Source organism: Schistocerca cancellata, chromosome 3 (genome assembly GCF_023864275.1).
Source record: "Schistocerca cancellata isolate TAMUIC-IGC-003103 chromosome 3, iqSchCanc2.1, whole genome shotgun sequence".
Taxonomy (NCBI): Eukaryota; Metazoa; Arthropoda; class Insecta; order Orthoptera; family Acrididae; genus Schistocerca; species Schistocerca cancellata.
The window spans coordinates 155352269-155496447 of record NC_064628.1 but is presented as its reverse complement, the minus strand read 5'-3'; the positions used below and the strand labels follow the sequence as shown (position 1 = coordinate 155496447).

Genomic DNA, 144179 nt, shown 5'->3' with positions numbered 1-144179 from the left:
GGGTGAAAAGTTCTCTCTTCATGATTTTGACTGATATGGTAGCGCACATTTTAAATATGCTCCTCTTGTGTCAGATGAAGTAGAAAGAAGTTTTTCGAAGTACAAGGTTTTGTTAGCTGTAACAGGAAATCTTTTTTATTTGAAAATTTGCGCAACATATTCATTGTATATTGCAACTCAGATTCATAAACTGAGTAAAACTGAGGATATACAACGAAAAAAAATCGTTGGTTAACTACGGTCTGATAATGTTAATAAAAAGCATAATACATCAAACTACGTAGTTTAGGTTGCCTCTCATGTGCATTTTATTCTTAAATAAATAGCTCATAATTGTAAACTGGCTTACTAACTTACTTTACAACAGGAATGTTGTTAGGTCATATTTTTATGTTATTATGCATATTTTTATAAATAGTTGGTCCTAACAGCATATTTTTGTGTGCATATTATGGTGAGTTTTGGGTCATAAAATCCTAACCCTCTCAATAACATTCTGTTGCTTGTTGTCTCAGCAACAAGTCTGAGAATATTAAATCTTCACTGCCGTTCGAGTATTTCAACTGGAACTCGTAAAAATTGACGCCTTTGCGATAGCAACAGCAGATTTTGATATCATTTCCTTGTTATTGGGATTCCTTGTTACTATTAATAACTTATGTTTACTTATGGACTTAAGGTGAACGTAGTAGATTAAGATGTATAAATAAGAGATGATACTGCCTTGAGTTTATGTTTTACAGTAAAATACAAACCAGATAAAGAGTATTCAACAGAGCAGAGGATTTGTAACTTGCAGTTGTGAATGGACTGAGCTGTTGGTGGTGATTCATTGAAGGAAATCTGGACAATAATGCGAGGGGCCAAAACAGTGCAAGGAATAAGATAAATTACTGCAAAACTTGACTGCTTGTGTATGAGTATAACTACACGTGAAAGTGCGAAATTGAGCGATTGACAAACAAGAGAACAACATGTAACTTGTACAGAGTAGTGCATGGACGGTGACTTTTTCGCAAATTTCTCAAAATGAGTGACGATGAGAATGTGCTAACACTTTTGGAAAAGTTTATTGACAATCAAGAAAATGAGAAACATAAGGCGAGAGAAAATAGAAGAAAAGAAAGATAATAAGACTCAAACCGATTCGAAAGTTATACACAAGAAATTAATACCGGTCTACAATAACAATTAGAATATTTTTCATGTAAGCCAGATAGTTGATTTGGTTCAAGATTGAACATGGTAGACGAGTAACAGCTATGAATGCTTCTGTTGCCGAGCTTATAGGAAAGGTACACCAAAACAGTGATGAGGTTGGAAAATTGCGAACTCTATCCAGTGTTCGATTACGAGGTACATCAGTGAAACAAGAAAGTCATTTTGTCTAGCATGGATTACAGTGACTGAACATAAAGGTAGTCGCGGATAACAGAAGTTCAGACTTGGATTGTAATAAGGCGAAAAGAATGTGACCTGTCGGTCGACATGTTTGTTTAACTGGTGTTGAATTACTAGAAAACGTAACAACGCAACATATTAAACCAGTTAGTTGTGACAGCGGTAGTAAATTCCTGTTCATAAAAAATCTTAACTTCGTAACAGAAAAGAAGTATTGGACTTCGCCCGTAAGTTTAGCGTGTTTGTAGGGAACTAACACTGTTAATTGTGTCCAAAGCTTGTCAAGCCGAGGCGACGATTAACACATTATTCCCTTGAGAAGCTATTACATGACACAGATAAATTAACACACGAAGATCAACAACATGTAAACAACATACCAATAACATAAACTTTATGAAACATGATCATCATGTACCAAAATAAAAAACTGAAACAAATACACGTAACAGACTTAGAATTAAGATACGTGGAACTTTATATAAAACATACGAATAATACACAGTAATTATATTCATCAAAGAGAAAGACAAAAAAATATGTAAAGTGGGCACCAACTCAAACAGCTGATCACGCAGAACAGTACATGTTCATGATACACTTTACTAGACTAACATGGGCCACGTCGGATGTGTAACAACACAGCAATATTAGCAACTAACTTAGCGTCCGCTGTTTCGCTCGCGCAGACTGTATGGTCGGCTCAGATTTTTTTAAATCGAATTTTTGTGATGTTCACAAACTACGACACTCTCTGAATGTTTTACGCTAAGTAAGGCCATAGAAGCATGACTTTCCTGACTGTAATGCTGACCAAAAAGCGATTCTGGTAGCTGATTTTTGTTAATCATGCCATTTGCTTTCTTGTGATGATATTTCCACAGAAACTTTCATCCTGTAACGGTCACTTCTTTATATCTAACCGAGAAATTAAACATAAAAAATATAGATTTAGCTTTAAATTTGGCTAACAAAACAATACTTTCTTAAAAATTTTCATCCCATTTTTCACTCCCTTTGGAATTGAATTTTCAGAAACATTGAGTTTCTAACAGAGAAGCAAACTACATGTTTTCCAAAGATTTAGCTACAAAAATGCTTGCATACCGAAGTATTTCCATAAAAATTTCATCCCCTATTTCAGTCCCATAGGGGTTGAATTTTTAAAAAAACGTGAAACACGATTTTTCTTATTTCTAACCGAGAAACCAAATACACATTTTTTTAGGTTTAACTTTAAAAATGCTTTTATAATGACATATTTTAATAAACATTATCTTCCCATGTTTCACCACGTTAAAGGTTGGATTTCTAAAAACACTGTAACACGTATTTTTTATTTATAACCAAGAAGTCATATAGCAATTTTCATAGATGTTACTTTAAATGTACTTTACTTTATCTTTAAAAAAGATTTATTCTCAAAAAGAAATTTCGCCCTGTGTTTCACTCCCATAGGGATCAAATTTCCAGAAATGCCGAAACACATATTTCTTTATGTCCGACTGAGAAATCAAATAGCAGTTTTCGTAGGCCTAGCTTCAAATTGCCTTCATAGCGATATATTTTCAAAAAACCTTTCATGCTCTATTTCATCGCTCTTGGGGTGGAATTTCGAAAAATCCCTTCTTAAACGACGCCTACGATATAAGTTTAGGTTTCTATCCTCAGCTGTTTAGGCTGAGCGATGATGAGTCAGTCAGTCTGGCATTGCTTTATATAAACAGGGGGGGTCCATTGATCGTGACCGGGCCAAATATCTCACGAAAAAAGCGTCAAACGAAAAAATTACATAGAAAAAAAATGGTTCAAATGGCTCTGAGCACTATGGGACTCAACATCTTAGGTCATAAGTCCCCTAGAACTTAGAACTACTTAAACCTAACTAACCTAAGGACATCACACACACTCATGCCTGAGGCAGGATTCGAACCTGCGACCGTGGCAGTCCCGCGGTTCCGGACTGCAGCGCCAGAACCGCTAGACCACCACGGCCGGCCTACATAGAACGAAACTTGTCTAGCTTGAAGGGGGAAACCGGATCGCGCTATGGTTGGCCTGCTAGATGGCGCTGCCATAGGTCAAACGGATATCAACTGTGTTTTCTTAAACAGGAACCCCCATATTTTTATTACATATTCGTGTAGTATGTAAAGAAATATGAATGTTTTAGTTGGAACACTTTTTCTTTTTGTGATAGATGGCGCTGTAATAGTCACAAACATATGGCTCACAATTTTAGACGACAGTTGGTAATAAGTAGGTTTTTTAAATTAAAATACAGAATGTAGGTACGTTTGAACATTTTATTTCGGTTGTTCCAATGTGATACATGTACCTTTGTGAACTTACCATTTCCGAGAACGCATGCTGTTACAGCGTGATTACCTGTAAATAGCACATTAATGCAATAAATGCTCAAAATGATGTCCGTCAACCTCAATGCATTTGGCAATACGTGTAACGACATTCCTCTCAACAGCGAGTAGTTCGCCTTCCGTAATGTTCGCACATGCATTGACAATGCGCTGACGCATGTTGTCAGGCGTTGTCGGTGGATCACGATGGCAAATATCCTTCAACTTTCCCCACAGAAAGAAATCCGGGGACGTCATATCCGGTGATCGTGCTTCGACGATCAATCCACCTGTCATGAAATATGCTATTCAGTACTGCTTCAACCGTACGCGACCTATATGCCGGACATCCATCATGTTGGAAGTATATCACCATTCTGTCATGCAGTGAAACATCTTGTAGTAACATCGGTAGAACATTACGTAGGAAATCAGCATACATTGCACCATTGAGATTGTCATCGATAAAATGGGGGCCATCCTCCCATAATGCCGCACCATACATTAACACGCCAAGGTCGCTGATGTTCCACATGTCGCAGCCATCGTGGATTTTCCGTTGCCCAATAGTGCATATTATGCCGGTTTACGTTACCGCTATTATCCTTCCTCCCATAATGCTGCACCATACATTAACACGCCAAGGTCGCTGATGTTCCACATGTCGCAGCCATCGTGGATTTTCCGTTGCCCAATAGTGCATATTATGCGCTTTACGTTACCGCTGTTGGTGAATGACGCTTCGTCTCTAAATAGAACGCGTACAAAAAATCTGTCATCGTCCCGTAATTTCTCTTGTGCCCAGTGGCAAAACCGTACACGACGTTCAAAGTCGTCGTCATGCAATTCCTTGGGCATAGAAATATGGTACAGGCGCAATCGATGTTGATGTAGCATTCTCAACACAGAAGTTTTTGAGATTCCCGATTCTCGCGCAATTTGTCTGCTACTGATGTGCAGATTAGCCGCGACAGCAGCTAAAACACCTACTTGGGCATCATCATTTGTTGCAGGTCGTGGTTGACGTTTCACATGTGGCTGAACACTTCCTGTTTCCTAAAATAACATAACTATCCCACAAACGGTCCGGACACTTGGATGATGTCCAGCATACCGAGCACCATACATAGCACACGCCCCTTGGGCATTTTGATAACAATAGCCGTACATCAACACGATATCGACCTTTTCCGCAATTGGTAAACGGTCCATTTTAACACAGGTAATGTATCACGTAGCAAATACCGTCCGCACTGGCGGAATGTTACGTGATACCACGTACTTATACGTTGTGACTATTACAGCACCATCTATCACAAAGCGAAAAAAGTAGTTCAACTAAAACATTCATATTTCTTTACGTACTACACGAATATGTAATAAAAAAGTGGGGGTTCCAGTTTTAAAAAACGCAGTCAACTATGGCAACTATGGGAGCGCCATCTACTGTTCCAACCATAGCGCCATCTGGTTTCTCCCTTCAAGCTAGACGAGTTTCGTTCTTTTTAGTTTTTTCGTTTGATGCTTATTTCGTGAGATATTTGGCCCGGTCACTATCAATGTACGACCTTGTACATAGATAATGCACCACTTTCCTCCTGAGTTGGCTTGATTCCCACAATCTATGTACCGTACTGTATATAAAAGGCAATGCCCTGACTTACTGACTCCCTGAAATTGGGAGAGGGTGTTGATCTTATACTAAAGGTATAGTTTACGACCGCATTTTTAGAAATTCCACACCTAAGGGAGGGAAACAGGGATGAAAGGTTTTTTTGAAAACATGTCGTTATTAAGGCAATTTCGAAACTAGACATACGTAAATTGGTATTTGGTTTCTTGGTCAGAAACAACGAAACATGTGTTTCGCTGGTTTTGGGAAATTTGACACGTAAAGAGGTGAAATAGTGGATGAATGTTATTTTGAAAATAAATCATTATTAATGAACTTCTAAAGCATTTTAAAAGTTACAGGTAAGAAAATTTATATCTGGCCTTCTGTGTTAGAAATAAAAAAATGTACTTGCTTCATCTTTTTGGAAATTCAAACCTTAAGAGGGTAAAGTAGAGGACGGAAAGTTGTAAGAAAATGTTTCTATATTAATAAAATTTTAAAGTTAAATCTATGAAAATTGCTATTTCATTTCTCAACTAGATATAAAGAAATATGTGTTAGGGGTGAAAGTTTATATGGATATATTACCCACAAGAACGCAAAAGGCATGATTAATAGGAACCTTGGACTGAAACTACCAGAATCGCTTTTCGGTCAGAACTGTATAGTGCTTCTATGGACTTAATTAACGTGAAACGTTTAGGTGTTGAAATTTGTGAACAACATAAAAATTCAATAGAAGAAAATAAAAAAAACTGCAGACCATACGGTCTACGAGAGCAAAGCAGCAGGCACTAAGCTATTAGCAATATATACACATAAAAATGATGTAGCTGGCTGCTGTGGCCGAGTGGTTCTAGGCGCTTCAGTCTGGAACCGCGCTGCTGCTACGGTCGCAGGTTCGAATCCTGCCTCGGGCTTGGATGTGTGTGATGTCCTTAGGTTGGTTAGGTTTAAGTAGTTCTAAGTCTAGGGGACTGATGATCTCAGATGTTAAGTCCCATCGTGCTCAGAGCCATTTGAACCATTTTTTGAAAAACGATGATTTCAATTCCACCGCACTATCTCTGCTTATCAGACATTAGGTGTGAATTATACATCCCGCGCCACTTAAGGTTAGTGTCAGTTGTGCGAGGTGTGCGAACGGACTCGAATGGACAAAAGAGAGAGAGAGAGAGAGAGAGAGAGAGAGAGAGAGAGAGGAATTGTGTCTTAAAGCTATCGGCATCAAGCGATATGATGGAATTGTTATAGACTCGTATTCCGGAGGACGACCGTACAAATCCCGTCTAATAACCCACATTTAGAGTTTCCGTTCTCTGGAACTGCTTAAGAAAAGTACCTGGATTGTTCCTTTGAAAGAGCACGGCCGATTTCCTTCCCCATTCTTCATTGTGCTCCGTTTCTAATGACCACGTTGCCAACAGGGCATTAAACATAATCTTTGTTTCTTCTTCCCTTTTTATAAGCGTTCTTAACCTACCCTTAATTTCTACCATGCAAAAAGATCTACACATTCCTAAATCCTCTATACAGGACCTGGAAAACAAAAATATTGATTCTTTGTGAGTGCACATTTCTCCTAACATGTATCCGTACACGCTGGTATCAATCAGTTCCCCACATCATATAATAATAAAATAAAAAGGACATTGCAAATTAAAATTAAGCATTAGAAAGAAAACTGACATACAGAAAATAGCAATGCTCTAGCATTGGCTGCGTTATAATCCCGCGAGACAGGAACTTTTGTGCTACCTACTAGGTTGGTTCCTCTCAGCCTCGCTCTACGTGGTGTGTCACTGCCCAGATCTCATGCCGACACACGTGCGTTCAACATGTCATGTCTCCACGTCCTGAGCAATTGTCCCATAGTCCTCACACACATAAATAACTATCTAAACAAAATAAAAATACACTAATTACTGCGGCATGCAATATATTAAAATACAGGATATTTCTTAACCCTTACGATCAATCATCCGCGTCCGGATGAGACATTCGTAGTATCTCCTGCCACTTCGACGCATGGAAAATTTGACGGTCCTCCGACAACCGTCTGAGTTTTACAACTTTCTCTACAATGAATTAAATAACATTGTCTTCGTCTAATGGTGGGTGGGTGTACCCAATACTTCCTTGACGGTCCTCAAAGTGCGTCTTCGCTACATTGCTATCTCTGTCCCATTCCCCTCTCATCAGCTTTCGGTGGCTTTATCTCCAATGTTCAATGTTTTTGTGCGCTCTCTCCCGATGCGAACGATCATGTTCTTGACACGCGACTTACATGTTAATATGGACGGTATTCATTAACTAAGGGACAATAAATAAAACCACGGAGGTTACTCAGTGACATTGTACACTGAAATCAGAAAGTCATGAAATGGCGACATGTACATATACAGATGGCAGTAGTATCGCATACATAAGCAGGGCCGTATCTAGGATGTGTGACGCCCTGTGCAGTAATTTATTTTATGCCCCCCATTCCTAAACTTCAGCATTGCTATTCATTTACGGACTATCAACAATAAAACTGCGTAATCATTAACTCCAGCTCTAAAATTTACTGAAGTATATAAATATCATATAATATAAAGCACATGTCTAAGTTAAATCTTCAAAAATAATAAAATAACTACCACATTTCAATAGCCCCTTTTACTGAAAAATTACCACAGAAACCTCAAACTTGGCCACTGTAGTGGTAAAAATACAAAGCAAATCGTTACAGTTTAATATCCTACATCAAAATTACTTCACTTAAATGTGAAGTTCAGTCAGTCCCAAATACATGATACAATACCATTTAACTGATCTTCCCCAAAGTATAGCAAACTTAGAGAAATGACTTCCTTCTCAGTTTAGTATTCGCAAATTCATTTATCACTTCCTCAAAATCCATACTGACTATCACACCTGACTCTATGGCTAGTACTCCAAGATTGACCAGTCGTTCTTGATTTTCTGTTGTCCATAGGTAATTCTTAATCCGTTTTAAGACAGAAAAGCACCTTTCAGCTGAGTAGTTCGTTGCTGGGTACAGTTGCAAATCTTGAGTGCTATTTACACATCTGGACAGACATCACCAACTGTTTTTGAAACCAACTTTCGAGAGAGAAACTGAAGGGAGGACAGCTTGTCACCATCTTCTTTATTCACTGACAATAGATAGCTTTTAAAATGTATATATTATCTACCAAAGTTGTTCCCTATGCCGGAATTATATATGGCTCTAAGTTTCCAGTGCAGCATCATAAATTTGAACTGCTTCTAGTCTGATTATATTTGAGACAAATGAAAATCTTTACATTCTCTGTAGGCATTAACTCTCTTCTGTAACTCATCCTGAAGCGTTTGTATAATCTGAGAACACGACATTTTCATTTTTCTCCTAATCTCACCATAATCTGATCCTGTTTCTTCACCAGGACATTTGTCTTCATCTTCTGAGTCAGATGATTCATCAAAGAATCTCTTGCATTTAATTTGGAGTTTTGTTTTTTGCTTCTTAGCAGCTGAAAGAGGTGGAATTGATTCGTAATTCCTAATATCTGTAAATTTCATTTCAGCTGAGTCTGTGTGAATTGAAATAGATGTCTGAAAGTCAGCTATAAACTTTACAAGAGAGTCATGCATTCCGACAGAAGTAGAAATGTATACAACCTCAGCTCGCAGTTTTTTCATTGCTTTGCCAAACTGTTGCAGATTACAACCCCACACTGATGTCATGAAAGCTACCTCAAACTTCTTAGTTTTCTACGAACATTTTCTGTTTCACATTTAACTTTACCACTCTCATTTCCTGAAATTGTTCTTAATGCAGAAAACACAGCTTTCCAATCTGTATTCAAACTCTTACAAGCGTCCTCATATGCACACCGTCGTTTCGTATACGGAGACTTCAGTGTCATACTTGCAGAATCAAAAAAAGTTTCAAGATGTTCCATCTGCGTGTAGACTCTGTAAACATTGTACTAACTCAAAAAAACGTGTTGCAGCTATGCGGAATTGTGCATCTCGTAACCTAACTAGATTGAGCAAGTGAGCTGAACATGGATTGTAGAAAATTGGAGAGTTTTGTTCCTTGGCTCTTGCTTTCAAGCCTGAATATGCACCAGACATGTTGGCTGTGTTATCGTATGACTGATCTTTACAGTTGTCAAATTTCAGTCCATGTATTTCTAAGGAATTCGAAACTTCTTCAGAAAGCTTCTCTCCAGTGTGACCTACTTTTTTTTATAAAACACAGGAGTATTTAAACTGAGCGCCAATCTTGATTTACGTATCTAATTATTATACTTAACCGCTCATTATGGGATACAGAGAAGAGTCCTACAGTACCAACCGTCTTAAACTACCGGCCATCGCTAGTTCTCGTGTCTAGTACTAGGTGGCAGAACATTCAAGGGATGAGCTGAAAGACGTCACGGCCCCACTCATGATGATACGACGGGCACTGTATATTGCGTTCGGCTATCTGTGAGTTGTGAGCGTTTAGTGTTTTCCGTGTGAGAGGAGCGCGCAAGAAGTTAGTTTCAAGACTGGCACAAATTTATGAGGTGAGTACTTGAATTTATTTTCACATTTATTTTAATTGTACTGTTTAAGGATATTGCAGCCGTAAGACTTCCAAGACATTGTGTATTAAACAATACACAGTGCGTATCGTTTTTATTTCGTGATCGTTATACAGCACCGATCAGTCAGAATGTTAGGGGGAAAGTAATAATAATTCTTTCTCTAGATTTTTCGGAGCGAAATGGCTGAGAATAAGGGGAAAATGAAAGGAAAATGGACTGCAGAGAACAACAGGAAGGCAATAAATGAAGTAATATCGTGGACAATGACAGCAAGGCAGGCGGCTGAGTCTCTTCATGGCCCGAGGAGCGCTTTAAATGATTGCATAAAAGTAATTAGAACAAGTGCATTTGTGAATCTGGGCAGGTTTAAGAAGACACTCAACGACGATATGGAAACAGTTAGTTCTGTACATGAAAGATTTAGAGAACAGGTTTATGCCATTTGGTAGGAAAGAATTCTTGAGGTTAGCATTTGCGTTGGCTAAACATTTAAAAGTACCTCACCAATTCAATTAAGAAAAGAAAACTGCCGGCAAGCAGTTTTATTATGATTTTATGGCACAGCATGCTGAACTGTCCCTTAGATGTCCTGAATCCACTAGCCTTCAGAGAGCTCTGGGCTTCAACAAATATCAAGCTGAGTTCTTTTTTACGAAATACCAAGAGCTCATTTCGAAATACAGTTTCCGTGCTAGCAGCATTCAGAACTACGACGAAACTGGAATTTCAGTAGTTCATGCAAATTATATGAAGGCCACATCACTAAGGGGGAAAAACAAGTGAGCAAAATCACTTCAGGAGAGAGATGAAGGAACGTGACCCCCTCCTAAGCATAAACGACGCTGGAGATATTTGTTCCTCCTCTTTTTGTTTTCCCCAATAAATTGAGAAGAGACGAAGTGCTGAAAAGGGATGCTCCTACAGGAAGTATCTTCGCAGCTGAACAATGTGGTTGGATATCTACCAACTCAAGTCTGAAGTGGAGAATGGTGTTTGCCGAAAGGACAAATCCTACCAAAGATGAACCATTGTTCCTCATACTGGACGGTCACTTTAACCACAAAGATCTCCACGTAATCTCGTACGCAAGACAACATCACGTTGCATCAGCTTGCCTCCTCACAACGCACAAGCTGCAGCCGTTAGATCGTGCAACAATGCAGCATACAATCAAGCCTGTAGTAAGTGGATGAGAAAATACTAGCTGTTGAAAATGTCCCTAAAAGATATTACTGGACTGATGATCACTGCCTACTCTTTTGTCTGCAGAATGGATCTAGAGCAGTCTGCATTTACTTGTACAGGTCTTTGGCTCATGAAGCCAAGTGTGTTCACTGATTTGGTTTTTATTGCTGCTGAACATCAGAACTTCAGCTCTGTTAGCTCATGACCAGGACGTTCATCAGCTATCCTTTCCAAACAGAGACCTTCGTCAGGTACACGTGTAAACCAGGATCTTCAGCAACTACTTCAACCAATTTCTGGCCTGAGAATTCCAGACAGAATATTCTGACACCACCATCCTCTTCCAGTCATGTGTCTAACGCTCCTCTGATAACTATCAACACTCCTATTCATTCTAATTCAGAAACCTCTCATTTCATGAATGTCGTTGAGAAAATATTTCCTGTAACAAAACTCTCAGAAGTCAAAGTTCAAATAAGAAAGCAACTGACACAGAGAAGTAAAGTTCTTACTTCTTCGCCCTATGAGCATCAATTGGAAGAAAAAAGAAATTAATCGAAGATAAAAGACCAACAGCAGAAAGAGTCTTGAAGTTAGGCAGGAAGAGACTTGAAGTTAGGTCAAGCGCTAAACGTCACATGCATCTAACAGTAGCAAAGAAGTAAATAGTTCAAATAGCGATGCAACAAATAGGAAGCGTCAGAAGAAGCTGGAATTTGGTGGGAACACTCTAACAGCGGACGAGAGCAAAATACGTGTAATATACTGTGAGTCGTTTGAAAAAGGATGGGTACAATACACTAAATGCAAACAGTGGACGCATGTTGACTGTGTAGACCAAGAAAGTATATTGTATTTTATTTGTGATCATTGCAATAAGTGAACAATGGCTTTTGAAATTAATGACTTTTGTTCATATAACAATGAGTTAAATGTTTTTCTTTACTTGCGTAATGTTATTTATTAATAACGCCTGAAAATCTTGCTACAGAGGCACTGGCCGGTACTAGAAGACAGTTTTTGTACTGACTAAAGTCCACTTGTATTTACTTCTACATGACCTGTCACTTTTGTACAGTTCCAGGGAATTAGTTTGAGGACAAGATTGCTGTATTAGATTACCAAATTATTAGATATTTCACATTTTACAAATGAAAAAGTTAAGGTGGCCATTACTGTACGACTCTCCCCTATCTGGTGTAGAGACTACAACGACTGGAAAAATATTTCAGAGAAATAAATTCATTACATAGGTTTTTGTATCACTGACCTCCCCACAAGACGTATTAACTCTGCATATGTTGCTGGTGACAAGTATAAAGTAAATTCCTTTCCAGGGTTACCGCATCTTGCTACAAGGTCAGCCAAAAAATAATCATACTCCGCAGTTAATCCCAGGCACAGCATGAAATTTCCATTTTGCGCACAGCCAAACGCCTCCTTGTCTCCACGAAATGCTAGACCCGTACAAGACTGTTTATAAACTAGAGAAAAAAGCTCTTTTTAACACGTTTCTCTAACACGCAACTTCATGTTCATGCTGCGTGAACATCCGTTTATAAGTTGTATTCATCTCATTTCCTCTGTTTTTCAATTTTTAAAAGCAGTCTCCGTGAGAGTTAGAATTTCCATGTTCAGCTATTTGCATTCTAGCATGGCCACTACCATCACTGAAACCAGATGTTGCAAATTGAGATGCAACGCCGAATAATCTACAAGATGCACAGAACGACGATCTACGGCTTGAAGAATATGCAAGATATTCACGGTTAATAATTTCTCCATTCACTAAAACCCTCTGATGCCATTTTGTGCCGCGAGATTGCGAGATCCGTCAGCGTAGCCCCGCCAGGACGTATACAAGCCAGCATCTTTGTTCTGAACAATACCATTTTTAACTAAATAATGCGGTATCTGGTCATTGTTTTCCCAACAAAATGGGTCATTACGGGGAACAGGAAAACCCTCTGCTTTAGAGCGTGTAGATTCTTGACATCCTCCGGGAACCCCGAAAATTAGAACTTCAGCATTCTGTTTACCATTCAGAACTCTAATTTCGTCTGCACTACACTGTTCACAGCCACTGTTTTAAACTGAAACTTCACCTGAATGTTCAAAGACATAGGTCCACTTTCATTTTTACCGCTAAAATATGGGTCCAGTCACGGTATGTTCTGTAAAAATTTACTATCCCTCTGTCTTTTTTCTTCATCTCTGGCTCTAGAAAAGTCATTGGAAGATTCCCGTGGTTCCAAAATTGCTATGGTGACTTCAGTTTATGATGTAGTATCAGCACTGCATTGTGACACATCTGCCGACCGCTGTGACCGAGCGGTTCTAGGTGCTTCAGTCTGGAATCGTGCGACCGGTACTGTCGCAGGTTCGAATCCTGCCTCGGGCATGGATGTGTGTGATGTGCTTAGGTTAGTTAGGTTTAAGTAGTTCTAAGTTCTAGGGGACTGATGACCTCAGATGTTAAGTCCCATAGTGCTCAGAGCCATTTGAACCATTTTTGTGACACAGCTGCCCTGGGTGATGCAAGGACTGCAGAGGGTAGATGTGGTGGTGTTTGATCGTTTAATAACGCAAGTTCAGTCTCTCCAGTCTCTTCAGTCTCTCCAGCTGTATTTTTAAATGAGTTCGTGTTCGAGTTGGCAATGTCTTGAACGAGTACGCATAACCCAAAAATAGGTTACCATATGGTCGAGGTCGCGCTTCTCTCTCCTTTGCGTCTCTGGTGTGTTGATAATATGTGACTGCTGCCACACCGTCATTTATTTCTTTTCGTTTTAGCTTTTTCGCCGGACGAACTGACAATACGGATTCAATTACGCTTCTTCCTCTTGGTCCCCAACGTCAAGAAATGATTCCGCTCGATGATGTATGACGTGGCGACAGTGTGTGAGGAAGAACCTCGTTACGAACTTCCCAGGGTATATTCTGATACTTCTTAGCTGAAGCTTGACTCCTTTTTTGAATTTTAGGTATTTGCCGCAGGAGTCTCGCAAATTCTTCTTTTTGGCTCGAACAACCTCATCTGTCAGTCAAGCCATATGCAAATTATTTTATTTAATATGATGCATTAATTACTAGCAAATAGTACACTTTGTTCCAGATATTTGGTCACATCAAACGCTCGCTTTTTAATTCCACATGGGAAGGACAACTGTCTCCACCTTAGTCAAGTATGTGTGTCGAGAACTGCACAATGTTTTACAACCACTGTGTTTACCTCAACCAGTAGAAGGAATGTAGAAGAAAATTGAGATGGGACTGCTGGAGCGGTGGCAATTTCCTGCCCTGGTTGCATAAGTGGGAAACGTGTTACGATGAATTGTCCGAAAAACAGTGGTTCAAATTATTTTTGTTACAAAAAATTGTTTTCAATTGTCCTACATGCAGTTACTGATAACGATTACAACTCCGTGGTAATCGAAGTGGGTACTATAACAGACACCGTGATAGCACAAGTTCTGAAAACTCTGAATTTTCCGCAAATTCATACGAGGGAAATGTATTCTGTCTCCGATATCATTGCCGGACACAAACATGCCCGTCCCTTCTGTGCTGGCAGGTGATGAGGGGTTTAAATTACAAGTCTATCTCATGAGCCCTTTCCCCAAATCAGCGACCTTGTAAGATCCTTCAAAAGAAGTTTTCAATAATCAAATATGCAGGGGCAGTCGTGTGGTGGGAAAAGCCTTCTGTATACTCTCTCATGAGTGAGAGTCTCCTTAAGGGCTAAAGACTGACAATCGATACTGCAGATGCTGTTGTCAAAGCGGCATAATTGTAACTTAAACTGCACTACAACATTTACGGATATAATCGAGAGGTCAGTTCGTGCACGAAATCCTGCACCGGCAATACTTTCGCAATTATGGACGGCTATAGAGGCAACATAGCACACTATTTCTGCAGGGGACCTCCAACGACTCGTTGAGTCTATGCCACGTCGAGTTGCTGCACCACGCCAGACAAAAGGAAGCCCGACACGATTTTAAGAGGTAAATGTAAATGTCGTGTGACTAGGGCCTCCCGTCATGTAGACCGTTAGCCGGGTAGATGTCTTTCGATTTGAGGCCACTTCGGCGATTTGCGCTTCGATGGGGATGAAATGATGATGATTAGGACAACACAACACCCAGTACCTGAGCGGAGAAAATCTCCGAACCAGCCGGGAATCGAACCCGAGCCATTAGGACTGACATTCTACCGCGCTGACCACTTTTTTTTAATGTAAGGTTGTTCTTTTTTATTTTTTATTTTGCATATATTTTGCATATATGAAAAACAAGAACTTTCGTACTCACCAGTGAGTAGGTGGAGACAAGGCGGTCAGGGGTCGGAACCCGAGGCCTCGCCGTGATGTCCCCCTCCTCCCGTCCCTGAATCACTCCCTCAAAGTAGCCTTTTGATTTAAGGTTCAAATGGCTCTGAGCACTATGCGACTTAACTTCTGAGGTCATCAGTCGTCTAGAACTTAGAACTAATAAACCTAACTAACCTAAGGACATCACACACATCCATGCCCGAGGCAGGATTCGAACCTGCGACCGTAGCGGTCGCTCGGTTCCAAACTGTAGCGCCTAGAACCGCACGGCCACTTCGGCCGGCTCCTTTTGATTTACTTTTATTTTATTTTATTATTATGATTATTAACCACTCAGCTACCGGAGGCGGACATAGTAAGAGGTATCCCATAACTTTCATCACCTCAGTGCACTATATATTTTTTGTCAACCTCTTAAGTATTATTTCATTTCCTTCTCCCGTTGTGGGTGCTTGACTTTTTTTATCTGTCAGTGTAATACATAGGGTGCTTTTGGGTAATGGGGACAAACTGCAGGAATCAGTCCATGTGAGGATATACACTGGCTGAGAGAACGGGAGAAGGAAACGAAATTATACAGGTGGAGAAGATGTGTAATGTTATTGCAGTCGTTACAAAATCAAGTCAAATTTGCAAAGAACTTGGCAGTATGAGTTCACTTAATGGCACGATTTTACAACCATCTGGTCTGGATCCATACTCTGTTTCGGTTAGGAAGGGTGTCAAAAACCTGTAGTATACTTTCCTGAGGCAAGCTGGTACACAGGTGTTGTAACTGTTCTTTAATATCCTGGTTAGTGGTACTGGGGCAGAGCTGACACAGAGCTGGTCCCACACATGTTCTATTGGGGACAGATCTAGGGTTCTTGGTGGACTTGGGAGTACATCACCATTGTGCAGGCATTTCATACATACACATACTATGTATGGATGACGACTGTCCTGTTCAAAAATGACTCCTTGTTACTTCACGCAGGGGGGTGCCAAATGTCTGTGAAGTATCACTGTCACATTCGAATTTCCCCAGTCACTACGAACTATGACCTGAAGTCATACGTGATGGTTCCCCACACCAAAACGCAAGTAGCACCGCTGTGCCACTCCAAAGCATTGAAAGAATGGAATCTCTTCCCAGCCTGCCACCATACTTGTCAGTGATGGTCATCCATGGTAGGGAATAACCGCGATTCATCACTGCAGCCAATGCGATGCTGTTCATCAGCAATCTTTGCTTTCTGGTCACAGCACCGCTCCAAATACCACCATATGTGTTTTGGTGTTATGCATAGGACAGTAATTCCATAGATTGAGCTGCTGCTAGTGTCCAACCAGTACTGCAGGATGACGCAGAACGTTGCAATACTTGTTTTGAATGGCAGGCACAAGTGTGAAGGCGTTACTTTGTGCTTGGTGCACAGTATGGCGATCCTTTCTTGTGGTGGTCAGAAGTGGTTGACTGGAACCTTGATGAGAAGTACGCCTGCCCTCATGTTCCCTGCAATCCAACGTCAGATCACTTTACATCCGAATCTCCCACAGTAATATGGACATAGCACGATTTGATCAGCCGACAAAATGGAGGCCAACAATCAGGCTCCTTTCAGATTCTCGCCACGTGCCGATAATGGTGTTTCATGCGAGTGCACGGCACCTCCATGTCCTTCGCTGTGATAACATCTGAGGCTGTTGACGCCTCTTACATGCCCTACTAGGCTTTGTAACAACACTAAACACGATCAGCAGAGAATAGCAACTCTAATCAATTACATATACATATTCGTGTGTATGAGTTGAAGTTACACAGACATCCGACCATGTCATCTGGGTGCTTCACCTTTCTGTCAGGCAGTATATATACAGGGTGCGTTTGCTAAATGGAGACAGACTGCAAGAAACGATGTACAAGATGACAAGAAGCAAAAAAGGTCCTATGGACATATAGTCGGAAATGTATGGTGTCTGTGCTACAGGGTATTTATTAATTCATTATGCCGGTAAAGTACAATGCAGTGCACGACATGCTGTGATGAGACCATCATTAGACAAGGTGTTCCAAGTGGCTCCCACAGGCTTCTAAGAATGTACAGACACAACTCAGCAATGACTGACAAACACTGTAAGTAGCGTGAGTAAAGGGTCGCTATGTGTAAGGTGCGTGAAGCGCACTTTGAATACATCCTGATGGCTAAAAGAACCACGCGCGCTTTGAATAAGAAAATGCTATCTGACACTGAAAATGACGTAAAAGATTGGGTCGCCAACTCTAGCCACACGACAAATAAGAGGTTGGGCTGAGTCGGAAAATTACTTAATTTATTAATAAGAAAAACTCAGTAAAGAACATTCATTATAAAGTAATTCATAAAAAATGGGATGTAATTATTAATGTGATTCAGGCGTTGTTCACGTGAATCAAATATTAAAATAAAGTAAAGAGTGCCTGAACACTGCGCATAAGAGCAGCTTGCAGCAACATCCCTGAAAACAAGATCTATTCTAAAGCATTTGTTTTAAATAAAAAGGGAATACTAATTATTGGATAATAGCAGAGGGCCAACAAACTCCAATATTAACCCACTTGGATGTTTTACAACGGACATAGAGTAATGAGACAAAGAAAATTCACAAAGAAGCAGAAATTACCAAGATTCGGAAAAGATTAGAATGCATACACACGCAGTTGCAGGCACACAAATATTCACACTGACCCGAAGGCGCTTCAACATATACAACACCTTTGTGCTACGTTATTCTTACAGATCAAAGTCAAGTCTGCATTAGGAATCAATCTGAAAGTCTGCAAAAGCCTTGCATTCCTTGCTGCAACCCAGCAAATCAATCTTTATAAGATGAAACGCGAGACCAAAAGCTAAAAGCTCCCCTCTTGCTATGAGACAACGCGTCACGCGGTTAAGTCAACTCACCCTTCTTCGAAGAGACTTCGGCTGCAGACCCTCGGCGAGCTGGAAGCAGACTGACCGTCTCACACACTCCAAAGTCTCCCATGCGACCCCGTGGCCACCAACCTAACACCGGTGACTTTCACACAAGGGGAGCAAACTTGTTTGCCTCCCTGAAAACTACAAGGGTTGGCCATTCTGTACGACTACCGCTGATTCTCTGCAGCAGACTAAACCACCGTATAGCAAAATGAAACACACACGCATTCATTCACGCACGCATGCCAGAGAGTTCTGTATCACTGGAAAGCAATTAAAATGATAATGAAAGGGGACTGCAGGACCCTTTCAACACGATCAGTTGTGTCATTGTGCAATTGCATGGAATCACAGGCAGCATGAATGTGTTGTTCCAGTGTCCGCTCATCTGTATAAGACTCCACGTATGGAGCGTCTCTCAGGTACCCCCACAGATAGAAATATAAAGGGTTCATCCGATTGGAGCACATCTACACAGGCTGTCGTTAACACCAAATCACATGTGGCTACTTTTGGAGTGGTGCTGTGACCTGGAAAAGATGTCGAGATACCGCAGCACAGAAATGTGGAAGTGAGTTGGAGCCACATTATCCCCTGTACCAAAAAAGGCACATCTTCCAGCAGGATAGTCACAGTCACCTACAGAAATTGCAGATATGCCACGCATGTGAGGCGTTGTGGAGGGTTGACTGATACCAATAGTCCTCACCAACACACTGAGACTGAACTGGTGCTGATGGTTTGCCACCAACAACCCATGGCAATTCTCCTTAGCCCACAGACGGGTGTTATGAAGTTGATGATACCACCCACGTAAATATGGTCTTATCTGTGAACAGGATGGATAAAGAAATCCCAGCATCCCAGTGGCCTGTGTGACGAACCAATGACAAAACCGTCACCTTGGAGGCAAGTCTGTAGGTAATAAGGCCTGCGCACGTTATAAGTGATAAGGGGAGTGGAAGCTGTCATTGAGAATATTTCATATGTCCTCCTGACTTACCCAATGTTGGCGAACCATCTACCTGGAGTTGATAGCGGCATCATATTCTACACTGTTCAACTCCTGTTCTCCCAAGACCTATGTACATACTGGGTGCACCCACCTTTCCCTTAAAAGAACCTGTCTCACACGAACGACGAAACACTGCTGCAAACAGTTTACGACGTCGTTGCTATAAGCGGGCATACTTTTCCCAGTACAGTCGTCCTGCCGCCCATCCATTGCCATTTGCCTGTCTGTATGTTTGTATATAAAGACCATGTTGACATGTTCCTGGTTGTTATAGCGGGTTATCACCCCTCGATGCAGTATTTTGCGACACAGGTCCACACTAGTCGCCTAGAGCAGTGAAGCAGGTCAGACTTAGTGGCAATTTCGTACCTATTATGGGTAGTCCACTCAGTCCAGTGGTGGCCAGTCTCTTCATGGAACATTTCGAAACACAGGCTCTGGACCTGACACCATGTAAACCTAAAGTGTGGTACAGGTACACAGACTACACCTTCTTTATATAGAACCACGGTGAGGCTTAGCTCGGTGAGATCCTTAGATATCTGAACACTCTCTATTTACTGTGGAGGTAGAAAAGCCAACAGCTACCCGTTCTAGATGTGCTGGTCACAACTTGTGTCGAAAACCGAGGCTCACGAATCGATTCCTGCACAAATGTCAAGCCATCGTCAGAGCCAGAAAAGAGGGATGACTAATATGCTCATAAGACGCAAGATGAATATGTGAGCCATAAAACTTCCGACACAGGATGCGACACCTGAAAAGTGTTCTGGGTATCAATGGGTACTCCACCAGTTGCATAATAATCTAACACTCGGCTAAGTATCGTTTGAAAGGAGAAATGCTGGGTGTGACTTTTCTGGCATACATCCTCCGACGACGGACAGAATCGTCCGCAAACACGGCGTAAAGCCTATTTACATACCGACCAAGGAGATCAAAGAGTGCCGCAGATCGGTAATGGACAAAAGGACTCACTTACAAAGTGGAAAAGGCTATGTTGAAATGGCTGGACGATCCTTTACACAAGAAGCATCGAACATAAACGGTATTGCATGTTGGGACAGTTGGAGAAATCGGCCATGGCGGGGCATGCGCTGTGTGAGGCACGGAAGTTGGTAGTGTGGAGGAGAGCTACTACGTCCTCTTGTTAAGAGAAGCCGTAGAGATCCACAAATATGACAATAGCTCCAACAAGAAAGAGGTAAGCCTCAAGGTGAATGGATTCTGGATTCGCGTGCTGCAATGAACGACCGTTACAGGTAGACTAGCCGATGACATTTGTCAACATACTAAGTATCATGCGGAATTTAATAGTTAATTGTTTGCCACTCATCGCTCATAACATATATTTTTAGCGATGTCACTCTATTTTACTGATTCTGTAACAAAGGACACCACCGTCCAATTCTTATTTTGACGTTGGGTTACTAATGATTTGAGCCTAATTCACTTCTGAAGATGACGTTTAAACTGTCGAAACCGGCAAAGTGAACCAAATAAAGATTTATTGTGTATCTGACGCCTGATGTTTTATCTTTATTAAAATAGTCTGCAGCTGCTGAACTATAGCAATGAACAGAATCATTGGCAACTTGTAAATGTTTAGAAGTGTGAAATTATGCTCTTCACAAAACTCGGGAAAGTATTATCCTATGGCTATAACGCCACTGAGTCACCAATGGAATCAGGTGTCTCGTAGATGTAACACTTTATAGGGATGTGAAGTGGAATGATCACATAGGGCCGGCCGATGTGGCCGAGCGGTTCTAAGCGCTTCAGTCTAGAATGGCGCGACCGCTATGGTCGCAGGTTCGAATCCTGCCTCGGGCATGGATGTGTGTGATGTCCTCAGGTTAGTTAGGTTTAAGTAGTTCTAAGTTCAAGGTGACTGATGACCTCAGAAGTTAAGTCCCATAGTGCTCAGAGCCATTTTTGATCACACAGGTTGGATACGGGGAAAATACAATCTGCTTACAAATCACCTGTGCATAGTTTCTTAGAGTGATGTTAAGATGTGTGGGACCCATCCAAACAGGACTAGCAAGATATACTGACGTATACTAAGAAGGTCAGCACGAGTGGTCACAAATCTGTTTGCCACATAGGATAGTGCTACAGAATTTTTGAAAAACCTGAATTGGCAGATGCTTAAAGTTAGATACGTACTTAAAAAGTTTCAAGAACTAGTTTTAAGTGAAGAATCGAAAAACTTTCTTTACCCGCCTTCTTATCGTTGCTATGGGGATCATGAAGACAATATTACACTAATTACGGCCCGCACAGAAACGTTCACACGGTCATTCTACACGCACTCCACACTCGATTAGAACTGGAAGAAACCCTGACGCCATGCCAAGTATGCTCTGCCTGCACTTCACAGTGGTTTATATAGTATGTGTCAGAGCAGGTGCAGAATAAAAGATGTTCCATTTGGTAATATTTTATCATCTACTATTTTGTTATTTCGTTGGTGAATTGATGGACGGCATGTTCAGTGAAACTGGCTTTCCAAATTCAAAGTTGCTATGGAGTGAGAATATTATTTACGCAGGTCTGCTTATCCACTCAGTAGTATATCACTTGATCTGATTTTTGAGACGGTGCTGAAAAAGATAAACTGGTAAAAGGTACGCCACTGTATATTTACATCAATACTTTGTCTGAAAAATTACTGTTGAGTGTGAAATGCTACATACATTATAACAGAAACGTCCGGAGCGCAAATATTCAGCACTTTATTTCAACACAGTATGATTTCATTTAAGAATTTGACAGAGACAATTATTTTTTTCTCTCTACGTCCATCTTGTCAGAAATGGTTGTGGGACTCGGCTGTTCGATACAGGATGTCAAATCAAAGACCTTTCGCCGTCTACTTTCCAAACATATTTTATTTGGCTACCAGTTTCGTCTATTTACTACGCCATCTTCAGGTCCTTGACTGACATGTAGGAAGATTCCACCTCGGCGGTTAATTACGCCTTCTTCAGGTCCTTGACTGTCGTGTGGGATGATTATGCCTCTGTTCTTGTCAAAATAGGGGCCAGTAATACTGGTGATAGTAGATTTCTGCATGTTATAGCGATCTTCTCTGAGAAAACTGGTATAATTGCAAATTAATGATGGTAACGATAGGGCCTTTATTTGGTGTTCTTCCAATACGGACCAAGACGGGTTACCTAACCAAGACACCACAGACAATAGGACCATTGAAGGTAAAACGACGTGTAAAAAAAGTTCATATTTTTCAGAACTGAGTCATTTACAGTACAAGAATGTAGACTAATAATACAGGGAAATCGGTCGATTTATATTTGCAAGAACACTACATGTTCGATTTCCGCTGCATCATCATGCAGTCATCAGCTTTACGTCTGGTTTCCTCCTGAAAAAAGAATGCCACGCGTTCTCCAGTGTGTTACTGTTTGGTGACACTAAGTGCTACTGAGGTACTGCTCTGGGATGACGGTGGTAAGATAAAATCATTGAGTTGACTGCTATTATAAAGACAACCTACAAATTACAAAGCTGAATATAATATAGCCATACTGTAAAATGAAGGTTCCAAATAAATAAGTTTGCGCAGCTGTAAATAAAAATTATTAAAAAATAATTAAGAGCGCAAACTGCAGTAAACCACGTATCTTGGCAAAAAATCTATTGGACGATGGGGAATGTTACTCTAGTGTCGGAAAACTGAGTAACATTCTAGTATACCATTAGACAAAGATGTACTGCTCGTACGTCAGAGGTTATCAGATTAGATAAATGATTTAAAAACATGATAACGGAAGGATATAATCACAGAGGAAGACTGCTGCTGAACCAGATCCCTAACCCAGGCTCTTATACTCTCGGATAGCATTCAAACGGAATGTCAATATTCACCACCTATCCTTCTTAGCTTAGGGATCTTTTCTTCCCTCCACATTATCATTCCTGAACCTTACTCGGGATACACACCTAAATTATCCTAACCCCCCCTAAACCCAATTCTTCTTAACTATTCAACAAACTATTAACCTCACCTTTCTTTCTTCCAAGCTTACCAAACATGTGATGTAGATTTTCCATGTAAAATAGCATCAAGAATCATCCTTTCTTGAATTACATAATTTTATAGCATTATTACGCAGTAGAACATAAGGCATATCCTCACTCAACATATAAATTATAAAAGCACAAATGTCTTTATTTGAATTCAAAAGTTTCAATATTGTTCAAATGTGTGTGAATTCCTAAGGGACCAAACTGTTGAAGTCATCAGTCCCTAGACTTACACGCTATTTAAGCTTACTTAAACTAACTTATGCTAAGAACAACACACACACCCATGTCCGAGGAAGGACTCGAACTTCCGGCGGGACGGCCCGCGCAATCCATGACATGGTACCTCTATCCGCACGGCCACTCCGTGCGGCGTTTCAATATTATTTTAACTTTTCCAGTATCTGTTTCTAATAGTTTTAATACCATTGGATGAAGAACGATTGTAAATGAATTTCCAATAGCATATTATCCTCTTGTCCACCCACCCCATTCCCCAAATTTGAAAAGAATGAAGGAGTTGAAACAATATTATTATGAAGGGCGTGACTTTATACTGAATCTAAGCTAATTTCGTACAGAAAGCATACGTACCTCGTTGTTTGCAGGTCTACAGGTAGAGTCACCAGACGCAGTATGGGAAGCGTTGTGGTCCATTGCACAAATGACGGCTACGGGACCAGCAGTCTCACTGGCACTTTCTGGGTGGTCCATAGCCGAGGAATTGACAGTGGTCTTGGCATCAGGAAAGGCAGATGTACCGGAGGAGGGAATGGAGGTTTTACTGGGGGTGGAAGGTGGAAAAGAAACGATAGGGGTGGCTGCACAGCCATTGGAAGTGTTGTCCACGCTGGAGGCAGAATTGATGATGGAAATGATGTTGGATGTGCCTGCATTGGTAAGTGTACAGGAGGTGGCAGGAGTGGAGGCAGATGAAGGAAAAGTAATGATGGGTGAAGCAGTGGAGCCTGTGGGGCTCTGTGTCGCAGCCCTGCTATATGCAGTGGTCCCATATTCATTGGTGGGGGAACCAGTGGACATAGTAGAAGAGTAACTTTTGGGTACACTGGAGCCAAAAGACCGAATGGCAATTGAGGGGGAAGTGACTCTAGCGATGGTGGTACAAGTATGTACTGAACCAGAAGCAGGAATTGCACTGGAAACCGAAGAGCCGAATGTTTTGGTGGGGGAAGGAGAACGAGTTGATACAGCACTTGAGGTGGAAGAGGCGAAGGTAATTGTGGGGCATCCTGCATTGCTACTTGGAGTGTAAGCTCCCACTCTGTCGAAGCCGGACCCCACAGTCGCATTTGAGGAAGCAGATTTAATAGTTGGCGACCTGGTCCTGCTACTGGGAGTGTAAGGGCCTTTTGCACTGGAGCCAGATACAGTGGTTGCATTGGAAGCAGATGAGGCAAATATAATGGTTGGAGAAGCGTCCCTACTAGTGGATGCATAAGAGCCTTTTGCACTGGAGGCAGAAGTGGTGGTTGCGTTGGAGACAGATCGGTCAAATTTAATGGTTGGGGAAGCGGCCCTACTAGTAGATGCATGAGAGCCTTTTGCACTGGAGGCAGAAGTGGTGGTTGCACTGGAGGCAGATCGGTCAGATTTAATGGTTGGGGAAGCGGTCCTGCTACTGGGGGCATAACGGTCTTCTGCAGTGGCAGCAGAAATGGAGGTTATGTTGGAGGCAGATGGGCCGAATTTACTGGTAGGCGAACTAGATCTGCCACTGGTGACATAAGATCGTTTTGCACTGGAGCCAGAAGAGGTCGTTGCCTTGGAGGCAGATCGGCCGAATTTTATGGTTGGAGAAGCGGCTCTGCTACTGCGGACATATGAGCGTTTTGCTGTGGATGCAGACGTGGTCGTTGCATTGGAGGCAGATGAGCCAAATTTAATGGTTGGGGAGGCGGTTCTGTTACTGGGGGAGTAAGCATCTTTCACACTGTCAGCTGTTGAAACAGTACTGTAGTCTGAAGGGAGGGAAATGACGTTGGGTGATATGGCATAGATACTGGTATTGCAGGAACCAGTTTTGCTGGTGGTTGAAGCATCAGTCGCAATGGAGGTGGCAGAACCTCTGGTAATGTCTGGTGAAGCAGCTGAGGTGCTGGGGGACTGAGCAGTGACTACAGTGGTGATAGAAGAGGCAATGGTCAGTGTGGGGGATTCAGCGACGGTACTGGGTTTGGAAGCAGTCGTGGCGCAAGGAGCGTAATCGGCGGTCGCACTGGCAACAGAAGCGCTGTTGGAACTGCACGCAGAAGCAGAAGCAGCGGAGCTGCTCCGAGCTGCCATCATAGCGCTCACCACGCCGCTCAGCAGGCTGGCCTTTGAGGGACTCAGGGCAGTGATCTTCGGAACCTGTACGAGAAACAAAAGCTGTCTCAACAAATAAGGGTGATCTATTAACTAGATAAAATTATGTGCAAGGCGTTTTAGGAAGAATGCAACCAAACTGAAAATTACGAGGGTTATTCGGAAAGTAAGGAACTATCGGTCGCGAAATGGAAACCACAGTGAAAATCCGACGAAGTTTCGCACAGGTGTGTTGGGCAGTGTTTCTAGTGTGCCCATCGATCGCGTTACGTCGTTCGCTTTAGTTCTGAGCACACGGGGAGCACAAAAAGATACCTAGAACAATAGTGTCTCTCGCCAAGTACGAGGGCCTGGTGAGAAATTTCGCCTGAAGCTATGCAGCCAACATTACTTAACTGTCGTGCGTTTTCTTCTTCAAGACAATTCTCAGCCGCTTACTGCAGGGGCAATGAAGATGCTCCTGCAACGTTTTCAATTGGAAATGTTTGATTACCCACAATATAGCCCGTAATTGTCTCCCTCTGAGTTTCATCTCTGCTCGCATGAACCGCTGGCTATTAAGACAACATTTAGGCACAGACAACGAGCTGTAGGCCAGCGTAGAGAATTGGCGGAAAGCACTGGCGGCTGCCTTCTATAACGAGGGTATTGGAAAGTTGGTACAACGCTACGACAAACGTCGAAGTCGGATCGGCGACTATGGCGATACGTAGCTGGAAGTCGTAGCTAACTGTTGCAAATAAAACAGTTTTGAGTTTCAGTGTGGTTTCCATTTCGCGATCTATCGTTCCTTACTTTCCGAATAGCCCTCGTAGTATGAGTTCTGCAAAATTGATGAATTGGTGGCTAAATGAAATGCCACTAGTTAAAATTACAATGACTTTTTTATGCGTTTCAGGAGATACCTCTCATCAGAATGTCTGTAAATCAAAATACAAATGACAGAAAATATACATGACGAAAGTACAAGCATTACGCAGTTTCGTCATACTGAGAGCTGACATAAATACCATGATCAGCTAGGTATTACGATGTACAAAGGCACGTTGTAACTGATACAACTGTCATTGCAAACTAATTCCAAAACTACAACATGCTTTTATGGTAAACGATTTGTGACACCAGAGGGTGGTGAAGTACACTTGGGGGGGGGGGGGTGTCGCTAGCGGCAAAAACAGAATAATAAATTTTAATTTATTTACATAAAAATTACTGAATATAAAACACAACAATCAGAAAGCTTTACAAACCGAGAAAGTTAAACAACACGTCGTAAAACAATTTTTACTTTGAAATAAAATGCCATCAATAGAATCGAGATGTAAAAAATATGCATCAGGTATAAAAACCAATTATACAAAATCAAAATCGTACACAAAAGACGTACTGACAAAAAGTGTGTACGATCCTTCATACTGATATACAAAATATATGAAATTCGAATGTTAACCAGAAAAAAAGCGCTCGTGGTATACAACATGAATACAAGCACTCACAGGATCAGGTAATAGAACTAATACCATTGGAAGATACTAAAATAAATGAAGAGAAATGCGAAATACAAAAATAATGTAACAAAGCCCCAGGAATACAAAGCAGATGGGGGGATGTAATAATAAATATAAAAATAATTATTCACTTGGGTGTCATTTAGCACGTGAGGGACAACTCGTGTTTCCCATAGACAGTGGTCTTACGACACTTCATGTCGAACCAAAAGGGCGTGAGTTTGATATTTGAAGAGTTAGAAATTTTTATACACCAATCGCGCGATCCATCTTCAGTACTGAAGGAACAGCTGTCTTCAAGACACCAGTGGCTCCTTAAATATTTGAGGAAACACTATACTTGTAATTCTATGTGTTTCCCACCAGCTCTACTCTACTCCACATATGTATTCAGTCATGCAGTTGGTCGTCACACCTTTCATTTTCGTCGTATCTTATTACGTATGAAAAATTCCAAATTTTTTGTGTGTACTTGCGACACTTTCCTTCATTCTACCTTAGTTTTGTACTATTCTTTTTGCTTTATGTTATTTTAGGCAAATATATTGTTTCTGCGCACACTTTTTTGATATGTTTTTTTCTTGAGTGTTTGAGTCTCTGACGGCTTTGGCAGTCAAAGTTATTTTGCATTTCATTTACTCATTAATGAGTTGTTATTACTTTTTCTATGAAAATGAACAGATGGCATTGTTGGCCAGGAGGCCCCATGCGGTGAAGTTCGGCCGCTAAGTGCAAGTCTTATTTCATTCGACACCACGTTGGGCGACTTGCACGTTGGTGATGAGGATGAAATGATGATGAGGACAACACAACACCCGGTCCTCGAGCAGAGAACATCTCCAACCCGGCCGGGAATAGAATCCAGCCCCGCCCGCATGAAAGGCGAGCATTTTACTACCCAGCCAAGCAGCTGGACCACTTTTACTGTATCATGTGTAGCATTTCATTATTGTTTATTTTAATGTTCTTATTTTAATGTTATTACTTGTTCGATCTCCATCTCCTTTCCTGTGAGTGTGGGAGTTATTGCTCTAATTCTTTTTATGTCTCATTTTTATGTTTCGTTATGCGGAAATAGGCTTTCTGTACATACAGGGTTTGAGTTCCTGACAAAGTTTAAAAAACTTTTTTTGTTTATTTATTATAACAATTTGATCTGTTAACTTTTATGCGTTTCCAAATCAATATTATGCGCTTCACACTACCTTGTATTCCTGGAGATTCGTTTCATTATTTTATGGAATTCATCTTCCTCTTGATTTATTTTAGTATCTTTCAATGGTACTAGTTCCATTACTTGCTCTTGTGTGTCTTGTATTCCACAACTGCTATGTTCTTGTTTTTCTTTTTCTTTTTTTACATTGGAATTTCATATATTTTGTACATCAGTATATAGAATGGTTCACACTTTTTGTTAATATTTCATTTGTACATTATTTTGATTTTATATAATTGTTTTGTATACCTGATGGATATTATTATATATCTCTATTCCATTGATGGCATTCTATACCAATGTAAAAATTGTTTTACGGCATGTTGTTTAACTTTCTTGCTTTTTATAATTCTTGGAAAGTTGTGTTTTATATTCATTATTTTTTATGTAAATAAATTAAAATTTATTATGTTTTCACCGCTAGCGGCACCATCTATGTATATTTCACAGCCCTCTGGTAGCATAAAATGCTTACCTATAAAGCATGATGTAGTTTCGAAATTAGTCTGTCATGACAGTTGTATCAATTACAACGTGCCTTTTTACATCTAGGCCCTAGGTGATCATGGTGCGTATGTCAGCTCTCAATATGACGAAAATTTGTAATGCTTGTTCTTCTGTCATGTTGCTCTATATACCTTTGTATATTTTTTGACATTTGTGTTTTGGTTTCCAGACTATCTGATGATGGGTATCTTTCGAAGCGCGTCAAATAAAGACATGTTTTTAACTGTGGCATTTCATTTAGTGACCAATTCAGCATGAAACGTGGCAAAGTGCTGTGCACTTCAGTTAAACAGTAGTTTTAAGAAATTCATGTGATATCCAAAAATATGAGGTGGCTTCAGAAAGAAACCCGGTTGTGGTTTGTTCAAGCCTTTTTAATTAAGCGAGCGCCGACTAGAATGCAGCAGGATGGCAGACAGACGGACGACCAGAGCGGAGGTAGCGTGCCGAAGAGTTACGAGAAGAGCCGAGTCGGGCGCGGTAGGCCAGAGCCGTGACTTGGAAGAATGTGAAGGCGGAAGGACACAGAAAAGCCACGCGTAGCTTAGAAATACGACACAGCATTCACAGTCGGACGCCCATTGGGGATGGAGAAGGTGGACTGGTCCAACCAGAGGCTGTCAAAGGGTAAAAAGTAGTTCGTTTGAAAAAACTTTAAATTAGAGCAATGGGATGCCGGTGATGCAGGCAATAATACCAAACTATTTCTACCGACTTAACACCATGACGACGGACAAATTGGTGTCTCAGTGTATTTACATTATAATTCGTTAGCCTTCTTGCGACCTCGTTCTAATACCTCGTGATCAGGCATAATTTACTGCTTTTTGAACACCGAGCAGTAACACACAAAGATAGTAGATGGAAGGATACAAAGAAACAATCAGACTCATGGGTGTGGATCCACTTAATCATTAGAAGACTAAACAAGAGGGAAACATTATGAAAGCAATGCATACGCTACTTTGTAGACATTATTTGTATAGATCAGAAGAAGAAAAAGCGCAGATCTGCACAGTGCCCGCATCTGCCCTTTAGTTTCTGTCCACACCCATGAGTCTGATTGTTTCTTTGTATCCTCTCATCTACTAAAATTAGATTTGAGAGCAACGATACCTACAGCGTTCGAAGTATTCATAGTATTGAATACGTGTGTTAATGTCTTCCAATGCCCACTCAAGGAAGACAAGGATACACAGTCTGGCTACAGTATTATAAATACGCCTCAGTTTGTGGATGAACTCAGACTTAGATTGATAATCATTTTGAATATTTAGTAGTACTGTACCCATTGGTCTTAAACTCGCTTTCAACGAATGATTCCCACAGCTACAGGGACACTACTTGTGATACCTCTGAGACAAAATACTTACGCAGTGCTATAAGACGAAAAGATCGACCTGACTCAAACTGTGGGAAGTTTGTCTCACAACCTTCGTACCTGGATAAAGAGCTTTTCCTATTTGAGATATCTGTGAACATTGATGCATAAGAATATTTAAGTAGAAACTAAACTCCTTCAGCTACGACAATGTTTAAAGAAATCGTCTTAACGGCACTAAATCGTAGTTTGGGAATCGTTTACTGGCTGTACTCTGCCGCATTTCGCTGGTTGGAAGGCAAAAAGCTTACTGACAAATTTCACACAAGGAAAAGGGGGACGAAATATCCCCACTGGAAGGTCATGTTGTTTTATTTAAATGATTACAAAATCAGCTAAAACGAACAGTGAGGCTGTCAGTATAAGCACATTACTGTTGTCAGAACGATGTTGCACTGCCCAGGGCCTCTAATGATAAAAGGGCCCCTTTAGGTCAGGCATATTGTATACAGAAGTGGAAGAGAGAGCACCACTAAATTCCACAATCCGCATGCATTGCATACACACAGCAATTACTGTTACAGTATAGTATTGGAGCCCAATGAATGAATGGCATATTTTCCGGTGAAAAAGAGCAGTGGCAGACAGTCTTCGCTACGTTAGGTTACTTAAACTGGTGTCACTCTGAGCTAGAGTTTATGGTCAGCGACTAAGTATAAGGTTAATGAGTCGGATGCGGGTTCTGCAACTGTGAAATACTTTCCTACATTATAGAAGTGAATATCAAATCTGAACTAATAATGCCAAAATTTTGAACTTGGATAGCTTACAATGAAAATCTTTTTGTTTATTGCAAAGGAAAACAATTGATTTTCTAAAACATTCTCTGTGATACACAACTTGAAACAGGTCACGTCGACCAAATCTTGTGGTAGAACTGACAGCGACGTATAACGGAAGGCAGTAAGATCGCTTGGCTTTTGGTTTGGCAGTATTCGAAAGCCATTTCTAGGCGCAAGTAAATTAAGAAAGGTAGCGCAATTTTGTTATCATGTAACGTCTTCATCAATTTCTTTAGTTTTAATGTAATCTGCGAGTAATTCCTGATGTTTGATATTAACATGAAAAGAACTCCGTAGACAGGGAAAGAACCTCTTCTTGGGCAACTACTTCTATAATGACCAAAAGTCAAAAAATGGTTCAAATGGCTCTGAGCACTATGGGACTTAACAGCTGTGGTCATCAGTCCCCTAGAACTTAGAACTACTTAAACCTAACTAACCTAAGGACATCACACACAACCATGCCCGAGGCAGGATTCCAACCTGCGACCGTAGCAGTCGCGCGGTTCCGGACCGCGCGCCTAGAACCGCGAGACCACCGCGGCGGCCACCAAAAGTCATTACATGATCTTCAAGCACATGTGATCCAGCAACGGTATGAAGAAAATGATAGTAACAATGACGGTAATAATTTAATTATCCGGTAACTTCACACTTCTCAGTGAATTTTCTCGAACTAAGTAATTTGCTGAATTAGTGAATATTTCAAAATGGCTTTACATCGAGGCTATGATGCCTAGAAGAGTCTTTACATCGTGCTGACATGAGAATAGCGTAATCTCCACGTCAGAAGATTGCTTCCGATGGCTCTGAGCACCATGGCACTTAACATCTGAGGTCATCAGTTCCTTAGAACTTAGAACTAATTAAACCTAAGTAACCTAAGGACATCACTCACATCCATGCCCGAGGCAGGATTCGAACCTGCGACCGTAGCAGTCGTGCGGTAAGATTGCTTCTACTTAACCATTGAATAGACTCGCATTTCTTTTTCCACCGTGACTAATTTTGTAAGCTAAGCACATCATCCGAAACAGCACACTCCTTGGTCTGGGAAATGTGGCCACAATGGTTTGGTGGAACGAACTATCACAGGTGCACTGCGTGGTTTCAGGCATTTACTTTTAAGAGGCACAAACATATTTACTTTACCTCTGGCAACCTCAAGAGAAAGACGTTATAATCCAGAATCAGCATTAAACATCACATTCCTTCATTACCAATTGGGCAGAGCCGGTTTACGTTGCGAAATGACATAGGGGGAAGTCATGGTAAACAGAAATTCTGTCTCCAGTAGACTTACTTACATTAGAAAATTTTATTTTATTTGATGAAACGATAGCCATTTAAAGGAACAGAGCTCTTATTTTTCTTGTACTTGATTGAACTAGAGACGTTGAAAAATTTGGTGCTGGACTGTGATTCGAATTCGTATCTCATCTTCTGAGGATCTGAATCTCTCGGAATAGTATAGTTCAATCATTTCGTTCCTTTTCCCAAGACTGCAATCTTCTCTAGGTCTCCTCCAAAGGTAAGTATGTGGGTCCGAATCCTGATCCAGTACAAAAATATTCATAATTTCATTTCAAGCCCTGTCACGTGCATACCAGTCTGCTAGTGAAAATTAACGTGCATTTTTAATGTCTGTTCATGTGTTGCCAACAATCGCAATAGGTGTCGTTATTTCTGGTCAAACACGCACACATCTTACTGTTGGTGAGTAAGCAAGTGTTACTTAAGCTATGTTCGTGGCTGATAAAGAAGGACGGTAGGTGTGCGGTTCGATTGTCGCTCAGACACAAAAATTTGTATACTTATTTTAGATTCAAACATCTAGCAGCTGGTAAGAAAAACCGATACGTAACATTTGATTTTACTTAGTTAACAATCCGATTGCGTGCTGGGTTCGTTTCTCCGTCACAGAACGAACACCATGTGCTTCATCTTTAAATGCATGAACACTTTGTTCCTTCTGAATGGAGATATATCACACATCTTTCGTGGTTAGTTAACAGGGACGAAAGGGTCTTTACAGGAGTTCCGGTTTATTACGAAACTGTCTTTTTTTTAAGTTTAGATTTGGTTACTGATATTGGCGAAAATTTCTGTTATTCGTGCCTCTTCTTGACTAGTCAGCAATATGACATGATTAGATTAGCTTAGATTAATACTTGTTCCATAGATCATGAATACGACATTTCGTAATGATGTAGAACGTGTCATTTTAATAAAGGTTTCTTTACATACCATGATTCAGTTTTTTGCAACAATTTTTACTCTCTCTCTCTCATTGATTTTTATTTTTATGTCTCTCCCTCACTCTCTATCTCTCTTCTCCCTATCTCTCTCTCTCTCTCTCGCTCTCTCTCTCTCTCTCTCTCTCCCTCTCTCTCTCTCTCTCTCTCTCTCTCTCTCTCACACACACACACACACACACACACACACACACACACAGGCACACAGTCTTTTTTTATTTTTATTTGTTTGTTGTGCTCGACTATCGGCGAGGTACGAAAACGTTCGTCGATCATTTTGTTAGTTTTGAGTACACTTACGAAAGACATACGAAAACAACTATGAGAGCTACTGATTTATGAAACTTAGTTTGCAGTCAGTTCTGAGTATTATTAGTAACTACGCTCCAGTCGCTAAACCCAGTTACAGAAATGTAAATCGCGCCGGCCGCGGTGGTCTAGCGGTTCTGGCGCTGCAGTCCGGAACCGCGCGACTGCTACGGTCGCAGGTTGGAATCCTGCCTCGGGCATGGGTGTGTGTGATGTCCTTAGGTTAGTTAGGTTTAAGTAGTTCTAAGTTCTAGGGGACTTATGACCTAAGATGTTGAGTCCCATAGTGCTCAGAGCCATTTGAACCATTTTTTAGAAATGTAAATCAGACGGATTACGTATTCCAGGCCGTAGCAGCCGCGTCTTTGAGACGTCAGCTATGGTCACTTCCCAGCCCACTGTAAGATCACATCGGTTGTCTTCTTCCTGCTGGTAATGTAACTGAGATTTGCAACAAGGCAAGGTATATTTGGCAACTCTGTGATCGACGAGTTACTTCATGGTGTGCACGGAATTAAGCCTCAAAGTTCACTTGATTTTTCCTGTCATTTCCATTGAATAATCTGAGTTATTATTAACGCTTTAGCTGTAACAAATGATTGTAAATTTACGGTTTTCAGCCCAGAAAAGTTGTTGCATGCCTGCTTTCGGCCGGTGAGCGGCGAAGACGTCTTGTTTACGTCCCGTCCGCAGTGTCGCGAGCGCGCGTAGTTTGTTTACTTCCTCGCCGCAGCTAATACTCACGTCCGTTAACACTGAGTCGCCATGGCTCATTCGTACAGAAAAGCTACCATCAAGATCAGCTTCCAGCCCGACTACGCACGACCACGAGCCTTTGAAGTCGAACGATTCATCCGTGACGAAGTTGAAATACCTACACAGCACATCATAGGTACCCACATATCCATCACAAGTAGAGTCGTTTACGTTAAGATGGTCGATGACGGGTTATGTCACGCAGTTGTGAACAGATGCGCGAACACTCTCAAGTTCAAACACTCCGATGGTCACATCGGAGAGGTTACTGTTGACCATGCTGGACTAGGATTACGCACACTAAGAGTCTTCGAACTCCCTTTCGAAGTACCACCGGACGTCGTTACCTCAGCTTTCCGCCCTTATGGGACGGTAATTAGCCACGTGGCCGAAAAATAGAACACCTTCGAGACGTACCAGGTCCTCAACGGCGTCCGACAAGTGAAAATTGAATTAAAGAAACATGTGCCGTCCTACTTAGTCATAGGTGGCTGTCGAGCAATAGTAATGTACCACGGACAACCTCGTACTTGTTCTGGTTGCGGCCAGGAGGGTCATGTGCGCTCGGCGTGTATTCAACATCGGGTTACACAACTTCCATTACATGACACGACACCACCTCCTACGCTCACGGCCCTCCCCCTCAATTACGCAGAGGTGACACGATCGACCGTCATGACAGACGACAACCCCCCCGGAAGACAGGAAGCGTTAGGATGCGCACCTGTCGCCGGTCCTGGATTGACCAACACCATTACGGTGTCTGCAGAAGTTGAAGAACGCCGCCCATCGACTCCACATGAAGATTCGGACGAGAGAATGGAACTCGACGCTAGGGTTGTACCGACCTCTGCCTTTCTACCTGAGGGGGATGCTATACGGGAACCACAAACTCTTTCGGACACAGAAACCCACGTCCGCAAACAAAGGTCACCGAGAAAGCATAAAAAGCGACGTCGCACACCCTCAGACGATTGCCTCCAGCGGACGTCTCCTCCAGTTGACGACCGGACGGCCGACGAAACGACGAGGAAAATGGATGACACGAGATCGCCCTCGCCTGTCACTTTGTCTGATTTTGACAAACCATATTCCGCTCTCTTGGGCAAACGGATGGCCAGCACAGCGCCCGCCGTTGGTACACAACCGGAAACAACTGCGGATTCACCCTTAGTCACTCAGCTCACAAGTGTTCTACCGCAACCACCGTTAACTTACGGACCTTGGGCGGATGACATTGAAGACGATTCTACGGCCGCTGTGGTGGATGAGGTCTCTCCTCCCACACCTCGGTCCCTCCCGAGTAGCAACAGATGACGGTGCGGACGCGGCCAGCAGATCACAGGCCACACCTTTCACGGCGACACTGACGGCGGCCCCCACCGCTTAACGAACATCAACATTAACACCATTCGGACACGTACGAAGTTGTCGCTGCTCCAAGACATGCTCGATGCAGCAGACGTTGACATTGTCATTCTCCGAGAAGTCTTCGTCACCGATTTCCCGGGTATGTATGGTTATACGGCTCATGTGTCCCACGCCTCGCCAACTAACAGTGGAGTCGCAATTCTCCTCAGAGAGGGCCTCGAGGCGGACAAAGTCCGATATCTCCCCGACGCTAGAGGAATGGCCGTAACGGTGCAAGGCGTCTGGTTTATCATTGTGTACGCCCCTTCCGGAACGAATCGCCGTCATGACCGATTGCTCTTCTTCGCAGAAGGAAAAGCACCGCTTTTTCAGGGCAGGCACGATGACTTGATGTTAGGGGGCGATTTCAATTGCACCCAAGCACCTAAAGATCAGCTGCCACGCCATTCACCGTGCCCCAAACTTGGGACACTCATCGGCGATCTCCAGCTGGTAGATACATGGGAACATGTCCGAGGAAATAGACTGGGATACACCCATTTCACGAGTCACTCGTCTAGTCGCATCGATAGGATTTACGTCTCCCGTTCACTCGCGGCAACGGTGAGTGACGCGGAGGTGTGGCCAGTAGCCTTTTCTGATCACGAGGCCTATATATGTGCCGTCACCCTTCGTCGCCAACGGGTGTGGCGCATCCGGCATCCCTGGAAATTAAACCTTGCTCATCTCGCTTCTCCGGATTGTCGACGCGCCACCGAAGACACGTGGAGTTTGTGCGTCCGCCGCCTCCCAACGTATCCTACGTCGATTAGTTGGTGGTTAACCTGCGCCAAACCGGCCCTACGGCGAACCTTCATTACATATGGTCGTGAGACTGCTGCTTGGAGGCGGCAGACCCTTGATTTTTATTTCACCGTCCTTCGCGAGTGCGCCTCCTTGCCACCCACACCGGAACGACAGTTAGTTCAGCGTGCGAAAGCACAGATCGTAACCCATATGCGCCGACACCTCGAAGGGACGATCGTCCGAGCGCGAACACAAGGCAGACTCGCAACGGAACGACCCACCATGTACCACGTCATCCGAGAACGTACACTGCGAAGACAGGCGCTGATACATGCCATCACCACTGAGGACGGCCATCATCACACCACACAACGAGATATTGCTGCAGCCTTCTTCGACCATTACGCACGACTTTATTCAGCTCAATGTTCCGACCCGACGACGGTGACAGCAGTCTCACAACTGGTTTACGGCATTGTCCCACTGGATTTACAAACTGAATTATTGAACGACATTACGGAAGACGAAATTATCGACGCCATCGGTAAAGGAGCGGCGAATAAGTCTCCTGGCCCCGACGGGCTCCCTGTGGAGTTTTATAGAACTTTCCAGTATTTACTGGCTCCCAAGTTAACTGACATCTGTCGGGAGCTTATGTCCCCCGCGGTGCCGCTCCCTGCGACCTTCGTAGAAGGAATAATTATACCGGTTCACAAACATAAAGGTGGGGCTCGAATACAAGATTACCGCCCTCTAACACTCGTCAACTGCGACATGAAGACATTCACCAGACTATTAGCAAACCGTCTACGACCGACCCTACCTTACGTCATCTCGCCAGATCAGACTTCCCTAGGGGGTATCAACAACATCCACACAGCACTGTGTCGATACCGTGACTTAATAGCCCTAGCCAGGGCACGCCGCATCCTGGGAGCGCTGGCATCACTAGATTTTAGCCAAGTTTTTGATCGAGTGGATCACCTGTACCTAACGTACGTTCTCCAGCACATGCAGTACCCACAGCAATTCACAGAAGTCGTGATGCGCCTCCTCCGAGGGGCGACTTCCACAGTGCTCGTTAACGGGCGTCTCTCGCAGTCCCTCCCGATTTTCCGCTCCGTGCGTCAAGGCTGCCCCTTGTCGACGTTACTATATGCTCTGGCACTGGAACCGCTCCTCTGTGGCCTCCGTCAACGCCTCACCGGTCTTACCCTACGTGACGTCACGTTTCGCTGTACAGCATATGAAAACGACCTGGTTCTCGTGTTCCGCAATCGCGACGATGTGAACAGAGCACTAGAATGGATTACCACGTACGGTCTGGCTTCCGGCAGCTGTCTCAACGTCACCAAATCGGTCGCCATGGCCATAGGAGACGGGTTGACTCCAGCGTGTGTCGAACCCCTACAGCTTCGTGGCACTATCAAATGTCTCGGAATAGAGTTTCACGACGACATACGGCGCACTGCGGCTCTTAACTACCGCCGCTTATTACAACAAATTCGGGTCCAGATCTTCAACCTTCATCTGCGGACCCTCGACATTCTCCAAAAGACACACTTCGTCAATGTTTGCCTCGCATCGCGCCTTCCACACATAGCGCGTGTTCTTCCAATACCGTTACTGATGGCTCGATGTCTGTTAGCGGCATTCGGAGCCTACGTCAGTACAGGCATGGTCTTCAAAGTCAGTTATGAGTCACTGACCCTTCCCCCAGAAAGGGGAGGTCTTGGTCTAGTCCATGTCCACGACAGAGCTGTGGCCCTGTATGTCAGCTCACACATCAAGCTGTGGCGCCACCACCCGGAAAGTTTAACAGGTTTGCTGTTGGAGTCCTTAGCTTGGCCCTCCCTTATCCCACCACTGACGACGCAAGACATACTCCCACCCTTCTACTACTTCGGGAACTTTTACATCGAACACAGCTATGTCCGTATCGCAGTACCACCGACGAAACAGGCGTCGGCGCGGGATATATATCATGTCCTACAGCAGAGGCGCCCACCAAACGTCGTGGAGAGCAAAAGCCCTCAAGTTAATTGGAAGGTGGTGTGGAAGACGATTCACACGGTTACACTGGACACAGCCGTCCGATCCACACGGTACATCACAGTCAATGGTAAACAGATCACCCGATCACACCTCCACAAGATAAACATGGCGGAATCGCCTCTCTGCGTAGACTGCGGGATACCAGACACGGACGAACACCGTCTCACATGTGGCGCGGCAGAAGACGTATGGCGCTTGGTGCGACAAATTTTGTCGTATTTTCTACGAGTGACTCCGGAACACATTACACCTCGGTTTCTACCATTTCCAGATCAACAGTATTTCCCGCGTGCCAAGACCAACGCTGTCACGTGGATCCGTGCGCATGCGGTACACTACTTATTTCACGATGGACCTAAAGATGTATTCGACTTTTGGAACTACCTACAAGAACGTAATTGCAAGATCGTACGGAACCCAAAATACAGACAGTATTTTTCTAATTACTTAGGGAGTGCCCTACGCGACCCTCCACGCAGCTGGATCATCAACAGGTAGGAGAAGACACCTATTGAGTGAGCTGACAAGACTAAGTTCGATTCTCGGTGGAATAACATGATATAAGTGAAGACATACCTGGATGATGAAGCGTAAGGAGAGTAGCGACACACCCTTCTGCATCCTGTATGAAGCACTTTTTTTTCGTTTTCCCCATATACATTACCTCGGTGTAGGAACGTGCCGAGATATTGTTTTCTTTTTCTCAGAGCACGATGAGGTGCCAGATACATTTATTTTTGTTGTGGTATAAAGTAAAACCACATTAAGAATGTATTAATAACAGTAAATAAAAATAAATAAATAAATAATAATTCCCACAAAAGATTTCCCCTTCCCATCCATGATTCTTTGATTCCTTGACGGACGAGGGGGACACTGTGACCAGGCCTCGGGTTACGACCCCTAATCTCTCTGCCTTCCACGTCCTCCCCCATCTCCTTAAAAAAAAGGGACTGATGGAAAAAAACCAAGAGAAAAAAAAGTGGCGCAGTGCTTAACGCATCTGCCTTGTACGCAGGATGTCCCGGGTTCGAATACTGACCTGGTTTCTCTTCCTCCACCTCTAATTTTTTAACCTTAAATTTTAGCTTGTAGACTATTAAAGTTTGATCTCATTTTTTTTCTTTTCTTTTACGGCCAATTACCAAACATACAATCACCATCAGACATGTTTGTCATTGTGACGATGGTTGTACAAGCCGAAACCAGTCACAAAATAAAAGAAAAAATTTAGATCTAAGAGAAACAAAAAAGAAAAAAAAGTGGAAACCGTCGCAATAAAAAAAAAGCCTCAAAGTTCACTTGATTTTTTCTGTCATTTCCATTGAATAATCTGAGTTATTATTAACGCTTTAGCTTTAACAAAAGATTGTAAATTTACGGTTTTCAGCCCAGAAAAGTTGTTGCACGTGAAAATCGCATCCAATGTCGTCCTTTAAATAACGGTTTACTAGTTCTAGCCACTACTGGCCTCGTAGGAGGAGACCTCGACGCATGCCTCTTCCCTGGCTCTGTGGAAACGTGCTAACCTGAGAGAAAGCGTCTGTTATGGTTTGCGGTTCCAGTCTTGCTGACTGTAACGTTTTTATCCCTTCTGTGAAAGAGCTACAAGCAGTCAGATCACACATCGATAAGGAAATCGCAAGAAAATAGTTTCGGCTCATAGTGCAATGGTGAAAAACTTACAATGCTGCACAACAGATAACGCCTCTTTCCGCTGCTGACAAACAAATTTTTGGTTTCTAGGAATTCATAACTTTATTTATGAAATGCCACATATGCATACCACTTGAGTATGATACAGCATACCAATCAAACACAGACCCAATCGAAATCTAAGTGATTAGTATTTTACTAAGCCGTGCCGATGGAGGCACGCTTGTGTACAGATACTCAGTTTTATTGAAACAGACTTTCGTCGTAAGGTTATCGTGGGTAGTTTTATTTCATTTCTCATAATACAGTGCACAATTTTCGTACGGTTTATTTTAATGTTGTTAAAACATTAGTTAATATGAGAGAGAAATAAATCATCAACGATATATGCGAATTCTCTAATGTCATCTATAACAGTCTGACAATGCACATGCAGTTTATTGATTACATGCATGTAGAAAACTTGTTCTGAGTTAAACCTGTCAAACAAGGTTTTATGAAGAATAAAATGCCACTGACACACGACAGCTAATGTAAAAAACACTTTTCTGACGTATTTTGGCACGATGCGCTCTCCCCATGCATAATACAAAAGTTTCGAGATGCATCTGCAGCCTGGCCATCCATTAAACCTGAAAAGAACAAAATGTCGCAGAAGTTAGCCCATTTTCCACATGCGACTATTTTGGGTAGAGAAGTGAAGGGAATTATGTTCACATTTCCATTAGATCGATAACTTCAGCAGACAGCAGTATGGCGTTTTAAAAAATGTAGCACTGAATGTACTCAAACTCGCGAAGTCTTATCAACAGTGCACGACGCTTACCGTTACGCTACTAGCTGACAAATAGCTCCTACACCTGCGGAACGCAACAACAGGTCCTCCAGAACTTGCGCATTGCACAGTGCTGTGAGATAATGCATATGGCCGGATCTAGACTTCTGAGACACATACAGTTACAGCTTTTCTTTTGCTCACGTTTTTAACAGATAGCACAAGAGTAGCTCCGGTCGAAAGGAACACTTCCTGTTTAAATTTCTGCATCCTACACTGTTGGCAGTTCTGTGTAGGTGTCAGTTACGTGATTTTATTTCGGTGACTACAAAATAGAGTCGAATGTATGCACTGGGTAGCCGAGGCAGCTAGTTCATGGCGATTCGGTCAACCAAGGAAATGAATGTACTGAACATGCTGCAAACCACTACAGGGAGTCTGTGTGTCAGAATTCTCATCCCGTGTGGCGCAACATTGTTATGATAGAAAAATGAGTGATACAGAAGAGAATTTGGTGGTCTCTTGAATTGATGCTAGCTTCATATACTTATGGTCTGGGTTCGATTCCAACTTCTGCTGATGATTATTGATAAGGAGAGACAGATTCTGTTCTCTTCTGGCTACGCCAAATGAAGAAGGTATAATGAGATTGTGGTCTGACATTCATGTTGAACATGATATTCCTTCTCTACCAAGTAGACGTTAGGTTGGACCACAATAAAGTCAGGAGTCGCGACACGTAGAAACTTTATCAACAGTAACCTTTCTTATATTAGTTATTTATTTCTAGTGACGAAACAAACGATGTGTAGGGTCTCAGGACACTTATTCCATCTTTTATTTGAGCTTCTGTATGTCGATAAAATTGGTTCTGATCTGGGAATGCAACTCAGACCGCCCTTAGCGCGGAATTTGATCCCTTCGTGACAATACAGCTCGACTGCAATTTGTTGTTTGTTCACAACTGCAGATTCCTCAACATCTCCATATATTGCGCGTGAAAGGGTTCGAATCCTGGCCCGGCACTAAAGCTTTCATTATGTATTATCAAGCTCTAGCATGAGAACATCTATCTGCTGGTGGGTAATAATTTTGATTTTTAATGTATTTTCATTCGTTGTCAACACTAACGGTATCTGACGTTTTTGAGTCACAGTGAGACACAGAACTGTTTGCGAAAAGATTGTAAATTCAAGAATGTTATTCCGAGCTGCTGGTGGAGATAAATTTGGCAGCTGACGTCTCTTTGTGTGCAGTCGACAACGATGCGTGTGGGGCTCGATTCCCAGTCGGCACTGAACTCTTCGTCATATTATTTCTAGTTCAAACATGCTCACATGTCGCTGCTGGTGTAACAAACCCATTTTTAACGTTCGTTTTCTCTGGAATATAACAGCGATAGGTGCCAGGTTGGAGTCCTGGGAAAGAAAAAATTAATGTTTCGTCTCGTCATTTCATTTAAAACATCTAGCTACCGCCGATAAAATCCGATATGTCACAGTTGATTGTGCTTCGATGACAATCCAATTAGGTTCTGGGTTCGAATCCTTGTGCAAACAAAGCTTTACCTCACGGAATTTCAAGTAAGTTACTTGCGAAGAAGCAATATTTAACATCTCTCGTAATTCGTTAACAAGGACAATACATGCTGGGTAGGAATTCGCGTCCGTTAACAATGTTTACGTTATGTAATTTAAAGTTGATATTTGCTAACTGATACTGTCTAAAATTGAGGTATATCACTCTCTGTATGCCTAGTCAGGAATGACTGTTAGTTTCCGTCAGTCACAAAGTCTTTGCTTAGTCTGCATGACCTGGGTTTGAATCCATATGCAGAACGAGACGGTTCGTCGTGTCATTTGAAGTTCATACATATTCTCAACTAGCTGCTCGTGAATAACTTAAATTTTTAATGTCATTTTGTGTTAAATAATAAGTACGGTATGTTATTTTGAAGAGGAAATCATGAGTGCGACGAACGTACTACTTGAATTACCTATGTGACGTAATAATGAGAGTGGTAACATTTCATGTATGTCATTTATTCTAATAAATGTGAGCTTACAAGCCTGAAGAACCGTCTTATCTGTGATAAGATGTTCTCTGATATTTGTAATTTCTTGGTATTACTTTACATCTTGAGTTATTGCGATACCAAGCAGTGTTGTTGGAACCATTTTCAAGAGTCAAACGACTGTACCGAGGGGCGATTAGAGGAGCTGCTAGACAGCTGCGCTATGTGGGTTGCATTCGAATCAGGCGAAATGCAATTCAGGTCGTTCGGATACTATTGAGCACGACTGTACTTTAAGTGTGTTCTGGAATTATTTGCTTCAAATGATCGTTCCTGTCATATCCCTGAATACTAACCATTCCTCCTGGCACACGCTGTATATTATACAGTATTTAACCTTAGAGAACATTATAAACAGCCGGCCAGAGTGGCCGAGTGGTTCTAGGCGCTACAGTCCGGAACCGCGCGGCCGCTACGGTCGCAGGTTCGAATCCTGCCTCGGGCATGGATGTGTGTGGTGTCCTTAGGTTAGTTAGGTTTAAATAGTTCTACACTCCTGGAAATTGAAATAAGAACACCGTGAATTCATTGTCCCAGGAAGGGGAAACTTTATTGACACATTCCTGGGGTCAGATACATCACATGATCACACTGACAGAACCACAGGCACATAGACACAGGCAACAGAGCATGCACAATGTCGGCACTAGTACAGTGTATATCCACCTTTCGCAGCAATGCAGGCTGCTATTCTCCCATGGAGACGATCGTAGAGATGCTGGATGTAGTACTGTGGAACGGCTTGCCATGCCATTTCCACCTGGGGCCTCAGTTGGACCAGCATTCGTGCTGGACGTGCAGACCGCGTGAGACGACGCTTCATCCAGTCCCAAACATGCTCAATGGGGGACAGATCCGGAGATCTTGCTGGCCAGGGTAGTTGACATACACCTTCTAGAGCACGTTGGGTGGCACGGGATACATGCGGACGTGCATTGTCCTGTTGGAACAGCAAGTTCCCTTGCCGGTCTAGGAATGGTAGAACGATGGGTTCGATGACGATTTGGATGTACCGTGCACTATTCAGTGTCCCCTCGACGATCACTAGTGGTGTACGGCCAGTGTAGGAGATCGCTCCCCACACCATGATGCCGGGTGTTGGCCCTGTGTGCCTCGGTCGTATGCAGTCCTGATTGTGGCGCTCACCTGCACGGCGCCAAACACGCATACGACCATCATTGGCACCAAGGCAGAAGCGACTCTCATCGCTGAAGACGACACGTCTCCATTCGTCCCTCCATTCACGCCTGTCGCGACACCACTGGAGGCGGGCTGCACGATGTTGGGGCGTGAGCGGAAGACGGCCTAACGGTGTGCGGGACCGTAGCCCAGCTTCATGGAGACGGTTGCGAATGGTCCTCGCCGATACCCCAGGAGCAACAGTGTCCCTAATTTGCTGGGAAGTGGCGGTGCGGTCCCCTACGGCACTGCGTAGGATCCTACGGTCTTGGCGTGCATCCGTGCGTCGCTGCGGTTCGGTCCCAGGTCGACGGGCACGTGCACCTTCCGCCGACCACTGGCGACAACATCGATGTACTGTGGAGACCTCACGCCCCACGTGTTGAGCAATTCGGCGGTACGTCCACCCGGCCTCCCGCATGCCCACTATACGCCCTCGCTCAAAGTCCGTCAACTGCACATACGGTTCACGTCCACGCTGTCGCGGCATGCTACCAGTGTTAAAGACTGCGATGGAGCTCCGTATGCCACGGCAAACTGGCTGACACTGACGGCGGCGGTGCACAAATGCTGCGCAGCTAGCGCCATTCGACGGCCAACACCGCGGTTCCTGGTGTGTCCGCTGTGCCGTGCGTGTGATCATTGCTTGTACAGCCCTCTCGCAGTGTCCGGAGCAAGTATGGTGGGTCTGACACACCGGTGTCAATGTGTTCTTTTTTCCATTTGCAGGAGTGTATGTTCTAGGGGACTGATGGCCTCAGAAGTTAAGTCCCATAGTGCTCAGAGCCAACATTATAAGCAAAACATTTAATTAAATAAAAATACAGTAATTAGACAAACTTCACTCAAAACAAACATTAGTACTACAGTAGTTCCAAATAAAATACTATACTGCACTAGGGTGTATAAAATACACTGCAGAGTAAACGACTATTTACAACACTGTCTGCAATCTACTGAGGGTTAGTTTTTCCACTGCTTTAAAGAATTCAGTTGCCTTTTACAGCGGATCATTTCGTGCATTTTCATGTGTGAATATTGTTTTACATGCATCACGTGCAGCAACTGAGTATGATTTGCTTCACATTGTCTCTGCACCCTCGCAATCATTTTGTTCTATTAGCCAATACTTCACGTTTACTGGGAACATGTTCTGTGTTTTCCTCTTCTTCTACCAAGCGAGATGGCGCATTGGTTAGCACACTGGAGTCGCAGTCGGGAGGACGGCCATCCTTATTTAGGTTTTCCGTGAAGTCCCTAAATCGCTTCAGGCAAATGCCGGGATGGTTCATTTGAAAGGGCACGGTCGACTTCCTTACGCACTCTTCCCTAATCCGATGGGACCGATGACCTCGCTGTTTGGTCCCCTTCCCCGAACCAACCAACCAACTTCTTCTTCTTATCATTTTCGACCGTTTTGCCAATCTCAGTAACATCTTTGTTGTCTATGGTCTCTGAAATCTTCAAGATCAGTATTGCACCGCAGAATATCACGTGCAGACTGGATATCACTGCTACTGAAACCTATGTCTTTACGTTATTCATCTGTCGCATTGTTCCAGCATTCGTAATACTGATGAAATTGATGCTTTGCCATCCTACGTCTACTGAATACGCAAGCAAGTCTTCTGATTTACATTTTTCAAGACTGTTACAGTTTCTTCATCTAAATTTACTAATGAACCGAACAGCTCACTGCGATAATGACCCTTGGATGGTCGTATGATGCCCAGTAGCTGAATTAATGCCATTGTTTCTTTAGACAATAACAAAGATTTTACTTTTCCATATTTTGACTACAACATATGAGCAGATGGATGATGGCAGGGGCTTCCTCATCGACGCATCAAATTCTTCTTGAAAGCACTTTGTAAAGATGTCAGACGTTATCCAAGCATTCTTTGAATGAGTGTAAGTGAATTGTAAAGATGATATATTTGCATACTTGAATAACTCTGCTTTTTACTGTCGCCTATACAAAAAGGTGTCATCTTATGGCTATCCATTATATTTTCGGCAAAGGGAAGGGTAATTCTTTCGTTACTAATTCTGAAATCCATCTTATTTTCAGAATGTCTTACAGCGAGAGTTCTGGTTGGAACAGTCGATAATAATGCGTCGTTTTCATCACAATTACACTATATACTTAATGATCATTTTAATTTTCGTCTACTGTGACTTTGGAACTCCAGGAAACTATCGTTCACCATCTGAAGATCTTGTTTCTCCTTCAATGTTCATTTGGATAATTCCATGGTGACCTATCCTCATTGAAAACGATCTATGGGAGGTCGTAAAGACATTGCTGTCATTTAAATCAAAGTGAAATTTGATCTTTCATGGTTGACCCGGGAAGAGGTACACTTTCGCTTCACTTGTTAAAACCCACTTATAAAAACATTCCTCAAATTCTACGTCTTTTCTTAATTTCATCTTTTCATGTCCATTCCTACAGTACTCAAACTGTGCTTACAGAACTTTTTATCATACGACAATAATCTCAAAATTACTTATAACTCAACACTGTTCTGGCAAACAGTATACCGAACGAAAACTTTTCTGTTGATATAAATAGCATACTTTATGCTATTTTAAAACTTTGGTTCGAACTGGGACCCCAGTCAGGAGCGTTCCCTTAAAGCGGAAATGCTTTCAGAAATTGAGTTCCTTACGCACTCATAATGGTCCGCCCCACATCTTTAGCCCGTACGTAGCTCTACTGTTTCAATCTACCAAAATTTCTGCTTAGCGTTCCAAGTGTCCCAAAGACTTTCTCGCACTCTTTAGTAATCTTATACTTGTGGGAGGCAGATACTTCAGTAAATGGCTTACCTACATTAGTTTACAGTTTCGGTTGGCGGGGAGGATTGCCTGCAGTTGGTAAAAGCTTTTATCGCGAGAGTCAATGGACAAAGTTCGAGTACCAATCAGGCAGGTAGCTTTTATTAGCCAGAAAATTTCGATGTATAATTTACCAAATAATTATTATATCTGTATTAATAAGCTAACTGACACAAAATTTGTAGTGTCGAGGAGAAATACTAAGAAACATATCAAATCTGTAATAACGAGAAGTAACAGCTAACGGACGAACGATTGAATTTTTAGAAAAGTGAATAGGCATTAGCTATATTCTTAGATATTACCATATAAGTTAATTTGGTCAGCGCCATCACCAGCAGTAGCTGGCCTCGTCGGGTTTCTACACAGTCACGAAGAAGGTTTAGAATACTCCGGTGAACTGCGTGTTGCTCGAATATGATACTAAGAGTATAACAAAGGGAAGTCACGACGTCAGCCTTTTCGTCTACATCTACATTTACATGACGTGATTACTCTGCTATTCACTATTAAGTGCTTGGCAGAGGGTTAAGTGAACCACCTTCAAGTTGTCTCTCTACCGCTCTACTCTCGAACGGCGCATGGGAAAAACGAGCACTTACATTTTTCTGTGAGAGCCCTGATTTTTCTTATTTTATCATGATGATCATTTCTCCCAATGTAGGTGGGTACCAACAGAATATTTTTGCAATCGGAGGAGAAAACTGGTGACTGAAATTTTATGAGAAGAGCCCGTCGCAGCGAAAAACGCCTTTGTTTTAATGGTTGCCACTCCAATTCATGTATCATGTCTGTGGCACAATCTCCCCTATTTCGCGATAATACAAAACAAGCCGCTCTTCTTTGAACTTCTTCAATATCCGTAAGTCCCACCTGATACGGATTCCACTCCGCACAGCAATATTCCAGAATAGGGCGGACAAGTGTAGTGTAAGCAGTCTCTTTAGTAGATCTGTTGCACCTTCTAAGTGTACTGCCAGTGAATCGTAGTCTTTGGTTTGCTCTATCCAAAACATTATCTATGTGATCGTTCCAATTTAGATTATTTGTAATTGTAATCACTAAGTATTTAGTTGAAAATACAGCCTTCAGATTTGTGTGACTTATCACGTAATCGAATTTTGCGGATTTCTTTTGGTACTCAAGTGAATAACTTCACACTTTTGTTTACTCAGAGTCAATTGCCACTTTTCGCACCATACAGATATCTTACCTAAATCAATTTTGCAATTCATTTTGGTCATCTGGTGACTTTACAAGACGGTAAATGACAGCATCCTCTGCAAATAATCTAAGAGAGCTATTCAGACTGTCTCCCATGTCATTAATATAGATCAGGAGCAATAGAGGGCCTATAGCACTTCCTTGGGGAACGCCGGATATTACTTCTGTTTTACTCGATGACTTTCCGTGTATTACTATGAACTGTGACCTTTCTGACAAGAAATGACGATTCCAGTCGCGCAACTGAGGCGATATTCCGTAGGCACACAGTTTGCTTAGAAGACGCTTGTGAGGAACGGTGTCTAAGGCCTTCTGAAAATCTAAAAATATGGAGTCAATATGACATCCTCTGTCGATAGCACTCATTACTTCATGAGTATAAAGAGCTAATTGTGTTCCGCAAGAACGATATTTTCTGAACTCGTGCTGTGTGTCAGTAAATCTTTTTCTTCGAGGTAGTTGATGATGTTCGAATACAGTATAAATTCCAAAACCCTACTGCAAATCGACGTTAGTAATATGGGCCTGTAATTCAGCGGATTACTCCTATTCCACTTTTTGGGTATTGGTGTGATTTGAGCAAATTTCCAGTCTTTAGGAACGGAACTTTCTGTGAGCGAGCGGTTGTATATAATTGCTAAATATGGAGCTATTGCATCTGCATACTCTGAAAGGAACCTGACTGGTATACAACCTAGACCGGAGGCCTTTGCCTTTATTAAGTGATTTAAGCTGCTTTACTGCACCGAGGATATCTATTTCTATGTTTCACATCTTCGCAGTTGTTCTTGATTGGAATTCAGGAATATTTACTTCGTCTTCTTTGGTGAAGGAGTTTCGGAAAACCGTGTTTAATAACTCTGCTTTAGTGGCACTGTCATCAGTGACTTCACCGTTGTTATCGCGCAGTGAAGGTATTGACTGCGTTTTGCCACTGGTGTGCTTTATATATGACCAGAATCTCTTTGGGTTTTCTGCCAGATTCCGAGACAGAGTTTAGTTGTGGAAATTATTAAAAGCATCTTACATTGAAGCATGTGGGATTATATTCAACTCCTAACAGTTGATATAGTCTTCGAAAATCGTCATCTACTATTCACTAATATTTGTACTGGAACATGAATCAATTACTTCACTGCTTGGAACATGTTATCAAAAGACCAGTATAACTTTACACGTGGAAGTGCGTTAGGTGGACGACTCTCCACTGTGATCAATATTAATCCCATTTGGTGTATAGCGATGACACAGGCCAGTGCAGGACACTGTTATGAAGGTCTATGACCATAGTGCCATTTTTTTTATCATATGTATCACATAGAACGAGATGTAAGGCAGTCATCGGAGCACTGACAAAGTTACCGCGTCAGCTCGACATGACCGATTTCGTCCAGATGTATGCTATGTGTAGGGATTGGACAGAAATGAATGTGACAGAAGTAGCAGCTCCAGATGGACAAGCGTTTAGAAAAAAAACGTAGCATTTTTGGCGCTGGTCGAATGAGGTGTAAGTAGGCTGTCTAGGTTTTTATATTGGTAACGCCACGTAGCGCTCTATATGAAAATCACTGTCTGTGCTGTGTGCAGTCTGTGGCTAGTTTGCATTGTTGTCTGCCATTGTAGTGTTGGGCAGCTGGATGTTAACAGCACGTAGCGTTGCGCAGTTAGAAGTGAGCCGCCAGCAGTGGTGGAAGTGGGGAGAGAGATGGCAGAGTTTTGAGAGCGGATGATCTGGACGTGTGTCCATCAGAGACAGTAAATTTGTAAGACTGGATGCCATGAACTGCTATATATATTATGACTTTTGAACACTATTAAGGGAAATACATTGTTTCTTCTCTATCAAAATCTTTCGTTTGCTAACTGTGTCTATCAGTAGTTAGTGTCTTCAGTAGTTTTTATTTAGCTGGCAGTATTGGCGCTCGCTGTATTGCAGTAGTTCGAGTAATGAAGATTTTTGTGAGGTAAGTGATTTGTGAAAGGTATTGGTTACTGTTAGTCAGGGCCATTCTTTTGTAGGGATTACTGAAAGTCAGATTGCGTTGCGCTAAAAAATATTGTGTGTCAGTTTAAGCACAGTCATGTATAATTTTTCTAAGGGGACGTTTCATAGAGGCACTAACCATATATTTTATTTTATTCAGTTTATTGGCTTTCGAGAGGTGCCCATTCAGCCAACTCAACAGTGGAATGTCAGTTATGACGATACGAAAACAAGGACAACACCGAGTTCCCGAACGGAGAAAATCTCCGCCCAGGACGGGAATCTAACCCTGGCGCATGGCTTGGCAATCTGCCGCCTACGGTAATCTGAGGGTCGTGAGATTAAGGCCTTTCCGGGAACGTCTTTTTATTTTCAGTTTTTACGTTATTTACACTGCAAATAAACCGAGATAATGCTCATTATGATGTACCCTATGTGATGAAACTCTACGTGTAGGTAACAACTTACTTCCTAGATGTTTCAAGATGAAAAAAGTTTACTGTCGTACAGTATTATAGTAATTTCCACCCCTCTTCCCTTCCATCTCCCCACAACCCCCACACGCACTCCGCTAGTGCAATCCTGGGACGTCCAATTTTATCGTCAGCAAAGCAATTCGTTCAGAAAGCTTCAAAACTACTCTTACCTCATCGAGAGAGCAAAAGAAATCACATACCGAGAAGCATCAAAATACGTTCCACTATACATTACTAGCGAAATTACGTGTGATTTTCTGTCAAACTGTGTGATGAGAGAGAATCTCTTATGAATGCAATCCAAGTATGTTTTTGTATAGAAATTTTAAATCAACCAAGTAATTGTATAAATCCGGCGTTTGTAACGCCGAGGAAATTACTGCTTCCGCTGCTTTTACGATGAATATTACCCCAGCATGTGTAAATCAACAACTGTAAAATAATAAAAGTATACAATATACGCCTTACGAAAATATTAAGAAATACAATATCCTGAGAATTATTTCGGTTTATTTGCAGTGTAAGTAACGCAAAAACTGAAAATGCAAAATGTATTTCCGCTTAGTGACTTGATCTCATAACCCACTGATAAACGTTCTGTACTCTTTCCGCTGCGCCAACCACTACCTTGAAACTATGCCTCATCGACTCCAAAAGTGCTATTTTTTTTTTCTAACTACTTGACAATCTGAAGTCCCACTTCTGTCACTTTCACTTCTAGTCAAGTGCTATGTATGTCACAAATTTGGATGAAGATGATGATGATGATGTTTGGTTTGTGGGGCGCTCAACTGCGTGGTTATCAGCGCCCGTACAATTATCCAATCTTTGCTCAGTCCAATTTCGCTACTTTCCTGGATGATGATGAAATGATGAGGACAACACAAACACCCAGTCATCTCGAGGCAGGTGAAAATCCCTGACCCCGCCGGGAATCGAACCCGGGACCCCGTGCTCGGGAAGCGAGAACGCTACCGCGAGACCACGAGCGGCGTACAATTTGGATGAAATCTGTGATGACGAATGGGCGCTGTCTTCTTGTGAGACCTAATAAGTGGTGTAGCAAGAGGTGAGTATGTATTGTAAGAGCTAAATTCAAATGTTCCACATTGCCATATTGGTAAAAACAGTGAGAAGGGAATCTACGTCTAGATATTGTGGAAACCATCGTATGGTGCGTGGCAGAGTGTACCCTGTACCACTAATAGTCATTTCCTTTTCTGTTCCACTCGAAAATAGAGCGAGGGAAAAACGTCTATCTTTATGTGTCTGTATGAGCCCTAATTTCTCGTATCTTATCTTCGTGGTCCTTGCGCGCAATGTATGTTGACGGCAGTAGAAACGTTCGGTAATCACCTTCTAATAGCGGTTCTCTAAATTTTATCAACAGAGTTTCTCGGAAAGAACGTCGCTTTCCCACCAGAGATTTCCTTTTGAGTTCCAGAAGCATCTCCGTAACACTTACGTGTTGGTCGAACCTACTGGTAATAAATCTAGCAGCCCGCCTCTGAATTACTTCGATGTCTTCCTCCAATCCGACGTCGTACGGATCCCAGACACTCGAGCAGAATTCAAGAACAGGTCGCACCAGCGTCCTATATGCAGTCCCCTTTACAGGTGAACCACTCTTTCCTAAAATTCTCCCAATAAACCGAAGTCGACCATTCGCCTTCCCTGTCACAGTTCTCACATGCATGATGTAAGATAAATATTTCTGACCATACTGAAATCTGCAAACCACTAAAAATCTTATCCTTCAACAGTTTTTCAAATTACTTCCAACAAAAATTAGTCTTCAGAATGTATCTCCAGCGCAATATGCTTTGTCTTGAAACCTCGTAGGGCTGAAACTTGGAACTTCAGCCTCTCACGGGCAATGCTCTTATCTATTAGGCATCCAGGAATGTCTCGCGAACCGCCCTCGCTGGTTTGCTTCTACTAGTACCGGGTGCTTATAATTAAAGTGCGGCTACTCACAGAGCTCCAGTGTGGGCTGTATTCATCATAAGGCAGCGAAAATTGGTAGATATTCGAATGCGTTAATGCAGAACCGATTTACGCTGAAAAAAATAGTTTCAATTTTGGCCACCAAATGAAAATCTGGCGCTGTGAATGCAAGAAACACGTTTTGAAATGTTTCCATATGTAATGGATCAGGAACGGGGTTGCGCAGAAAAGGTCAAACAAGTGAGGAGGGCATGATGTGGATTTTTTTATTATTAACTGCCACTTGCACTATTTGTTCAAATATGAGCACCGGAGACGTCGATGAGATGCTGTACAGAGCCAGATTTGCATCTGGTGGCCAAAATTGCAACTAATTTTTTTATAGCGTAAATCGCTTTCGTTTAATGCATTACGATAATAACAGCCCACAATACATCTCCCTGAGTAGCTGCACTTTGATTACAACCACCTGGTACCTCGACTGTGATTATTTCATTTCCCCGGAATAACCTTCCCTCCAGGAGTGCGTGTCCTGTAGGCTATGTAAGAGAACTTACGTGACCTTTGGGAAGTAACAGAAGGTTACTAACAGTAGTAAATGTGTGAGGGCAGTTCATGTGTCGTGCCTGGATTACTCAGTCGGTAAGAGCACCCCGAGGTACCCGCGAAACACAAGCTTCTGGGATCGAGTCCAGATATGGTACGCAGTATTAATCTGTTGGGAAATTTCAAAAGCTTGAGTGTACAAGTCGAGTTCAGTGACCTTTGCTAACCACCTGGCCTCATGCCTAAGGCAACTCACAGCGGTAGCTACATACTGACACACGGTTTCACCCACCGGCAATATCATAACACTGCAAGTTAGCCTCACTGCTAGATATTATGTGTACATATTTGAAGGCTAGATGTATTCCATGTTCGAAACTCCGTTTTACTCAGAAGATGCCTTTACCGTGGTGATCGTTCCCCTCACAGTACAACTGCTATTGTCCAATTGTGGTCTGCTGGACATTCAGACGACATATCTCCCACGTCTCCACAGTCCACAGACCTCATAATATAACACTTGTTCGTTGTTTCGGAGAAAAGTGCTTACATTGTTATAAAATTCGATTGAATCCGTCCAGGTCTTGTACCCGTTGAGTTTTAGACTAATATTGTTGAATTGGTATACACCACATTACACGACAAGATCTTGCTTTTTAAAGGTGTTTCTGTATGTTGCCTGTCACATCTGTATGTGTAAAATATGCAGTAGGTACTCGACAAATAATTTTTAAAGAATAGCTGACAACTACGCACCTGTAGCTTGGGTCTACACTGTTCAAGTGATTCGTTTCTAAGGCGCAACTCCTGGAGCTGTTGGGCCAGTAGCTCTTGATTTTCCAACCACGACATATACGTCTCCGTCCAGCTAGAGCGCTTCGCCTCCAATGTGCCACCTCCATAGCTGTAGAAAAACCAGTATAATTGTCAGAGGATTGTTGCAATGACTATGAGAAGAATCTGTTTTACATTGACTAGTTAAATTAGAGATAGGTGTTATCCAGAAATAAAAGATCTCCTTTCTCCTTAACTAATGCAATAGGTCGGCGTGCCACATGTTCCAACAACGCACAGACCTTTTACTGGCCGTCTGTGTGGCAGTCGTTCACATGCCGGGCAAGACAAGAGATTTGAGCACAAATGAGAGTATTTAGTTCATCGAGAAAGTGGTCGTTAGAGTTTTGGCAGGATACTGTTAAAGGGTCTATGAGAATCTACATTTTGGTAAGACTTGAGCTACCTGCATCAAATGCCACTGTCAACAACAAGTGGATTTGAGGGTAGTAGTCAGCTTGAAACAGCTGATAAACTAGTCATAGCGCATCTTAACACCCATCAATTGGAAGTGGGACTACAGCCATACTATTCAGAACCAACTCTTCCCTATCAGTTACGGATGTCACTGTCGTATCAAAACATTATTGGTAACAACGCATTGCAAGGAACATAGATTATCACGTTGGTCATGAAGTTACTATTTGATGCCTGAATGATGGAAAAACTTGTGCTGATGAACACCAATCTCGTTGTAAGAGCGTACTGAACAAAACATCATTCGAAGGACGATTTTGACAAAAGAGTAGAGTTTGGACATGTTATGAATTCTATTTATGGTAAATATTTACATGGGATGGTACTGGACACTCGTTACCTCCGTCATCTTCTTCACAGTTGGACGATGCAGCTGATAGTGGAGCATCAACTTCTATTTGGTCCTCTAGGACTACATCAATGGTCACTTCGTCAACAGAACGCTGTCATGAAGGTTGTACTAGCCTTGGATTCTGATTCTGCTGTGTTCAGGGATTTACTTGCAAGTGGTACTCGAAAAATTATAGACCAGTGGGCAGTCGACTCGAAGACCAGGCTGTGCCCTCACATCGCTGTACCACATTTCCCCCACACCAGCCCATCACCAACAATGTCTGCAGTAATATTAGAAACATTTGCATCGTACATAGTTTAGTCTTTTCTTATCCACTGCATGATGTTCACCCTTGTCACTTAAATTAAATATAAAAGTGACTCTAGCTTGGTTGCTCATCAGCGTGCTTCAATAGAGCTCTATTTCTGTTGCTCATTTGTATATTTTAATGGACATTTATTTCTGAGAGTAAAAGAGTAGTTGGAAGCAAAAACAGTAATTCAGTAAACATTTCAAGGTGTAAGAAAGGGGAGCAATGAGCTCTCTGGATCGATGCTGACCTTAAATCTTTGATGACATAAATACACTCCTGGAAATTGAAATAAGAACACCGTGAATTCATTGTCCCAGGAAGGGGAAACTTTATTGATACATTCCTGGGGTCAGATACATCACATGATCACACTGACAGAACCACAGGCACATAGACACAGGCAACAGAGCATGCACAATGTCGGCACTAGTACAGTGTATATCCACCTTTCGCAGCAATGCAGGCTGCTATTCTCCCATGGAGACGATCGTAGAGATGCTGGATGTAGTCCTGTGGAACGGCTTGCCATGCCATTTCCACCTGGCGCCTCAGTTGGACCAGCGTTCGTGTTGGACGTGCAGACCGCGTGAGACGACGCTTCATCCAGTCCCAAACATGCTCAATGGGGGACAGATCCGGAGATCTTGCTGGCCAGGGTAGTTGACTTACACCTTCCAGAGCACGTTGGGTGGCACGGGATACATGCGGATGTGCATTGTCCTGTTGGAACAGCAAGTTCCCTTGCCGGTCTAGGAATGGTAGAACGATGGGTTCGATGACGGTTTGGATGTACCGTGTACTATTCAGTGTCCCCTCGACGATCACCAGTGGTGTACGGCCAGTGTAGGAGATCGCTCCCCACACCATGATGCCGGGTGTTGGCCCTGTGTGCCTCGGTCGTATGCAGTCCTGATTGTGGCGCTCACCTGCACGGAGCCAAACACGCATACGACCATCATTGGCACCAAGGCAGAAGCGACTCTCATCGCTGAAGACGACACGTCTCCATTCGTCCCTCCATTCACGCCTGTCGCGACACCACTGGAGGCGGGCTGCACGATGTTGGGGCGTGAGCGGAAGACGGCCTAACGGTGTGCGGGACCGTAGCCCAGCTTCATGGAGACGGTTGCGCCTGGTCCTCGCCGATACCCTAGGGGCAACAGTGTCCCTAATTTGCTGGGAAGTGGCGGTGCGGTCCCCTACGGCACTGCATAGGATCCTACGGTCTTGGCGTGCATCCGTGCGTCGCTGCTGTCCGGTCCTAGGTCGACGGGCACGTGCACCTTCCGCCGACCACTGGCGACAACATCGATGTACTGTGGAGACCTCACGCCCCACGTTTTGAGCAATTCGGCGGTACGTCCACCCGGCCTCCTGCATGCCCACTATACGCCCTCGCTCAAAGTCCGTCAACTGCACATACGGTTCACGTCCACGCTGTCGCGGCATGCTACCAGTGTTAAAGACTGCGATGGAGCTCCGTATGCCACGGCAAACTGGCTGACACTGACGGCGGCGGTGCACAAATGCTGCGCAGCTAGCGCCATTCGACGGCCAACACCGCGGTTCCTGGTGTGTCCGCTGTGCCGTGCGTGTGATCATTGCTTGTACAGCCCTCTCGCAGTGTCCGGAGCAAGTATGGTGGGTCTGACACACCGGTGTCAATGTGTTCTTTTTTCCATTTCCAGGAGTGTATGTGACTTGAAGTGAGAGCAGTATTATTGTCTCCTCTCACTCCTCTGATGTGAAACGGTTGAATTTTTCGAGTAGAGAGGGGATGGGGTAAGAAGCGCGTGGTCAGTTCGTCCAAAGCCGCGATGGCACTTCTGATTGAAGACAAATTTTAAAAAGGGTTAATATTTCACGATTTTAAACTGTACTGCAGATGGAATCTCTGCTGAATAATGCCACACTCCTCTCCCCAAGATTCTAATGTGATTCAACTCTACTTAATCAGTATACACATCTATGAAAGGCCTTCTTGTTTGTGTTGTCACTTCCAAATGTATTGTAAAGAATTCTAAATACATTTTATCAGAAATCTGCTGATTGGTGTGGTGGTTTTTGGTCAATCAATATAGTAATTCATACACACACTGGTGTAGTGATGAAGGGTTTCACTTATGGTCGGAATGTGGTATGAGTAGTAATATGTAGTCACCATGACACAATTCTCACAAGTTTTTCAGGCTAAGAAAAACCATAATCATAGTTAGAACTTAGTATATCTTTTCCCTCCAACATACGTTTTCTCAAATGCAGTTTCGCGCTGGTAACATTGAATATGAGGGTAATCCCAAAAATTAGGTCTCCTATTTTTTTATAAGTACACAGACCTGTTTATTTCTACAACGGTTTACATCAGTTTACAGCTTGAACATTTAGCTATTTTTTGACATAATCACCATTTCTGTCGATGCATTTTTATAGACGCTCTGGCAGTTTTTGTATCCCCATGTCATACCAGGTCGCCACCATGCTGCGAAGTAGGATGCCGCCACTGGCGTGATCGTTCCTTGATCTCAGGTGTAAAGTGATGGACGAGTCGAGCACAGACGACCGTCGGAGCACCAGAGAAGTGCCAACACCTCGGGAGTAGCGCCAAGGGGCGCGGACCACGAACGGAACGCCACATGGGGGTCCGGCCCCAGACAACTGCCACGACCACAGATGGTGGACGAGCCGGGCGCGGACGTCCGTGGGAGCACCAGGGAGGGGTAAAAACCTCAGGAGCAGCACCTGGCGGGCGCGGACCGCGAACGGAACGCCCGACGCAGGACAGGCCTCAGACAGCTGCCACAGATGGCGCCCAAGTCGAGCGCGGACGTCCGAGGGAACACCGGGGAAGAGACAACACATTACAAGCAGTGCCAGGCGGGCGCGGACGGCAAAGAGAGCACCTAGCGCCGTCTGGGCATAAATACTGGACAAGATCCTCCAACACTGCAGTCTCAGGTAGCACCTGAAGAAGGCAACGAGTTATGTGGCCGAAATATTGTGCCAGAGCGACACAAACATCCGGCAGTAGACCCGATTGTTCCACATGTCAAGATCTCGCCGGGAAAGCCTGAAGAGTTACATCAGAAGACTGTACAGGGAGGAGATGTACCTTAATATCAAGAAGCTGGATAAGCTTCGACAGAGGAAGGGGAGGATGCTGAGTTCTCTCAGTTTCCTTCTGAGATGCCGAGAGGGGGATGTGGTTCCTGTCTTCGCAAGGTTCAAGTATCATGTTAACACCAGAATGGCGAACAGAATCAAACACCGAGCCAGCCTTGCGCTGGTAAGAGAAAGAGTGCGTGACATGTGCCACCGCCTAGATGTCACGTCCAGGGACTTGCTGTATCTCCACCTTTCCATAGCAGCCACCCTGACCCGTGAAGACTGGGACCAGGTTGATGGTGCCTCCTGGTCCTTGGCGGAATGCACCATGAGGAAATCAACAGCATGTCAACAGGCCAAGTTTGAGTGCCTTAACAAGAAGGTACAACAGGATGGGGACACATGGACAGTGGTCAACCTGAGCGACAAGCAGCTCGATGAGGCCACCTCAAAAGCACTTAGCAAGGGCCTCAACTTTGCAGCCACTCCCAGAAGCGTACCTGTTGCAGCCTTCATCAGTTCGGTTGAGCAGGTCGTCAACACATTACCTTCCAACGTGTCTGAAGAGATCCACAGGGAGACCTGCAGGACGAAGCCCCCCAAATCCAGCATCTCGAGCCAGGAGAGGGTGGCACTCAGGCAGCTACAGGAGGATGACAGCATTGTAGTTCTACCAGCTGATAAGGGTAACTCCACGGTCATCTTAAACAAGTTGGAGTATGATAGGAAGGTGCAACAACTTCTGGAAGACACTGCTTACAAACCACTAGATGGTGATCCCACTGACAAGGTGGACAAGAAGACCCAGAAGTTGCTGAAGGAGACAGGTCTACTTGAACAGGTCACCAAGAAGCTTTATCCCAAAGCACCTGTTCCACCCAGACTCTATGGACTCCCCAAGGTCCATAAGGAGGGGGTCCCTCCCTCTTCGACCTATTGTCAGTAACATCGGTGCAGCGACATACCTCACTGCACAATACCTGGAGAAGATATTGGCACCATATGTGGGCAAATGTGCACACCACATTCGGAACTCGGAGGACTTCCTACAACGGCTAAGGCAGCTACACATCGTGGACTCTGACATCATGGTCAGTTTCGATGTGGTGTTGCTCTTCACACGAGTGCCACTCACCGATTCACTCAATATCATTGGAGAGAAGTTCGATGGTGCCCTGCTCGACCTGTTCAAGCATGTACTGACCTCAACATATTTTCTTTATGGGGGTCAATTTTACGAGCAAACGGAAGGAGTGGCAGTGGGCAGCCCTTTATCACCTGTCGTAGCCAACCTTTTCATGGAAAGGTACGAAGAGGAGGCACTTGCATCAGCCACTTACCAACCCAAGTGCTTTCTTAGGTATGTTCATGATACTTTTGTCATTTGGCCCCATGGTAGGGAGAAGCTAGATGACTTTTTGGAACATCTAAATTCACGCTACCCAAGTATAAAATTTACTATGGAGCTAGAGAAGGATGGACAACTCCCATTCCTGGATGTCCTGGTCAAGAGGAAGGCAGATGGCACTTTGGGGCACAGTGTGTTTCGTAAGCCCACCCACACTGACTTATACCTTCAAGCCAGTAGCTGCCACCACCCGGCACAGAAGAATGGAGTCTTGAAAACATTAGTTCATAGGGCTCGAGCTCTGTCAGATACGGAAAGTCTGGCCACAGAGATAGAACATATACAGCTGATGTTCAGCAGAAATGGATACTCCTCCACAGACATCCAAAGGGCACTTCGTACTACCAGTCAACCACAGGGTACACAAGAGGAGCCAGAGGAGGCGAAGAAGGTGACATACCTGCCGTATGCTGGAACTTTTTCTACAAAGATCAGCAGAATTCTTTCAAAATATGATATAAAGAGTATCTTCTGTCCACCCTCCAAAATTGGGACCATGCTAGGGAGTGTGAAGGACGACCTGGGGCTACATAAACCAGGCATTTACAACATCCTGTGCCAGTGTGGAAAGTCATACATTGGCCAGACAATCAGGATGGTGGATGACAGGTGCAAAGAACGCCAGAGGCACACCAGACTAGGACAGGCAAAAAAATCTGCCATAGCGGAGCACTGTCTGGAGCTCGGCCACTCAATGGACTATAACAACACCAAAATTGTGACGCAGACGCCAAGATTTTGAGACAGTGTCATAAAGGAGGCCATCGAGATCAAGGTCACAGACAACCTAATAAACCGAGACAGCGGTTACCAGCTCAGCTCGGCGTAGAGTCCGGCTCTGGAGCTTATCAGGGCTCAACGAAATGAACCAACAAACTCCTCAAGAAGTAGTAACACTGCAGGAGTAGCGCCAGGCAGGTGCTGACCGCGAACGCAACTCCCGACGCAGGACGGGCCTCTGACAGCCGCCACGACCGCAGATGATGGACGAGTCGAGCACGGACGACCGTCGGAGCACCAGGGAAGTGCCAACACCGCAGGATCAGCGTCAGGCGGCCACGGCCGCGATTGGAGCGCCCAACAAAGGACAGGCCTCAGAGAGCTGCCAAAGATGGAGACCAAGTCGGGCGCGGACGTCCGAGGGAGCACCGGGGAAGAAACAACACCTTACAAGCTGCGCCAGGCGGGCGCGGACCGCGAACAGAGCCCCTGACGCGAGACGGGCCTCAGACAGCTGCCACAACTACAGATGGTGGACTAGGCGGGCTCGGACGTCCGTCGGAGCACCAGGGAAGTGCCAACACCTCGGGAGTAGCGCCAAGCGGGCGCGGACCACGAACGGAACGCCACATGGGGGTCCGGCCCCAGACAACTGCCACGACCACAGATGGTGGACGAGCCGGGCGCGGACGTCCGTGGGAGCACCAGGGAGGGGTAAACATCTCAGAAGCAGCACCTGGTGGGCGCGGACCGCGAATGGAACGCCCGACGCAGTACAGGCCTCAGATAGCTGCCACAGATGGCGCCCAAGTCGGGCGCGGATGTCTGAGGGAACACCGGGGAAGAGAGAACACATTACAAGCAGCGCCAGGCGGGCGCGGACGGCAAAGAGAGCACCTAGCGCCCTCTGGGCATAAATACTGGACAAGATCCTCCAACACGGCAGTCTCAGGTAGCACCTGAAGAAGGCAACGAGTTACGTGGCTGAAATATTCTGCCAGAGCGACACAAACATCCGGCAGTAGACCCGATTGTTCCACATGTCAATAAAGTGAGTGTTTGCAAAAACAGTAAGGATGCATCCTAATGGCGACGACGTCGTAGACGGATTTCCTTGGCCTCATCGCATATGCAGGGCTCATTGCTTTTAACTCCTAGAGACTAATTAGAAAATCTTGCAAAAACATTCACGAAGTTTGCTATTGCATTTTATTATTCGAAATGAAGTGGAATTACTAACCTAAGTTTCCATCATGCCCCTATACTCATCATCCCCCTTTTTGTCCTCATTGAATAACCACTTCACTTGTTCATCAGTAGCTGTACATGCAAGTTTTTACAACATTAATATCACTGATAGTTAAGAAATACTATATTTTTGACGTTTTGTTCACACAATGGCCAACTGTTTAATTACACTAAACATTATAAAGTTTGTAAGTAGGTAATCTGTAGCAAAGTGCACACAAAAATGATTACGTAGCATTCATTATTTGAAGACACAAAAACATTGTGAAGAACTAGAGAAAAGGAATCTTGCACATTTTTCAAACTTGTGAATAGATAGTGACAGACTGGACCCACTCCAGTCCTTCCGCGAATAAAAAGTCTCTGGCAGTACGGATAACTGAACCGAGGTCCTGTGCACGGCAATCAGCCATGCTGACTACTCAGATACGGAGGCAGATGTTTTCAAACCTATAGTGCACACAAAAGCAGTTACAACTTAGATTCTGACGGGACTTCCAGTTTCTTTGGGTGCATTCTCACACTCAGCTAAAAGGTAGCGAAATAGGGGTCTTGCCGAAGATTTCTGTTTCTGTGTTCCTGATTTCACGCTTTATGTTACTGAACTATTGAAGGACAAAGTTATATAATAGTAGGTATTGAAGTGTGGGCTAACAAGACACGTAAGGTTTCAAGCAAATGCCGGGAGACATGCGCAGGAGTCGATCGAAATCTTCCTTGGAATGTGGATTGCATTTTTCCCAAATCTTATGAACGATGTAAGCTGAGCAACCCAGAGCCCTTAGCTACCTTTCTTTCCACCAGTTCTTCCTGTGTGATACGTACAAACTGTAAGACAACTCGTAAAGAAGGGAAATGCGAATATAATAATGAAAGAGATGTGTTCCATGAAACTTTCTAATCACTTAATATTGTGTGTCTGATGGCTCATCGCATTTGGACCTTGGCAACTCAGTCATCCGACCACATCTTACAGCCACGCTTAAAGCTTCAATAATCAACGAAAAGCCATATTCTAAATCCCAGTAGTGTTAAAATTAAGAATAAACGCAATTGAAGCAATGTGATCTGTGGAGAATTTTGCACACTGCTAGGTGATAACGCTGTGGGAAAGTCTGAACAAAAGACCAATTAAAACTGAGGCCTTCCAGATATCGACATATTAATAAATGCTAGTAGTTTAAAACAATTATTTCGCGCATTATACCTAGGATATCGTTTGTACCTCCCGCTGTGCATGCTGGTGTACGATGGGGCGATTGGTGGCAGCCTGTCAATGGGTGGTGCACCGTCGTCTGTCAGGAGCTCGTCATCCAAGTCCTCCAGAGATGGCTGCCAGTCCTGCAGAGTGCTGGTCCTCGATGGCAATCTGCTTGCTTCCAACTGCTCAGTCTACCAAGAGAACATTGACATTAATAGCTCATAATTACGAAAATGCTACTTTCTGATGTAATGCCACTATGTAAATATTTAAGAGTTTTTTTTCCTCAGATTACTTTTTTCTTCATGGTAAAAGCTCCTTTCTTCATCTGCAGCTCTTTTGCGATTCCAAGCAGTTCGATATTTTGTGTTTATTTTTTAAAAATATATATTTGTTTTTACAAATTCCTCTATACAGCGAGATGGATGAGTACTGGAATAAGTATGTAAGATTTTGCAAATTGAATAAACCTGTGTGATAGATTTTATTCCAGTGTTAACACAGCTGTTTCGGTTGTCGTTCCTGGGTTAATATCTTATGAGGTAAAAATCCACAATTTTGCACGGTTTATGTCGCAAAATAGGGGCCATATAACTCACTGCAAGAGTCGAAGTTTGTTCTTCACTGTACGATTAAAACACCCACTACAAAATATTGTTTGTTCCTTGGCTCATGTGGCTTACAAACCACCGCTAAGTGCATGGCAGAGGGTTTTGTTGAAATACAACTGTCGATATATTCTGTTACTGGATTTATCGGAAACTTAGTATAACTCGTAAAGACACGTGGCCACCGAAGGTACAGAAAAAAGTAAGATTTTACTATGGAAAACTGACCACTTACTTTTTCCGAAAGCCCTAGCTATTTAAATGCCATATATACCTATAACAATATTTTAGTGGTCACCAAATAAATCTGTCATCCGTGTAGTTAATGCTCGACTTATTCAATTTCTTGAGTCATTCCAGCATGGCACAGAACCCGAAAGACGGGCAATATTGAAGAGCTTCTGTAAAGTTTGGAAGGTAGGAGACGAGATACTGGCAGAAGTAAAGCTGTGAGTACCGGGCGTGAGTCGTGCTTCGGTAGCTCAGATGGTAGAGCACTTGCCCGCGAAAGGCAAAGGTCCCGAGTTCGAGTCTCGGTCGGGCACACAGTTTTAATCTGCCAGGAAGTTTCATATCAGCGCACACTCCGCTGCAGAGTGAAAATGTCATTCTGGAATATGTTTATGGGTTTGGATCACAGTTAAGCACACATCTTTCACTGCAGTATCTGGAAATACACCTATCTAGTATTTCAAGGCAACAATGTTTGTTTCTAAAATCAAACTATCGATTACTGTAAAATCTCTACAGTTAACAGCTACAGCATTGCTATATACTGAAAGCTTTCGCTGTACCTGCTGTCCTATGTGACTTGGCACTGTAGATACTGAATGATGGCTGGGCGAACTCAGACGCACAGCGTTCAGGAAGTCTTCCTCTTCAGCAGTAGGCGACTGCTGTTCGGGGACGTCGTCCTCCAGCCGAGTTACGTGCAGCTCCTGCTGGTTCTGCAGCCAGGAAGCGTACGTGTGCGTCCAGCTACTGCGTTTCGTCGGCGTCGCTATGCCACTGGAGCACACAGGGGGGATATAAGTCACTGCCACCTTACGCAGCCGCTACATATTTGTTCCATGTGCTGATCAAATCTGCTACAGAACTGATAACGGGTAAACAGGGGACGACATTAAGCCGAAATGAAAATTCTTCGTCTTAGAAACATAAGCTCTCTTACCTTAGCATCAAGAGGACCATTACATATGCAAAGAAATTTTAGTACTTGAATGAGCTTGAATGTGACATCTTGTTCTTGCTTGTACCATGGTCATTCAATAAATAATGCTTCACAATTTTTCTCAATATATATATATATTTATTCTTAAGATACATAGTTCCGTGACAATACCAGTAAACAATTCTTTTTACATGTATTCTTTTATCACAATTTCTATGGCCTTACGGCAGCGTTGGATAAGAGTATATGTTGGTAAAAGCTCTTGTCGTGTGCTCGTAGCTACGTTTCCATTGCATGAATCATTTTCAAAGTGTGTCCCAGGGGAATGTGGCCTAAAGAGATGGAATTCCGAGGGCGATAGGTCTGGGTTGTAGAATGCATGAGTTAATAATGTCCAGTCCAATTTGGCGGTAGGTTGCTGCGTTCTGAGACTTGTGTATGAACGTGCATTATCCTGTTGGTACAAGATTTCTTTTAGATTCTTGTCAAACAGAACACTTCGAACAGGGTTTATCAGTTTAAAATAATATCTATCTTACAGATGTGACTTTGTTCAGAGTATTGACGTATGTCTCTGAATTAATAGTTGACCCTTTTGGCATCACATCCACGAGAATGACACTACCACTATCCCAAAAGACTGTCATCATGACTTTGCATCTGAGGGAACTACCTTGAATTCTTATTTTTTGGTGATTACAGGTGATGCCACATAAGTGACTGCCTTTTTGCTTCCGGCTCAAAGTGATGCACACATCTTTCGTCACCTGTAACGATCCGTGACAGAAAGATCATTCCATTAGCCTTAAATTGCCTCGAAAGATAAGATGAAAAAGATTTTTTTCTTTTGTGAGTGTTCGTGGAAAACATAGTGAACACATCGTGAATATCCACGAGCCTCAGTCAAGTTCACCGATAACTGTAGAGCCTATTGCGAGCTGTGATGCTCCCGTATGCACGTATAATGGCATCCATGTGATTAACCATGTCGGAAGCTGTGGCGATGACAGGACGTCCCGAACGTGACCGATCATGGATTTCAGTCTCTGCACTTCCTAACACTTTAAGTCTCCTTACTCATTGTCCAACAGCACTGTTATCGACTGCATCTTTATCATATACAGCACACAATCGTTTGCATGTTGTTCACCACGTTTTCTTTTTCCACAGCCAAGAATTCAATTACAGCTCATCGCTTGTAACGAGTTCGTTGAGTACGGATCTCCCATCTACCGGAATCCGAAGATTCGTAACCGTGCAGAAGAAAGATTACAGTTGCAGCACTAAAGCGACGTTTCCACATACAGGATGGCAGAAACAGTCTGAAAACCTTGTAAGTGTTTTGCAGGTGAGAGTATGCTGAGGAATAATTGTTCAGAAAAAATTTTGATACGTTGCGACGTTTTCAAGTTATTTAGCATTGAAGCTACCCAGTCAGCTCCTCACGCGCGCAAATTCAAGCAACTTGCCAGCGGCGGTGTCGCCAAACGTGTTCTTCATTTCGTTTCTCCATACCGAACAGTCGTAGCTTTTGCTCTCCTAGCCAAAATTTATCACCTACGAAAAAGGCACAGTTTAACTGGGGATGAACATTTCAGCAAGGTGTATCTAAAAGACCCACTAAAGGCTGTGCATTACCAAGTTGTAGAGTATGCAAGTGCCCGAATTTTCTCGTGTAACTACCTAGCTGGCGAACTTTTAATGCTAAATAACTCGGAAACGGCGCAGTGCACACATTTTTTTAACAATTATTTCTCAGCACATCTTCCCCTGCAACACCATTACAAACTTTTCAGACTGTTGCTAACCACCTTATACGTATTAACAGCTGTAAAAAATTGAGAGATTGCTCATTGAATGACCCTTGTACAACATTTTTAGCTCGTTCAAGGATAATTTTCTGTCTTACAAAAAATATTAGATGTTGGATGCACTACTTGATTAAACGGAAAATTTTAAGATAAAAGGGAGCTTCTACAGTAAGTTTATTCAAGCAGTTTACAGATATCCGCGTTTTCAACTACAAACGAAACATTTGTCATAAGTAAGAAACACATTTTGTATACAGTATAAAAACGCAGACAGGTAAGCAGATCGGACAGTAGAATAGTCACCCCTAAAACACATCACGCTAATGCCGTGTAACAATTCTTCTAATTTTGATACTGATCTCAATTCGGCGAGGGAAGAATTCACAAGTCACTTTACGTGTGCCATCTCCAACTGAAACCACCTACTGATGATAAGATTCCGCAGAACTACCAAACTGATGGGATGCTGCTGCTAAGTTTCACCTGCTGTTAAAAACAGTCCTAGAAATTTTTCTACACGATTAAGATAGGGTGATTTAGCGGGGCAGCCGAGGTGCAGTAGTGTGCCTGAATGGTTCATCGATCAAACCAGGATTATATGCTCTGTAAACACAGTGTTGTCGTTTTGGAAGACGAATGTGCCCACAGCATACTCGTCATGAAGATAAAGAACAACAATAGGACACCGAGAATGTTGAAATAAACACCGTTGTAACCTGAATGAGTAGACCAAGTCATGGTATTGTAATGCACATCACTTTTTTCTCTTGTATTATGAATCTTTCTTCTCTCGAATGACATTCCTGCAATAATCTGCTAACATAGAAGGCACCCCCTTCCCTTCATAACGCCTTTCTATGGCAGAAATGTCTTTATGGAATCATTCGCCATGTTCATTCGATACGTCACTACAACTCTCTGTGAAGTAGTGTAGATGGGAGTCCATTATATGCATCTCAGGTCTTGATATGCTTTGATCATGTCATTAACCTTTGCTTTGTAGTTAGTAGCTCTTCTTCTTCCGAGGAAGTTTTCTGCCACCGTCTTGAAACAGTCCCATGCTGTCTTTTCTTTGTCAGTTAAACGTGCTTCAAAATTTCCATCTTTCTGCAGCTCCTTGTTTTGTGGGCCCACAAATACGCCTTCCTTTATTTCTGCAGCTGAAAGGCGGGGGTATCTGAAAGCTAGATATGCAACCCACTGCCTGTTGGATCCATGGCCTTAACGAATTGTTTCATTAGGCTAAGTGTGATGTGAAGCGGTGGAAGTAGTATATCTTCAAGAGCTACCAGACTTTCACATTGTACATTCTTTTCGCCCACTTTCCATCTCCGCCTAGGCCGCTTCTTTTTCACATAGTGAGAATTTCTGTCTCGACTATCCCACTCGCAAAGAAAACAGGCATACTTCGTGTAGCCTTGTTGCATTTCCAATACAATAGCAATTACTTTGAAATCTGCACATATTTTGCATTTGTATTCATTGTATTGTACTGAATTTAGCATCCTTGGTACGAATTCGTAATTCTCTTTGGTCAAGCAGGCGTAAGCTACTGGAACAGAAGGTATTTTATTTCCATTATGGAGCAAAACACCTTTGAGACTTGTTTTCGACGCATCTATGAAAAGTCTCAACTCCTGTGAAATGTAGGTGAAGTACAGCACTTTCATTAGGCCAGCAACGTCATTGCAAAACGTCAGTGCTCTGTCAGCTGCAAAATAGCAAATAAAGGCATGTTCTCTGTGCCTGAACACACTGATTTTAGTACTCTGGTGGAGTAGATTATACTCTTGTAATCTTGAACCAAGCAGATGCGCCTTCTGTTTACTTAGTCCTAGATGACGTACTAAATCAAAAATGGTTCAAATGGCTCTGAGCACTATGGGACTTAACTTCTGAGGTCATCAGTCCCCTATAACTTAGAACTACTTAAACCTAACTAACCTAAGGACATCACACACATCCATGCCCGAGGCAGGCTTCAAACCTGCGACCATAGCGGTCGCGCAGTTCCAGATTGTAGCGCCTAGAACCGCTCGGCCACCCCGGCCGGCACGTACTAAATCATTTAAAACCGCTTGTGTTAACAAATGTGGGGATGACTCACTTGTGTAGCGATATAAAGGATCATCATCTATGATTTCTTCAGTACTACTTACTTCACTGTCACTCCGAATTTGACCTGGAGCTCTTGAAGGTACTGGAAGGCTGTCAGAATGTTGCACTTGCATTCTCGCTGAAGGCAGATCTAGGTAAACAAAGTGCCTCTTCGATTTTTTTGTTTGTAAAACCCTGAATTTTTGTTAGACAGAAATAACAATTGGTAACGTGGTTCCTGGGCTCTGTCCACGCCATGGGCACAGCGAACATTCTCTTTACCTTTCCACTACCGAATTAGTTTGCAGTAACATGTAGCACAACAGAAATGTGGTGTCCATTCTTTACCTTGATCTCCTACCTCTACTACAAAGTAATCTTTATATGCTTTCTCTATGACTGTTAAATTCTCTTCCTACTTCTGACAAAGGCGTCCTTCCCACAGATATAGCAGAAGTTGTCTGCCTTATATCGACATCCACAACGACACGGCATTTCTGAAAATTTAAAAATACCAATTCAATAATACACCTGTACTACATTAATACTAGAGAACTAGAGAAACGCCGGCCGTGGTGGCCGAGCGGTTCTAGGCGCTACAGTCTGGGACCGCGCGACCGCTGCGGTCGCAGGTTCGAATCCTGCCTCGGGCATGGATGTTTGTGATGTCCTTAGGTTAGTTAGGTTTAAATAGTTCTAAGTTCTAGGGGACTGATGACCTCAGACGTTAAGTCCCATAGGGCTCAGAGTCTTTTGAACCATTTTGAACTAGATAAACGCTGATATGTAAAACCAAACAGTCAATTTACCTTCAGCGACAGACTAAATCAGTTTAAACACAGGAACTTATAAGTTCAACTGTGCTTGGAGATATGACAGAGACGGTTACTTGTCAACCAAAACACCCGATCGTTAAGATTGACACAAATTACGGCTAACACCACTGTTGTAAACTCGATGCACCTGCCTCTGGGAAGCGTGAAGGTTTACTGCCGAGGCAGCGACCGGCTGTCGCCCTTCGAGTTAATGAGCTGTTCAGGTGGTCTTAATGACATAGGTGTGGCGGGGGATAAACAAATAATGTCTGATCCTTCCCACCCGCTGTTGAACAAGAAATTGTTACTTTCCATCAGTACTGGATGCGGCAACATATCAGTTTTTTTTTTTAATAAAGTACCCCTGACTACGATATTATGTTTACATACTAGAATTTCCAACGGTAAACAGGTTTGGAAGCACACACTTTAATATCAGAAATAGAACCCTTGCCGAACAGTGTAATTCGTGACACTCATCACTGGTGCCTGTCGCTTAGGAAGTTCTTAAGACCACTAATCATAATATATCATATTACATGGCTGCGCGTGGTACACCGCCCTTTGTAGAGTCGTTACTGCGTCCTTGTTGATACACTAACAAATAAAACAACTTTATTCGTGGAGTGGTCATGGGCACATCCAAACATGACGTTCCTTTCTGCCATTCTGTAACGTCTCAATATCGACTGCACTGATGACATACTAACAGCAGCACATACACACCACAAACAGTTGTACACATTCCTACACACCACTTCACTGCCATGACTTATGTCGGCGGCGGGGGATCACGTAACCGGCTTCACAGCGACCAGCATTCCCTTCTAAGGGAGTGACTAATATTTTGTGCATTCTAATTATTACGAAAATGCAAATACATTAATTTGTTGTTAACTCCTGAAATTGCATAACACATACTAGCAAAGGTCACTGTCATCCACACCTCCAAATTTTCCCGCACGCACTTGTACACATATGGTGCAGCTGCAAAAAGTTGTGTGATACTTATTCCAAGGTCATGTATACTGACGACCATGAACTTTGAGTCACAAGTGACTTTTGTTTTATACGAGGGCTATTTCGTTTTGTAGGCCTAAGGTGCGATCGGTCGCGACATGGAGACCACAGTGAAAATCCCACGAAGCTTTGCACAGATGTGTTGGACTGTGTCTCTAGTATGCGCTTCGATCGCGTCACGTCGCACCTTTCAATTTTAAGTGCATAGCGAGCACGTAAAGATGCCTAGATAATAGCGTCGCGCGCTAAGTATGAGCGCCTGACGAGAGATTTCGCCTGATGTCATACATCCCATACAGCTGTTATGCTTTTCCTCGTTCATGGCAAAACTCAACTCGGAGGCACTCTGCAGGGATAAAGAAGATGCTCCTGCAGCGTTTTCGATGGGAAATGTTGATCACCCACTCAGTATACAGCCCGTAATTGGCTTCCCCTGAGTTTTATCTCTGCTCTTATGAATCGCTGGCTATGGAGGCAACATTTTGGCACAGACAACGAGCTGCAGACCAGCGTAGGGACCGGGCAGAAAGCACAGGTGGCTGTCTTTTATGGCGAGGATATTGGAAAGTTGGTACAATGCTACGACAAACGTCTAAGTCGGATCGGCGACTATGGAGATAAGTAGCTGGAAATCGTAGCTAACTGTTATAAATAAAACATTTCTGATTTTCACTGTGTTTTCCATATGCGCGACCGATCGGACTTTAATAAACGAATCACCCTCTTACAAGTATCCACATTTGTCACGAATTTGGGAATGACAGAAACTGGAACTAACTAGTAGGATTAATAAAGTTCTATGTTAAACTAACAGCCTGGTAGAAATTATGTCATTCTTCAAATTTATCGAGGCTGTGGCGCCCACTCAGAAGAAGACAATCAATATGAAATAGTAGGCAGTGATATCTTGATCCGAAACAGAACCAGCGAGATATGCGGAAGAGGTACCTGCTATGTTTGCTGCTGTGGGCTGAAGAGGTATCTGATTTTGTTGCCGTCGGTAGCCGCTGTTTCGATGGCGCATCTTCGGGTGACAGTAACTGGTCGCCGCTGCCTTCCGGTAGAGGCTGCAGGCGGCTGGTCCTGATCACACTCGACGGCGACCCGAGCGCTTTCTTCTGCAAGCTCTGTACAATACAACATTCAGCGTGCTCTATCATTATTTTAAATACACGTCACGAAAAACAGCATAGAGTTCCTTATTTGTTGACAGATTTCTTGCATATGCTGCTGGACAGATCTGCTACGCGGAATAAAAAGTGTCAACTATTTATTCTCGGCCATAATGGCTATGTTCGTGAGCCATGACTGTGTGGGATAATTATTTATTTCTAATTTCTGACAAAATACAATATGCAATAGTGCAATGTTAATCAAGAGCTCCGCCATTACACCAGTGATGCAAGTGAAGCAGCAAGATGATGAAATCGCTGTGATATCGTACATAGTCAATCACAAGGAAGAAAACCAGCAGAAGACATCACTGATTTCGATTTCTAGCCATCCACTGCCCCCCTCCTCCCCCTGAAATGCCACACCAGCCGCTACGGTAGCAAACAATGGGCAATGGGTTCTAAATTAATCTAGTTTAAGACTGTTTGTTAAGTAACATTTGTCTGCATGTATGTATGTATAAACGCCTGAAGATGAACAGAACATGTTCAAAACGCGTTGTATTATGTTGGATTAAACATAAAATAAAAAAGTTACTGGTAGCAGAAATTAGAAATAAATAAGTGTAAACTATTCTCGCATTTGCGCAATGCATCCACTGTGTCGGCGAAACACAACTTCATTAATTTACCGAGAACAATGCCTGGACATGCAGAGAGATGGTGGTATGAATGGAAAATTGTATTTACGAGGGGCGTTCCACAAGTAATGCAACTTATTCTTTTTTCTCGGCCAATTTCGGTTGAAAAATGAGGAATTTGCTGTGGTACATTGTGCAATATTCCCGCTTCAGTCTCTATAATTTCATGAAATTCCGACAGGTGGCCTTCAAAATGGCGACTGCAACGTAGGTCCATTCCGAGGATAGAGCTGTCATTGAGTTTCTTTCGGCACAAAAACACAGCATTGCAAATACTCATAGGCACTTGCAGAATATGTACGGAGACCTGGCCAGCGAACGAAATCACAGTGAGTCGCTACGCGGGACATCAATGCTGCAAGGTCGTCAAAACCTATCCGATCTCCCGCGCCAACCGACCGCCCAAAGCTGTCTCTCCTGCAGTGTTGGAACATGTGGACACTCCCATTTGAGGTGTTCGACGGATCATAATCAAACATCTCGCTGCACAACTGGAAATCTCTGTTGGTAGCGCTGACACACTTGTCCATCATTAGGGGTACTCAAAATGCATGCACGCTGGGCTCCTCGTCCACCCTACAGTCCGGATCTCTCGTCTTCCGACTTCCGTCTGTTTGGCCCAATGTAGGATGCACTCCACGAGAAACAGTACGTGCATGAAGGGGAGATTATTTATGCAGCAAGACGGCGGGTCCGATGTCGACCAGTCGAGTGGTACCATGCTGGCATGGTCCCTCCCAGTAAGGAAGCGTAAGGCCGTCCCATTGAACGGAGACTATGTTGAAAAATATAGCCAAAAGAGTCATGATTACTATAGTGAATTGGAATCTTGAATAAAGCGAACCTGCTTTTAGGGAGAAAAATGTGTTGCATTATCGCCGGCCAGTGTGGCCGAACGGTTCTAGGCGCTTCAGCCTGGAACCGAGCGACCACTACGGTCGCAGGTTCGAATCCCGCCCAGGGCGTGGATGTGTGTGATGTCCTTAGGTTAGTTAGGTTTAAGGAGTTCTAAGTTCTAGGGGACTGATGACCTCAGATGTTAAGTCCCATAGTGCTCAGAGCCATTTGAACCATTTGGTGCATTATCTATTGAACGACCCTCGTATTATGACGGTATATGCACTGGTGAGCAATACTTAGGGGCGAAAGTAACTTTTCCCTGATGTGTCGCAGTCAAGTATCACAGATTGACCATACATAGAAATTGTTATTGTTGTGGTCTTCAGTCCTGAGACTGGTTTGATGCAGCTCTCCATGCTACTCTATCCTGTGCAAGCTTCTTCATCCCCCAGTACCTACTGCAACCTACATCCTTCTGAATCTGCTTAGTGTATTCATCTCTTGGTCTCCCTCTACGATTTTTACCCTCCACGCTGCCCTCCAATACTAAATTGGTGATCCCTTGATGCCTCAGAACGTCCTACCAACCGATCCCTTCTTCTGGTCAAGTTGAGCCACAAACTTCTCTTCTCCCCAATCCTATTCAATACTTCCTCATTAGTTATGTGATCTACCCATCTAATCTTAAGCATTCTTCTGTAGCACCACATTTCGAAAGCTTCTATTCTCTTCTTGTCCAAACTATTTACCGTCCATGTTTCACTTCCATACATGGCTACACTCCATACAAATACCTTCAGAAATGACTTCCTGACACTTAAATCTATACTCGATGTTAACAAATTTCTCTTCTTCAGAAACGCTTTCCTTGCCATTGCCAGTCTACATTTTATATCCTCTCTACTTCGACCATCGTCAGTTATTTTGCTCCCCAAATAGCAAAACTCCTTTACTACTTTAAGTGTCTCATTTCCTAATCTAATACCCTCAACATCACCCGACTTAATTCGACTACATTCCATTATCCTCGTTTTGCTTTTGTTGATGTTCATCTTATATCCTCCCTTCAAGACACCTTCCATTCCGTTCAACTGCTCTTCCAAGTCCTTTGCTGTCTCTGACAGAATTACAATGTCATCGGCGAACCTCAAAGTTTTTATTTCTTCTCCATGGATTTTAATACCTACTCCGAATTTTTCTTTTGTTTCCTTTACTGCTTGCTCAATATACAGATTGAATAACATCGGGGAGAGGCTACAACCCTGTCTTACTCCCTTCCCAACCGCTGCTTCCCTTTCACGTCTGGTTTCTGTACAAATTGTAGATAGCCTTCCGCTCCCTGTATTTTACCCCTGCCACCTTTAGAATTTGAAAGAGAGTATTCCAGTCAACATTGTCAAAAGCTTTCTACAAATGCTAGAAACGTAGGTTTGTCTTTCCTTAATCATTCTTCTAAGATAAGTCGTAAGGTCAGTATTGCCTCACGTGTTCCAGTATTTCTACGGAATCCAAACTGATCTTCCCCGAGGTCGGCTTCTACTAGTTTTTCCATTCGTCTGTAAAGAATTCGTGTTAGTATTTTGCAGCTGTGGCTTATTAAACTGATAGTTCGGTAATTTTAACATCTGTCAACGCCTGCTTTCTTTGGGATTGGAATTATTATATTCTTCTTGAAGTCTGAGGGTATATCGCCTGTTTCATACCTCTTGCTCACCAGATGGTAGAGTTTTGTCAGGACTGGCTCTCCCAAGGCCGTCAGTAGTTCCAATGGAATGTTGTCTACTCCGGGGGCCTTGTTTCGACTCAGGTCTTTCAGTGCTCTGTCAAACTCTTCACGCAGTATCGTATCTCCCATTTCATCTTCATCTACATCCTCTTCCATTTCCATAATATTGTCCACAAGTACATCGCCCTTGTATAGACCCTCTATATACTCCTTCCACCTTTCTGCTTTCCCTTCTTTGCTTAGAACTGGGTTTCCATCTGAGCTCTTGATGTTCATACAAGTGGTTTTCTTATCTCCAAAGGCCTCTTTAATTTTCCTGTAGGCAGTATCTATCTTACCCCTAGTGAGATAAGTCTCTACATCCTTACATATGTCATCTAGCCATCCCTGCCTAGTCATTTTGCACTTCCAGTCGATCTCATTTTTGAGACGTTTGTATTTCTTTTTTTGCCTGCTTCATTTACTGCATTTTTATATTTTTTCTCCTTTCACCAATGAAATTCAATATTTCTTCTGTTACCCAAGGATTTCTACTAGCCCTCGTCTTTTTACCAACTTGATCCTCTGCTGCCTTTACTACTTCATCCCTCAAAGCTACCTATTCTTCTTCTACTGTATTTCTTTCCCCCATTCCTGTCAATTGTTCCCTTATGCTCTCCCTGAAACTCTGTACAACCTCTGGTTCTTTCAGTTTATCCAGGTCCCATCTCCTTAAATTCCCACCTTTTTGCAGTTTCTACAGTTTTATTCTACAGGTCATAACCAATAGATTGTGGTCAGAGTCCACATCTGCCCCTGGAAATGTCTTACAATTTAAAACCTGGTTCCTAAATCACTGTCTTACCATTATATAATCTATCTGATACCTTTTAGATACATAGAAATAGAAACATAGATACATAGAAATAGAAATAGAAAAACTGCTACAGTATAGTAGTATAGTACAGAAGTAAACTGAAAGAAATACTTAGTGAAACGAACAGAAATGACACTTTCATTGAAAGACAATGATTACACTGTAGTCACCCCGATTCATGATGGTCCCCCAGACGTTAAAGAAGTCCGGACATGGTTCTTAATAGGTTGTGTGGTCACCACGGACGGCACAGTATTCTCTGAAATGTGCTCCGATGCTGAGCACAAGGTTAGTAAGGAGTTCGTGTGCTATGGCGTTGTGTTCCTTCACCAGCACGGTCTTCGACTGCTGGATGGTCATTGGTGCATGTGGAAGTGCTGCGATGTCTCCCGACAGCATCCCACACGTGGTCGATGGGATTTAAGTCGAAAAACGGACAAGATAACTCCGAATACCCTGTCGTTCCAAGAGCTCCTCCACATGCGCTGTTCGAAGCTGTCGCGCCTTTTCACCCATAGAAATGAAGTCAGGGCCGAATTCACCTATGAAAAGATGCACAGGGGTAATGTTGACCGGTGAGTACTTTTGTCGGACGTACCACTTAGATTTCTGTTAGCACTGAAAAACCTACGTAAAGGCAGCTGCTCTCAGTCGTTGAGTGAAGGCCATGAGCTACTGGGTTGTCCATGGTGAGAGGTAATGCCTGAAATTTGCTATTCTCGGCACACTCTCGATACTGTGGAACTCGGAACGTTGAATTCCCTAATGATGTCTGAAATGGAATGTCCCAGTAGTCTAGCTCCAGCTACCATTCCGCGTCCGAAGTCTGTTAATTTCCGTCGTGCAGCAAGAACCACGTCGGAGATCTTTTCACATTAATCACCTGAGTACAAATGACAACTCCAGCAATGCACTGACCTTTTGTACCTTGTGTATGTGATACTATCGCCACTGCATATGTATATATGGCTACCCCATGAATCATGCAATGACGTAAGTCATGTTAGCTTCATCTTAGGAATAGTTCCGTTTATATGGTAACACGGTAGTAGTAGAGTGGTATGAGAGTCGTTTAGAAGGATAAACTGGAATAACAAGTTGTCAAAAATTTCTTTCTTTTGGGTAGACCATCATCAACAGAAATTCACCTGAAGTTGTTAAAACACGTAATGAATCTGTGCCTCCAGTTTGTGCCAATCTTAAAATCTAATTGCTACACAATCTGACAATTATTATTTTTATTATTACACTGACGGGAAAAAACTGAACCAACAAGAAGTTATGCGACATAAACGAAAGTTGGTAGGCGTGTTTTTACGTCTGAAAGATGATATCTATTCCATTTTTGCGCCGGGGTACAAATCAGGTTTGCTTGAAATTCTCGATATGATGGTGGTGAGCGTTTGTTACCTTTGAGACTGGACATGGCGCGTTGATGTTAGTCAATAATGCCTTTAAGACGACAAAGACCCCATTATCAACACCTCACTAACTTTGAGCGAGATCGTGTAATAGGGCTAATAGAAGCTGGATGGCCCTTTAGCCATACTGCAGAAAGACTGGGCAGGAAAGTGGTTACTGTACATGATTGCTGGCAGCGGTGGTCACCAGAATGTACGGTCGCAAGAAGACCGGGCTGCGGATGGCCAGGTGGCACTACCGACAGGTAAGACCATCGTGTCCGGCATATGGTTCTGGCGCATCGTACTACATCTGCAGTAGCAATTTGAGCAGCAGTTGATACCACAGTGACACTACGAACTGTTAAAAATCCGTTACTTCAAGGACAGCTCCACGCAATACGTCCTATAGCGTACAATCCACTGACCCCAAACCAGCGCAATTTGCGACATCAGTGGTATTAAGCGAGAGGTCATTTGAGGGCAGGGTGAAGGTCTGTTGCGATCTATGATGAAAGCTGTTTCTGCCCCGGTGACAGTGAAGGCCGTGTGTTGGTTAGAAGGCCAGCTGACGACCTGCAACCAACTTGTCCGTGTGCTAGACGCACTAGACCTACACCTGGATTTATGGTCTGGGGTGCGATTTCGCTTGACAACAGGAGCACCTCGTGGTTATCCCACGCATCCTGACTGCAAAGTTGCACGTTAATATGGTGAATCGACTTGATAAGCTGTCATTCATTAACAGCATTTCAGGCGGTGTTTTCCAACAAGATAACGCTTGTACTACGCGATTCATAATCGGTGCGCTATTTGAAGGACCCTTTATAATGATTAGTTTTACGCATTCCCACCCTCCGTCTTTCCTTCCATATTCATTACGCTTACTGGGTGCTTGTGCATAATAGCATTGATAACCGAATCATGAAAAGAAACAATGTCACCACAAAACCACATCTTCGTCACCAGTGTTTTATGAAAAATTTCATCAACTGTATTAAATCTGTAATTGTATATTTAATTCATTATATTAGTCATGTAATTATGTAAACTTGTTTTTACATGTACATTATCTAACTAAAAAATGAAGGACGTAAAAGACATGGTCGAATGCCAATCTAGCTCCGTACGTTTACACACCACCTGTGGGTAAGTAAATGGAGGTGCTATTCTCTGTGAAAGGGAAAATGGCCACCAGAGTGCGTTAGTGTTTTGTGTTATCAGACTCACTGTGGGTCTCCATTTCGGGAGGTGTAAGGTGGCTACTGAGAGTTATGTCCTATTCTACCAATGTTTTGGAAAGGTATAGAGTTATTTCTAGTGTCATGATGAGGGGAGCCATTGGGTACGGCACCAGGCTATAGCTAGTAGTAACTGAGGGACCCCTGTGTCCTCACGCGTTACGTCTGATGCGACAATATTGTCGTGCCATTTTTCAATAGGACAACGCTCGTCCACACTTGAAGAGTGTCTGTGAACTGTGTGCGAGATGTTAAGGTACTCCTATGGCTAGCAAGATTCCCAGATCCGCCCCCGATATAGCTAGTGTGAAGCTTGTAAGGGCGTCGTCTCCTTCCCAGTGCCAGTATCCAGTATAGTATACCAAGAGCAAGCTGCGGCAGTTGTGGAGCCGATTGCCTCAGAGCATCACACGACGACGGTGTTACGCTTCCCTACCGTATTGGTGCAAGTATGGTATACCCCTTGGGCTTTGTAGGCGATGGATGTCGTGCATCGATCGGCTGACCAGATTGACAATTTTACCAATGCTGCGAGGTGGTGCGTTTCACCTGCGCGAGCGAAATGTTAATTCATTGACTTATAGTTGCTGCATGGGGAGCGAAGAAAAGTAATACAATCGGAATGTGAGAAACTTTTTAAGAGACAGCATAACGAGAGGACGTGTCGGAAGTGTGTTCGATGAAACAGTAATTGTTAGTCGCGGTGTTGTATAATTTGTGCTTTTTGAGATCCACAAGCGATACGCAATGATTACGTGGAGTTTAGTAGTAACGGCCATAATAGAGTCTGTTGCTTTTCAAAGGTAATTGCGCGTATTTAATTTTGATGAAAGGATTCTGTGATGAACTATTATGTACTACAAGCTTGTATAGGACTTCGAACGTTTGGTGGACGATGTTTGCTGTAGAACCTGCTTCAATAACACAGTAAAAAGCGTAGAAAAAAAACTCATTTCACTCGCAGGCAATCATCGAATGACCAAATGCGAAAGGCAGTTTTCCAGTTCGAGAAGAACCTATAGAAGATTTCTTTCTTTTACATGTCAAGAATTTTACTGGCAAACGTCGGAGTCGGCAGCTGCTTCTCCACCACGAGAGAAACTTGTCCACGTGTACTAAATTACGTACGTTGTGGGGGTCTTCGACGCCGCACGGAATGCTGTACTTCACAGACATACAGAGACACACTAGTTCAATAACAACGAGTTTAATATTAAAAGCTGGAAAAACATTAATTTTTTCTTATGAGCAGTAAAGTATAGTAGCATCGAGGGGTGGAGGGGTGCAACGTCACGCTGATGGGTTGGTTCACGCTATTTAACTTTGTTTCGGAATCGTTGCAATAACTGTTTCTCGACTCGTGTAGATTCATTTGTTTCCTATTTATTTTCTGGCTGCTAACAATCTTTTGTCAGGTAGCGTATTTAAAATCATTTTGGGCTGAATAGCAGTGAGGTGGCTACATTTAACTGTAGCTACTCGCTCTCCTGGTTTGTTGACAACAGGAACTACCAACAAAGGAAAACTATCAAGGAATTTCAGAGTGTTTTCTTAGATGAAATAAGTCTACATATTAAATTGGCTTACCGTAGTTGAGTCTTCAGAAGCACTCTCGGCTGTAGCACTGCCACTATCAAAGTCCTTAACCATTTTACAAACGAATAGAGTGGATTCGTTCTTGTCGCTAACGTTGCTAGGACACTCACTCGGAGAATGCGCTGGAGGAAAGGAAATAGTAGGTTCACTAGAATCAGACACCATGGCGTTCACCAAGCAGCTAAGCAGGCTTTTTTTGGATGCGCTGGTGTCCTGAGTAACAGCAGCCTGTACAAATTATAGAAGGCAAATTTACATAAATTTTCTTTCTCGCCTGATTTTCAGCATACATCTTGCCTCTTACAAGGATGACAAGTTATTGTGTACCTTATGCTTTGCAGAATCCTGGGAGATACTGTCACCACTTAGGTACTGGTCTACTGCTGCGTTCGACGAAAATGGTAATGATGTCCTTTGCTTGTAACCTTTGGCTTGATGGGATGCTGCTCTCAGTGGTTGAGATAGCCATCGCAGTGATCTCGTCCATGATGTAAATCTATGAAAAATAATCACATATCAAATATTTCGTTCTAATATCTTACAGATCTATCTTCAGAGTCTCAACAAGCATCACAGAGATAATTTAAAAGCAACTCTTAGACTTAGCTAGAGGCTAAGAATGCAAAGTAGATTCATATTTTGGAAGAATTAGCTTAAAACGATAAACATCTACACGACTACTCTGTAATTATCTCTTAAGCGATTATCAGGAAGCTCTTCGAAACACCTACAGGCTACTGATAATGATTTGTGGGTTAGGGCGCTAAACAGCAAGGTAACCAGCGCCCTTGCTTGACTTAAATACAGACTAATGTGGTAAAAACCAATTAAAATAACAAAAAATTGGAAAACTAAATTGTATCCATCAGAATTCAAAAATTAACCTTATTATTCTGAACATTATAAAAGATCATCAATAAAGTCATAAAACACAGCAGAATAACTAGATAAATTAAAGGATAAAATACACTGTTATGAAGGAAGCTACTAAGAAATAATGTGTGGCTCGGACTAATGAGTTTGAACTCGGAATAGTAGTTGGAGCTAGACGCATGGGACATTCCATTTCGGATATCTTTAGGGAATTCAATATTCCGAGATCCAAAGTGTCTTGTATGCCGAGAATAACAAATTTCAGGCGTTATCTCTCACCACGGATAACGCAGTAGCCGACGGCCTTCACTTGACCACCGACTGCAGCGGCGTTTGCGTATGTTTTTCAGTGCAGACAAGCAACACTGCATGAAATAACCGCAGAAATCAATGTGGGAGATACGACGAACGCATCCATTAAGACAGTACAGCGAAATTAGGGGTTAATGAGTTATGACAACAGACGACTGACGCGAATGCCTTTGCTAACAGCATGACATCGCCTACGGCGCCTTTCCTGTGCTTGTGACCATATCTGTTGGACCCTACACGACTGGAAAACCGTGGCCTGGTCGGATGAGTCCCGATTTCATCTGAGAAGAACTGAATGCGTCGCGCACCCCACGAAACCATGGACATAAGTTCTCAACAAGGCACTGTGGAAACTGCTGGTTGCTCCATAATGGTACTGGCTGCGTTTACATGGAATGGACTGGGTGCTCTGAAACAACTGAATTGATTACTGACTGGAAATGGTTATGTTCGGCTACTTGGAGACCATTTGCAGCCATTCACGGACTTCATTTTCCCAAACAACGATAGAATTTTTATGGCTGACAGTGCCCCATGACACCAGGCCGCAACTGTTCACGACTGCTTTGAAGAACGTTCTGAACAATTCGAGAGACTGATTTGGCCATTCAGATCGGCCGACGTGAATCCCATCGAAAATTTATGGCACGTAATAGAGAGGTCAGTTCATGTACAAGACCTTGCACCGACAACACACACTACAGACACATAATGGATCAATATTTCTGCAGGGGACGTACACCGGCGTGTTGGCTCCATGCCATGTAGAGCTGCTGCATCACGCCGGCCAAGAGGAGGTCCGACACGGAATTAGGAGGTATCCCATGACTTTTTTCACCTTGTAAATAGGCTGTTTAGGTTTTTATGTTGGTAACGCCACGTACGGCTCTGTATGAAAAACGCTGATTGCCCTGTGTGCAGTCCGTGGCTGGTTGGACTCATTGTTAGATTATTAGCTAGTGTAGTGTTGGGTAGTTGGATGTGAACAGGGTGTAGCGTTGGGCAGTTGGAGGTGAGCCGCCAGCAGTGGTGGATGTGGGGAGAGTGATGCCAGAGTTTTGAGGGCGGACGATATGGACGTGTGTCGGTCAGAAAAAGGAAATTTGTAAAGATGGATGTCATGAAACGATATATATATATTATGACTTTTGAACACAATTAAGGTAAATACATTGTTTGTTCTCTAGCAAAATCTTTCATTTACTAACTATGCCTATAAGTAATTAGTGACTTCAATAGTTATAATCTATTATTTAGCTGGCAGTATTGGCGCTCGCTGTATTGGAGTACATGGAAGAACCCTGGAGATACTAGAAGGTTTCAGACAGATTATATAATGGTAAGACAGAGATTTAGGAACCAGGTTTAAATTGTAAGACATTTCCAGGGGCAGATGTGGACTCTGACCACAATCTATTGGTTATGAACTGTAGATTAAAACTGAAAAAAACTGCAAAAAGGTGGGAATTTAAGAAATGGGACCTGAATAAACTGAAAGAACCAAAGGTTGTACAGAGTTTCAGGGAGAGCATAAGGGAACAATTGACAGGAATGGGGCAAAAAAATACAGTAGAAGAAGAATGGGTAGCTTTGAGGAATTAAATAGTGAAGGCAGCAGAGGATCAAGTAGGTAAAAAGACGAGGGCTAGTAGAAATCCTTGGGTAACAGAAGAGATACTGAATTTAATTGATGAAAGTAGAAAATACAAAAATTGCAGTAAGTGAAGCAGGCAAAAATGAACACAAACGTTTCAAAAATGAGATCGACAGGAAGTGCAAAATGGCTAAGCAGGGATGGCTAGAGGACATATGTAAGGATGTAGAGGCTTATCTCACTAGGGGTAAGATAGATACTGCCTACAGGAAAATTAAAGAGACCTTTGGAGATAAGAGAACCACCTGTATGAACATCAAGAGCTCAGATGGAAACCCAGTTCTAAGCAAAGAAGGGAAAGCAGAAAGGTGGAACGAGTATATAGAGGGTCTATACAAGGGCGATGTACTTGTGGACAATATTATGGAAATGGAAGAGGTTGTAGATGAAGATGAAATGGGAGATACGATACTGCGTGAAGAGTTGGACAGAGCACTGAAAGACCTGAGTCGAAACAAGGCCCCCGGAGTAGACAACATTCCATTGGAACTACTGACGGCCTTGGGAGAGCCAGTCCTGACAAAACTCTACTATCTGGTGAGCAAGATGTATGAAACAGGCGAAATACCCTCAGACTTCAAGAAGAATATAATAATTCCAATCCCAAAGAAAGCAGGTGTTGACAGATGAGAAAATTACTGGACTATCAGTTTAATAAGTGACAGCTGCAAAATACTAACGCGAATTCTTTACAGACGAATGGAAAAACTGGTAAAGTCGACCTCGGGGAAGATCAGTTTGGATTCCGTAGAAATGTTGGAACACGTGAGGCAATACTGACCCTACGACTTATTTTAGAAGAAAGATTAACGAATGGCAAACCTACGTTTCTAGTATTTGTAGACTTAGAGAAAGCTTTTGACAATGTTGACTGGAATACTCTCTTTCAAATTCTGAAGGTGGCAGGGGTAAAAGACAGGGAGCGAAAGACTATTTACAGTTTGTACAGAAACCAGATGGCTGTTATAAGAGTCGAGGGACATGAAAGGGAAGCAATGGTTGGGAAGGCAGTGAGACAGGGTTGTAGCCTCTCCTAGATTTTATTCAATCTATATATTGGGCAAACAGTAAAGGAAACAAAAGAAAAATTCGGAGTAGGTATTAAAATCCATGGAGAAAAAATAAAAACTTTGAGGTTCGCCGATAACATTGTAATTCTCTCAGAGACAGCAAAGGACTTGGAAGAGCAGTTGAACGGAATGGACAGTGTCTTGAAAGGAGGATATAAGATGTAGGACATAAAGTAGTAAAGGAGTTTTGCTATTTGGGGAGCAAAATAACTGATGAAGGTCGAAGTAGAGAGGATATAAAATGTAGCCTGGCAATGGCAAGGAAAGCGAGAAGAGAAATTTGTTGACATCGAGTATAGATTTAAGTGTCAGGAAGTCGTTTCTGAAAGTATTTGTATGGAGTGTAGCCATGTATGGAAGTGAAACATGGACGATAAATAGTTTGGACAAGAAGAGAATAGAAGCTTTTGAAATGTGGTGCTACAGAAGAATGCTGAAGATTAGATGGGTAGATCACATAACTAATGAGGAGGTATTGAATAGAATTGGGGAGAAGAGGAGTTTGTGGCACAACTTGACCAGAAGAAGGGATCTATTGGTAGGACATGCTATGAGGCATCAAGGGATCACCAATTTAGTACTGGAGGGCAGCGTGGAGGGTAAAAATCGTAGAGGGAGACCAAGAGATGAATACACTGAGGAAATTCAGAAGGATGTAGGCTGCAGTAGGTACTTTGAGATGAAGCAGCTTGCACAGGATAGAGTAGCATGGAGAGCTGCATCAAACCAGTTCAAAAAATGGTTCATATGGCTCTGAGCACTATGGGACTTAACTTCTGAGGTCATCAGTCCCCTAGAACTTAGAACTACTTAAACCTAACTAACCTAAGGACATCACACACATCCATGCCCGAGGCAGGATTCGAACCTGCGACGTAGCGGTCGCGCGGTTCCAGACTGTAGCGCCTAGAACCGCTCGGCCACCCCGTCCGGCCATCAAACCAGTCTCAGCGCTGAAGACCACAACAACAACAACCACATGTATTGCAGTAGTTCGAGTAACGAAAATTTTTGTGAGGCAAGTGATTCATGAAAGGTATAGGTTATTGTTAGTCAGTGCCATTCTTTTGTAGGGATTATTGAAAGTCAGAATGCGTTGCGCTAAAAATATTGTGTGTCAGTTTAGTGATGATTAGAATAAGTAAGAGAGAACTGTCTGAGTACGTTCAGTTTTGCTCAGCTGCTTGAAAATCCAATAACGAAAGTTTTTTCCAGCAGTATCATTCTTAATTTTCAAAGGGGAAGTTTCAGCTTTAGCGTATGTACGTAATTAAGGTCGTACGGAACCGTCAGATATTGAGTTCTACTTGCACTTGCCCGATTTTTTACTTTCCAGAGCTTTATTCTCCTATTAGAATGTCCTAAATATGTACTCCTCCAGAGATAAACTTAATGAAGAAATACTCAGGAAATAGGATTGGTTGTATTGACGAAATCTCGATAGTCAGCTGAGTAACAGCACCGTCTTGAAGAAACGTTTCGACAAGTTTCACGCTCATCATCTAGAGCCAGAGTGACTTTGTATATAAATTGTAGAACGTATCCTCTTCTGCAAATGAACCAACCGTGGGGCTGTGAAGGAATGTGTCCCAGTCGGTGTTAGGTGATGCCATAGCGGACGATCTGCAAATGGAATATTGGTGCTATGTTTCCATTCCCTCTGCATCCGCTTTCCGCCTGAAGAATTCTTGCTGAATGTTAGTGCGTTAGTTTAACCCTTGATTTGGCAGTGTTGCTCTCAAGCAACATCAAATTTACGTCGGCCTTATGTGACAACAAACACTCCCCAGTGCCTTTTACTGGCATCGTTGCCTCCAGGCAACGTTCCTTTACACACTGCGAATGCCAGTTGTAATAGTTCAAGGTTTTCCACACGAAATGGCAGTTTTTGCAGTGGTGTTACAGAGATCTCCTCGTGTGAGCAACAGGGTTGTCTTATTTTGGTTCTGAAAGAGTGGATTTCAATAAATTGGCAGTAATCTTAGCAGATTTTCTTCAAGTAATACCAAGAGGTGAGTTTACAGCAGAAATATTTCAATCTAATATTGTTTTGAATTACGTAAATAGTATAAAACTTTTATGTTGCCTGTGAGCAACATTGCCCATAGTTGGGACATGTGCCATTAGTATATTACATATGCTTACGGCGGATATTCAAAGCAATAAAATCGTGACACTTGCAAGCTCATTTTGTGGTGTGCAACCACTCTCAACAGTAAAATGATGGGACAGCAATGAAAAAAGAAGAATTGATGTGCCTTGTCCCAGTATTGTATGTCAGTACAACAAGCATATGGGAGGAATTGATCTTGCTGGTATGCTGAAAGAGCTCTACAGACTACCAATGAAAACTAGGTGTTGGTACATGAGATTGTTTGGCTTTATGCTAGATATGAGTGCTGTAAATGCGTGGCTGGTATTTCGAAGAGAATCTCTGGACAAGAAGACCTCACTGAAGTCATTCAGGGCAGATATTGCCAATGGTTTGATGTTCTCAGGGAAAAGGAAAGTAGGAAGGCCCTCAATAGACATAACACCACCACAAAAGAAGAGGAGGAAGCCAACAGCTCCGACTGTTACACTGATATTGCTGGTATGCTGAAAGAGCTCCACAGACTACCAATGAAATCTAGGTGTTGGTGCATGAGATTGTTTGGCTTTATGCTAGATCTGTGTGCTGTAAATGCGTGGCTGGTATTTCGAAGAGAATCTCTGGACAAGAAGACCTCACTGAAGTCATTCAGGGCAGATATTGCCAATGGTTTGATGTTTTCAAGGAAAAGGAAAGTAGGAAGGCCCTCAATAGACATAACACCACCACAAAAGAAGAGGAGGAAGCCAACAGCTCCGACTGTTACACAAGATGTCCGATTTGATAATATGGAGCATTGGCCTGTATACAATCCCAAAGGTCGTTGTCGTTATTGTCCATCTGGATTTTCTACAGTCATGTGTTCAAAATGCGGTCTAGTATTGTGCTTCGTTCCAAAGAGGAACTGTTTCCAAAAATTCCATTGCAAGAAGAACTAGAAGGGAAAATGAAACAGTTCTATTACACAGCAGGAATGCATAAATGTGTTTATAAATTAAATTATTCACGTACAGGAAACCTTTTGCTTGAGGTTATTGACAAACACTTTTTTTCTATAATATGTATAAATGTGGTCTACTGTTGGCAATGTTGCTTGTAAGCAACATTTCATAATTTTCATAATTTTTGTCAAAAATTTCTAAAACTGACTGAATTGTATTTCTTTAAGCATAATAAATAAATATAAGCACTGAAAATTTTTTTGTTTTTATTTTCACCATTTGCCAAATAAAGGGTTAAACTCGGCAGGAAATCTTCTGGCTCAGACTGTCGCTTGCAACGAAAAGGATGGTCATGAATTCGGTGCGTGGCGCTCCCACTACCCCATCCACCACTACCTGTAGGGACACATTTTCCAGAGGCACGCAATTGGTTCACTTAGTGCTCCCTCAGCAGACGAGAGGGGTCTGGTGAAGATCACTTCTTACAGAAGCGTGGCTCTCTGCCCAAAGATGACGAGTCGGGAACTACTCAAAACGTGGTGTCGAGAAGGTATTTATACTCTGCTGAGGACAAAAGAAAATTTCAACACTGAAACACGCCATGAACGCCTGCATTCTCACAAAGAAAGTTGAGAATTAACGTTCCGTCGCAGTCTGTGCCATTTAAGATGTAGCACAATTTCAAATAGCACACAAATTTCGAAAAATAGTCTTATCAAAAGTGCATAGAGATGATTTGGGTTAGGGAAGTCATGGAAATCTTAAATCAGGATGGCAGGATGGAAGGTTGCATTTCCATTTCTTCTGGATTGCAGTCCAATGTCATCTTCAACATTGTACAAAATCGCTCGGTGGAATGATACGTAACATGTGTCTGTGACAGACGAGATCAATGAAGATGAATATTAACGAAAGAAATTTCAGACAGGGCCCTGAAAGTCAATATTATTTATGAGCGCTTGCTTTCTTCAATAGATACGTCTTCCCCAGCGGCCACTATACTTTCCAGTGGGAAATATTATCCAAACCACGAGCCAGAATCATGCTATAGTAGGTTAAGAAACGTCATAGTAAGTCACGTTTGACGTACTGGTCCTAAATTATCAAGATGTCACTCTAATCGAACACTGTGGACGTTGTCAGGGCCAGCTCAGAACTTCAAAACCATCTATACATGATGTAAGAAATGACATGGCCGGTCCATAGATATCTAGTGTCATCTGAACCATTCTCATACAGAATTTCATAAGGAAAAACTGTGTCTATTGTGCGAACCATAGGTGGAGTAGGAATTAAAGTCCAAGGAGAAGAAATAAAAAAATTGAGGTTTGCCGATGACATTGTAATTCTGTCAGAGACAATAAAGGACTTGGAAAATCAGTTGAACGGAATGGACAGTGTCTTTAAAAGAGGATATAAGATGATCATCAACAAAAGCAAAACGAAGATAATGGAATGTAGTCGAATTGGTTCAAATGGTTCAAATGGCTCTGAGCACTATGCGACTTAACTTCAGAGGTCATCAGTCGCCTAGAACTTAGAACTAATTAAACCTAACTAACCTAAGGGCATCACACACATCCATTCCCGAGGCAGGATTCGAACCTGCGGCCGTATCGGTCGCTCGGCTTCAGACTGTAGCGCCTAGAACCGCACAGCCACTCCGGTAGTCGAATTAAATCAGGTGGTGCTGAGGGAATTAGATTAGGAAATGACACACTTAAAGTAGTAGATGAGTTTTGATATTTGAGCAGCAAAATAACTGATGATGGTCGAACTACAGAAGATACAATACGTAGACTGGCGATGGCAAGGAAAGCGCTTCTTTGAAGAGAAATTTGTTAACATCGAGTATGGACTGAAGTGTTAGGAAGTATTTGTATGGAGTTTACCCATGTATGGAAGTGAAACATAGACTATAAACAGCTTAGACAAGAAGGAAATAGAAGCTTTTGAAATGTGGTGCTACAGGGGAATGCTGAAGATTAGATGGGTGGATCATGTAGCTAATGAGGAGGTACTGAATAGAATTGGGGATAAGAGAAATCTGTGGCACAACCTGACTAGAAGAAGGGATCAGTTGACAGGACACATTCTCAAACATGAAGGGATGACAAAATTAGTACTGTAGGAAAGTGTGAGGCGCAAAAGTGGTAGAGGAAGACCAAGAGCTGAATACACTAAGCAGATTCAAAAGGATGTGGGTTGCAGTAGTTACTGGGAGATGAAGAGGTTTGCACAGGACAGAATAACATGGAGAGCTGCCTCAAACCAGTCTTTGGACTTAAGACCACAACAACAACAGCAACATCAGGTGGACTAATAAGTTTTTAGTTACGGTAGTGGTAACGTACAAGCTGATTAGTATGGTCTCTCAATTTCCTACCTGACGATACGTTTCACAGATCGCACGTGCTTTTGAATGACAAAAAAGGGAATATGTGACACTTGAGCTATTGTGAAGAAGAGGGGATAAGCATTTTAGTGACATAGTGGTTTGTAATATTACTGCAATATAAAGCCGGAACGTATCTTAAAGATGGTATTACTGTGGCCGTTACACACTTGACATGGAAATTTCTAAATGTTCTTAAGGACACCTAATAGTACAGTACCCTGTAATAATCCGAAATTCGAAACCAATGATCCAAATTTACTCTGTAACAGTGTACTCTTCCTCATACCTGTCACTCGGTCGCCATAATAGAGAAAGTTCTGGCAACACACGACCAAATAATATTCTGTTTCTCGCTTAAAGCACATCATGTGGTTCTTTAAATTCTCCCGGCGTATTTGTTGATAGAGCAGTCCACAGGTATACTGTCCGTTCTCTGTGTCCAACAGGCCCGTTAGACACATCGAACTGGTAGTACGCACATGAACTATTGCGTCAAAGGCACATCATTATTCATTGTAGTTGGGTCCAATGTTGCACCATAACATCTGGAGGATGGCATTGGGCAAATCTGGCAGAAACTGTTTAACGGTACGTTGAATATAGTGTCGAAGACCCTCCTTCGGCACATTGAATATCGCCCCGTACTTGACTTGACAGACACGTTTGAAGATAATAGTGTGTAAACTCTCCTCACTATGCAACATGGAGTGGAAGTGACGCCTGACATTGCCATCAATGAAGTGATACCTGTTTTTTTATTTAACTGTACGAAGGAATACTTCTCAACAAGTGTGTTTGAGCCATCACCTCAGATAGCAGCTACATAAATTATATGTCTGTTTATAAAGACAAAACGCGTTTTACGCATTACAGTGTCGATGTTTTAACAAGTCCGTCACACCCTTCATTTAAAAGCATTTTTCGTGAGAATTTCGATACATTACGTGACTGTTGTTTCAGCCTTTATTTATGCGCGGAACAAAAACGTACTCGCAGCAAATTTAACCCTGTGGTTAAGGTTTTCACTGCAGTGGACGGCTGTTAATGTCGCTTCTTTGGCGTTTTTAATCAGTTCCGAGGCTGCAAATGCACGCGGTTCACTTCAGTGATGCAGCCCCAGGACTGATTAAAACCACCAAGGAGACGAGAGTAACAGCTGTCCACTGCACAACACCGTCAATGGTCTAACGGCTGTTTTGTGTTCCCTTTGCTATAACAGATCATGATTGTACGACATATTTACATTTATTTGCGAAACACGGTTCTCAGCTTATCTGTCGACAAAAAATAAATACTGGAAGAGAGCTGTTGCCGAAACTGTCATGAGAATTCAACTTTCATCCATAAAGCCTAATTTTAAGTATATGTGCGAAAATAAGAGCCACTACCACTTACCTTATTTAAATTGAAAAGTTGTGCTTGACTACGCTATTTTAAATTTATTTTAAGAACTTTTGGCTTCATTTTGAAATTACTTTTATAGGGAAATAATTATTTGATATAATGGTGAATTTTGTTGGGAATATTCCGTTTAGAGAAACGAACTACACAAAGAAACAAGGGATTCCACGATAAAAGTGGCCATTAAAAAGAGGTTCCGCTTATCGAAAAGAAAAGATATTACGTCTCTACGTTTAAATCTCTTGTTAGTACATAGCGTATATTAGGTTGGAGCATATGTTCTTAGCGTTTTTGTTTTGCATGTTGGTATTCCGGTTGCTATGAGTTTATTTATAGATTGTAATTCATTATTTGTAGTTCATTGTTGCTATCTGAGTTGACTTATTGTCATTTTGTCATCTGGAGTCAGTGAGTGGAGCGGTGGACGCTAGAAAATGGAGTGCCAAGTGAAGAAGACGGATCATTTCCGACGTATTCTACAGTTTGAGCTCAATAGAGGGGTAACAGCAGTGGAGGCATTCAGAAATACTTGCTCCATGCATGGGGATAATACCTCTGGACAGAGCACGACAGGAAAATGTTTTCCTCTTTTTAAGGAGGATCTTTTCGACATCAGTGACTCTTCACGTTCAGGAAGACCTTCGAGGTTTGATGAAGATCATTCGAACGCATTAATTCACAACGATCAATGTCAGTGTACTCGAGAACTGGTAAATGTTATGAACTGTGATTATTGCACAACTGTGCGACGTTTGCATGCATTGGGGAAGGTTCAAAAATCGAATGTATGGGTACCACATGCTCTAAGCCAAAATCACAAAAATCTGCAGGTAGCCATATATGCGTCTCCTCTTGCTCGTCACTAATTGGCTCGTGAACAACACCAACCATTCCTATCCTGTATCATTACCAGTGACAAGAAATGATGTCTTTATGCTAACATAAGGAAAAGAAAAAAGCAGCAACTTCTCATAGAAAGACCTACGCGTATCCATCAAAGATGACGTTATGCAACTGGTGGAACAGCAACGGTGTGGTTTATTATGAATTGCTTCCTCGAGGTGAAACAATCACTGCTGACATTTATTGTCAACAACTGAGAGGTCTTGCAGTTGCAACCCAAGAACAGCGACCAGGAAGACTGTGTGAGGTGATGCTGTTATACGATAACGCCCACCCGCCTTATGCTAGACTGACAAAAAACACTATACAAGAGATGGGTTTGGAAGTCATTCCGCACCCGCCTCACTCATCTGACCTTGCACCATCTGATTTTCAGAAAGGCATTTCACATCGTCCCACACTGTCGTTTAGCGAAAAAAATACGAGCTCATCGGGTATCAGACCAAATTTGCGACTGGATCCAGGACTTCCTTGCAGATGGAACACAACACGTCACTCTTAACGGAAGAAAAGCGATAGATGTAAAAATAATTTCTCGAGCACCGCAAGGAAATATAAAATATGATCTAGTACAAACCTTAGGATGATCTGTAAATCTGTTCGTAGATGATGTGGTTGTCTATAGGAAAGCAGCAATGCCAGAAGAAAGTATCGATTTGCAGAATGACATGCAGAGGTTTGGTGAATGGTGCAGGCTGTGCCAGTTGACCTTGAACGTAAATAAATGTAACATATTGTGCATACACAGATAAAGAAAGCCACTGCTGTACGACTACTCTATTGATGAGAAACTGCTGAAAAGATTATCTACCGTAAAATACCTAGGATTATTCAGAGCGACATTTAGTGGAATGACCACATAAAACAAATAGTACGAAAAGCAGAAGCCAGATTGAGATTCATAGGAAGAATCTTAAGGAAACGTAACTCACTCACGAAAGAAAGTTGCTTATAAGGCGCTTGTTCGACCGATTCTTGATTACTGTTCGTCAATATAGGATGCTTATCAGGTAGGACTGATAGAAGAGATAAAGAAGAGCCAACGAAAAGCGGCACGTTCGTCGCCGGATCGTTTAGCACGCGTAAGAGCGTTACAACAGTCGTAGTCGCAGACGTTACAAGGGAGGCGTAATGCATCACGGAGAGGTTTAGTACTCGAATTTCGAGAGAGCACTTTCCGGGAAGACTAGACAACATATTACTTCCTCCCTCACATATCTCGCGTAATGATGACGACGAGAAAATTCGAGAAATTAGAGCGATTAAAGAGGCTTACCGACTCCCCATTCGCGATTGGAACAGGTTAGGGGGACTAGTTAGTAATACCAGAAGTATTCCCCACCATGCACCGTTAGGTAGCTCGTGGAGTACAGGGTGTCCCACTCAAACCTCCCTGAAAAGAGAAAAACCACAGTAGATATGACAATGAAAAATGTGCCACATTCTAGAGCATCTCAAAGAATTTCTATTCCCGCGTCAGAAGAGCCAAGTATCGTCGTCAGAGTGCAGCATGGTCGCATGATGTGAAAACAGCGACTCCACAGCAGCGCGCACAAGCAGTAGTGTGGTTTGCAGAAACGAAATCGCCGATTACGGTGCAAAGAAATTATCATCGTTTGTACGAATGTGATCCACCTGATGTGAAAACAATTAAGGAATGGTATAGGAAGTTTCTGGCAACAGGAAGTGTTCTGAAACATTCTGGCAGTGCGGGCTAATGCACGACAGGATTGCTGGACCACTCTTCTTTGCGGAACAAACAGTGAATGGGTCAGTGTATCTGGACATGTTGGAGCAGTTTGTGTACCCTCAGATACAAGACTTGCAACCCAACATCATTTTTCAACAAGATGTAGCTCTGCCGCATTGGTCAATAGCTGTTCGCAAGTTCCTGGATAGGAAATTCCCCAATCGTTAGACTGGACACGAAGGACTCATTGCCCGGCCACCACGTTCACCCGACATTACACAGCTTGATTTCTTCATGTGGGGATTCGTGAAGGATCGCGTGTATGTGACCAAAGTGAACAAAATTCCCATGTTGCGACATCGTATCACTAATGCAATTGCAACAATAACAGAGGAAATGTTTCAGAGAACTTGGCAAAAAATTGAATACAGACTCGATGTTCTTCGTGCTACAAATGGTTCAGATTTAGAGGTGTACTGATGATAAATAAATAAATTCTTTGAGACGCTCTACAATGTGGTGCATTTTTCCTTGTTGGGTCTTTGAAATCAGGGAGGTTTGAGTGTGACACCCTGTATTATGTCGGGAAAACATTCTATGCGCCAGGCTGATACTCCTCTACATTTTTTCTGCCACGACTAACAGTCCGATAAGGAATGAAGGGGAACATCTGTGAAGTTTGGAAAGCTGGAAGCTCCGACGGCGAGCTGTGGATAGGATATGTGGATAGTTCTGTTGGTTAGAGCAGACTTGCGAAAGAAAAGATTCTGGATTCGACTCCTTGTCTACAACACAGTTTTAATTTGCCAGGAAGTTTCAGAAAGCATACTGGTTAACATAAAGACTTAGGTGATGGTTTAAGGTTTTATAGATGCGTTGGCACAACGTAAATTTGAGGACTGTAATGGACTTATTTTGATGCTTTAGTAGTAGTACTCTTCCTTGAGGAGGGGTGGGTGACGATTAAGGCCTGTAGAGATTTATTTTTTGCTTTTATTTAATCGAATTTTTATGTTGTTTACAAATTGCAACACCTCCTAAGCTTTTCATGCTAATTAAGGCCCTATAAGCATCGTCTTCTCCGAATGTATTCCTGACCGAAAAGCGATTCTGGTAACTGGAGTCCAAAGTTTTTATTAATCATGCCTTCTGCGTTCTTATGGACATATTTCCATAGCAACTTTCATTCCCTAACAAATATTTCTTTATATCTAACCGAGAAGTGAAATACCAATTTTCATCAATATGGCTTTAATATTGTTTTAATGTAAGGAAATATTTTCTTAAAAATGTTCATCCCCTACAGTACTCCCTTAGGGGCTAAATTTCCAGAAACAGGGAAATAAGTATTTTTTTTCTTTCTAACAGAGATGTCAAATACCAATCTCCATAGATGTAGCCTTAAAAATCCTTTAGTAGTTATTTAGTAACTATTTATTTTCAAAAACACTTTCAATAAATATTTTACCCCTTAGTGGTTGTATTTCTAAAAATGCTGGAACACGTATCTTTTTATTTTATGACTGAGAAACAAAATACTAGTTTTCGTAGTTCCACCTTCAAAATTTCCTGAATAGCGACTTACTTTCAACAAGCCTTTTACCGCCTATTTCATCCCCTTAGGAGTGGAATTTCGGACAATCCCTTCTTAAAAGACGCCTACAGTATAAGATCCACATCCTCTCTAGACTTCAAGTTTCTCTCCTTAGCGGTTTGGCCCGAGTGATGTAGAATCAATGAATCGGTTTGACCTCATTTCAACCACTTAGGAGTAGGATTTCCAAAAACAGTGAAAAACGTATTTTTTCAACTTTAACCGAGAAACCAATCACCAATTTCCAAAGATTTAGCTGTAAAAATGCTTTCGCAAAGAAATATTTCCATAAAACACTATATTCCCTATTTCATCCCCTTAGGGACTGAATTTCCTAATACAGTGACATACTTATGTTTTATATCTAATAGAGAAGCCAAATATAAATTTTCACAGATTTAGCTTCAAAAATTGCAAAATAATAATTGCATAAAAACTTTCATCACCCGTTTTACAACCGAAGTGGTTGAATTTCCTAAAATAGTTCAGTAAGTATTTTTTTATTTTTAACTGAGAAGCCAAATTTAAATATTCATAGTTTCAGCTTCCACCCCCCCCCCCCCCCCCACAACCCCCGGAAACCATATACCTTGCCGTTGGTGGGGAGGTTTGCGTGCCTCAGCGTACCGTAGGTGCAACCGCAACGGAGGGGTATCTGTTGAGATGCCAGACAAACGTGTGGTTCCGGAAGAGGGGCAGTAGCCTTTTCAGTAGTTGCAGGGGCGACAGTCTGGATGATTGACTGATCTGGCCTTGTAAAACTAACGAAAACAGCCTTGCTGTGCTGGTACTGCGAACGGCTGAAAGCAAGGGGAAACTACGGCCGTAATTTTACCCGAGGGCATGCAGCTTTACTGTGTGGTTAAATGATGATGGCGTCCTCTTGGGTAAAATATTCCGGGGGTAATCAGCAGGACGTCGTTATCAGGAGAAAGAAAACTGGCCTTCTACGGATCGGAGCGTGGAATGTCAGATCCCTTAAACGGGCAGGTGGGTTAGAAAATTTAAAAAGGGAAATGGATAGGTTAAAGTTAGATATAGTGGGAATTAGCGAAGTTCGGTAGCAGGAAGAACAAGACTTCTGGTCAGGTGAATACAGGGTTATAAATACAAAATCAAATAGGGGTAATGCAGGAGTAGGTTTAATAATGAATAAAAAAATAGGAGTGCGGGTAAGCTACTACAAACAGCATAGTGAACGCATTATTGTGGCCAAGATAGACACGAAGCCGACACCTACTACAGTAGTACAAGTTTATATGCCAACTAGCTTTGCAGATGATGAAGAAATTGAAGAAGTGTGTGATGAGATAAAAGAAATTATTCAGATAGTGAAGGGAGACGAAAATTTAATAGTCATGGGTGACTGGAATTCGATAGTAGGAAAAGGAAGAGATGGAAACGTTGTAGGTGAATATGGATTGGGGGTAAGAAATGAAAGAGGAAGCCGCCTGGTAGAATTCTGCACAGAGCATAACTTAATCATAGCTAACGCTTGGTTCAAGAATCATAAAAGAAGGTTGTATACATGGAAAAAACCTGGAGATACTGACAGGTTTCAGATAGATTATATAATGGTAAGACAGAGATTTAGGAACTACGTTTTAAATTGTAAGACATTTCCAGGGGCAGATGCGGACTCTGACCACAATCTATTGGCTATGAACTGTAGATTAAAACTAACGAAACTGCAAAAAGGTGGCAATTTAAGGAGATGGGACATGGATAAACTGAAAGAATCAGAGGTTGTACAGAGTTTCAGGGAGAGCGTAAGGGAACAATTGACAAGAATGGGGGAAAGATATACAGTAGAAGAAGAATGGGTAGCTTAGAGGGATGAAGTAGTGAAGGCAGCAGAGGATCAAGTAGGTAAAAAGGCGAGGGCTAGTAGAAATTCTTGGGTAACATAAGAAATATTGAATTTAATTGATGAAAGGAGAAAATATAAAAATGCAGTAAATGAAGCAGGCAAAAAGGGAATACAAACGTCTCAAAAATGAGATCGACAGGAAGTGCAAAATGTCTAAGCAGGGATGGCTAGAGGACAAATGTAAGGATCTAGAGGCTTATCTCACTAGGACTAAGATAGATACTGCCTACAGAAAAATTAAAGAGACCTTTCGAGAAAAGAGAACCACTTGTATGAATATCAAGAGCTCAGATGGAAACCCAGTTCTAAGCAAAGAAGGGAAAGCAGAAAGGTGGAAGGAGTATACAGAGGGTCTATACAAGGGCGATGTACTTGAGGGCAATATTATGGAAAAGGAAGAGGATGTAGATGAAGATGAAACGGGAGATATGATACTGTGTGATGAGTTTGAGAGAGCACTGAAAGACCTATGTCGAAACAAGGAACCAAGAGTAGACAACATTCCATTAGAACTACTGATAGCCTACTCTACCATCTGGTGAACAAGATGTATGAGACAGGCGAAATACCCACAGACTTCAAGAAGAATATAATAATTCCAATCCCAAAGAAAGCAGGTGTTGACAGATGTTAAAATTACCGAACTATCAGTTTAATAAGTCACGGCTGCAAAAAACTAACACGAATTCTTTACAGACGAATGGAAAAACTGATAGAAGCCGACCTCGGGGATGATCAATTTGGATTCCGTAGAAATGTTGGAACACGTAAGGCAATACTGACCCTACGGCTTATCTTAGAAGCTAGATTAAGAAAAGGTAAACCTACATTTCTTGCATTTGTAGACTTAGAGAATGCTTTTGACAATGTTGACTGGAATACTCTCTTTCAAATTCTGAAGGTGGCCGGGGTAAAATACAGGGAGCGAAAGGCTATTTACAATTTTTACAGAAACCAGATGGCAGTTATAAGAGTCGAGGGACATGAAAGAGAAGTAGTGGTTGGGAAGGGAGTGAGACAGGGTTGTAGCCTCTCCCCGATGTTATTCGATCTGTATATTGAGCAAGCAGTAAAGGAAACAAAAGAAAAATTCGGAAGAGTATTAAAATCCATGGAGAAGAAATAAAACCTGTGAGGTTCGCCGATGACATTGTAATTCTGTCAGGGGCAGCAAAGGACTTGGAAGGACAGTTGAACGGAATGGACAGTATCTTGAAAGGAGGATATAAGATGAACATCAACAAAAGCAAAACAAGGATACTGGAATGTAGTCGAGTTAACTCGGGTGATGCTGAGGGAATTAGATTAGTAAATGAGACACTTAAAGTAGTAAAGGAGTTTTGCTATTTGGGGAGCAAAATAACTGATGATGGTCGAAGTAGAGAGGATATAAAATGTAGACTGGCAATGGCAAGGAAAGCGTTTCTGAAGAAGAGAAATTTGTTAATATCGAGTATAGATTTAAGCGTCAGGAAGTTGTTTCTGAAAGTATTTGTATGGAGTGTAGCCATGTATGGAAGTGAAACATGGACGACAAGTATTTTGGACAAGAAGAGAATAGAAGCTTTTGAAATGTGGTGCTACAGAAGAATGCTGAAGATTATATGGGTAGATCACATAACTAATGAGGAGGTATTGAATAGAATTGGGGAGAAGAGGAGTTTGTGGCACAACTTGACTAGAAGAAGGGATCGGTTGGTAGGACGTTCTGAGGCATCAAGGGATCACCAATTTAGTATTGGAGGGCAGTGTGATAGAATTGGGGAGAAGAGGAGTTTGTGGCACAACTTGACTAGAAGAAGGGATCGGTTGGTAGGACGTTCTGAGGCATCAAGGGATCACCAATTTAGTATTGGAGGGCAGTGTGGAGGGTAAAAATCGTAGAAGGAGACCAAGAGATGAACACACTAAGCAAATTCAGAAGGATGTAGGCTGCAGTACGTACTGGGAGATGAAGCAGCTTGCACAGGATAGAGTAGCATGGAGAGCTGCATCAAACCAGTCTCAGAACTGAAGACCACAACAACAACAACAGTTTTAGCTACATGCTTTCATAATAAAAAATTTTCACACAAAACCTCATCGCCTAATTCACCCCCTTAGGCGTTCAATTTCCAAAAACAATGAAATACGTATTTTTTTATTTGTAACCGAGAAGTCAAATAGCATTTGTTCATAAATGTAGCTTTAAAATTACTCTACTAGTTATTGAATAATGATATACTTTAAAAAAAAGATTTCACCCTCTATTTTACCCCCCTAGGTTTAAATTTCCAAAAATGCTGAAACACATATGTCTTTATTTCTAACTGGGAAACCAAATACCAATTTTCGTAGGCCTAGCTGAAAAATTGGTCTAATACCGACATTTTTCAAAAAGACACTTCATCCCCTATTTCATTTCCACAGGGTTGGAAAATCAAAAAAACCCCTTCGTAAACGATGGCTACAGTATGAGATCCACACCTTCTCCAAATTTCAAGTTTTTGTGCTGACCGGGTTGGGCTGGGCCATGTGAGGCAATTAGTCAGTCAGTCAGTTAAGATTATTATTAGAAAGTATTGCGGCAGACTTAAACGTGCCTACAGATAATTCAGCCAAGGCCCATAAAACTATTGTATTCCAGTGGTGATAACGGAGACAGATTAAGTTCATACTAAATGAGTGAAGAAGTTATATGGCGTGGATCGAGTATATGGGCTGTTCCTCAAATTTCGCCAAGTGACTGGTACACAACCAGTAAACCCCGATTCCTTAAAGAATCGGACTCACATGTACTCACATAAAACAGCTTCAAACTTCTGATTACGTTACAAATGAGTTAAAGTTTAAGCATTTGACGTAAAGCATGTAATCGAGAAAAAGTTTAGAAAAGGTTTGAAATTATATTTAAAGTTTGTTTCAAGTCACTAAGAGGTCTCATTCTCAAATACTGTATGAATATAGCGTGCCGTGAGTAAGGCTGTGTCAAGACATATAAAAGGTTCTATCTCTAATACTTATTTTACCGTGTTAAATCTTTAAAGTTTATACGTCTTAATGAGAAGATTATGACAGCATTTTAAATTTTTAAATTCTGTCGACAATAAATATGAAATGCTAAAAATAAAATTTTTGTTGCCCCTGGAAGCTGTTAGATGGCAGCCTGCATTCGAAACAGCGTGACCTTGCACTGGATTAGTCTTTTACTAATACAGGTGTGACCTGTATGCTCCTGTGTGCTCAGTGCTTGTAATTTTTGTATCTTGTGACACATTTAAATAATTATATTTCGATGTACCCGTGTAAGCTGATAATGATGTAACACATAACAACATCTTTAGTGAAATTTCCGGAAAAGAGACTGGGATTATACGAAACGTAATGATCGAGATTAGCGGCGCATCGACTTTTTCCCATAATCACTCGATGTGCACATAGAGAAGAGGACTGCACCGATGGTTCTCATCTTCGTAGTTACTGTTTTTTAGAAAACCGTGGCAGTCGCTGTGTTACTGTCTTTTTCTTCTAATCGGCAATCGGATTCCATTAAAACGGAGAACGTATGAGTAGTTCCGTTAAATAAAAGTTTCATCACTGTCACAGCATATAAACAAGCACTGACCTTACAGCAAAACCCTTGCCCTCAGTTTATAAACAAGCACTGTCGGTACAGAAAAACCCTAGCTCCTTGGCGTACCATCGCTTATCCAAGATATTTTTCCAGTATCTTGAACCGTTAAATAAATATTATGAGTGGATTAATTACGTAAGCCACTCAGTGTGTGATGATACAGGGACAATAATGGTTCTGAAAACAAAGTTCAGGTTGAGGTACTCATTGGAAGTATTGACGAAGATTGGTGTCGGATGCAGCCATTAGTAACTCTACCCCAGTCTATAACGAGGTGTTACCTGTACGCTATTGGATGCAGTGTCTAGTTCGGATAATGGTGCAGTACCGTAGAACAATTCCATTGAGAACGACGATATGGACTCGGTGAGGAAAGAGACCATAGGAACATATGTGGTTATTTTTCTGGGAAGGAGCTGTCGAATATAATAAACTTGACGATACAATATGTTACTAAAAGCATATGCAACATATCTGTAGATTGTTCTGCCTGATGTTGTGTGGTGTATCTTAATGTCTACTACAGAAGTCAATATCTAATCTTAAGTCACTAAAATGTTACTGCTGAAAAATCCAGCGTCTTAAAAGTTCTCGCATTGTCATGAAGACGCAACATTAGTAAACACAATGAGGTAATGGGGTTCATACCTGCTTTTCCTGCTGCTCTCAACAGCAGGAGTTACCACCAGATCTTGTTCCGCCTCTGTGCTGGATTCCTCATCCAGATTCTTCGTCTTCTCCTCAGTCACTTCACTCTGCTCTTCCGGCTCTTCATCCAGCCTTTCCTCTATCATCTTATGCATTGCTCTTTTCTTCGTCAGTACTCTAGACACGTGCTTCCTTTTGAGTGTCTGAGTGCCGATGTTCTTCCGCTGTATTGGAGTGCGTTCCTGCTTTAGAAGAGTTCCAGTGGCTGCATCCGTTGGTAATGTCTCACCTACGCCCCTCATTAATGGCGATCCTGGTCTGCGTCTGTTTGGAGGTGCTTTGGGCCTGCACTTCCTCACTGATGGCCTAGTCTTCTTTTGCTGCGGTACCTGCTCAGGATGGCTCGTTTCGTCCTCGCCTTTCTCTGACGTGACTTCTGTCTCTTCCTGAATAGCGTTGTCCTCTTCGAAGTGGAACTCCGATGCAAGGGAAGATGTTTCTCCAAACTCTTTCTCCTGTTGAATCTATAACACAGAAAATTCGTTACTGTCTTATCGTCTGTCTGTTTCTGAAACTCAGTTAGCTTTATTTTAGTTGTACACAACAACTTATTTAGCTCCTACTCCTCAAGCTACCAATAACAAATGTGGCAGAGTATATTTCGAACGACAGTGCAAAATGTAACTTTTTCGAAAGCAAAATAATAATGCCGGCTGCATATCTTTAGCTACTATTGTATAGACAAAATTATTTGGCATGTTGTTGTATGCAATGGACACTCATCACAACAGCTTGAGTGGTTAGCGAACAGCACTCCTATCACACAAGTAAAGTATGTGGAAGCCCTATACGTGTTCTTGGTATCGACTTTAATAATGCTGAAGTAGCTGGTGCAAAATTGGATTACTATTAACGTTCTGCGTTGTGAGTCAACTCTGTTACATGCTGTAAGACGTTTGGGAAGAGTATCGCCAGGAGAAGTTGTTGTCTACAAAACTTTAATTTTAATGGAATCTTCATAGGCGCTTAACAAAACTGAAGCTTCATAGGCGCTTAACAAAAATGTATCCGTTGAGGTCAGTGCTGACAAACAACTGCTTATTGATTCTCGACATATTGAATGCTGATAATTGTTTCATTAGTTGGCTATAAGGTCGTAATGATGTCATAAAATATGTTGTTATTGATGATTTACCCATGTACGGTAGTATCTAAAAAGAGGATTAGCATAATCTAACGCCCGGGTTCCCGGGTTCGATTCCCGGCGGGGGTCAGGGATTTTCTCTGCCTCGTGATGACTGGGTGTTGTGTGCTGTCCTTAGGTTAGTTATGTTAAGTTCTAGGGGACTGATGACCATAGCTGTTAAGTCCCATAGTGCTCAGAGCCATGTGAACCAAGCATAATCTATTTTTAAAACTGACTGTGGCTAATCGCCTTCTTGCGCGATGTTCTGTATGTTTAATGTAATGTGCCCATTAAGGGTAATGTGAAACAACGTGTTACTAAAAATCTTTGCTTACATGGCCTATCATGAATGCAGAATCACACATAATACAAGAAAATAAATAAAACCTACTCTACCATTCTTCCAAGAGTTAGAAACTTTGAACAAATGACAGCGTACTTGCTGAACATGTTGTCCAAAGGGCTACAGAATGACATTAACCTTAACTACGAGACGTCCGGCACGCAGCAGCAGCCAAAAATGTAGTGCAGAAAGCAAGGAGGGCTGTTCGGGTTGTACGCCAGTGTGGTCATTGTTCTCCTTATGTAAGCAAATCAGCCATTTGCTCTCGGATCCTTATGTAAACAAACTGCGTTTGTTTATGATGTTGCTATTGGAACATAACTGTCAATTTAATTATCCTTATGTATTGATCAAGATAGGTGCCAAGTAGTCTATGTTTATGCAAGACTAGCTTAATCTTAGTGATTATATCTTATTACCAAAAAAGGCGTCTACCCTCCACTACTTGTGCAGTGTGTGTTCCCTCCCCCAACCACGACCCCTCTTAGGGTACCCAGCATCATGAGATGGGATTTGGCCTTCGCTCGAGCAACAGCATTAAATTTGGGTGATATAACAATTCTGAAGCAAAGCATCTACCCAGTGGTACTTACAGTTTTGGGGCCTCCTTTACGCAATTTCCAGCAAAGTGTGACTCCTAAGAGCGTTTTTTTGCGACTGATATTCAGAGTTTTGGGGATATTTCGCTGATTTCCTCCTACTTTCCAAGAATTTGCGCATAATTATAAGCAGCTACCACCACCGTGTATGCCCTGCAATCTTTTGTGATTTTTTTTCTCAATATGACATATACACCCACTCTTTCTTTTTTCAAGAAGACACACGTAAATAAGTTTAACGACTATCACCGTCGTACGTGCCCTGCAATCACACCAATGTATGGCACTGTTTACAGTTTTGGTGCTTTTTACATCTACATCTACATCTATACTCCGCGAGCCACCTTACGGTGTGTGGCGGAGGGTACTTATTGTATCACTATCTGATCCCCCCTTCCCTGTTCCATTCACGAATTGTGCGTGGGAAGAACGACTGCTTGTAAGTCTCCGTATTTGCTCTAATTTCTCGGATCTTTTCGTTGTGATCATTACGCGAGATATATGTGGGCGGTAGTAATATGTTGCCCATCTCTTCCCGGAATGTGCTCTCTCGTAATTTCGATAATAAACCTCTCCGTATTGCGTAACGCCTTTCTTGAAGTGTCCGCCACTGGAGCTTGTTCAGCATCTCCGTAATGCTCTCGCGTTGACTAAATGTCCCCATGACGAATCACGCTGCTTTTCGCTGGATCATGTCTATCTCTTCTATTAATCCAACCTGGTAAGGGTCCCATACTGATGAGCAATACTCAAGAATCGGACGAACAAGCGTTTTGTAAGCTACTTCTTTCGTCGTTGAGTCACATTTTCTTAGAATTCTTCCTATGAATCTCAACCTGGCGCCTTCTTTTCCCACTATTTGTTTTATGTGATCATTCCACTTCAGATCGCTCCGGATAGTAACTCCTAAGTATTTTACGGTCGTTACCGCTTCCAATGATTTACCACCTATGGCATAATCGTACTGGAATGGATTTCTGCCCCTATGTATGCGCATTATATTACATTTATCTACGTTTAGGGAAAGCTGCCAGCTGTCGCACCATGCATTAATCCTCTGCAGGTCTTCCTGGAGTACGTACGAGTCTTCTGATGTTGCTACTTTCTTGTAGACAACCGTGTCATCTGCAAATAGCCTCACGGAGCTACCGATGTTGTCAACTAAGTTATTTATGTATATTGTAAACAATAAAGGTCCTATCACGCTTCCTTGCGGTACTCCCGAAATTACCTCTACATCTGCAGATTTTGAACCGTTAAGAATGACATGTTGTGTTCTTTCTTCTAGGAAATCCTGAATCCAATCACAAACCTGGTCCGATATTCCGTAAGCTCGTATTTTTTTCACTAAACGTAAGTGCGGAACCGTATCAAATGCCTTCCTGAAGTCCAGGAATACGGCATCAATCTGCTCGCCAGTGTCTACGGCACTGTGAATTTCTTGGGCAAATAGGGCGAGCTGAGTTTCACATGATCTCTGTTTGCGGAATCCATGTTGGTTATGATGAAGGAGATTTGTATTATCTAAGAACGTCATAATACGAGAACACAAAACATGTTCCATTATTCTACAACAGATTGACGTAAGCGAAATAGGCCTATAATTATTCGCATCTGATTTATGACCCTTCTTGAAAATGGGAACGACCTGCGCTTTCTTCCAGTCGCTAGGTACTTTACGTTCTTCCAGCGATCTACGAGAAATTGCTGATAGAAAGGGGGCAAGTTCTTTAGCATAATCACTGTAGAATCTTAAGGGTATCTCGTCTGGTCCGGATGCTTTTCCGCTACTAAGTGATAGCAGTTGTTTTTCAATTCCGATATCGTTTATTTCAATATTTTCCATTTTGGCGTCCGTGCGACGGCTGAAGTCAGGGACCGTGTTACGATTTTCCGCAGTGAAACAGTTTCGGAACACTGAATTCAGTATTTCTGCCTTTCTTCGGTCGTCCTCTGTTTCGGTGCCATCGTGGTCAACGAGTGACTGAATAGGGGATTCAGATCCGCTTACCGATTTTACATATGACCAAAACATTTTAGGGTTCTTGTTTAGATTGTTTGCCAATGTTTTATGTTCGAATTCGTTGAATGCTTCTCTCATTGCTCTCTTTACGCTCTTTTTCGCTTCGTTCAGCTTTTCCTTATCAGCTATGATTCGACTACTCTTAAACCTATGATGAAGCTTTCTTTGTTTCCGTAGTACCTTTCGTACATGATTGTTATACCACGGTGGATCTTTCCCCTCGCTTTGGACCTTAGTCGGTACGAACTTATCTAAGGCGTACTGGACGATGTTTCTGAATTTTTTCCATTTTTGTTCCACATCCTCTTCCTCAGAAATGAACGTTTGATGGTGGTCACTCAGATATTCTGCGATTTGTGCCCTATCACTCTTGTTAAGCAAATATATTTTCCTTCCTTTCTTGGCATTTCTTATTACACTTGTAGTCATTGATGCAACCACTGACTTATGATGACTGATACCCTCTTCTACATTCACGGAGTCGAAAAGTTCCGGTCTATTTGTTGCTATGAGGTCTAAAACGTTAGCTTCACGAGTTGGTTCTCTAACTATCTGCTCGAAGTAATTCTCGGACAAGGCAGTCAGGATAATGTCACAAGAGTCTCTGTCCCTGGCTCCAGTTCTGATTGTGTGACTATCGCATTCTATACCTGGTACATTGAAGTCTCCCCCTATTACAATAGTATGATCACGAAACTTCTTCACGACGTTCTGCAGGTTCTCTCTGAGGCGCTCAACTACTACGGTTGCTGATGCAGGTGGTCTATAGAAGCATCCGACTATCATATCTGACCCACCTTTGATACTTAGCTTAACCCAGAATATTTCACATTCGCATTCGCTAATAACTTCACTGGATATTATTGAATTCTTTACTGCTATAAATACTCCTCCACCATTGGCGTTTATCCTATCCTTGCGGTATATATTCCATTCTGTGTCTAGGATTTCGTTACTGTTCACTTCCGGTTTTAACCAACTTTCCGTTCCTAATACTATAGGCGTACTATTTCCTTCAATAAGAGATACTAATTCAGGAACCTTGCCATGGATACTCCTGCAGTTTACCAATATTACGTTAACTTTTCCTGTTTTTGGTCTCTGAGGACGGACGTTCTTTATCAACGATGATAATGTCCTCTCTGGTAAGCCGTCAGGTATTTTATCGTTTCGCCCAAGGGGGGGGGGGGTCCCTCTAACCTAAAAAACCCCCGTGTGCACGCCACACGTACTCTGCTACCCTAGTAGCTGCTTCCGGTGTGTAGTGCACGCCTGACCTGTCTAGGGGGGCCCTACAGTTCTCCACCCAATAACGGAGGTCGATGAATTTGCAGCCATTATAGTCGCAGAGTCGTCTGAGCCTCTGGTTTAGACCCTCCACACGGCTCCAAACCAGAGGACCGCGATCGACTCTGGGCACTATGCTGCAGATATTAAGCTCAGCTTGCACTCCGCGTGCGATGCTGGTTGTCTTCACCAAATCAGCCAGCCGCCGGAAGGAACCAAGGATGGCCTCAGAACCCAAGCGGCAGGCGTCATTCGTTCCGACATGTGCTACTATCTGCAGCCGGTCACACCCAGTGCGTTCAATAGCTGCCGGAAGGGCCTCCTCCACATTACGGACGAGACCCCCCGGCAAGCACACCGAGTGCACACTGGCATTCTTCCCCGACCTACCCGCTATTTTCCTGAGGGGCTCCATAACCCGCCTAACGTTGGAGCTCCCTATAACTAATAGGCCCGCCCTCTGTGACTGTCGGGACCTTGCCGGAGAATCGGCCACTGGCCCAACAGGCGAGGCATCCTGTGGTGGCTCGGAAACGATGTCATCACCACTAGGAAGCACCCCGTACCTGTTGGAAAGGGGTAAGGCAGCTGCCACGCGGCCAGATCCCACCTTCGCCTTTCGGCCAGGCACGCGCGAGCCCACCACTGTCCGCCATTCACCCTGGAGTGATGGCTGACCGGTAAGATGCTCACTGCCGGAAGACGCAGCGACATCAGGGGTTCCATGTGATTCCAAGGCCACCGAAGTAGGCATAGGTCTCACCACAGTTGCCCCAACGCCACTACGAGCCGACGCCTGCGCCTCGAGCTCGATGAGCCTAACAGACAAAGCCTCCACCTGCCCCCGAAGAGTGGCCAATTCTCCTTGCGTCCGCTCACAACAACCACAGTCCCTACACATGACTATGTTTACCCTACCCTATACGGTGACAAATTCCCAAGATAATCTTCTGATGAGCTACTCTGATAATCAAGAAACACACACTGAAATACGAGACGCGAAAACTACGCTAGGTTTTCCCAGAAAAACTATTTAAAAGCTAAGCGCAGCAAATAAGTACAAAAACGCTTTATACAAACAGTACTCGCTGCTGCTGGTGCTCTCGCTCTGGCTGTCACAAGACAACTGCTGATTCAAGTGACTAGTGGCTAACGGCCGCGAAACAAACAAAAGACGGTTTTAGGGCGCTTTCTGTTCTAAACGATCAAGAAAACACTAAGAAATCTAACACGAAAACTACGTAAAGTTTTATCAAGAACTGTTAGTTACTATGCAGAGCAGATAAACACAAATAGAATCCCTTCCTTAGTAGAAGGTCGTAAACAAAATGCAAAATAAACGCTTTATACAAACAGTACTCGCTGCTGCTGGTGCTCTCGCTCTGGCTGTCACAAGACAGCCCACATGTTATCAAGAAGACAGAGGATATCACCAAATAACTTTTGCCTGTACACTACTACTACTGTTCCTAGCACAACCACATAGGATAGGAAGTAGGGGAACTGTGAAAAACTATGAACTTCACTTAAAAGCAAGCTAAATGATGAGGGACCTCTCTCCAAATGTCTGGAGCACATCATGTGAGGTCGGCTTCCGCACGCTCCCACTATGTAATCATAACTTCATACAGGGCAGGTCGCTGCAACCGCTTGCTCATACCGGTGCTCAACATTTGAGAGACTCAAACTGTCACCATTGACTTGATAATACAGGAATAATTGTAACATCTACATTAAAACAGACCGCCACACCGTGTAATGTGTCTGTCTTGCACTGCATAGAGTATCACATCCCCTCTCGCCACACGCCACTGCAGTCGTCGGTCGGACCTCAGCCATTAGTCTTCCTCTCCAGCCGCGCTACCGTCCCTTCGAACGCTCGTGAGCAAGCCGGTGTTTAGCAAGGAACGAGGATAGAATTACGTTTTTGCTGACAGAAAACAAAAAATACAACAGGACCCCTCCCGCGATGTATTCAAAGCACCTCACCGCGCCGAAGGCTGCCCGTATAGCAGGAGCGGCTCATAGTTTTAATACTGGGGAAGGCTGCGACATTTATCGATCTGAATTAACGTAGACGTCGGGCTACGCTACAGATCAGTCTGTCACCACAACCAAGATTTCAGGAGGGAGGGGGGGGCGGGGAAATATCACACTCTAGCCAAACGTATACATACTGTCTTTGTGTTTCATAACCAACTACTAAATAACATCATGAGCTAACTCCAAGGTAAAATCTGTGGGTAGATTATTTATCCCGCCAAGGTCACATTTACTGGCAGTTTACCAAAACAAACCCGCTGTGTGTCAGCTTCGCTGCATGCTTAATGTTTTAGGTATTTTCATTTCTAAATATCAGGCTGTTAACGTTTTGCGAGCTCAAACTGCAGCGTTTGTGAGGTTAGCTGCATTGCACACTGCTCTTCTAAAATTGCGTGTATACCCTTGCCTAGTCTTACATTGGTTTTGTTCTTGAATCATGTTCGCATTTTAACCGCATGTTCGAAAATTTTACCTAATAAATTACACTGAATTCATTGTGTTGTTTTCGAACTCGTCGTATGCTGCTGTTATTTGCAAGAAAGCAAAACTCACGAAAAATACGCTAACAAAAGTACCTTACTAATATCGCAAGTTAACCGCAATGAGAAAGCAAGGGAACTAAAGTAACGGAACATATTTTGCGCACGAGATGCATTTCGCGTCCTTTCTCCTCTAATTATTCGCGAAACTTTCGCTAGGTGGTGATAGTTACGTTACTGTACTGTAGTGCACTCTGACGAGATATTTGCAAACTTATTTCCACGATGTATAGAATAACCAACGGTAGAAAAAAACTGTCTAAAGCATTATCAAGACAACCATACTAAACGTCGATTAATGACGCATCAAAGCATAATAGAGACATGCAGAGACACGGATTCGATAGCGAAGTTTCAGCAACTCTGTTTATTCCCTTTTGATGTCTGCAATCGAACGTGAATATTGTGCGCAGGTTGGCAGGACACCCTTTGGCTGAAATACCAAAGCCAGTAGGAGCTGTACTCCGAGGAAACCGAGTCCCCAAAGCTCTGCCACGCAGAGCTAATTCACATTTCATAGAGCAAAAGACTAACTACCCAATTCGAAAAACATTGCTTGATATTATATATTAAGCTCCAAAAACGTTGACAGCGTTATTTAAATCCATGTGGGAAATATGCGATATGCGTGCTGATAATTTAAATTCTGTAACACGTTACTGAGAAATTTATGTTAATATATATTGTGTAGCGACTTCGCCTCAGAGCCTTTAATTGAACACAACCAGCCGGCCGCTGTGGCGGAGCGGTTCTAGGCGCTTCAGTCCGGAACCGTGCTGCTGCTACGGCTCAGGTTCGAATCCTGCCTCGGGCATGGATGTGTGTGATGTCCTTAGGTTAGTTAGGTTTAAGTAGTTCTAAGTCTAGGGGACTGATGACCTCAGATGTTACGTCCCATAGTGCTTTGTACCATTTGAGAACACAACCTGTCTTCATTCACTGCCACAGTCGCCTGCATATCACCTATCAAGCCACTGCAGCGAGTGTCGTAGCCTGAGCACTGTGCAGAGAACATGAATAAACAGACATTAAGAGCACAGACATCTCATTGTCTTGAACGGAGGCTAGATCCTACAGTGAACGTTTATAATATATAGTGGTTCTTCGCTGTCATGCAGAAGTCATTGGAGACCATCAATTTCGTAGATGTGTAATAAGTTTACCATTATAGTGAAATAACGAGAGATAAGGACGCGCTTGGACGATCGCCGAACCGTAATGTAATGGTTGCAGAAAAGAAAGAGAAGCGCTGACGACTGCAAGCAAATTGCATTTCAAAATAAGGAAGATGCTAATGCTATATATTAAAGACGGTACTTTTCATGGAAGATTTGTTAATGGCGAAAACATGGGGAGAGTGACACTTTAAAAAGGGGGCTGAGAGTCGATGTTTTTTTAATTTCTTCTAACTGTTATGAGAAAAAAATATTATTTCCTCCTACTTATATCTTGTGAAAGAAAGCAAAGAGTAAATTAGAGGTAATATGAAGGTTTACTGGGAGACATTCCTTTCACACTCCATTCCCGAATGGTATAGGAAGGGATGATGCTAACAGTAGATCCGCCGCCGGCCGGTGTGGCCGTGCGGTTCTAGGCGCTTCAGTCTGGAACCGCGTGACCGCTACGGTCGCAGGTTCGAATCCTACCTCGGCCATGGATGTGTGTGATGTCCTTAGGTTAGTTAGGTTTAATTAGTTCTAAGTTCTACGCGACTGATGACCTCAGATGTTAAGTCGCATAGTGCTCAGAGCCAAGTAGACCCGCCAGGATAGCCAAGAGTTAATCGGCTCTCAGCCGTGGCAGCGTGCGGACGGCCACTCGCGCCGGCCAGTGCTCCGCTGCCGGCGTTGTTTACTTCCGCGTCGTAGCTTAAGGCTTGTGTCAGCCCACCGTGAACAACATGTCGAGCGCTTACCGCCGTGCGACCCTTAAAGTTTCCTTCCCAGCTGAACATGCGCGACCACGTGCACATGAAGTTGAAATGTTCCTACGTGAAGAAGTTCGTTTAGATCCTAACCACGTTCTCGGAATCCATTTTTCGATCACGAGTAGTGTCGTTTATATTACAATGACAAACACCGAGGTGTGTGAAGATGTTATTCGGCGACATGCCAATTTACTTAAGTTCAAATACTCTGATGGTCACGTCGGAGCTGTAACACTTCAACTCGCAGAGTACGGTCAACGCACGATTAGGGTGTTTGAACTACCTTTTGAAGTGGCGAAGGACGAAGTTGTCTCTGCGTTACAACCATACGGTAACGTTATCGGTTACGTAGAGGAAAAATGGCAAACCTTCACGACCTATCATGTCCTTAATGGTGTGCGTCAGTTCAAAATTGAACTGAAAAAACATATACCATCATACCTGACAATTGGCGGGGTGCGAGCCATTGTCATGTACGACGGCCAACCACGAACATGTGCGGGTTGTGGACAAGAAGGCCACGTCAGATGCGCCTGCATGCGATGCCGCCTGATCCAGACACCGGTCGGCGAGGAAGTGTCCCCAGCGGTGATCACTCAGATCCCTGTCACATATGCCACGGTTGCCCAGGAAGGTAGCACCTCTACACAAGGTCTTCCTGGTCCGTTGACGTCGTCTGATCAGGTAGATGCAACCGCTACTGAGATTCCTGCTGAGGTGCCACAGAAGCCAGATCCTGACCTGCCGAATCTTTGTAGCACGGTGACTAAAAATGCTACTGAGATGGACCCTGATCCGGAAGTGGTACCTACTTCTGCTTTCCTTCAGACTGGTCCGGAGTCAGACGAAAGCCACCCGCAATCGGACTCTGCACGACATGTTCGAAAACAAGGATCGCCACGAAAGAGAAAGAAACGTAGCCGTACACCCCCTGATAAATCCATTCTCCGGATGGATACCAGGGACGCAGACCCGAAGATGGACGACAAACTGCTCTTTGATGACCAAAAGTCTGATGCGAACGACCCGCCACAGGCGACCACTGGCAACGAACACCCCTCCTTACTGGCGCCATCGCGCCCACAGGTCGACGTTGAAGAGAGCCTATTCGCTGAGCCGAAAACTACGTCTCCTCTCCACGTGGATGATGTGCACAGCCTATGCCCTACCGCAGTATCAGTCTCCTGGGCAGACGACATGGAGATCGAAGGGACTGGGGTGGACGGTGCTGATGATGGGGCGCCCCCATCGGTTGCGCCCGCGCCCGCAAACTCTCCACAATAGCAGCCTCTTCAGCGGAACGGAAAGACCGACGACCTCTCGCTCCTGAAGAAGGAGCCCCACCTGTGCCTGTGGGACTCCAACACCAGCATTATCGTCTCGCAACGATTAACCTTGCGACCATACGTGCGCCCCACAAACTGGCGCTGCTTCGCGGTATGATTTATGATGCGAACATAGATATTGCGCTTTTTCTGAAAGTGCATGTCGCCGATATTTCACCACCACATGGCTTCACGGCGCATCTTTCTCCCGCTTCGGACACCGATAATGGTGTTACCATCATCTTACGAAAAGGTCTTCCTGCCGAAGATGTCCTATACCTCCCCAACGGCAGAGGTATGGCCCTTACTCTCTTTGGTGTACGCATCGTCAACATTTATGCACCGTCGGGCTCCAGCTACCGTCGTGAACGCAATGTATTCTTCGCAAATGAAGTTACACCCCTTTTTATGGGACCACACGATGACTGGGTCATGGGGGGAGACTTCAACTGCACCCAGTGACCTCAGGATCAATTGCCGCGTCACTCACTACGCGCAGCTCTGGAAACAGTCGTCACGCGACTACAATTTGTCGACACGTGGAGACATGTTCACGGTGATCTTTTGGGCTTTACGTACTACACTGCGCACTCCTCTAGCGGAGTGGATCGCATCTACACTCCTGGAAATGGAAAAAAGAACACATTGACACCGGTGTGTCAGACCCACCATACTTGCTCCGGACACTGCGAGAGGGCTGTACAAGCAATGATCACACGCACGGCACAGCGGACACACCAGGAACCGCGGTGTTGGCCGTCGAATGGCGCTAGCTGCGCAGCATTTGTGCACCGCCGCCGTCAGTGTCAGCCAGTTTGCCGTGGCATACGGAGCTCCATCGCAGTCTTTAACACTGGTAGCATGCCGCGACAGCGTGGACGTGAAACGTATGTGCAGTTGACGGACTTTGAGCGAGGGCGTATAGTGGGCATGCGGGAGGCCGGGTGGACGTACCGCCGAATTGCTCAACACGTGGGGCGTGAGGTCTCCACAGTACATCGATGTTGTCGCCAGTGGTCGGCGGAAGGTGCACGTGCCCGTCGACCTGGGACCGGACCGCAGCGACGCACGGATGCACGCCAAGACCGTAGGATCCTACGCAGTGCCGTAGGGGACCGCACCGCCACTTCCCAGCAAATTAGGGACACTGTTGCTCCTGGGGTATCGGCGAGGACCATTCGCAACCGTCTCCATGAAGCTGGGCTACGGTCCCGCACACCGTTAGGCCGTCTTCCGCTCACGCCCCAACATCGTGCAGCCCGCCTCCAGTGGTGTCGCGACAGGCGTGAATGGAGGGACGAATGGAGACGTGTCGTCTTCAGCGATGAGAGTCGCTTCTGCCTTGGTGCCAATGATGGTCGTATGCGTGTTTGGCGCCGTGCAGGTGAGCGCCACAATCAGGACTGCATACGACCGAGGCACACAAGGACAACACCCGGCATCATGGTGTGGGCAGCGATCTCCTACACTGGCCGTACACCACTGGTGATCGTCGAGGGGACACTGAATAGTGCACGGTACATCCAAACCGTCATCGAACCCATCGTTCTACCATTCCTAGACCGGCAAGGGAACTTGCTGTTCCAACAGGACAATGCACGTCCGCATATATCCCGTGCCACCCAACGTGCTCTAGAAGGTGTAAGTCAACTACCCTGGCCAGCGAGATCTCCGGATCTGTCCCCCATTGAGCATGTTTGGGACTGGATGAAGCGTCGTCTCACGCGGTCTGCACGTCCAGCACGAACGCTGGTCCAACTGAGGCGCCAGGTGGAAATGGCATGGCAAGCCGTTCCACAGGACTACATCCAGAATCTCTACGATCGTCTCCATGGGAGAATAGCAGCCTGCATTGCTGCGAAAGGTGGATATACACTGTACTAGTGCCGACATTGTGCATGCTCTGTTGCCTGTGTCTATGTGCCTGTGGTTCTGTCAGTGTGATCATGTGATGTATCTGACCCCAGGAATGTGTCAATAAAGTTTCCCCTTCCTGGGACAATGAATTCACGGTGTTCTTATTTCAATTTCCAGGAGTGTACATCTCGCGATCCCTAATTCAACACACACGACAGGCTGAAATCTGGCCTGTTGCTTTCTCAGATCATGAGGCTTACTTCTGTGATGTTGTTCTCACAAGACAGGCAGTATGGCACGGACGTGGTTTATGGAAACTGAACACGGCACTTCTTAATTCACCTTACTGTCGACTTCTAATAGAAGACAGTTGGATCACATGTAATAGACGCCGTCCCACGTATCCGTCTACCATATCCTGGTGGTTCCAGTGTGCAAAACCTGCTCTTCGAAAAACTTTGATCCGGTATGGCAAAGATGTTGTCGTCTGGAAGAAGAGCACTATGGACTTTTACTACAGGATCCTACGAGAATGCTCCACGATGCCAGCCTCATCTGAGCGCCATACAAGGATGAACCATGCTAAGGCCCAAATCTCCAATCTCATGCGAAGGCATTTGGAAGGAGCGATAGTACGATCTCGTACTGCTGATCGCATGCCTCATGAACATCCGTCGATGTACCATATCATCCAAGAACGCCAAAATCGACGCCGAAAATTGATTCACGTCCTAACAGACCAAGAAGGGCGTCGCTACGTAACGCAATCTGCATTAGGGAATGTGCTTCACGCCCACTACCAGCACCTCTACGCCGCAATTCCACATTCCGCAGAGTTGATCAAGGAAGTCTCACAGCTCAACTTCGGTGGTATCCCAGGAGATGCGTGCGGCGATTGACTTGATGTCAGGGGTGACTGATGATGAAGTCCGCGATGCGATCCGGGCAGGAACCATCAATCGGTCCCCAGTACCCGACGGTCTTCCCCTCGAATTTTATCGCACCTTCCGTGATTTGTTAGAGTCCACCTTCACCTCCATCTGTTGGGAACTGATGTCTCCGGAAGTACCTGTGCCGGACGCTTTCATGGAAGGAATTATTTTTCCTGTAGATAAACCGCATGGTGGCAACAATATCAGTGATTATCGGCCCATCATGCTCCTTAACAGTGATATGAAAATCTTCACTCGCCTTTTGGCGGCACGACTTAAAAACGTTGCCCGATATGTTGTGTCGCCAGACCAAGAATCTTTGGGAGGGGATAATAATATCCGCACGGCTTTATGTCGCTACAGGGATATGATCGCCGTTACCCAGGCACGACGCCTCTCTGGGGCACTTGCGTCTTTGGACTTTAGTCAAGCTTTTGATAGGGTTGGCCATTCGTTCCTTACGGCTGTTCTCCACCATATGGGTTTCCCCGTCGCCGTTATCACGGTAGTGATGCGTCTTCTGCGGGGTGCCTCATCCAGGATTATGTACAATGGCAGATTCACTCCTCCGATAAAAATAGGTCGACCTGTACGTCAAGGTTGCCCTCTAACGGCGATTTTGTGCGCCTTTCCCTTGGAATCCTTGCTATGTGGACTAAGACAACGTTTGGTAGGGTTGTCCATAGATCGCTACCGATTCTGTTGCACGGACTATGCTGACGATGTAGTCATCTGTTTTCGTTATGCCGACGATGTTCGAGCTGTTTTGACGTGGGTAGCGACTTATGGTAAAGCGTCGGGTAGCTCTTTAAACGTACGTAAGTCACAAGTTATGTTCATTGGCACGGGACTTCCCGTGGAGTGCGATACACCTCTCACCACTGTTATACCATTCGCTGTTTGGGAATAGATTTTTCATCTGATCTCCGGCGTTCAGCCACCATCAACTGCCGACGCCTCCTTTTAATGACCAGAGCAGGTCTTATGGACCATGGCCTTCTGTCCCTAGATATTCTCCAACGAGCTCTATATGTCAATATATATATCGTATCCCGAGTTCCCCATGTAGCACAAGTTCTACCTTTCCCGCTTACTGTGGCACGTCGCATGTTGGCAGGGATGGCATCTTTCGTCAGCTCTGGGCTGTTGTTCAAAGTTAATTATGCAGCCCTTACTCTTCCCCGTGAACGAGGTGGGATAGGTCTGTTTCACGCGCCGGATAGAGCTCGCGCCCTATTTGTCAGCTCCCAGATGACGGTATGGACACGTTGCCCAACGAGCCTCACTGTTCTCCTCCTGTCGCCATATACGCCGGTCTCACTGTCAGCCCCAGTGATGATCTCTGATGTTTCGGACCAGTTCCATTATATAAGATACTTCTTTCTTGGACTCAGTTATCTACGCCTCACCTTACCAAGACAGCTTTTTCTCAAGACAAAGGCAGTATACAATGTCCTCCAATTAAGTCGTCCACCTAACCCGATTGAACAAAAGTTCCCCCAGGTTGATTGACGTCATGTATGGCGCGCGGTGTTCGCCTGTTACCTTGACACGAATGTTCAATCTGTCTGGTACCTAACTGTCAATGGTAAGCAAATCAACCAATCTCGCCTTCATCGTATCCACCTCGCCCAATCACCCCTATGTTCCATGTGTGGAGTGCCAGACAATGACGGACCGGCGGCGGAGGTTTGGCAATTGATTCGTCGTATTGTGGCTTTTCTAACGCGGGACGTTCCGGATCGGATTACTCCCCTTTCTTTATTATTTCCAGAACGTGACTATTTTCCTCAGACAAAGACCAGTGCTGTGAATTGGATTCGAGGACATGCCATTCACTACCTATTTGGACAAACTGTAGACTCTGTACTCGATTTTTGGACATACCTCAATGACCGTCATTATGTCGTTGTCCGTCACTCAAAATACAGACAATTATTCTCGAACTTCCTTGGGAGTGCTTTCCACGACCCACCTCGCAGCTGGAATGTGTTAAGGGAGAAGAAGGTTTCCTGTTTGAACCAATGAACATTTCTGAACAATTGAACGGAACACGTCAATTTCGAGAAGACGTGACTCAACATATTACCAGCGGGGCGCAGAAGGCCTCTGATCAATTACACAACAAAAATAAGAAAAAAATAAAAATAAAATTCAGAAAAAAAAGAGTGCTAACGCACTGCTTCCTGGACTCGGGTAGGCTCGCCGTCTGTGGATCGAATCCGCCCGGCGGATTAACGACGAGGGCCGGTGTGCCGGCCAGCCTGGATGTGGTTTTTAGGCGGTTTTCCACATCCCGCTAGGTGAATACCGGGCTGGTCCCCACGTTCCGCCACAGTTACACGACTCGCCGACATCTGAACATGTTCGCACTATTCCATGAATGAAACCAGTCGCAGACAGCTGGGGTACACTAATTCCGTCCTGGGGGGTACGATGTGGCGGCAGGAAGGGCATATGGCCACCCCTTCATCCTAACCTTGCCAAATCCGTTCCTAACAATGCCGACCCTGCGTCAGTGCGGGACATGGCACCAGTGAAAGAAAGAAAGGATGATGCTAACAGTAGAGGAAAAAGATACCGCTATTAATTTGTAGGAGTGACACACTGTATCTCTGATCACTACGACAGTGAAATTGAAAAAAAGAGGAAGCGTCATCTTTCGTAATTGGGGCGTCATTTCACGGGTGACAAATTCGGCGATTATCACTCTGTTGGGATGAGTGAACAATACTAGAATTGTCAAACCGTAACTGGACGGCTATATCTATAGAAATCTATAAAGGCTTTGTGTCACGTAGAATAGATGTCATATTCCCTGTAAATTCTATACCAACGTGCTATTAAGGTGCTGGCATGGATTAAGTCTTTATTAGCCACTGTGGGTTAGCGTATAGATTTTTAGTCAATTAGTATCGTGTGTATGCTCCTCTAAGATAAAGGGTGTTAGTACTACCTTGCAGCTCAAAATTTTTTGTGGTTGGCGCTCTGTAGTATCAACCTGTTAATATGAATTACTTCCTGCCATACATGTCTCAGAATGATGTTTTCTTTCTTCCATAGAATCTCATTTACGTTTCTAGAAAACATATGAAACAGCAGGTCGTAATACAGTAGTGCTAGCATTTTGAAACGAGGGGAAGGCAGGTAACCTACCGGAAATAACAGCGACTTGCAGGAAGCCCTGTGGCAGTTATGTGACTACTGCTGTAGTTGACGTGAAAGTAAATAGCTGTTTCAAATTGTGGGAGTTAGGAGTTGGAGATGCATATGCTAGAGGGTGAAGCCTGGCGCGTTGGGATGCCAGAGTGATGCTGTTTTACAAACACCAGATTATATGGGAATACTTTCCAAAGCACTAATAAGTTAAAAATAACGTTAGAGTGTTATGACACGTGACTGCTCTATGCCGACAGATTCTAGATGTACATATACAGGTTCTCAGCTACGCTACAGATCAATTTATTTATGAAAATACAAAGTACAATCACCAACAAACTTTACATATTCACAAGTACCTTTGCCTTTGATCCAAATAAATAGAGTTTCATTAGATGATAGCTTACGTCTATTACGAGTATATAAAGTAAAGGGAGAGAGTGACATATAGGTAGATTTGCCAAAATCTTTATTAGCGTTCTCAGTAACATGGTATGTTCTATATGCGACGTCATGGTGGCCACCATGCCTTTTTACAGAAGATATCGTCGACGTTCAAGACAGACAATATATAAAACAATTGAAGACGTCGAAATGACAACTTCTGCTGCAGACAAGAAGAAGAATACTATAAAATCTGTCGCAGCACACTCTCTACTGGATGGACCAGCAGTCTTCTGTGGATGCCGACTGAACTTCAGCATTGACATCAACTATTCCTTCACACATGGCAACGGATGGTTAACTGTTGCTATAGTACGAGGTGGATCTGGAGTTCCAAATGTAGCCGGCCTGGAGAGCTTTGTGGACCGTCATGTTATCGCATATAGAACTTACCATGTTACTGAGAACGCTAATAAAGATTTTGGCAAAGCTCTCCAGGCCGGCTACATTTGAAACTCCAGATCCACCTCGTACTATAGCAACAGTTAACCATCCGTTGCCATGTGTGAAGGAATCGTTGATGTCAATGCTGAAGTTCAGTCGGCATCCACAGAAGACTGCTGGTCCATCCAGTAGAGAGTGTGCTGCGACAGATTTTATAGTATTCTTCTTCTTGTCTGCAGCAGAAGTTGTCATTTCGACGTCTTCAATTGTTTTATATATTGTCTGTCTTGAACGTCGACGATATCTTCTGTAAAAAGGCATGGTGGCAGCGTTCAATGCAGTTGCCTGTGCAGCAGCAGCAGCAGCGCGAATGAGCCGCTGCGCGGCGATCGCTCGCTCTTAAAGACGCGCGTGAGCACGTGACCCTGATAAGAACTTAGAATTTTTCAGAGTGCCAGCGGCGCGTTATCCCGTACGCGAGCACTAGTCGTTTTAGGTGCTCGCGTATCTGGTGCAAATCTACCTATATGTCACCCTCTCCCTTTACTTTATATACTCGTAATAGACGTAAGCTATCATCTAATGAAACTGTATTTATTTGGATCAAAGGCAAAGGTTCTTGTGAATATGTAAAGTTTGTTGGTGATTGTACTTTGTATTTTCATAAATAAATTGATCTGTAGCGTAGCTGAGAACCTGTATATGTACATCTAGAATCTGTCGGTATAGAGCGAGAACAGCATGTTACGTCATGTCTCCTAGCGCTTGACCTTTGACCCCGGCCGATAAGGCCGCTGACGTCATGGTGGCAGCGCGCCAGCGGCTAAGACTGACGCATCAGATACGCGAGCACCTAAAACGATCTTACGTCTATTACGAGTATATAAAGTAAAGGGAGAGGGTGACATATAGGTAGATTTGCCAAAATCTTTATTAGCGTTCTAAGTAACATGGTAAGTTCTATATGCGATAACATGACGGTCCACAAAGCTCTCCAGGCCGGCTACATTTGGAACTCCAGATCCACCTCGTACTATAGCAACAGTTAACCATCCGTTGCCATGTGTGAAGGAATCGTTGATGTCAATGCTGAAGTTCAGTCGGCATCCACAGAAGACTGCTGGTCCATCCAGTAGAGAGTGTGCTGCGACAGATTTTATAGTATTCTTCTTCTTGTCTGCAGCAGAAGTTGTCATTTCGACGTCTTCAATTGTTTTATATATTGTCTATCTTGAACGTCGACGATATGGTGCGTCAGTCTTAGCCGCTGGCGCGCTGCCACCATGACGTCAGCGGCCTTATCGGCCGGGGTCAAAGGTCAAGCGCTAGGAGACATGACGTAACATGCTGTTCTCGCTCTATGCCGACAGATTCTAGATGTACATATACAGGTTCTCAGCTACGCTACATATCAATTTATTTATGAAAATACAAAGTACAATCACCAACAAACTTTACATATTCACAAGTACCTTTGCCTTTGATCCAAATAAATACAGTTTCATTAGATGATAGCTTACGTCTATTACGAGTATATAAAGTAAAGGGAGAGGGTGACATATAGGTAGATTTGCCAAAATCTTTATTAGCGTTCTCAGTAACATGGTAAGTTACATGAGAGACGCTTGCTGCGATGGCACCTCGCGTGACATCTAGCTTATCTGCCTGCGGGTGAGGGGTAGATGGGTGGGCGTGTGACCTCCGGTCAAGACAAGGAGTGAGAGGTCTGTGCTTTTAATGTCTTTTTATCCATGTATTCTACCAACTTCCCAGACACCCACTGCAGTGGCTTGCTTAGCGTCCGTGGCAGCGAGTGAAGACGGATTGTATTCCTTCTATACAGGCTGCATTCGGCATGGCGCAGTGCAGATGGGGGCACTTTGAATACATCACGAGAGACGACACCTTTCTGTACACCACAGAATCTTCAACAAACAGCCGTAGATTGCTGCTCACTCTGTCCGTCAGATCATTTATGTATATTGAAAATTAATTGAGGGTCAACTGCATATCTTTGCACCATGTGCTGGTCATCTGTATGTTTCTCTACACTGCGCTTACAATCAGTTATCAGTTCTCTAACGATGTCACATCCCTGTACACGACAGCCTCGTCTCCGAACATCTTCTTTGACTTATAGACGTTGTCTCACAAGGCAAATACAGGATGGGCAAAAAAAAAAATTGATACAGAAAATATTTGTAAGACTGACAATGCTGGAAATCGTGGTTTTTATGCAGCAATCGTTTGCTGTCACAAGTCAGCGCATTTGCAACTTCCACATGCCCTGTTCGCAGTATTACGCTGTGTCATTACGTGATAGTGAGTGAGAGAAGCAGACGTGTTTATTGACCAGTGGAATGCAACATAAATGGTGCTCGTGATACAAAACAGCGCGTGTTCACTGTCAAGTGATATGCGAAGCACAATTCGTGGAAAATGTGTGCGGAACTGTTTGCACAAGAGTTTAACACTGGAAGCGTTTTGGAAAAACCTCCAGCAAAGTCTGGAATGCAGAACTGAGTGGTAAAATGGTGTGAAGCAAGCTCTGTAGAGAGTAAAAATTGTAACCATATAAAGGGAAGTGCAGGGCAAAATACGACGAAATCTCAACGACGTTTGTCTGTGCAACTGGGAGTCGTGGAGAGATCGTCATGCTGAAACACTATCGAAAAGGATTTGCGTCTTTTTCTTTACAAATATACTATTGTTCGTAAGTGGAAGCTTGCAGACGAACTTTCACGTCTTGAGTCCTACCGATGGTTTCTGAGTAAAGCTGAATTACGGCTTTTTCATTTCTTCAGATGAGGCCTGGTTCAGGCTGTAAGGATATGTGTACTCACAGAACATACGCAGTTGTGCGTCAGAAAACGCCATCAGTACTCTGAAACGCCGTTCCATAATCTCAGAATTAGTGTTTGCTGCTCGGTGTCTGGTGTCCACATCGTAACACGAATCTCACGCCAAACTGATAATATTGGCCAGCATGTCCATGAACTGTTTAATCCACATGTACATCACCTTACTGAAAATAAAAGACTATATTGATATTTTCAGCAAGACTCAGATACAGTACACAACGTATTAACAAACTTCTCACAAATGCGTGAGATGTTCTGCGAGAAGAGGAAAATCAGCAGAGGCAGTGCATGAACTGGCCACCTCGATCGCCTGATCTCCCTCCCTGTGATTTTTGCCTATGGGGAAAATTGAAGGGTTAGACGTACCCAAATAATCCTCACACACTGGAAGAGCTAAAGCAGAACGCTGCAAGCGCTATTGCTGCTATCTATCAGACAGAGCTGCTACGTGTGTCTCAGATTGATAAGTCGAGTACAGCGCTGCATCGACTTCAGCTGTCGCCATTTCCAGCATTTTCTGTGACAAGAGTGATTCTCGAGACAGTCTTGTTGTAAATACTAGACGAGCACTAGGCTTTGCACAAACACGTACAATGAAGGGGCAAAGAAACTGGTACATCTGCCTAATATCGTGTAGGGCCCCGCGAGCACGCAGAAGTACCGCAACACGATGTGGCATGGACTTGACTAATGTCTGAAGTAGTGCTGGAGGGAATTGACACCATGAATCCAGCAGGGCTGCCCATAAACCCATAAGAGTACCAGGGGGTGAAGATCTCTTCTGAACAGCACGTTGCAATGCATCCCAGGTATCTACATCTACATCTACATCCATACTCCGCAAGCCACCTGACGGTGTGTGGCGGAGGGTACCTTGAGTACCTCTATCGGTTCTCCCTTCTATTCCAGTCTCGCATTGTTCGTGGAAAGAAGGATTGTCGGTATGCCTCTGTGTGGGCTCTAATCTCTCTGATTTTATCCTCATGGTCTCTTCGTGAGATATACGTAGGAGGGAGCAATATACTGCTTGACTCTTCGGTAAAGGTATGTTCTCGAAACTTCAACAAAAGCCCGTACCGAGCTACTGAGCGTCTCTCCTGCAGTCTTCCACTGGAGTTTATCTATCATCTCCGTAACGCTTTCGCGATTACTAAATGATCCTCTAACGAAGCGCGCTGCTCTCCGTTGGATCTTCTCTATATCTTCTATCAACCCTATCTGGTACGGATCCCACACTGCTGAGCAGTATTCAAGCAGTGGGCGAACAAGCGTACTGTAACCTACTTCCTTTGTTTTCGGATTGCATTTCCTTAGGATTCTTCCAATGAATCTCAGTCTGGCATCTGCTTTACCGATGATCAAGTTTATATGATCATTCCATTTTAAATCACTCCTAATGCCTACTCCCAGATAATTTATAGAATTAACTGCTTCCAGTTGCTGACCTTCTATATTGTAGCTAAATGATATGGGATCTTTCTTTCTATGTATTCGCAGCACATTACACTTGTCTACATTGAGATTCAATTGCCATTCCCTGCACCATGCGTCAATTCGCAGCATATTTCCTGCATTTCAGTACAATTTTCCAATGTTACACCCTCTCGATATACCACAGCATCATCGGCAAAAAGCCTCAGTGAACTTCCGATGTCATCCACAAGGTCATTTATGTATATTGTGAATAGCAACGGTCCTATGACACTCCCCTGCGGCACACCTGAAATCACTCTTACTTCGGAAGACTTCTCTCCATTGAGAATGACATGCTGCGTTCTGTTATCTAGGAACTCCTCAATCCAATCACACATTGGTCTGATAGTCCATATGCTCTTACTTTGTTCATTAAACGACTGTGGGGAACTGTATCGAACGCCTTGCGGAAGTCAAGAAACACGGCATCTACCTGGGAACCTGTGTCTATGGCCCTCTGAGTCTCGTGGACGAATTGCGCGAGCTGGGTTTCACATGACCGTCTTTTTCGAAACCCATGCTGATTCCTTCAGAGTAGATTTCTAGTCTCCAGGAAAGTCATTATACTCGAACACAATACGTGTTCCAAAATTCTACAACTGATCGACGTTAGAGATATAGGTCTATAGTTCTGCACATCTGTTCGACGTCCCTTCTTGAAAACGGGGATGACCTGTGCCCTTTTCCAATCCTTTGGAATGCTACGCTCTTCTAGAGACCTACGGTACACCGCTGCAAGAAGGGGGGCAAGTTCCTTCGCGTACTCTGTGTAAAATTGAACTGGTATCCCATCAGGTCCAGAGGCCTTTCCTCTTTTGAGCGATTTTAATTGTTTCTCTATCCCTCTGTCGTTATTTCGATATCTACCATTTTGTCATCTGAGCGACAATCTAGAGAAGGAACTACAGTGCAGTCTTCCTCTGTGAAACAACTTTGGAAAAAGATATTTAGTATTTCGCCCTTTAGTCTGTCATCCTCTGTTTCAGTACCATTTTGGTCACAGAGTGTCTGGACATTTTGTTTTGATCCACCTACCGCTTTGACGTAAGACCAAAATTTCTTAGGATTTTCTGCCAAGTCAGTACATAGAACTTTACTTTCGAATTCATTGAACGCCTCTCGCATAGCCCTCCTCACACTACATTTCGCTTCGCGTAACTGTTGTTTGTCTGCAAGGCTTTGGCTATGTTTATGTTTGCTGTGAAGTACCCTTTGCTTCCGCAGCAGTTTTCTAACTCGGTTGTTGTACCACGGCTCTTTTCCATCTCTTACGATCTTGCTTGGCACATACTCATCTAACGCATAATGTACGACGGTTTTGAACTTTGTCCACTGATCCTCAACACTATCTGTACTTGAGACAAAACTTTTGTGTTGAGCCAACAGGTACTCTGAAATCTGCTTTTTGTCACTTTTTCTAAACAGAAAAATCTTCCTACCCTTTTTAATATTCCTATTTACGGCTGAAATCATCGATGCTGTAACCGCTTTATGATCGCTGATTCCCTGTTCTGCGTTAACTTTTTCAAATAGTTCGGGTCTGTTTGTCACCAGAAGGTCTAATATGTTATCGCCACGAGTCGGTTCTCTGTTTAACTGCTCAAGGTAGTTTTCAGATAAAGCACTTAAAATAATTTCACTGGATTCTTTGTCCCTGCCACCCGTTATGAACGTTTGAGTCTCCCAGTCTATATCCGGCAAATTAAAATCTCCACCCAGAACTATAACATGGTGGGGAAATCTACTCGAAATATTTTCCAAATTATCCTTCAGGCGCTCAGCCACAACAGCTGCTGAGCCAGGGGGCCTATAGAGACATCCAATTACCATATCTGAGCCTGCTTTAACCGTGACCTTCACCCAAATCGTTTCACATTTCGGATCTCCGTCAATTTCCTTCGATACTATTGCATTTCTTATCGCTATAAACACGCCTCCCCCTTCACTGTCCAGCCTGTCTCTGTTCAGTATTATTCATGTCTGGGGAGTTTGGTGGCCAGCGGAAGTGTTTAAACTCAGAAGAGTGTTCCTGGAACCACTCTGTAGCAATTATGGCCGCGTGGGGCGTCACAATATCCTGCTGGAATTGCCCACGTCCGTCGGAATGCACAATGGACATCAATGGATGCAGGTTATCCGAAAGGATGCTTAGGTTCGTGTCACCTGTCAGAGTCGTATCAGTATCAGGGATCCCATATCACTCTTTCACACGCCCCACACCATTACAGAGCCTCCACCAGCTTGAACAGTCCCCTGCTCACATGCAGGGTCCATGGATTCATGAGGTGTCTCCATACCCGTACACGTTCATCCTCTCGATACAATTTGAAATGAGATTCGTCCGACCAGGCAACATATTTCCAGTCGCCGACAGTCCAATGGCGATGTTGACGGTCCCAGGCGACGTGTAAAGTTTTGTGTCGTGCAGTCATCAAGGGTACACGAGTGGTCCTGCATAAGGTCATATCGATGACGTTTCGTTTCATGGTTCGCACACTGACACTCGTTGCTGGCCCAGCACTGAAATCTGCAGCAATTTGCGGAGGGGTAGCACTTCTGTCACGTTGAACGATTCTCTTCAGTCGTCGTTGGTCCAATTCTTGCAGTATCTTTTTCCGGCCACAGCGATGTTGGACATTTGATGTTTTACGGGATCCCTGATATTTACGGCACACTCGTGAAGTGGTCGTACGGGAATATCCTCACTTCATCGCTACCTCGGAGATGCTGTGTCCCACCGCTCGTGCACCGACTATTGCACCACCTTCTAACTCACTTAAATCTTAATAATGTGCCATGGTGGCAGCAGTAAATGATCCGAGAACAACGTCGGACACTTGTCGTCTTATATAGGCGTTGCCGACCGCATCGCCGCATTCTGCCTGTTTACATATCTCTGTATTTGAATTCGCATGCGTATACAGGTTTCTTTAGCGCTTCAGTGTATTTGTCTACTAGCCCATCTCCTCCTTCCTCCTCTCTCTGTCCATCTCCTCCTCCTCCCTCTCTATCCATCAGCTACTTCCCCTCTCACTGTCCATCTGCTCCTCTTCCTCTGTCAATCTGCTCCTTGCCCCTCTGTCCATCTCCTCCTACACCTGTCCATCTCATCTTACCCCCTTCCTCTCCACGCCATCATCCCTAGCCCAATAGGAGGTTGCTAGTTGTTACCCACACAGTATTTCTTTCCATATAGCAAGTATTATGAGTATCAAATTCAGTTGAAAACCGTCGAGGGGTTTAGCAGGAGCTTTTTGGCTGTAGCTTCGCCAGCATATGCACATGTCACATGTATTTATCACATTCCACACATATCTGTGCACACAGTTCTCCAGCATCAGAAGCGAATATCGCCCTGCAGTTCCGTGTTCATGCAGCTTAATGCTTATGACGTCATACCCAGCTCGTTAGTTATCACGTCGTAGCTCTTGAACTATAATCCTGCAATGATATTTTCTAGCTACGTACATCCAGTGGTATATGTGTCTATTGTGTGCGAAATGTGTTGCGAACAGAGTTAGTAGCAAAGAAGTTGCGGCGGTTTTTAACGTATCTCAATGTTGATGACGGCATATGCCCTATATTACCATACATGACGAACAATGATATACCATAATTTTTCAGGTATGTTAAGTAGTATTGTGAATACTCTCTGCAGAATTTTTCACGTACATAGTTGGTAGTAAAGATGTAATAAATTAAAACGTCGTACCTCATGCGGCACTTTTATTGCATTAACAGCGAAAATATAGTGAGCAATACACTTTCACCATTTTGTGGGGGAGAGGGGGTCAACTAGAAAAATTTTCATTAAGGTTTGAAATTATGTGAAAAGTTTGGTGGAAGTCGATCTAATTCTCAAATAATGCATGAATAACTTCTAAGTATTCACGCGTGGTTAGCTACACTTCTTTTGCATTCCCAACGCTTTGACAGGTAGGTGGTTCCCATTCCCAATCCAGCACAGCGATTCGTTACAGACAGTGAGTAATTTGTTTACCAAGTTTGGCTGAAATCGGTCCAGTGGTTTATGAAGCGATGTGGAACGTATATTTTCATAATATATCTATTTTCCAGCCTGGTTTATATTGTCCATTGTTGTGGCTATCTGAACGAAGACTGGTTTGATGCAGCATTCCACACTATCCTAGTTTGTGCAAGCTTCTTCATCTCTGAATAACTACAGCACTTACGTGCGTACACGGACGGTTAGTGCTGGTTATAAATGACGCTGGAGTTGTCGTCCTACAATGTTCTATATGTACTCGACTAGAGACAGATCCGATGATCGAGCAGGCCAAGGCAACATAATGACACCCTGTAGAACGGCGTGTGGGCAAGAGTTATCCTGTTGGAAAACAGCCTCTGGAATGCTGTTCATAAATAGCAGCAGAACAGGTCGAGTCACCAGATTGACTTACAAATTTGCAATCATGGTGTGTGGGGATAGCTGAGAGATTGCTTCTGCTGCCATACGAAATCGAACCCCAGGCAACAACTCCAAGTGCAGTTCCAGTATGTCTAGCAGGTAGTTAAGTTGTTGCAGACCCACAACTGGCCTCCTGACCAGCACACAGCCATCACTGACAATGAGGCAGAGCCAACTTTCAACAGAAAACACAACAGACCTCCCATGAGCTCTCGATTGACACCAGAGAAGTCGCAAATGACGGTGGTTTGGGGTCAGTGGAATGCACGCTACTGGGCTGCCCTTGAAGTAACCGATTTGTAGCAGTTCGTTGTGTCGCTGTAGTGGTAACAGTTTCTCATATTCCTGCTACAGATACAGTTACGATGGGCTAGCGTAACACGCCAAACACGATAGTCTTCCCTTTCTGTAGTGTCAACGTGTCTGCCCGGAACTGGTCTTCATGCAACACTATTTTCGTGACCTCCACTGCGAGCAGTCATGTACTGTGGTTACTTTCCCAGCAAGTGTTTCTGCGGTAGAGGAGAAGGAACATCCAGCTTCTCGTAGCCATATTACGCGACCTCTTGAAAATGGTGCTGAAGGACGTCGCATCCACTGAGGTGCAAAGAAGAAAAACCTTTACAAGCGATAATAGCAGCACAAGACTTCATTTTTCTCACACGACAGTAAACACAGACATCAAGCAAAGGCTACTTACTTTTCCATGGCTTCTTCCTATTCTGCTGCTGCGACAGGGCAGTGCCGATGTGGGCTGGTGTTTCATGCCGACTAAAAATGAGGCTGCAGAGCTGCTGGGCCCACCTTATATCCCCAATGTGATCAGATTCTGCGTTCCTATTGGCTACTGCCAATTTCAAGCGCCTGGTTGCCTGGTCCTCTGGATTGGAGGCAGATGTCTCTTGTGAGGTGGAAAACAGACTGAGAATTTCAAAAATGGCTGGCTATTATAGCAACAGCATTGGTCTGCCTGACTTGCCTGACTTGCAGAATCCATTATGCCGCATAGCTATTATCTGCTGGACAGTATTCCTCTTCTTCTTGAGGCACTCATCCAATGTAACTCCTTTCCATTCTGCATTTAGGAGGCTATGGGAACAGTCCTCGACTGTATGCTTTCAGGTAACATGGGTGTTAAACTCCTCCCGGTCAGACACCAACAGCTCTTTGATAGAACACAGAGAGGGTTGCTCGAGGGGGAACTGGATGGGGATGAGCAGTTGAAGCTCTTGAAAGGTATTTATTATGTATACCAATATGCTTCCACTGAAGCGAATTAACATAAGCTGCCTGCCTCTTCCCTTTTGGAAGAGTGAATGCTTCATGTGGAATATCTTAGCAGTCTGTGCATGCACATGATCATGTATCAGTCGCGACATGCTTCTTGGCTCGATCCCTCTGCATCGTCACAATCTGTTGAACCGAATTCTTCTGCTTCTTTCTCCTACACTCTTGTGTTTTCATAGTCATCCAATCCCCATGTCGTGAACTGTGGCTACAGTCCTCCTTCGAATGTTTACATATAATAGAGCTATTGAAAGTTGCTCTATCCTTCACATTAATCTCATTAATCACATTCATTTCATTGATCGAACACATTGCAATGCTTGTACAACGACAGCTCAGCATAGACTGAACTCCTCCCAACAATTCTGGTCACGTGAGCTGAGAAAAAAATTTCCATTCAAATTTGAATTTACCGCCAATTTCTGTGGGGGGCGGTGGTGTTGGGACGTCAGCACAGCCCTGGGAAAATGAAATTCCTAGCAAAATTTGAAATTTCCGCCAAAATTCGAAATTCTCACCGATAGGGTAGATGGGTGAGGAGAAGGGGAGGCGGGTGGGTAGGGAGCAGGACCCACGTCCAGGAGGAGGAAAACGCATGACGTAATCTGGGAGTGGGTGTAATTAATTGATCAATTTAATTAACTTGCATATCTATTTGATATCAAAATTGTGCTCATGCCGCCATCTCCCTGCTTCTTGCTTGTGCCTGTAGTGATTATGTTTCTAATTAATCTAGTTCAATGAGAACGAGTAAATGTAGACTCAAGTGCAGAAAATGAACCACAATTCACTCATTCATCAAATGGTGCAGGGTCCTCAGCTCCTGAGCTATATTTGATTGATAAAATCTTTTCGGATTATCAGCCAAGTCCTGGAGCCATCTTTCCACGAGGTTCAGGCGATGGTGAGAGAAAACTCGTCGAAATTTTGCGACAAGACGACTCCAGTATTCGGCTGATAACACGAGATAATTTTATCAGTGACATTCGCAGAGAAAGCCTGCATTTTAATGCATTTGATGTTTTTGGTAAAATATGAATGACACTGACAAAACAGTTTTAAATTACGCCCAAACTGAGAATTTCAGATCCTGCCAAATTATTCAGTAGTTATCTGTGAATCATCCCCATTGTACAGTAGGTATTTTGGATAGTTGTCAAGTTGTCAAACAAATACAACGCTTACTAGACTACTCGGCTAGGATACACAAGAGGATAAGAGTAGCATTAGCACTGAGGAAGATTCGTTACAATGGTAGAGTTTGTAAGTAGGCTGTTTACGTTCTTATATTGGTAACGCCACGTAGCGCTCTGTATGAAAATCACTGGCTGTGCTGTGTGCAGTCTGTGGCTAGTTTGCATTGTTGTCTGCCATTGTAGTGTTGGGCAGCTGGATGTGAACAGCGCGTAGCGTTGCGCAGTTGGAGGCGAGCCGCCAGCAGTGGTGGATGTGGGGAGTGAGAGAAACAGTACATATGTAAGAATGGATGTCATGAACTGCTATATATATTATGACTATTAAGGTAAATACATTGTTTGTTCTCTATTAAAATCTTTCATTTGCTAACTATGCCTATCAGTAGTTAGTGCCTTCCGTAGTTTGAACCTTTTATTTAGCTGGCAGTAGTAGCGCTCGCTGTATTGTAGTAGTTCGAGTAACGAAGATTTTTGTGGGGTAAGTGATTTGTGAAACGTCTAGGTTAATTTAGTTAGGGCCATTCTCTTGTAGGGATTACTGAAAGTCAGATTGCGTTGCGCTAAAAAAATATTGTGTGTCAGTTTAAGCACAGTCATGTACAATTTTTCTATGGGGACGTTTCAAGTTTACTGGCCTCGAAAAACGTTAAGTATTAGAAACGCACCAGTTGAGAGTCACCGGAAGCTCCGCCAACAACAGGCCTGGTATCATCCATGCCCTCTGCTGCTGTGCTGGCGAATTTCGCACTGTCTTTGTCTCCGCCATAGCTGTCAAAGTGTTTCCGTCTTTTAAATTCGGAAATGACGGACGAACTGGAGGCAGTCAGCATGGTGTTCACGGTGCAGCTGAGCAGGCTCCCGCTACTCACGCTGACGTCCGCCACGAAAGACACCTGCAGAAAAAGTCGTCTGAATCAGTAGTCTGAATAATAATATTATCAGATTTATAATTGCAATTGCATAATAACTGCACTCTAACACAGACGGAAAGCGCACATGTAATGCAAAACAACGGTAAAGTAGTATAAGTGAAGACAATATGTTGGTACGCTGGTCTGCGTTGGGGATCATGAAGATGATAATATTCACTTGGAACGAGAAACGTATTCCAAAATATGCTCAAAATGAAGAAACTCTTGTGAATACACACACACACACACACACACACACACACACACACACACACACATTTACGCACACGGAAGTACCAGTATCTGGTTTCATCAGCCTCATTCATCCTACAGAATTTACCCGGTCATTTTCTTATTTATTTGTAATTTTGATTCGTTAATTTACGTATTTACCAGTACATGGTTAAGGATTCGCTCTGTGTTAAATGTTTTTGCTTTAAAGTAGTGATGCGTTACCGATTGCTTAGACTTCGAAACGAGTCAAGTCACCAAATAACTAGGTTATGCACTGCCACACCAACAAGAGGCAATAAAACCGCCAGTGTGCTCATAGGATTATTCTTTAGTTCGGCTACATGTCGAGTATCGATAGTCATGCAGCAACGGTTGGTTAAGCAGTATATAGCTACCAAAATAATCTTTCTCTCTTCATAATGTTTTCTAAATTATAATTGTTATCGTGTTTAGCACGCGATGGGCGTAATTTTGAATCAGTCTCAGTAGGTCGGCAGCGTTCTTGCAATACTGACACCTTTAGGTGTGTGTGTTTCCACGTAACTCGAATGAAATTGAATTTATCTCAAGATTACGTTCAGTCAGTCACGTCGCATTTACAGTAAATTTGCAGTTTGAGCGTGGAAAAATTATTATGTTTTGTCACATACTCTCGTATTCTGTACCACAGTGTAACTTTAACTGGTTTTTGAAGGAGCAATTCCAATAATAAGCAATACTTTTGTAATTCGACATTAATAACTGTAAATTAATTCATTTGTTGTCCGCATATGCTACTGAAAGAACATATGATTGGGCAACTAGAGAAACGGATGTGGGGAAGCGTGGGGAAGGGTGAAACCCGGTGGCGGCACAAAGCCTATTCCTAATATCACCAAGGAGACCGCCGTGCTTAACTTCCTATCCAAAGGACGGATAACCGACAATAGTCACATGCCCTCACTCCACAAGACACTGAAAAGAGTTTCGGAATTTAATGCAGAATACTGGCGCAAGTTCTGAGGATCAAGAACTGAACATGACTACCTCTCCTCACCTTTCCTCCCCTTGCCAGCCAAATACTAGGACTTGAACCAAGGACCTTGGAGTCGAGCGCCACGCCACAAGCGTGTGGTAGCAGCTTTGACTCTAGGGTCGAGTACAGCGAGGGTTTATGAGAGTTCTTTAAACAATTAAATTATGGTGAGAACTTGGTGTCGCTGCAATCCTTCCTTACTTGAGGTTTCAATATTAATTATAATACTGCATAGGTCAGTGATAAGAATGATTACTGAGGACTTACCTTCGGTCTGATGTCTTCCTGGACTGGTTTTAGTTGCTCACCGACACCATCGACCTGCGGAGCTGCGATGGAAGCTTCTGACAGCTTAGGCGCTGCCTGCAGCTGTTGCGTTAGCCGCTGCAGACCTCGCAGCCACAGCATCGATGCCTGCGTACAGCTGCTCTTCGACTCTGCCAGCATGCTGTCGCTGCATTCGAAGAAACATCAGTCACTATTGCTGCTGTAACCGAGAGTCGACTGGTTACAAGCTGAAGTACAACACAGATTACTAAGTAGCTCGAATTAAACTTTCACCACTTGAGCCAGTGAAGACGGAAGAGTATTTACCGTACGTATACTAAACTTTATAGGAATAATATTCAGACTGGGCGCTGCAGGATTTGCGTTGTGTGCTGTTAGTAATGGCTGACTTGGTGTTAGGCGCCGGTGTTGGTAAGGCGATGGAGGGGTGAAACATAAACATCACTGTGCATTACATTTGCAGACATTCATCATGAGTCTCGACAAGATGAGCAGGGTTTTAATCGTAAAGATGTTTCATCAAAACAACAGCAGTACTGCTGCTGCTCTTGGTGAATAGCGACGCATTAAAGCAATATGGAGAGGTCCTCCTTCCACATCGGTGTTGAAGAACAGTACGGAAGTTCGAATTAATTGGCGATTTTTCACTTGGCTGAGGATGCTCAACGCACTTGCGATCTTCTGGCAGTGTATCAGCTGTGTCATAGCAGCTGAACATTCCATGGCGCATCGTCCGAAAACTGTTGCAAACAACTGTGAAACGCTATCCCTAGTGCGGTACCAGGCTGTCGTCACATTGAACAACGTTTGCAAGTGGAGGGTAAGCATGGTATGCAATTAACAAACGTTACATCCTCATGTGGTAATTGAAATGTGTTTATTTCGATGGTTTACCCATATTTTCTTCTCCGCATGGCTTTACAAATGTTTCCACAGCTTTCCATTGCCCTGTGATCACTCATTTTTCAAGGGTGCTCTCTCAAGTTAATTGTAGCACACCTGTAACTGATTTTAAGCCTTCGAGTTGACGATTCCGTTTCTGCAAGGAAATATTTCGACAGCTAACTTAGCTGTCGTCTTGTGATGTTGTGATTAATGGTCCTGACGTAAGCTTGCTTACAGTACTTCAACCAGATAGCGATTTATTGTTGGTGTCGCTGTCCTACTTACAGTTTAGTCGAATCCTTGCGTCCACTAATCGTAAATTATATAAGAAATAGCACTGAATTTCCCATGTAAGAGTGACGGGACGTCGACTGTAAAAGGAAAAGGGAATATCTGCTAGCTAAATAACCTTATTTTGGACGGATGAGTGAAGAACTCTCGTGGTATATAGTGCTTTTGGAAACTAATACGTTCCTTCACACGTCCGAGCCGAAACTACATGTTGGTTTTCGATGTCCGCTAACTCATGACACTAACCAGTACTTGGCAGTGGATCACAGTACAGAATTTTTGTCGATAGAGAAGGGCAGCACGAATGGTCAAAGCTTTGTCTGAAACGCGGGACAGTGTCACTGAGATGTTGAAAGAATTGAACTGGCAGATTCTTGAAGATACACGGCAACTGTCCCGAGAAAGTCTATTAACAAAGTTTCAAGAACTGATTTTAAATGATAACTCTAGAAATATACTACAGCCACCTACATATCACTTCCATAGGGGTCGTGAGGATAAGATCACATTAATTACAGCACGCATAGAGGCATTCAAACAATCATTTTTCCCGCGCTCCGCACAGAACGGGTGGAAGCCCTAAGAACCCGTACAGTGGAAAGTACCCTCTGCCATCCACTTCACAGAGGTTCGCAGAGTGTAGATGTAGATGGTAAAAGATTGACCAAATAAAGTGATTCCACCATCAACCACAGTTGGGCCCAAGCTTTACTTTCGGAATCGTCACTTGAAGGCATTAGATGATGCCATGGAACCGAAGAAGAGCTCCACTCCTAACCACTGGCCCGAAAACTACCCAGCGATTGAGAATATCATCTCAAGAAATGGTGGGTTCAAAGAACAGCTCCTCTTCTTTCTACACCCTAACCCACCATCAATACAGCAAGGGGGAAGACTGGAACGTCGAAACCGAGGAGGCGAGTAATGATACACTATGTGATCAAAAGTACTCGTATCCGGACACCTACCTGGCTGAAAATGACTTACAAGTTCGTGGCACCCTCCATCGGTAATGCTGGAATTCAATATGGTGCTCGCCCACCATTAGTCTTGACGACAGCTTCCACTGTTGAAGGCATACGTTCAGTCAGGTGCTGGAAGGTTTCTTGGAGAATGGCAGCCCATTATTCATGGAGTGCTGCACTGAGGAGAGGTATCGATGTCGGTCGGTGAGGCCTGGCACGTAATCGGCATTCCAAAATATCCCAAAGGTGTTCTGCAGGATTCAGCTCAGGACTCTGTGCAGGCCAGTCCATTACAGGGATGTTATTGTCGTGTAACGATCCGCCACAGGCCGTGTATTATGAACAGGTGTTCGATCGTGTTGAAAGATGCAATCGCCATCCCCGAATTGCTCTTCAACAGTGAGAAACAAGAAGGTTCTTAAAACATTAGTGTAGGCCTGTGCTGTGATAGTGCCACGCGAAACAAAAGTGGGGTGAAAGCCCCCTCCATGAATAACACGACCATACCGTAACACTACCGTCCCCGAATCAGCTCCAGAGGAGTAACTTAGTTAAAAGGTTCATAGCAACAGACAGCCAGACTTAAATCACAAGCTACCTACTAAAATTCAAATGATGAAATAGAAGGTTGTGGGCTTTAACAAAAACTAGGGAACACAGAAGAAGACCCTGCAAGGATTCCACTGTCTTCTGGCTCCCAATAAGGTCTTTGATTGTCATTTGTTTTCCTAAGCCAGTCGAATTAATTAGCACTCTGAATCGTCGGACTATCTGACCGACCGAAGACTTTGCTTATCCTGTTTACACCAGCGCAGAAACTTTATACGCATCAAAGAGCGTTGTGATGCGCTAGCACTACCAGACACACACAGAATTCTAGACCACTTTCGTATTTTACCTGTCATGACAAGTTAATAGTGGCTCCAGCCCCTGGGTTTTGGCCACTTGTTTTAGAAGATTCCCATTGTTTATCAGGCAAATGCTGGGACTGCTAATCCCTTCGTAAAATATTCCCGATTGGGAACCTCTTTACCCCAATCCCAGTTCGATGAGGACAACTGAAAATTTAACAATGGCCTATATTATTCATTCAGCAAAGTAATATAAAATGGAGGAGAAAGGTAATGTCAACAGTCTGACCAGCAGGCAAACACAAGACCTGTGATTGTATTACAAGACGACTTTAACTGAGGCAATTGTCAAAATATTGTTCGTAACAATGGAGTCGTCACTCGATCTGACACTCGAAAACATGGCTGTATGGGCGATCCGACCGTGAGTTTCCCACCCTACTGTAGGTCCCACAGGAACCTTGGCACCTCCGACCAACTGGTTTTGCACCGTATTATTTCAGACCCATGTCTCCCTCACTGCTAATTTAAGCCAGTCGTTGACCAGCAGAGTATATCTTGCCTCCGTCACCGCCATCGTCACCAACATATGTTATTTGATTTCTATACACTGTGAGTGACGGTCACAATTACAAAAACGGATCAGAAGCAGGGTATTCTCAAGCATGGTCATTATCATCGGGTGCACACAAAATATGTTGAATATACGAACTAATTTTGCGTGAATTCCTAAAGGGGTAAGTGCCGAGGGCGTTTAGAAATTGCAAATTAGGAAATTCAGCTTAGTGAAGACATTTTGAAATTATTGAAGGTAATAGTTTTTTTGAAAATTGACCAGAGGCCTGTTCCTGACAAAAGAATCCTGCTGTTCCGTTGTGAGGGAGCGGAGGAAATCTTGTGTAAAAAAGATTATGGACGAGACATTTGACAGTTGCTCCATTTCATAATATATGTTGACATCGGAAGCGCAGATGAAGATACAAAAATTTTTCATGTTTCATTTGCTCCGTTCCAAAGGAAAATTCAAAGTACATATGAAAGAAAACGAAACTTCCTGTTAGATTTAAACTCTGTGTCGGAACGAGACTCGAAATCGGAACCTTTGCCTTTCGCCGGCAAGTGCTCTACCGACTGAGCAACCCAAGCACGACTCGGGACCCTTCCTCACAACTTCACTTCTGTAAGTACCTCTCCCCATTCTGAATACATGTGAAAGACTTCTTCCCGACTGAAAAATGTCTGGATGGCTACTGAAAACTGCGGTGTTGGACTTTTAAATGGCTACTATTAAAGTTATGAAAACAGTATTCCCTGGAACATCCCTTTCCGATTGTAACTGTCACTTCACCTAGTGTACGTGGAAGAAAATACAAGAACTGAGATTAACGGAGGAATAAAGGAATATGGAAGAATCCCGACTGTGTGGCCGCATGTCTGCTGAAGTGGCACATTTTCCATTAAACTGTGTTGATGAAGCGTGGATGGTAATAATGGAGGAAATGCACAACAGAAGAAAGGTCACGCAATGCGCAGACTATATGGCCTGTCAATCGCCGGAAAATCCTAGTACGCCGACAGAAATGGGAATATTTTTAACTAGCGGCTTAGGTCCACGAACACTGTCGCGGGTTGACACAGGAAACTAAACTCCTCAATAAATTCATAACATCGAAACATATACTTTGTGGTCAATAAGTTGAATGAAGAGGCAGAAAATGCTATATTTGAAATTAAGAAAGATTCCACTAACCTACCTCTCCATAAAAAGAAAATAAAATAAATAAATCGTATTAAAAGATTAAAAAACACTATAAAATCTATAACGACTTGGAAGATTTAATTATATGATTAAAATCGCTGGCATTCTTACAAAAAGTTGATTGAGAAATTAAAATTCATAAAACAAGACAATAAGTTTAATCATTTGCTGCAGCAGTGTTGTGGAAACAGAAACAGATTAAAATAAATAAAAATAAAAATTCATTGAAACATGCCTACGTACTACGAGCAGAACCAGTCCTCAACTTGGATAAGATTTGAAGGGTGTGCTTATTACTAAAACGTTCGGAAAATCAACGGCTAAAATATTTTTGGTCGTAAACACTACGTTGACGTCACAGGGCGCTAAGTCCACGGTCGGAAACTTCAATACAACGAAAATATGCTATTAATCAGTCTCGGGGAGAAAATCTCAGAACCCGAAACCCTTATTAGATGGAGCAAGTTGAGCCCCTGTAGATGCTCAGTGAGGAATGATAACTGGGACTAATCTGTCTATAGTAGTTTTGGGGAGATTGCCTTTTTCCTAGGCATGGAAATACATTGAGCCGGATAAAGTACATCAAATGATGTTTCAATTTTTTTCTTTTCTCTTTGAGTGTAGCGTTAACAGTTTCATTGCTCTTTACAAATGACCATTTGTTTCAGAAAAGAATGAAGCAAGTATGTTAGCAACTGAATATTTTCAAATAATACTTACTTTTAAAAAAAAACTGGAGAGAATACTCTGAAACATTTATAGCGTGTCTTCGGTTTCGATATACTTGACACCTGTGCGTCTGCCGCATCATTAATCTGATCACAGCATTGTCTATGTCATCGCAAATATTACCCTCATTACCAGCCATCTCGTAACGGCATTGTTTCGTAACGTGTTTAACTTCTGGCTGCATAAGGCTATCAGCAATTCGATCACCGAGAAATCTAGAGGCAGGGCCCCAAAGCTCATTATGTGTATTAAAATCGCCGGGCGGAGAAAATATCGGTGCAGCTGTGTGATAAGTTTAATGAAAGCATCACCGCGCACGTAGTCATGTGTTTACAGGTGAATGGAATATACTGTTATCTCTTAGGGTAAAAAAACTGAAACCATCAACATCAGGTGCTCCTCTTGCAAATCGTAGTATCTAGATTATTTCTCCAAGTGCTTGGAGTCTCACTCTTTCTACATGCAGCCAGAATCCACAAATGTTCAACTGTAACGTGAGACTCACTTTATCGGTGAAGTTTATCTACTTCTTTTCCGTTTTCTGTCTGTCGGTGTGAATATGTTGCAACAAAGGAAGTCTACTTGAGGGACTAGATGATTTCTCAGGTAGATCACATAATTCTGTACATTCATCGAACGCATCCGAAAATTCAAGCAACAAATGGTTGGATGTCTTTGAGCTGCCTTGTGGTTTTTACTGACACGTTTAACGTTGATGGTGATAAGTACGGTTTGCAGTCATACAGCCAACTACAGCACCTTACTGTTCATGTTAAATTGTCGACTCCTCGAACTAGCGTTTGTAAGGGCAGAAGCGAACGAGGTCGAGAGTATCAATGATTGCAACATATTTGTAGGTTTTTTTCACTTTGGGGTACTATTCTGTTTTCTCGCTTTGAGTTTCTGTGACTTCGGTTTTCCAATGCATACAGGACATTCCCTATCCCGGAGAGAGGTGATTTCTTGAGGAACTGGAGCACATTTTAAGAGATAAACAAGTAACTTCATCATGTGCTGCCTTACACCACTTTGGTAACGTGTGTCCGTATCACATTTAAAGCAGTGCATAGGATTTGGAATGTATGGCCTAAGCTCAAATCGGGTGCATCCTGTGATTTTGTGTTCAGGGAATTTGTTCGATTGAATCTAAGAATTAGTACTGCTAATTCACCATTTGAAATTCCCATTATACGAGAGAGTGCTGAGAAGTAATGCCTCCGAATTTTTCATGTGAAATCTCATAAAGCTTTTTAAATGAAACCAACGTTATTAACATTCTATATCTTTTTCTTTATGTCTACGTGTTTGCAGCACTCTGCCGCTACAGGGCTCGGAATTATAACGTGTAAAATAACTATGTGTAACGTAACGATGTCATCCCGTGAGAAATAGGGTGCTGGAATCCAGATTGGATTCGAAGAGTGAGTCCACATATGGAACACCCTCTCCTTCATCATGACAATGCCAAACTACATACGAGCGCTGCAACGTCTGCAACAAGATGACACCTTGGATTCACTGTCATCGATCACGCTCTACGCAGCCCCGACTTGGCACCAACCAATTTTCATCTGTATCCAAAAGTTAAAGAACTTCTTTGAGTACATCGCTGTGATAGCGCTGAAGCGGGGCAAGCATAGGTGAGGTTGTGCTTCCGTCAAAGTCAAACAAACATTCTACAGCGGCGGTATCAACAAACTAGTCTCTCAATGGGAAAAACGTGTTCGTCGCCAGGGTGACTATGTTGAAAAATAAATACGTTGTTTTGAAGATTAAAGTTGTAGATTGTTAATAACGTTTATTTTACTCAAGAAGCTTTAAAGTTTTCACATAAAAAATTCGAACGAATTGCTTTTCATCACGCACTCGTATTTTGGATGTTAACGATCCCTACATGTGCTCTTTCATCGTTAGAATCTTCTTTATGTCGATGCGTTTCTGCACAATACAACACAAGGTTATTAATAAAGGCAATAAATACCTTAATTGAGTCTGCCATCATAAAGTACTTTCGCTTCAACTATTTTCATTTATTACGACGTTTCGTAGACTACCACTATCAGATGAAACCTCATAACTAGTATAAAACCAAGCTATGTTTGTCGCTCACACTAGACTTCGTTTTACGAGTTCTGTGGTCTCATCTGATCATGGAAATAGTCGATGTATCCTACAAATGAAAACTTGTTTTGCGACCTCTACAACTTATTCTCAAAATATCCAGTACCAGGATTTATTGTGCTATGCAGTTATGTTTTAATGAGATATTCCTCAAGCATTTTCTTTGAGCTTAATGGTACTTTGTGAAGTGGACGTTCCTGTAGACAGAATCCAGCCTCGCAGACATACCTTTCCACACGGACACTCTCGACGTCTTTGACGGCGTGAGTTTGCTCTGCTATTTGCTGTGACTCCTGTATTGATTTGACTTTCGGCAATCTGTGGCCTTCTCCATCATCTGGCACTGACTGAGTGTCGTAATTCTCCACAAACACCTCAGTCTCTTCCTGCTCTGGTACTGTCTGGTCTTCATTCTTCTGCATCGGCACGAGGATCAGGTTTGGCCCCCTCGTTGTCTCGGTCCTTACACGTGATGTAACTGGCTGCGTTTTAGTGTCTTCTAAAGGCTCTTGGAAGTCACTCTTAGGTATCTGTTGATCCTGAGCTTGCTTAAGTGGTGCCTGCGTGTGGATTCTCTCCGGTGAATATCGACCTTGACGCTGTTGTAATGGTAGTAAGTTGGCTCCCTTTTTCGGTGCACCTTGCACGCCCTCTTTCTTTGGCTGGAACTTAGGCTTGTGGTCCTTCAGCGTCTTTTCTTCCTCGATCTTCTTTAAAGGCCTGCGTATCTCTCTTTTCTCTTGCACTCCCTGTGGCCGCTTCCGTGGAGGAGATCCGTGGGCCCCTCTTTCATGTAACAATTCTTTGTCAATCCTTTCCTGTAACTGCTTCGTTTGAATAGCACTTTCCTTTAGTGGGGGTTTGACATCTCTTTTCTTTCGCTGAGTCTGCATACCAGCATCCTTTTGTAGTGCTTTTGCCTTATTCTCTTGCGACAGTAACTCAACTGTTTCCTTACTTGTTTGTACGCCACCTTCTTTTAACTCAACTGTTTCCTTACTTGTTTGTACGCCACCTTCTTTTAATATTGGCCGCGGTGTTCTCTCGGTCACCAAAGGCTCGTCCATTTTGAGGAGTTGTTGTCGTAAATCACTCTCCTCTGCTACCGTCTGGTGACTGAGTTTCGCCACTGGTGCTTCCATGTCACTCTGCTCATCAGGACCTGGAAGTACACTTTTCTCCTGCAGTGCATCCTGCTCGCTGCCCCATGTCGGTAATTGCGCAGAGATGCTCTTCGTCTGTTCTTGCACGTGGCTCTCCTCTGGCGACGTCTGTTCCTTCTGCGGCTGCTTGCCCATCATCTTGGACCAGCTGTAGCTCAGTATACTGCCACTGCGATCCTCGGGCTCGGCAGGAAGTGTCTGGCCAATGCTGCCCTCCAGTGTCAGGGGTGAAGGCGTCAGGATGATGACGCTTGACAACTGATGATCCTGCAATTAGGCATGCAACACAAATTAATTTTATCAGTAATATTATTTTCAGTCAGCCTGTATTTTACATAATTAATGGTAGTTATTTTAACATGGAGTGTTCAAAATTGATCCTAGCCTGACAGAGAAGTAAAATAGGAGGATACCTTCAATCCGCAGAGAGATCCCAGCTCTGATATTTTTGACTCGCGTAGTGTCACAAGTTAGTGTTGGTGAGTTCACGAAATTTTTTCCGCCGGAGCAGTGACAGGTAAATATTCATATTATTGTATTTGAATATATTCACGATATTTATGTTTCAACAATTACTGCAAATGTGTTTAAATGTGGAAATGACGAGAATCTTTACGAAGCAATATAGTGTTTTGCATCTGAGGCACAACTTCTGAGTGGCGGACAACGCAACAGTGATCGAAAGAAGATGGCAGTCACATTTCCATAATATTCTACATCCTTTACCGTAAAAATAAAAAAATCTATTCACAGCGGTCAGTGAAAGAATAGAGATTAATGAATGAATTTTATTAAAGCCGGGACGAAGGAAGGGTAGCTGCCATGCTCAATGAAAAGGATTTAGAATCTGTGTTCTTATTTTACGGAGAAATTTATTTCCTTTCTTAAGTCACAGGCATTTTATACATGTGAAACAAAGAAAATGGAAAGTTGGATGAAACAAGCAGCAAGAAATTTTACGATCCAAACAGAATAGACTATTTACACTGTTTATTGTAAAAACTAGTAGCAACTGTTTGAACCAAAATAATCACTAAGCAATATATCTACTAAAAAAATTGGCTTTCTAGTGTCCTATGTTCTTCTTTATAGCAAGAACTCCGTAAACAGCTGTATTTTGTATCCATTTTATTAAGGCACTATCGGTTTCGTGGCTTACAGCCGCATCATCAGATGCATATCTAAATAACAAGAAATAAACAATGATAGTGATTGAGCCCCTATACATCAAAAGAAATACCAGAGCCACAAGCACATAATTATGAGACTCGATAAAAACACAAGTGTACTTATAAAAATAATACATAGCAGAAAATACAGAAGGCTCACCCTCCTTAGTGAAAACGATAATGTCTGTAGGGCCGGCAGTCAATGAATAAAAAATTGAGCAACGGACAACATTCTACGCCACGTAAAAGGGATGCGCCTATAGGCAAAGAGCGAAAGTGAGACATTGGATCAAAAGCAACATTTCGATCAGGCATAAGCAGAATGCTGATCGGCAAGTCAGCGCAACACAGAGCCAATCACGTGAGCCACAGCAAACAGCGGCCGCACTGCACGCGCGGAAAGTTGGGGCCTCGTTACATCAGTTTTGACAAAATAAGGGTAAAAAAGCAAGTAGATACCATGTAAGGAATGTCTAGAGCAGAGCTGTCGAGCCCCCGGCCCGCAGGCCGCTTTCGGCCTGTAATGTCTCTTGCAGCGGTCTCTCCGCGATATTTTCAGAAATTTTATAAATTATATAACTCAGTACATATCTCGAAATATCTCTTCTTATCTTACCGATTACCAATGCAAAGTAGTTTCAAGCCCAATTATTCCTTGGAGCGTCCATTTACTCCATGGAATAGCTTCTGTGCTATCTATGTTTTCTCTTATGAAAATAATGAAGGAATGCTTGCCGATTAGTCGTGAAAGAAGGGGGATGTATATGTATGTATTGTTGAGCTAGTCGCCATCTTGATGAGATTCTGTATGAGAAGGAATTTAATACATGAACTAAACTAAAGTAAGTGTGTTCGCGTATTATTTAACTGATTATTATTGACAGTGTCTGCTTACTACGCTGTGTTGCACGGGATCAGTGGGGGACGTCTGATTTACACTGGACGAACCTGCCGTTTTGTATGCTCAAGATATCCAGTTACTTCAAATAAATAGGCTAACACGGTCTTACCAGCAGATCTCCGGTCTTCCCCATGTGATCACCGAAAGTTAATAATTATTACAAATGTTTTCAGGAGATCGACTGACAATTTTCGTCGCACCGAGACTTCGAAATGGCTTCACTGCCTTATGAAATTTAAGTTAAGCTCAATTTAATCAGGATAGAACAGTATTGAACTGTGTGAATGTGATAAGCCTGCTTTGTGAATGAAAATTCCCTTAATATACGCATGTTTTTACTATCATGATCAGTGAAGCTAAATCAGGCCGGTGTGAGAGAGGTTTTTAAATTTTAGATCTCACAAAAAAAATATTAAAGGCCCAAAGCAAGTTTCAATGCGCCCCAAGAAGTGAGCATATCACATGGTCGTTTATGTAAAGTT

General features: G+C 43.2%; 1 protein-coding gene across 1 annotated transcript; it reads right to left on the bottom strand.

The window, feature by feature from the left end:
• Positions 1-25654: 25654 nt before the first annotated feature.
• Positions 25655-143830, bottom strand: LOC126176171 (uncharacterized). The gene is made up of 9 exons (XM_049923311.1): positions 143807-143830; positions 140693-141894; positions 132843-133029; positions 131081-131308; positions 101122-101645; positions 64471-64684; positions 63093-63259; positions 54178-54335; positions 25655-25848 (listed from the first exon to the last, which is right to left on the bottom strand). The coding sequence occupies exons 1-9, from the start codon at positions 143828-143830 to the stop codon at positions 25655-25657; spliced, it is 2898 nt and encodes a 965-aa protein (XP_049779268.1).
• Positions 143831-144179: the final 349 nt, after the last annotated feature.

Excerpts from the sequence above, each read along its gene's own strand:
- LOC126176171 (XM_049923311.1), bottom strand. The coding sequence starts at position 143,830 with ATGGGGAAGACCGGAGATCTGCTG. Across the intron at positions 54,336-63,092 it reads ACCAGCATGCACAGCGGGAG|CTATGGAGGTGGCACATTGG; the intron begins GTACAAACGATA and ends GTTTTTCTACAG. Across the intron at positions 25,849-54,177 it reads CAAGCTACAGGTGCGTAGTT|GTTCCGAAGATCACTGCCCT; the intron begins GTCAGCTATTCT and ends TTTCTCGTACAG.